At 32.7% G+C, this 144,179-nt stretch overlaps 11 protein-coding genes, 1 long non-coding RNA gene and 1 other non-coding gene across 17 annotated transcripts; 8 read left to right on the top strand and 5 right to left on the bottom strand.

Annotated features, from left to right (window-relative positions):
- The first annotated feature begins 3,976 nt into the window (after positions 1-3,976).
- On the top strand, positions 3,977-8,382 carry LOC130806163 (actin-depolymerizing factor 7). The gene is made up of 3 exons (XM_057671117.1): positions 3,977-4,125; positions 6,558-6,817; positions 7,986-8,382. Exons 1-3 carry the CDS (start codon positions 4,123-4,125, stop codon positions 8,134-8,136), a joined length of 414 nt encoding a protein of 137 aa, XP_057527100.1. The 5' UTR covers positions 3,977-4,122; the 3' UTR covers positions 8,137-8,382.
- Positions 8,383-36,040: 27,658 nt separating this feature from the next.
- On the top strand, positions 36,041-39,490 carry LOC130806319 (exocyst complex component EXO70A1). The gene has a single exon (XM_057671339.1). It carries the CDS (start codon positions 36,512-36,514, stop codon positions 38,573-38,575), a length of 2,064 nt encoding a protein of 687 aa, XP_057527322.1. The 5' UTR covers positions 36,041-36,511; the 3' UTR covers positions 38,576-39,490.
- A 1,904-nt stretch (positions 39,491-41,394) lies between these two features.
- LOC130806689 (cellulose synthase-like protein D1) lies at positions 41,395-46,778 on the top strand. The gene is made up of 3 exons (XM_057671870.1): positions 41,395-42,442; positions 43,291-44,889; positions 45,213-46,778. Exons 1-3 carry the CDS (start codon positions 41,967-41,969, stop codon positions 46,168-46,170), a joined length of 3,033 nt encoding a protein of 1,010 aa, XP_057527853.1. The 5' UTR covers positions 41,395-41,966; the 3' UTR covers positions 46,171-46,778.
- A 63-nt stretch (positions 46,779-46,841) lies between these two features.
- LOC130806690 (uncharacterized) lies at positions 46,842-47,856 on the bottom strand. The gene is made up of 2 exons (XR_009040341.1): positions 47,605-47,856; positions 46,842-47,378 (listed from the first exon to the last, which is right to left on the bottom strand). It is a non-coding gene; the product is annotated as an uncharacterized LOC130806690 (long non-coding RNA).
- Positions 47,857-48,576: 720 nt separating this feature from the next.
- LOC130806548 (uncharacterized) lies at positions 48,577-54,701 on the bottom strand. Its single transcript, XM_057671677.1, has 6 exons — positions 54,175-54,701; positions 50,953-51,515; positions 50,132-50,324; positions 49,981-50,045; positions 49,672-49,882; positions 48,577-49,242 (listed from the first exon to the last, which is right to left on the bottom strand). Exons 1-6 carry the CDS (start codon positions 54,343-54,345, stop codon positions 48,880-48,882), a joined length of 1,566 nt encoding a protein of 521 aa, XP_057527660.1. The 5' UTR covers positions 54,346-54,701; the 3' UTR covers positions 48,577-48,879.
- A 22,406-nt stretch (positions 54,702-77,107) lies between these two features.
- Positions 77,108-86,505, top strand: LOC130806314 (heavy metal-associated isoprenylated plant protein 31). Of its 2 annotated transcripts, none has more exons than XM_057671332.1 (3): positions 77,108-77,275; positions 78,165-78,243; positions 85,950-86,505. In XM_057671332.1, the coding sequence occupies exons 1-3, from the start codon at positions 77,270-77,272 to the stop codon at positions 86,273-86,275; spliced, it is 411 nt and encodes a 136-aa protein (XP_057527315.1). In that variant the 5' UTR covers positions 77,108-77,269; the 3' UTR covers positions 86,276-86,505. The 2 variants fall into 2 exon arrangements, with proteins under 2 accessions (XP_057527315.1, XP_057527316.1); XM_057671333.1 differs by having other exon boundaries at positions 77,114-77,271.
- An 8,304-nt stretch (positions 86,506-94,809) lies between these two features.
- On the top strand, positions 94,810-96,518 carry LOC130806720 (heavy metal-associated isoprenylated plant protein 39). Its single transcript, XM_057671914.1, has 3 exons — positions 94,810-95,023; positions 95,119-95,197; positions 96,037-96,518. Exons 1-3 carry the CDS (start codon positions 95,015-95,017, stop codon positions 96,276-96,278), a joined length of 330 nt encoding a protein of 109 aa, XP_057527897.1. The 5' UTR covers positions 94,810-95,014; the 3' UTR covers positions 96,279-96,518.
- A 3,606-nt stretch (positions 96,519-100,124) lies between these two features.
- LOC130806719 (low-temperature-induced 65 kDa protein) lies at positions 100,125-106,062 on the bottom strand. 3 transcript variants are annotated; one of them, XM_057671911.1, is made up of 6 exons: positions 105,950-106,062; positions 104,890-105,066; positions 103,238-103,654; positions 101,925-102,485; positions 100,489-101,613; positions 100,125-100,378 (listed from the first exon to the last, which is right to left on the bottom strand). In XM_057671911.1, the coding sequence occupies exons 1-6, from the start codon at positions 106,047-106,049 to the stop codon at positions 100,338-100,340; spliced, it is 2,421 nt and encodes an 806-aa protein (XP_057527894.1). In that variant the 5' UTR covers positions 106,050-106,062; the 3' UTR covers positions 100,125-100,337. The 3 variants fall into 3 exon arrangements, with proteins under 3 accessions (XP_057527894.1, XP_057527896.1, XP_057527895.1); XM_057671913.1 differs by having other exon boundaries at positions 100,125-100,375; XM_057671912.1 differs by having other exon boundaries at positions 103,238-103,651.
- Positions 102,994-103,065, top strand: TRNAE-UUC (transfer RNA glutamic acid (anticodon UUC)). The gene has a single exon. It is a non-coding gene; the product is annotated as a tRNA-Glu (tRNA).
- A 4,834-nt stretch (positions 106,063-110,896) lies between the features above and the next one.
- On the top strand, positions 110,897-113,054 carry LOC130805394 (PKS-NRPS hybrid synthetase cheA-like). Its single transcript, XM_057670166.1, has 5 exons — positions 110,897-111,173; positions 111,256-112,320; positions 112,398-112,541; positions 112,632-112,831; positions 112,965-113,054. Exons 1-5 carry the CDS (start codon positions 110,906-110,908, stop codon positions 113,052-113,054), a joined length of 1,767 nt encoding a protein of 588 aa, XP_057526149.1. The 5' UTR covers positions 110,897-110,905.
- A 115-nt stretch (positions 113,055-113,169) lies between these two features.
- Positions 113,170-114,220, bottom strand: LOC130805393 (uncharacterized). The gene is made up of 4 exons (XM_057670165.1): positions 114,166-114,220; positions 113,912-114,048; positions 113,405-113,824; positions 113,170-113,328 (listed from the first exon to the last, which is right to left on the bottom strand). The coding sequence occupies exons 1-4, from the start codon at positions 114,218-114,220 to the stop codon at positions 113,170-113,172; spliced, it is 771 nt and encodes a 256-aa protein (XP_057526148.1).
- A 161-nt stretch (positions 114,221-114,381) lies between these two features.
- On the top strand, positions 114,382-126,352 carry LOC130805391 (protein SHORTAGE IN CHIASMATA 1). The gene is made up of 12 exons (XM_057670164.1): positions 114,382-114,451; positions 114,605-114,624; positions 116,304-116,392; positions 116,808-117,168; positions 118,117-118,203; positions 118,299-118,373; positions 118,464-118,535; positions 119,675-121,665; positions 122,574-122,775; positions 123,595-124,053; positions 124,514-126,124; positions 126,202-126,352. Exons 1-12 carry the CDS (start codon positions 114,382-114,384, stop codon positions 126,295-126,297), a joined length of 5,133 nt encoding a protein of 1,710 aa, XP_057526147.1. The 3' UTR covers positions 126,298-126,352.
- Positions 126,353-126,921: 569 nt separating this feature from the next.
- LOC130805852 (uncharacterized) lies at positions 126,922-135,656 on the bottom strand. Of its 2 annotated transcripts, none has more exons than XM_057670652.1 (8): positions 134,933-135,656; positions 134,421-134,618; positions 134,208-134,330; positions 133,737-133,774; positions 133,529-133,652; positions 131,292-133,379; positions 127,625-127,761; positions 126,922-127,522 (listed from the first exon to the last, which is right to left on the bottom strand). In XM_057670652.1, the coding sequence occupies exons 1-8, from the start codon at positions 135,002-135,004 to the stop codon at positions 127,303-127,305; spliced, it is 3,000 nt and encodes a 999-aa protein (XP_057526635.1). In that variant the 5' UTR covers positions 135,005-135,656; the 3' UTR covers positions 126,922-127,302. The 2 variants fall into 2 exon arrangements, with proteins under 2 accessions (XP_057526635.1, XP_057526636.1); XM_057670653.1 differs by having other exon boundaries at positions 133,529-133,643.
- Between the last annotated feature and the right edge of the window lie 8,523 nt (positions 135,657-144,179).

The raw sequence follows: 144,179 nt of genomic DNA, 5'->3' as shown, positions 1-144,179 counted from the left end.
AATTTTCTATGCGCACTACTTGAACTTTTATTTGTGCTGTGTTCTAACCTCTTGTATTGGTCTCGTGAGCTCAACTATGTGGCCTATAGAATTCACCCTCTAAAAGTCTAATGACCCTAATTTGATTTCCACCATACCAAATATAGTTCCAAATGCATCTTCCAAACTGTAAATAACATCAAAAGTCAAAAATATACTTCCAAACTGTTAATGACCTCAAAATTACATATAGTAATCTAGGCTAAATCATACATTCATACTAACGCAGAACGATTCATAACTTGTGTCCTTTAACAATCGAATCAAAATCTTGGTTAATAGAAATCTAAAAGCCATTGTCATGGTCCATATTACCATAACTACTTTTTTATACTAATGGTTGTAAATTATCATTGCATAGTACGGATTGTATAATTAGTTATTGGTGACAACCTTACCGGTGTTTGTTTTTGATTGAAGGTTGTTTGAATTCGTTAGTTGCATTTTCATGTAATTAAGAAACGTGAATTATTTAGGATGTTTTATAGTTGTTGATTGATAGGTTGAGTTTCATGTAAATAAGAAGTGTAAATTATTAGGGATGTTTGTAGTTGCTTATTAGCAGGTTTAGTTAACCTGTTTGACTAATGATTGTGTAATTGAATATTTTTGTTAGCTATTAAGCTAATTGTATGAATTAAGTACAATTAATGAAGATGTTGAATGAAAATAAGTTGTCGGCCTTTAGCTAGTTATTTAAGAAAAAATGAGTTAAAAATCCAAAAGAAATTGAAGTGTATCAGTTTTTTTGATTTTGTTTAAATCTAAGTTTTTTAGTTGGAAAGTCATTTACCAAATGAGTGAATAGGCTTTTGACCAAAAGTAAAAGTCAAAAGTCAACCAACAAGTGTCAAATATGAAACGTGGTCAAAATTGAAAGAAGCCACATAAAATTGATATGGTCAACTAGGTAATCTAATTTGGACACTTGGGGGCGCGGGTTAACGTAACTATTGTCAAATAATTTTGAGTTGAATTTAATTGTAGTAAAAATTTACAAATTTAAGGAGATAATTGGTATGTTGGATAAATGAAATAAATATTTTAGTTATGTGAATGATGTTAAAAAAAAAGAGAGATATTCATACCATAAATTTACAAATGTAACTAAACTTAGTATTCATATTGTGTTACATTATAGGGTCGCATTAGTGTGGATCATGTGTAGTAAAGTGTCATGCCTTTAAATGGGCTAGAGAACTTCAATTTATTTAGGGATGCATGCCCTATGTTTTAGATCATTTCACCGTGGGCCATTTATAATGACAGGTCATAGAACCATATTCGTCTTGTCCATGTGCCGACCTAACCCTTGCCATGCTTAGTGCCCATGTTTAGTCCTAACGGAAACCTTTCCGTGGAAAAATGGGCCAGACACCTTGAATTTATTTTGGACCATGCGCTATGTTTTATGAAGTTCATTATCTTCCCATCCTTGTCTTGTTTTGCCTCTCTTAAGCTCTTAGCCCATCTAAGTAGACCATACCACCCCCAAATATATATACTCTTATTGGGTTTGGAAAATGGTACACTGAATGACCCAACTTGAGATGTCTTGGATCTTTACGGACATATTTTATACTACAAATTATTGTATAAGACAGTATTATTGTAAAAAGCACCCCATACAAGAGTTAAATAACCCAATTAATACCAATTATGAGTATATAAACTTTTTGTATTGAAAGCATCTTAATGAGAGATGATCTCTCATAAAAGTAATCGATTTTATATGATTACTTCCTCTCTCCCAAAATGTGCTTAAGGGCCGATCTTTATGGACATAATAAAATCAAACACAATTGAATTAATTATAAGGAAATAGTAGACATTAAAGTTAAAGTGATGTGATAAATTAAACCCTAATCTATGTCAGAATCAAAAACATCTTAATCAAATTCGAATTATTAAGTTTTATCTCAGTTGATGTATATATTGCTCTTTTTAAGTACGATCATGATTTCAATTCTTATTTTCTTTTCGAGCCCTTCCATTCTTTGTACTTAAAAATGTATAATTCAACTCGGAGGAACATGCCTAAACCCTTTAAAGCAATTAGGGTCGTATCAAGGTTCAAGGCCCGCTTTTTTCAAAGACAGTTAAGTTTGAAAAAGGCTACTCCAACCCCTAGTTTCAGCCCACTTACACTCTCATTGAGCTAAGTATTGCCCGAACAAAAGAAGTATTGTTAATTCCATTATAAGAGGTGATGATCACACTCTACTTCAAATAAATTTGCTCTACGAGAGTTATTTTATTCAGAGTTATTGAAATTAATCCGATTAACTAAAAAAGGAGTATAATTTGGTCGATCTTGAAATAATTTGCATATAAAAATCAAACTAAATTGTCAAAAAATCTAATTATCAACATATATATACAAGAATCGAAATTAACCAGATTCAAGATATTATTTTTGAAATTCGAACACATGTATATATGCCTATAAATTCCCATCCATCGTAATTGAAAGGGAAAGTTCAACCGACAAATTTCAAAGTGTTAGAAAACTATTTATGTTTTATATTTTTTTGAGCCTTACAAGATTTTTCAACTTTGATGTTTATTCATTAACTTATATTTTCTAATAAATTGTTCAAAAGTAAATGAAATATTTACTCTGATATGAAGAGTAAGACTACATGTGTGTTCGTTTTTCTAGTGTTCGGTTTTCCACTTTGGGTTTGAATCTAATAAGAACACGAGATGGCTGATAAGAGCAATTGACGGTGTTTGTCAAATAGTTGATAGTTTAGAACAACTAATTTGATTAGTTGATTTTATTAACTAATTGGACCAACTATTTTTAATAGTTGATTGTTAAAAAGTGTGTGGTAAAATATAACTGATCGTTAAAAGCTGATTAGTGTAAAAATATCGATAAGGACATAATAAATTTATTATAATATGTATACTTTTATTAACAAACTATTAGTGAACTATTAGTATTCAAATAAATGTATAAAAAATAATTTAAATGTTTAGGGATAGTTGCCATGGGTGTTGTAGTTGCCACGGGTGAAGTTGTGGTGGTATGATGTGCTTGTAAGGGCGTGGTAGAATTAACATGATAAGTAAGATTGGAGATATTAGAAATGGGGGTATTGTTGTCAAAAAGTATGGGAATTAATTGATTCAAGCTAAATACGCTGGGTTTTCCAACAAGTTGAAAATTAGCTTATTATTCTCAATAAGCTTTTTGAATAAGCTATTTTACCAAATACTATTTTAGTTTGTTTGTCTTCTCAACAAGCTAAATCACACGATCAACTGAAACTTGTCCAATTATCACTTTTACTAAACACCCCCAATATTTATAAAAAAGAAAAGAAATGGCTAGCTAGATGATAAGAAAATTATTATTACATTAGTGTATTATTTTTGTATCTTTTTCCATTTCAATTTGCATTACAATTTATTTTAGTCTGTCTTATTAATTTAATAATTTTGTATCTTTTTTTATTTATGATTTCATTCTCTTTCTTTTAATTTCATTTAAAAACTTATTATTATTTTTATCTTAACCACTCATTTATGTTATCTATTAATTTTTTTTCACATATAAAAATTTGGGGAATAAAGGGAGTATTTTTTGTAGAGACTATCATTAAAATCATCATTTATAAGTCAATTTTGCAAAATACCCAAAGGAAAAAAGTGCAAATAATTTTTTCACAGTCAAAAGGAAAAATATTAAAAAAATTTAATCAAGAGAAGGTGGTAGAACGTGCTTTGTTACCACAGACGTGTAAACAAGAACATTCGTCGTAGACATGATCAATCTTCTAATTATTTTTGCATACTCAAATATCTTCAATTTAATTCCATTTATTTAATTATTTATCATTTATCAAATTATTTATTTTCTTATTTTAAATAATATAAATATAATTTTGATTCTTGTCATTGTCCGCAACTTTCTGCTGTCTCTAAAAACTCACCCATTCATTGTTAGCCTTTATTCAAGGATCTCTTTCTCTATCTTCCTATCTCATTCTCTCTCTTTATTCTTCATCATTTCTCAAAACTAATCTTCTCCTCTTTCTATCAATTGTTTGGCAAACGCAACAAATTTGCTACAAAATGGTATGTTTTCTTATTTCTTATATTCATGCAAATAACCTTATGATCTTATAGTTTATATTTTAGTTGTTGCTTTGCTTGATCAATATATATGTTTATGAAAGAATATGTGAAATATATATTTTCTCTCATTTTTTAATATGTCATAAATGGTAATCAATAAAGCTATTATTGCATCCTTTTCATTATACTTGCTATATTTAACTTTTTATGCAACCTAATACAATATTTTGATTATTTATATATTGGATTATGCATATATATATAACAATAAATGATAAAAATTTAGTATTATGAAAATATGCGATTGGACAATTCGAACAAAATCCTACATACTTGATTATATTTTTTTCTTATGCATTAGTGTTCTTATATAAAATAAGCTTAAATGATGAATATTGTCAACAATCATGATATAGCAAATATATCAGAACCGAGGAGGTATAATTTATATTTGAAATTAGCATCAATATAAAAAAATAAACACGTTTGAAACTCAAAATTTTCAGAGATAATCTAGACTTAGATCTATTTAAGTCATGATTCAAGTTATTTAATTAAAAATCTATTATCATTCATATTGAATCATATAATGTGTATATAGCATTGAAACTTTAGGATGTGAATTTATGTCATACTTCTCACCTTCTAAAATAGCAAGTATAATCAAAGGAAATACGTATTATCGAAGAGTTGATCAAAAGTTGTATGCATACATGTTAACTTTTTAAGAAATCAACATTTATCAAACAATTTGATTAATTTATATAGTTTTTTTTGATTTTGTCTTTTAGCTCTTAGTTGTGACCATAATTTTAAAACATTAAATGCTATGAGAACCTTTCTTATGGTATTTGACCAAATCAATTATAAAAGGAAACTATTTCTAGTTCCATTCTAATATGTAAATTTAAAGAAGTAAATATTATTACTTTAAAAAAAATTTTGTTAAACGCTTTAAAGTATTTTATATACTCTAATGTGATTATGTCCTCTTCATGTATGTGCAAAATATTACACTTAAAATAATTAGGGTGGATGAGATTAAATTATGAATTCTTGTTATGTTGACCTCTCATACTGTGTCAAAGAATTAACTCAATTAAAATTTTAAGCTGATAATTAACACTTTATAATATGTTATATGTTATGTACTCTTAATCTCTAATATGTCATATGTATAAACAAAAATGATACACAATAGAAGCTAAATATACAATTAATATCAAGAAGAACAAGTTAGCGATCAATTTGAAAACTGTATTACTAAATAGAAAACAAATAGTTACGGAGTAGGAGTGTTTTTGTAAGAGCATCTATCAATTGTCATTTGTAAAAATGTAATTAAGCATTTTTAAGTTCAACCCAAGATAAATATTTAAGGGGATAAAAAAAATCAAATTAATGTAACAAATATAATTAGAGTTGCAAATATAATTAATTATTGAAATAATTGTGATAGAGGTAGATAGAGAGTGAATTAAAAAAGATGAATAGGATTTTCCTCATTTGTGGTAAAGAATTCCTCTACCCTCCCATAGGGTAAATTTATACCCCAAAGTAAGGGAACTAGTTGGTATTTTCTCCATTTTTCATTACCTTTTATTTAATTCTTTCACCTTTCTAACTACCAAATTCCTTTTATCATCTATCTAACTAACATTGTTTTCCTAATTTGACTTTTATTTAACCCCTTAAATATTTGCTCTCAATCCAAGCGATCCCTTAAAATGAAACTTTTCATATGCAATGTAATAAAGCATACTTATTAGACTTTTATACATAGTAGTTTTTTCCTTTCATTATACTTGTTATATTTGACATTTTACGTAATTTAATTTTTTATTTGATTATATATATTGTTTATACTAAAAATTCTAAAAAGTTAATTTTATAAAAGTATGCAATTAAACTCAAAAAAAATTTCATTTGACTATATGTTTTCTTACACATTTAGCCGCAATAAATAAAATAAGCTCGAATGATGAATAGTCTCAATAGTTGTAATGTAACAAGTATTTCATAACGAAAGAAGTAATACATTTTGTATAATGTCATTTAATCATATATATATAGTATATGTCACAGACCAACTCAACCAAAAGCTTAAATTGATGGTTGAGGTCCCAGGATATGCTATATACTCTAACACGCCTCTTCACACGAGAGCCCTTGGTCTAGAAGGGTGGATGCAACACAAGCATTTCTCAAACCTAACGTTAAATATTCCACATTAAATGAGTTAGGGGTAGTTGAGATTTGAATTCGTGACTTCTTATGACGTTGACTCTAATACCATGTAAAGAAACTTAATCAAAAGTTTAAGCTAATTATAGTTGAGGCTCGAAAATATATTATATATTCTAACCATATATAAACTTAGAATGCTAATTATATATGTTGTGTTACATATATGATAATAAAAAAAACAATAGGCGAACGCTGCGTCAGGAATGGCTGTGGATGATGAGTGTAAGCTAAAGTTTCAAGAGCTAAAAGCAAAAAGATCATACCGATTTATTACCTTTAAGATTGAAGGCCAACAAGTGGTGGTTGATAAGTTTGGGATGCCAGATGAGACCTACGATGATTTTACCAACTCTTTGCCTGCTGATGAATGTCGTTATGCCGTTTTCGACTTCGATTTCACCACCGATGAGAACTGCCAGAAGAGTAAGATCTTCTTCATTGCCTGGTACGTATCTTTTCACTGCTCGATTCATTCTCGCTCTTTTTAATTTTTATTTACGTACGTTGATTATAAATTTATGTATCTAATGCTCGGCATAGGCCTGCTTGACTGATTTGATTAAAAACACTATTTATATGAACACAGAGTAGATGTCGACTTTACCAACACCTATGTGGAGGGAAATGTTCGGTCCATACTATAGTATTAATTTCTTAAATACGTCCCCACTAGGGCTTCAAAAAGCAAAACACATGTATTGTTTTGATAAAGTATACACTCTATACATCACGCGGTTGAGACTTTAGGATATATTTGTTAAATAATGTAATCTAGAAAAATCTAGAGAGTAATGTATCAAGAAGTAAGTAAAAAAAATTCTATGATATCCTAGAACTATCTAGACTAACACCCTAAAGCTAATAGTCTAGAACTATTATTGTTTTGATAAAGTATACACTCTATACATCACGCGGTTGAGACTTTAGGATATATTATGTACGCTATCATATTACCATACCAACTACCAAGAGTGTTGCTTGAGATTGTTTCACTTCTTTGTCAAAATATTATCTCAACCAAAGTTCTTAAGATTGTAATTGAAGTCCGAAAATATGCTATGAGTTCAAATCTCTTTCAAAGTTCATGCTAATAAATTTACTTAAAAGGAAAAATAAATGAGACTTAAACTCATAACTTAAGTATCTAATATCATCTCAAAATTCCATTTTATCCTAAAAATTAATCTTATGGTAGGAGCCTTAATATATGCTATATAATCTATCAACTTGTTTCTATACAAAAATATTGTTTCTATTAGCTAGACCTCTTAAAATCCTGCCTAGGAAGATGTTAGAGTATATTATATATTTTGGAGTTACAACCATCAACTTAAATTTTAGGTTGAATTGATGTCTTGAAAGGTATTTGAAACCAACGTAATAAGATGTCTTAGTTTGCATCACACCCTTTCCTCATTAAAAGTGGATTATTTCTCGTCAGATTTGAGGAGAAACTATGTTAGAGTATATATACCATATTCTAGAGCCACAACCATTAGCTTCAGCTTCAGGCTGAGATGATTCCTTGACACATGAATTGTTTAATGACATTGTAATAATAAAATGTTATTGTTTATTTATTCAAAAATGAATAACATTTACATTAAAAATAGGTCTCCAGACACATCAAGGGTAAGAATGAAGATGGTGTATGCAAGCTCAAAGGATAGGTTCAAGAGAGAACTTGATGGGATTCAAGTTGAATTACAAGCAACAGATCCAAGTGAAATGAGCTTTGATATCATTAAATCGCGAGCATTATAATTAAGCAACGTCATTGAGCATAGTTGACAACTATTCTCACTTAATCATCGAGTTTAATTTGCTAATTCTATTTTGTTGCTCTTTATTTGTGACTTGATAAGCATTGTTGCTTAAAAAAAAAAAAGAAAAACTAATAGGGTTCAAAATGTTTTTTCATTATTGTTTTCAGAAACAAAATTTTAAAAATGCAAAGATGTAACATTATGTTATGCACTTTATTCATTTTATGTTATATCGATTGTGTATGTGTTATTTTGTGTTGCATGAAGATTGTTATTAATTAGTTTGATCGAATTGATCAAATGAAACTTTACATGCATGAATTTTTACAATATACTATCAGTTTAAACTTTTAATTTAGTTGGTTCCTTAATACTCACTCTCCATGTATATTTTGGTAGGATCACATTAAAAATCTGGTTATTTTTGTCGATTTTGATCACAAGTCGGGTAGCCAATCGCCTAGGGCCTTTAGATATAAGGGGCCTCAAATATTAAATGGTGTTATTCAGACCCAATTTCGAGCAACATTTTTTAAGTGATTTATTTATAAATGTTTTTATATTTGAAGTAATTTAGAATATAATGTTACAATACATTTTTTCTTGAATTATTTTTCTTGAAGTTAAAATTTTTTTATCTAAATAAAGGACCTCATTTTAAAGACATCACAAAAATAAAAATAAGGAATCTAAAATCTTTGATCCGGATAAACATGTCAAATTTTCAAGCAATTCTATGACCCAAAGATCATAAGCATAAAACACAAAATGAAAAGCTTTATTTAAAACCAGCTTGCATGTTTGCCCAATTCATGGAATTCTTGTATATTCACCGTCAATATATTTTTATTGGACTAGACACACAGTCTCAGGGGTGTTTACAATGAAGAATAAAAAGAAATTAAAAAGGGTTAAGTAAAAAAAATAGTATTAATAACTGTTAAATTTATTGATTATATGTCATTAATATGGTAAGGAAAATACCAATTAAGTGATTTTCCTTTTTCTTGTAACTCCTAATAAAAAATAAGAGGAAGCAAAACATGGTAATGATTAGCCCAAAGAAATGGAATGACTTAAAATTGTTTTATATCAAACAATAAGTAATGAGATGCATTAACTCATGTCATTACCGATTCTGAAAATATTTATACCAAACAGTTCAAAGGGTTAACTTATAATTTTAAAGTAATTAATTATAATGTTAAAGTGATCACTAACGGTGTAAATTAAAAATAATTACTTTTTATAATTTTAAAGTGATAACTTATATAGCCTTAATTAAGTGATTGATTACAATCATACACTTCAAGTAACTAATAATAGCATTAAAGTGATCACATACAAATTTAAACATATCACTTTTTATAGTTTTTAAATGATTATTTATAACATAAAGTGATTACTTACTATTCTAAAGTGATTACTTCTAAAAATTAAATTGATTGATTATATGAACCCGTCTCAAGATAAAACGATCTCATATAAAACTTGTTATCTTTATACATATGTCAAATTTTTTTCCAACAAATAAATTTTCAACCTTACAATTTACGTTAATTTCTGTTTAACACTATTAAATTCATTTGTTTATTTAATTCATTTATGTTTACGTACTTCTATTGTTAGTAATCTAGAAAACAGACCCTTCACATGGGGTCTTATGTCATGATCATGCCTATTTTTTAATTATACTAGGTATTTACCTATGCTATGCACGGCATTCAAAAAATTTTGTTATAACAGATTTATAAATTGTAATATATTTTTAACCAATCTTGCTAAATTATAAAAAAGGGGTTTAAGTTATGAACGGGTCGGAATCAAATAATAACGACACATGTATGTATATTACTATATAAGTAACAATACATATTTATATTTAAATTTAAGGAAAAATTACCTTGAATAATACAATCTTTTGTTAATTTTCCTACAATAATACCAACTATAGATTAACCATAAATAATACCAACTTAGGAAGGTTTTTTCCTAGAATAATATCAACTTTAGTTTATTAACTAATTTACCAATTTTTTTTGTCTTATAATCACCTATAGTTTGATTTATAACATGTTAGAGATTTTCTAGAAAAATACCCATTTAAGTTGGTATTATTCATGCTTCATCAATAGTTGGTATTATTATAGAAAAATTAACAAAATGTTATGTTTGGCCGTTTGAATATGAGTTCGACTTGTAAAAGTGGGAGAAATAATATCAAAAGGATCATAAATCATGTTGGCCCGCAATTGAAAATCCAAGAAGATGGGCTTTTTGTACAAAGGAGGCCTACATTTAAAGGAAAAATTGAAATCAATAAGATAAATTATCAAAAAAATGCACGAAATAAGATAAGTTTCAACTTATTTCCAAAAATAAGCGTGTAATTTTCAAACCTGTGGTTTGGGGCTGTTCGCAGTTAGTAACTGCGAACAGGTGAAAAAAGAAAAGGAGCTATTCGCAGTTAACTGTGAACAGGTGTTGACTTTTACTAACTGCGAACAGCTACTTTGACTTTTTGTGACCAGCTACTTTCCCTGATTATTGAATTGTTTTTATTTGATATATTTTGCAATAGAGACATCATCATAAGTTATTACAAGTCAATATATGTTTCAGGAGGGATGATTTATCGCCAAAAGTCCGAGCATTCGTAAGTCAAAGTTTGGAGATTATGATAAACTAAATAAACATATATATACAACTAAATATATACAAATGTTTCAAATATACAACTAAATAAACATATATATATATATATATATATATATATATATATATATATATATATATATATATATATATATATATATATATATATATATATATATATATATATATATATATATATATATATATATATATATATATATATATATATATATATATATATACATACATAGGCCATCCAAATACACAAAAACCTAACGCTAACGCTCATCACCCTCATCTACCCTATCCAACTGAGTTGGTCTCCTACACCTCCTATGGTAGTAAGAGGTGTTCGTGTGTCGCTCTGGTAGAGGAGGGGATTGGTACTGTGATGGCTGGGATGGCCCAGCCTGCGAGGTCCTCGCAACGCCAACGGGGTATGAAAGGTCAATCTCCTCCAAATGAAAGTCATAAGCAGGAGATGAGACGCGCGCATCGGCGGTAGCCGGTGATGACTCCGCAGCGACTTCTGGTATGAAGTGCTGAAACTGCGTGCCGACGAGCATGCCTTGCGCAATCTCCCTCACCAACTCCTCGTGGCTATACCGTCGTATCACGGCTGCCGCACCTTGTGTCTGCAATTAATATTTTGTTAATGTAATATTATATTATGTAATCAGCAACTTCATCATTTAAATGCAAATGAAGACTTATAAATTGGGTCATCGTAGGCGCAGTAGGAGCATAATGTAACGCTGCGATGATGCCACGTGGTGTCATCCATTGGCAAGGGATGGAGAGGAACCACGGCATCTAGTCAGGTGTAGTAGGTGCGCCAACAACATCGATCGGCGCACCTTGGGCTAGCAGCTTAAGTCTATGATCCCAACGAGCGATGTGGTGCCCGTTGATCTCCGTCCAGTTCGCCGTACCCTAATTCTTGCGCGAAATCAGGTGCAACTCGGGTTTAGTATCGCAAGGCGGTGGAATTATAATCTTTTTGATTATAATCTTTTTGGTCTATAAATTAATAAAGTCCATAATGTAACTAAGTTCATACATATATAATGCACATAAAATTCAACTAATAAATCAATTAATAACAACATCAAAATTTCTAATAATATATAATGTACATAAAATTCATATAATAAATCAATTAATAAGTTCATAAATGATATTTCTAATAACAACATCAAAATTTCTAATAATATAAGATGTACATCTAATAATATATAATTCAATATTCTCATCAACAACAATACTTCAAAAAACAATATAAAGCTATGAAAACAATTAAACATTACCTTGAACGGTTATGGATGATTAAGAAGAGTGTTAATTTTAGAACTAGTAACCTACATTTGAGAAAATAACCAAACTTCATCAAAACCCTAAAAAACGATATATATATATATATATATATATATATATATATATATATATATATATATATATATATATATTTATATATATATATATATATATATATATATATATATATATATATATATATATATATACTCAAAAAAATGCATAAAAGTTTACCTTTGTGCAAGCTAGAGTATTCCAGACTAAATTTGAAGTGCCAAATTGAAAGAGGAATGTAAGAATTGATGGATTGAAGCTACTCTAATAGTGGTTTTGTAAGGGGAATGTCGAGTTGTTTAAGCTAGGGTTTTGAAATTGGGGAAAATGGGAAAGAAGGGAGCTGCTGGCGTAATTATGGGCGATATTGTTCGCAATTAGTAACCACAAATTATTTTTTATTCATCTTTTTTAGGTTATTCTCAATTTACCTCTTTCACAATTATTTCAATTATTTCATTGTATTTCTAATTACCTTTGTTCCATCAGTTGAACTTTTTTACCCCTTAAATATTTATTTAGCCAACCCATTGATAGTGAGAATCAAACTCGTATAACATGGATTAAAACGAAAGTGTTTAACCACAAATTCAACCTATAATTCTCAGTAGTTTAATTTTTCTTTTTGTATTGCAGTTGATTAATGTTATTTTTCCCAACTACTAAACAATTTAGTTAATTTAGTTTATTTAATTTAATTTAGTCTTAGTCTAGTTTAATTTGATTCGATTTATTCACTTTAGCGTATCAATTTTTTTCACATTTCACTATTTCTAGTTTTTTTTTTCATTTATAGCTTAACTTAATTAAATAAAAGCTCAATTCACTTAAATATTACTTCGACCTACTATTTAATTTTATTTTTTTATATTTAACGAGATATTTTAATTTTTAATATCTTTAATTATATATAAATAATAAGAACTTATTAAAACTTGTTAACGATATAAGACACATCTTTTCCTCACATTTAACGTATGGAACATGGTAGGCAGGCTTACTTTTCTTCATGATCATCATTATACCAGCATTTGGTCATGGTCTTTAGAGCAATTAAGCATAAAACCGGTTTTACACCAACGTAAACTAAGTGCTCAATTAATTTGTAATTATTCAAAAAAAACATTTTTTTTTCTACGTATTCAACAATGTCATAAAGTAGCTAATAATACTCTATCTGTTTTTTATATGTTTTTCTCAAATAAAATTTACGAATTTTATTGTTAAATTTTGACGACGATTTCTCATTGATTTATAAAAAAAAATACATATTCATATGTAATCTTATTAGATTCGTCTTAATATATATTTTCTAAATATCAAATTTTTAGAATTTTTAAAAACTCACAATAAAAATTATTTGATTTTAAAGTTTGCATTAAGATCTGAAAAAAAGTAAATGAGAAGAACATTTGAAAAAAAAAGTGTTATTTTTCAACTAATTCGTGATTCAAAATTGATCCAATGTACTAATCAAAATATTATATATAGTATCCTAAACTCCCTACTAAATAAAATGTGTAGTTATTACCGGGAAAAGATGGTGCAACTTTGATAACTTGAGGGAGATCATAGTTAATTAATGTCTTTGATTGAAGAATACTTTTTGATAATCATAGAAGAGTAAGTCCAGTTGCTCCACCAACGTCTACAAGTGATGATATTCCTTCAAAGCCTTTATATTTTTCCAAAATAAATTTCTGGTTGATGGAAGAGTGATGCTCTTGTGCATCATGGAATACCTTCAATGATCTTGAATCTTTTTCTAAATACTCATATAACTCCATACCATGAGCCTTTTCAAATGCAATTCCACCGTTAATTAAGCACTCTATCTTTTGCATATTTCCTGCAATATTTTTTATTTATTATTGAACTGTATTAAAAATTTGAGAAAGAAAATAGAAAAATATAAATAATTTAGGGTTGTTTGACAAATAAATAATAGTTAATAATTAGTTTTGGAGTAATTAATTTGATTGGTTGATTCTATCAATTGATTAGACCAGTTGATTATAAATATGATGTAAGAGCAACTTATTTAAAAATAATTTATTCATAATAATGTATTGTTTAAATCAACTAGTTAATTTCGGCCTCTCTCCTGAGAGACCGTCTTTTCTAAAGACGGTTTTCAAAAGCCCAGCCCATTATGTTAATTTAAAAAAAAAACTGAATCGCGCGTGTAAGTGTAGTGTGAAAAGTCACATAATATATTTGAAGTTATAACAATATTTATTTGGGGTTATAACATAATATATTTGGTGTTATACTAGCACATATTTAAGGATTATAACATAATTTATTTGGGGTTATAACAATATATATATATATATATATATATATATATATATATATATATATATATATATATATATATATATATATATATATATATATATATATATATATATATATATATATATATATATATATATATATATATATATATATATATATATATATATATATATATATATTTGAGGTTATAACATATATTTGTAGTTATAACATTATATTTGGGGTTATAACATAATATATAGTTCGGTATATAATGGTCTGTGTTTGAGGGTATAATATTTTTATAACACCAAATATATTATGCTTTAACCCCAAATGTATGTTGTTATAACTCCGTATATATTATATTATTACTTCAAATATACATTGTTACAACTCTAAATATATTATGTTATAACTCCAAATATATTATGTTATAACCACAAATATATGTTGTTGTAACCCCATATATATTATGTTATAACCTCAAATATCATCATCATCATCATCCTACCCAGTGTCTTCCGCTCATAGAAAACTAAGGACAGGGTCTGGGAAGGGAAAAGACGGCCGGCAACTCATACCCATAAAGGAGAGCGCGGCTAAAGGAGTCCCCCGGCTCGAGGAAGATAAAGAGAATTAGATACACGTGGAAGATAACTAAAAGGCCTATAAAAATGAAGAAGAACCCACTACAAAAGAAAACAAAGAACTAAAAGAAAGGGAACGAGAAAAGCAAGAGGTTAAGGACACAGAAGGTACACTAAGAGGGCATCAGTAATCTAAGACGTAGATATGGCGTCTCCAACTACTCCTATCCCTAGTCAGGTCCGCAGAGAGGTTTAACTCCTGCAAGTCAACTCTTATTTGCTCATCCCAAGTTCTCCTAGGTCTTCCTTGACTCCTCTTACCCTCTACTATAATGCTTTCTACCCTCCTCATAGGGGCGTCGAAAGTCTTTCTCTGCACATGTCCAAACCACCTCAATCTATTTTCGCGCATTTTTTCAGATATAGGGGCTACCCCTAGTTTGTCTCTAAACTCTTGGTTCCTAATTCGATCCATCAAAGTGTTCCCACACATCCACCTTAGCATACGCATCTCTGTAACTTCTATCTTATGTTCGAAAATCTTCTTTACAAGCTAACATTCAGTCCCATAAAGCAGAGCGGGTCTGATTGCCGCCCGGTAGAATTTTCCTTTTAACTTGCTGGGATTTTCCTATCACATAGCACTGCGGTAGCTGCTCGGAACTTAAGCCAACCTGCCTGTATACGATGATTTACATCCCCGTCAATCTCCCCATCCCTTTGAATGATCGATCCCAAATATTTGTACTTGTTTGTACTTTTAACAATTGTTTCATGTATGGACACCTCTGGTTCACCTACCAGTGGTGACATGCTAAAGTCACAGCGCAAATATTCGATCTTCGTACGACTATGCGCAACCCTTTACCTTCTAGAGCTTCTCTCAACTCATCCAATTTATTGCTAACCTCCTCTTTAGTCTCTGCTACCAGCACTATGTCGTCAGCGAAAATCATGCACCACGGTACCATCTCCCAAATAGATTTAGAAATCTCTTCCATTATGACAGAAAAAATAAAAGGGTTTAGAGCCGATCCTTGATGCAGTCCCACTTTAACCGGAAAAGACTCCATTATCCCCACCGGTGTTTGAATGTTAGTCGAAACTCAGTCATACATATCCCGTATAGCCTCAATGTACATTGAGGAAATACCTCTAGCCTTGAGGCTATCCCAGATGACACGTCGTGGTATGCTATCATATACTTTCTCAAGTCAATGAACACCATATGCAGATAATTCTTTCGCTCCCTATATGTAACATCTCGGAATAACTCGGGTCGTACGAGAAGAGAAAATGATCTTTTAAAAACGGAACAAACTGTAATCCGAGTCAAACCGGGATGTTAGAAACAGTTTAAAACGGTTTTGAAGCTAAGGAAAAACGTGCGGATCGAGTTCTATTAGCGTTATTAAGAACTACTGGATGATAAGAAAAACTTAGCAGCGGATAAGAAACGAAAAGTTGAATCTACTTATTACAACTTGAGAGCGAGAGTCGCCTCACAAAACCAAATGCTTTTTAAACTAAATTTTGAAGTTCTTATTAAGACTTCTCTACCCTAATAATTTATTTCTTCAAGGGACAATCCTCACTCCCCAGACCTGCAACTTGACTTACTGCTAGTCATTGCCCAGACAGGACACAACATCATCGCAGGGTCGTTAAGACCAAAAGCACACGTCAGCGAACGTCGCATACCAATAAATAATAACATACGAGAAAGTTTAATCAATTAGTTAACAACTCACAGAACCGTACGCTTAATCATGCTTATTAAGAATATTTATTTTCTTGCAAAAGTTAGTCAGCCATACTGCTGTACTATCCGGCCGTACTGCCAGTACTATCCAGCCATACTGCCGGTACTATCCAGCCATACTGCCGGTACACTCCAAACTCCATAAGTGAGACAATACATTAGGGGGAGCTAACCCCTAAGCAAGCCTCTACCATAGACACTCGCCTTACTTCGGTGTCTATAGTTAAGTATGCATACCCCCGCGGTGGCCCATAAAGCCCTCATATGCCGCGAGTAATTCTCTTCCACCAATTGACGACATACTACGTCCACTTTTAAGTTAGTGAGGTCATACTACCTCTACTTATCAAAACAATATATAAAGATTGACGTCATACTACGTCCACTTTTAAGTTAGTGAGGACATACTACCTCTACTTATCATATAAATGAATAAAATTATTGATTCGAACGATAACATTATTCGTTATGTATACCCATGCCTTACTTTTGGGTATCATTAATACATAATACATCGGACTAATGCGAACCACGCTGCGTGCACATACCTTAAGCAAGATAACCAACTCGCAAGCGTCTTAATCAATTCCCGGTCACGAATCGACTTCCTACAAGGTTCAATCGTATTCGGGAAATAAGCACACATACACATTTTCCTCAAATCATCCATAACACACATATACAATCACATCCATACCTAGAATACTACACACAACATGAACATCCATCACATACTATAACATGGTATAAACATAAAACTGGACAGCCTATACAATCTGTCCAGAAACTCATCTTAAGACTGTCAAACTGAAAATCCGACTTCACCGATGCGTCCGGAAGGCGTCAAAACCCCCGGTTACCAATTTTCATAATTTATAACATAGTATAAATATTTTTAACTTAATTTCAAAGCCAAAAATGCTCCAAAAACACAATTTTTCCACTATTTTCAAAACCTACGGGATTTCATTTTTTTTTTTTATCACAAAAATATAAATTTCAATGCTTTATTCCCTAATAAATCTAAACAATAAAATTTACATAATTTCCATGATTACATCCAAAAATAAATTTTAATTAATTATTTATATTTTTCTCAAAAATAAAATTCTTTTTACACCAATTTACACACACAAACACACCACACATATACATGTATATTTCTCTACCAACATTATAAATCTCCACTATTTATCAATAAAAAATAAAAATAAATTTCCATCACCACATATATTTTTTTTTATATGAGCAACCATTTTTTTTTTTTATGTATATACATATATATATATATATATATTTTTTTTTCAATCATTCATCAAACAATTCTTCTTACACATGTAATCATATCTAAAACCCTAAACCCATACATTAAATTTAGATAGAAAAACATCATACTTCCACACATGAAATTTTAAATCATGAACAACTCACAAACTATAAAAATAACACACATAAACATCATGGAAATTTAAATTAAAACTTAAAAATAAAACTAGGTTAAGAATTACTTACAATTGCTCAAGAACAACACCAAAATTTTAAGAACCAAATTGATGAATCAAGAAGGCTTAGGCATGAGAATAAGAGGGATTTTGAGAGTATTTTTCTTTACTTGCAAATGAATTTGAAAATGAAAAGGAGTAAGGAAAAGGAATAAGGAAAAAGAATAAAGAAAGAATAAATTAAGGAATTTATGAGATTTTATTGATGATTATTGCCATAATCATTCATTAACCCAAAAATGGAAGTTACAATCTTCCAAAATACTTCCCATGGCCGGCCACCATTCATATTCCCTTATTTTTATATATTTTTTTTTTTTTTTTTTTTGAAATCAAAGATAGATTAGGAAAAGATTTGGACTTAAAATGATTTTAATTGCCTTAAAAGTTGAAGTCTCATGATTTAACCTACTAACAAAATAAATAATAAAAAGAAATATATTTTTTTCTAAAAAGAATAATAATAATAAAAATAATAATATTACTAGCAAATCATTTAATATATCGGGAAAATATCGGGGTGTTACAGACTACCCCCCTTAAAAAGGTTTTGACCCCAAAACCTCAACGTACAAACACAAAACACGCACCCATCAAACACAAAACACACACAATCACACAAAAAAAAAACCCGATAAAACAAGCACACAACAAAAGAAATAGATCAAAGTAACTCAAAGCGCGCAAAATCCTACCGCTTCCTACCCCCTTAAAAAGTTACGTCCCCGTAACTTACTAACCTGAGGAAAAAGATGCGGATACCTCTCTCGCATTGACGCTTCTGTTTCCCAAGTTGCCTCTTGTGACCGATGATTGGACCATAAAACCTTAACCATTGCAACATCCTTTCGCCGAGTACTGCGAACCTTTCTATCTAAAATCTGAACAGGTTGCTCTTCATAGGTGAGGCTTTCATCAAGTTCTAACGGTTCTGGGTCTAAGACATGCGAAGAAGCCGCAACATAACGTTTTAACTGGGAGATATGAAAAACGTCATGAACCTTACCCAACGCATTAGGTAACGCCAACCGGTAAGCTAACTTCCCAATCCGTTCCACAATATCATAGGGGCCAATGAAACGCGGGCTCAACTTCCCACGAGCACCAAAACGAACCACACCTCTCATCGGAGACACACGGAGTAAAACTTTGTCGCCCACTTCGTACTCATCAGGCCGACGTCGGAGATCGGCGTACGATTTTTGTCTATCCTGGGCTGCCTTCATTTTATCGCGAATCAACTTTACTTTCTCTGTCATTTGCACAAGCATATCAGGTCCTAAGGTGACGGATTCAGTAAAATCATCCCAACATACAGGACTACGGCACTTACGACCATACAGTGCTTCAAACGGAGCCATTTGAATCGTTGCCTGATAACTGTTATTATAAGAGAATTCCACTAAATCCAAATGTTCATCCCATGAACCTTGCCATTCCATGGCTATTGCTCTCAACATGTCTTCTAATATCTGATTGACACGTTCAGTCTGACCATCCGTCATAGGGTGAAAAGACGTGCTATGAAGAAGAGTGGTTCCCAAAGCCTGCTGTAATGATTTCCAAAAATGTGACAAGTATCGAGTATCACGATCAGAGATAATAGTACGAGGTATTCCGTGATATCGAACAACGTATCGAATATAGGCACGAGCAAGTTGTTCCATATCCCACTTACAGTTCATCGGAATAAACCTTGCAGACTTAGTAAGCCTATCCACGATAACCCAAAGAGTATCATTACCAGTCTTAGTTCGTGGCAACCCTAACACGAAATCCATAGATATGTCATCCCACTTCCAGACCGGGACTTCTAGAGGTTGCAGTAACCCAGCTGGTCTTCGATGTTCACTCTTAACCTTTTGACACGTTAAACACTTGGAAACAAATTCAGCAATATTCTTTTTCATACCAGACCACCAAAACATGCATTTTAAATCCTGATACATCTTATCTCCACCAGGATGAACCGAGTATCTAGAATAATGAGCTTCGTTCAACAATTTTTCCTTCAACGAGTCACACCCATCCGGCACACACCATCGTCCCTTAAAACGAAGACTACCGTCCTCATGAATTGTAAAACCTTCAGCTTTCCCTTCACTGATCTGCTCCCGAAGTTTTATAAACTTTGGGTCTTCCAGTTGCTTAGCCATAATCTCTTCGAAAAAGGTAGGTTGAATAGACAAGGCACTCAACCTGGCTTCCAATTCCCCTTCTTGGATTATCTCCAAGTTCATTCTCCCAAACTCCTTACACAACTCCTCAGAGGTTATTAACGCTGAGACGGAATGCCTCGATTTCCTACTCAAAGCATCAGCGACTACATTCGCACGGCCTTCGTGATATGAAATCTCTAAATCATAATCACTGATAAGTTCTAACCAACGTCGTTGGCGCAAATTCAACTCGGATTGAGTGAACAAAAATTGCAAACTTTTATGATCCGTAAAGACCTTACATTTGACACCATAAAGGTAATGTCGCCAGATTTTCAATGCGAAAACCACAGCAGCTAACTCCAAGTCATGTGTTGGATAATTCACCTCATGAGTCCTTAATTGACGTGAAGCATACGCCACCACCCTTCTATCTTGCATTAAAACACAACCTAATCCATGTTTGGAAGCGTCACTATAGACAGAGTATTCCAAGGATGGATCAGGTAAGGTCAACAAAGGGGCTGTAGTTAACTTCTCCTTCAACAACTGAAATGCCTTCTCACACTCCTCAGTCCATTCGAACTTCTTTTCTTTCTTCATCAAGGCTGTTAATGGACGAGCGATGCGAGAAAAGTCCTTCACAAAACGACGATAGTATCCTGTTAATCCCAAGAAACTCCGGATATCTGTAACATTCCGAGGTGTAGACCAATCCCGAACAGCTGCTACTTTTGCTGGATCAACAGAAATTCCTTCCTTAGAAACAATGTGACCCAGAAAAGCCACTTGCTCTAACCAAAATTCACACTTCGAAAACTTAGCATACAACTGATTCTCTCGCAGAATCTGCAAGACCATCCTTAAATGTTCTTGATGTTCTTCTTGGCTCTTGGAATATACCAAAATATCATCAATGAACACCACCACACACTTATCGAGGTACGCGTTAAAAACCCGATTCATCAACCCCATAAATGCTGCGGGTGCATTGGTCAACCCAAAAGGCATCACTGTAAATTCAAAGTGTCCGTATCTGGTTCTAAAAGCTGATTTGCTAATATCCTCCTCCTTGATGCGTAACTGATGATACCCGGACCGCAGATCAATCTTGGAAAAGACTCCTGCCCCTTGCAACTGATCAAAAAGATCATCGATCCGTGGTAATGGATACTTATTCTTTACAGTGACCTTATTAAGTTCCCTGTAATCAATACAGAGACGCATCGTTCCGTCCTTTTTCCTTACAAACAACACCGGGGCTCCCCAAGGCGACACACTGGGTCTTATATAACCCTTCTCTAACAACTCCTCCAACTGGATTTTCAATTCTTCCATCTCCCTTGGGGCCATTTGGTAAGGAGCTTTTGAAATTGGTCCTGTCCCAGGGATTAAATCAATCGAGAAATCCACGTCCCTTCTTGGCGGCATACCAGGGAGTTCTTCGGGGAAAACATCTCTAAAATCACAGACCACTGGAATGTTCTCAAGCTGCAATTCCCGCTCCCCTACTTTACTTATACTACATAGAAACCACGGTTGCCCTTGCTTGATTAACTTCTTGACTTTTAATGATGATACGATTTTTATCTTCGGTCCCTTAGGAAGACTCCTATATTTAACCTTCTCCCCCCTAGGTCCACTTAAGGTCACTGACTGTTCTTCACAATCTATTATCGCTTTATATCTACTTAGCCAATCCATTCCAAGTATTACATTTAAGTCATCCATTTCTAGAGAAAATAAATTACTTGGAAATTTTACTTTCCCTATCTTAACCGGCACTTCACGGAACAACGTATTACAATGAAATATCTCCCCGGAAGGAGTAGAGACTGAAAAAGATGTTTCCTCGGGGTTTTCCAATTCTAAGTCCTTAACTCTAGACTTTGAAACAAACGAGCATGATGCACCAGAATCAAACAGTACTCTAACGGATTTTTCATTAATACAGAACGTACCTATGACCACATCCGACGCCTGCGCTGCCTCCCTCGAGTTAACTGCTGAAAGCCTGCCGTCGTTCTGGGTAGAAGTAGTAGCACCTCCTTGATTCCCACGTTGGCTTGAAAAGAAATTCTCGTTTCTAGCATTTCCCGGTCGTTGCTGAAAACCGGAGTTATTCCCCGAAAACCTTGGGTTTGGGGCACCTCCCAAGTTTCGGCCAAAACTTCCACCATTGTGATATCCCTTACTAGCATCATTACTACTCCGTCCGTTAGTGATTCTTTGTTGTTGGAAACCTCTAGGATTTCTCCCTTGCAACTCTTGTTGCCCTATGCGAGTATAACACTCGTATAATCTATGGCCCGGCTTACCACAGTAAGAACAGTCCACTAACGCACCCCGGCAGTCCCTTCCTGGGTGGTTCTTTTGGCATCTCCTACAGTTGAAGATTCTCTCTTTCCCATTACGATCATACAAAGGCTTCTGCATTCTAGCCTCTAGTCTCGAACTTCCCCCATTCTTGATGTTTTGACCAGAATGGAAACCTTTCTCCTGAAAGCCCCCATACGGTTTGTGCTTCTTAAATTGATTTTGGACCTGATTACTCGCATTCGTATCATTATAAAACACGGGTTCTTTTCTCTTTTCTCCGCTATGGCCCAACTTCTCTTTTTCCTTCCTGATAACATTCCCAATCTGCGCAGCTCTTTTATATGGCTGGTCTAACGTATCATATCTATCAGTCTCAATGTGTTTTTGGATCTCATACGATAGACCTAACTCAAAACGCTGTATTTTCTTTCCCTCAGTTGGGACATCGTCAGGGCAAAACTTCAAGTATTCCATAAATTTCTGATAATATTCATCTACCGTTAGGTTTCCCATTTCGAACCTAGCAAACTCATTTGATTTGTCCTTCCTAACATGAGGCGGATAAAATTGGTCCCTTAACGCCCCCTTAAATCCTTCCCAGCTTAAGTCACCGTCGTTTTCTGACATCAACCTTATCTTACTATGTGTCCACCAATAGTCAGCGTCTTCCACTAGGAAAAACGCGGCTTGGTCAACCATGAGCTCAGCAGGACATCTCACCACACTAAAAAGCTTGTCAAATTCTCTCAGCCAGTTTTCCAACATAGAAGGTTCACCTTTTCCACTATAAGTCGAGGGTTTACTCTGGGCTATTCTCTTACTAATTGACGAAGCCTTTTCCTCCAAGGATTTCGGTCTCGGATTCCTTGCACCAGCTAGGGCCTTGACTAGGTTTCGAAGCACGCGATCAGAGTTTCCTCTTGGCACGGACCTTTTCAAAAAGGGTGGCATGATGGCAGGTATACTGCATCAGGTTCAAACAAGGTGTGTAATTACATTTCTATAGCGTTTGAGGTTTAAGGAAAAACTCATTCTGTTATTACTCTAAAATATACAAGGTAGTAGCCCTAAAGGTAAAAAGGTTGAACAATAAGTCTATAATCGGATTTATTCTTTATTTTATTATTATTTTTTTTTTATTTATTTATTTTTTTTTTTTTTCATAAACACCACACTGAATCGATTCTACTTTCAAATGTTTATCTTATAAAATCTCGGAATAAAACAGGATTCAAATTCAAAACAAATAAACCATATACTTCCAATCTAGAAAGAATACTTGGGTATAAATTCCCACATAGTCATTGTTCAAAGCTACAAAAGTTCGTGATAAACAACCAAATCATCCAATCAACAAAATTGTTCGCAATTTATTCTACTAATGAACTAGACATACGAACTCAATCACATGCATCATCAAAATAAAGTAAAAACAATCAGGCACATAAAGGTGACGCATCCATGCGGTCCCGATCCTCCATGTATTGATCAGGGTCAAAATCAGCATCATCAGAGTCATCGCTAGACGCGCTATCGGAATCAGAAGGGGTTCCCACAGATAAGGAATCACTCATAGAAAGTCGCTCTTCAGAATCAGAAAGCTCTACTATTATTGGTTCGGGTGGTTCCTCTTCCCACATCATGATTTCACTCTCCTCCTCGCTCATAAGATCCTCTCGCCTCACCGGCCAACCCCCTAAAATAATATGCTCACTATCATCATCACTCATCATTCCATCTCTATAAGCTAATTCCCCCTCATCAGGATCTTCTACCACTCCTAAAGGATCTTCCTCCATAAATTCTTCCTGCTCCGCATCAAAATTTCCTTCGAAATCCTCCTCAAATTCCTCTTCTGGGTCCTCATCGGGGTCCTCCTCCTCCGGGTCCTCTTCTGGATCCTCTTCTGGATCCTCCTCTGGATCCCTCTCAAAATCCAACCCCTCGAAGATTATAAACGGCATTGAGTCTGGGTCTACTATGTGAACATCCTCCTCATTATTATCTCTCCTTGCCCCACTAGACTCTGGAACGTCAACTCCGTCCCGACCCTCAGTTTGCACTGCTCTTACCCTCCTGTCAAGCTCTAGGTGAAACTCGTCTATCATCCCCATCAATGTATTCGTTTCCTTTTCCATTATTCTTTCATACACCTGTTTGGACTTTTTGTAGATCATTTCCATTCGTCGGGTGTAATCCAAATCACTTTCTCCCTCTTTTCTATCCCAAATTCCCTGAACCTCTATTTCTGCCCAAGCTGGGGCATTATCTAAAACTCTCCAGGGTTCCTCTCGGGTATTAATTCCTTCATCGGCCGGTCTTTTTCCTTTATCCATGAGAGAAAAAAATAATAATCGAACTTCCTGACTCACAAGGAAAGAAAACAAGGCAATCAATTTCTAAGATCAGACAAAGATAGATAATTCAAAACATCAGAGATATAGACACAGAAATGCTATCATACACACATCAAAACAATATATAAAGATTGACGTCATACTACGTCCACTTTTAAGTTAGTGAGGACATACTACCTCTACTTATCATATAAATGAATAAAATTATTGATTCGAACGATAACATTATTCGTTATGTATACCCATGCCTTACTTTTGGGTATCATTAATACATAATACATCGGACTAATGCGAACCACGCTGCGTGCACATACCTTAAGCAAGATAACCAACTCGCAAGCGTCTTAATCAATTCCCGGTCACGAATCGACTTCCTACAAGGTTCAATCGTATTCGGGAAATAAGCACACATACACATTTTCCTCAAATCATCCATAACACACATATACAATCACATCCATACCTAGAATACTACACACAACATGAACATCCATCACATACTATAACATGGTATAAACATAAAACTGGACAGCCTATACAATCTGTCCAGAAACTCATCTTAAGACTGTCAAACTGAAAATCCGACTTCACCGATGCGTCCGGAAGGCGTCAAAACCCCCGGTTACCAATTTTCATAATTTATAACATAGTATAAATATTTTTAACTTAATTTCAAAGCCAAAAATGCTCCAAAAACACAATTTTTCCACTATTTTCAAAACCTACGGGATTTCATTTTTTTTTTTTATCACAAAAATATAAATTTCAATGCTTTATTCCCTAATAAATCTAAACAATAAAATTTACATAATTTCCATGATTACATCCAAAAATAAATTTTAATTAATTATTTATATTTTTCTCAAAAATAAAATTCTTTTTACACCAATTTACACACACAAACACACCACACATATACATGTATATTTCTCTACCAACATTATAAATCTCCACTATTTATCAATAAAAAATAAAAATAAATTTCCATCACCACATATATTTTTTTTTATATGAGCAACCATTTTTTTTTTTTATGTATATACATATATATATATATATATTTTTTTTTTTTCAATCATTCATCAAACAATTCTTCTTACACATGTAATCATATCTAAAACCCTAAACCCATACATTAAATTTAGATAGAAAAACATCATACTTCCACACATGAAATTTTAAATCATGAACAACTCACAAACTATAAAAATAACACACATAAACATCATGGAAATTTAAATTAAAACTTAAAAATAAAACTAGGTTAAGAATTACTTACAATTGCTCAAGAACAACACCAAAATTTTAAGAACCAAATTGATGAATCAAGAAGGCTTAGGCATGAGAATAAGAGGGATTTTGAGAGTATTTTTCTTTACTTGCAAATGAATTTGAAAATGAAAAGGAGTAAGGAAAAGGAATAAGGAAAAAGAATAAAGAAAGAATAAATTAAGGAATTTATGAGATTTTATTGATGATTATTGCCATAATCATTCATTAACCCAAAAATGGAAGTTACAATCTTCCAAAATACTTCCCATGGCCGGCCACCATTCATATTCCCTTATTTTTATATATTTTTTTTTTTTTTTTTTTTTTTGAAATCAAAGATAGATTAGGAAAAGATTTGGACTTAAAATGATTTTAATTGCCTTAAAAGTTGAAGTCTCATGATTTAACCTACTAACAAAATAAATAATAAAAAGAAATATATTTTTTTCTAAAAAGAATAATAATAATAAAAATAATAATATTACTAGCAAATCATTTAATATATCGGGAAAATATCGGGGTGTTACACTATATTTCTCCATCAGTCTCCTCAAAACATGAATTACCTCCATGGTTGCCTTCCTGGCATAAAACCGAATTGGTTCTCTCTAATCACCGTTTCCTGTCTAATTCTCCCCTCTATCACTCTTTCCCACAATTTCATTGTGTGACTTAGGAGTTTGATACCTCTATAGTTGTCGAGTACTTGCATCGCCTTTATTCTTAAACAAATGTACTAGTGTGCTATTCCTCCATTCTTCTGAAATCTTATGTGTCCTCAAAATAATTTTAAAGAGATTAGTCAGCCAACGAATGCCCTCTTCTCCTAAACCCCTCCGCACCTCAGTCGGGATGTTATCTGGCCTAACTGCCTTTGTTCTTCCCATCTTTTTGAGAGCTTCTCCTACTTCTCCTGTGGTATTATCACTCATTGACCCATATTCTAGTGTTCTTTGCGCGTCACAAATTTGATTATCTGCCTCCTTTGGCCTCCTAGACTCTTTGAGTAGCTGTGAGAAATACTGGGACGATCTGGTTTTGATCTCCTCTTGTCTTAGGAGAACTCACCCCCCCATCCTTGATGTATTTCACTGCCTCTAAGTCTTGCCGTTGTTTGGCCCTAGTCCTCGCCAACTTAAAAATCTGCTTCTCCCCCTCTTTGGTATCAAGCTTCCGATACAAGTCCTCATAACCACGATTTTTTTGCCTCCGTTACCGCTTTCTTTGCCGCCCGCTTTGCTTCTTTATAGTTCACTCTCTTTTCAATCCTATCCACCTCTTCCGTGTATGCCATAAGTTCCTTAAATCTCTTATTTTTATCTTTTATCTTCTTTTCCACATCATCGTTCCACCACCATAACTCTTTGAACACTTTTGGTTTACCCGATGACACCCCCAAGGTCTCTTTTGTCACTTTTCTAATGGTTTTTGCCATGTTCACCCATATTTCATTTGCATCCTCTGACTGACTAGGGAAGCCCACTAAACTTATCTTATTTGACAGGTTTGTGGCCATATCCCCTTTGAGTCTCCCCCACATGATCTTTCCCTTGGACTTGACCTTCTTTTCTGCGATATTCTTCCTCATCCTGAAACCAGTACTAAAAGTCTGTGTTGGGTGGGCATTTTTGTACCCAATACCACCTTACAATTCAAGCATGAGGCCCGATTTCCCTTGCGCACTAAGAAATAGTCAACTTGCGTTGCATGCCCGCCGCTCTTATAAGTGGTCAAATGCTCGTCTTTCTTTCTAAAGATCGAGTTTGCTATGGTCAAATGCATTGCATAACCTTAAATATATATATTGTTATAACTTCAAATATATTATGTTATAATCCAAAATAAATTGTGTTATAAACTTAAATATATGCTGGTATAACATCAAATATATTATGTTATAACCCCAAATAAATGTTGTTATAACCTCAAATATATTATGTGACTTTTCACATTACAATTACACGCGCGCGCCAGTTTTTTTTTCAAATTAACATAATGGGTTGAGCTTTTAAGAACTGTCTTTAGAAAAGACGGTCTCAAGTAAGAATTGTTGAGTTAATTAATGGTGGAGCGACAAAGTAATGGATCATTATACTTTAGTCTTTAACTATAAGACTTATATGGGCCATATATGGGCTCTTCATATTAATATTTTTACTTTGATAATATTTTAGATATGTCTTCTTAAATCTCATTTATGAAGTATCATTTCAAGAATAAAATTGTTTTAGATTTTTTTTTTATTATATTTATTATTTAGTTGAAAATTTTTTATTCCATATTCTTTCTTTCAATATACATTACTAATGTTTTAAGAAAAAAGTTTTGAAATATAAATGCAATTATTTAAGGCATGTTTAATAATTGATATTAATGGTAAAAATAGGAATGAAAAGTTAGTGTAATTTTGGTAGGAATATGTCTTGACAAGTTTAATGCTCATGTCTATTCTCCTTCAACAATCTTATTTCTTCACAAAATTCCTTTCATTGCATTACCATTTGAAAATATGATATTAGGTTGTAATGGAACATTGTAAACAAAACTTTTTTTTATGATAAAACTTTCATTATCATGGAAATGACATAATATATATTATGAAAATTTTCAATCTAAATCATTTTTATAACCAGATGGACAGTTGAATTTAGTTGTATCCCACTTTTCATTCTAGTTCCGTCCTTTCATGCAAATATAAAAAGACCGAAAAAATTTAAAGTTTGCTTAATTATCAGCTCTTGATTATAGGTTACAGTTCGTCCTGTATGAGACCGTCTTACCGTGAGACAAGTCCATACAAACGACTTATTAGTAAAAACAATATTAAAAACAAATGAAAACTAAACTCCCGAGTACAAGGTGTTTATTTTAAAAAGAAAAAAGCAAATAAATGTAACTGCACATTTTGTTAAAATATTTTGGGCTGATCCAATTGAAGTTGTTTCACGGTGAGACGACCTTAATAGAGAATTTTTGATTAGATTAATTAAATTAAATAGTGCCATCTCAAATGCACTCGCCACATGTCCATGAAAGTGAAAATTTGAAATGGATAAGCCAAATTATTAAAAAAAATCATAGAATAAGATCAAAATCAACTTATTTCCAAATGTAAGCGCCTCTAGCCCCAGATCTCAAGTTCGGTGCTGTTTGCAGTTACTAATTGCGAACAGAGGCAAACTGGTCAAAAAAATCAACCAAGTTGTTCGCAGTTAGTAACTGCGAACAGCTAATTTGGTCAAAAAAAGTCAACGGCTTTGTTCGCAGTTAATAAGTGCGAACAGCTCCTTTGGCTTTTTTTTGAATCAAACCCTTTATTCGCAGCTAGTAAGTGTGAGCAGACCCATACCTCAAGTTTGGAAATTAGACGCTTACTTTTGAAAATAAGTTAATTTTAATCTTATTCTATGATTTTTTTTAATAATTTGACTTATCTATTTCAAATTTTCTATGAAAGTTTGATCATGGATAAGATTGGCATAAGCAGTATAAGGAACCAACTTGTGATATTCACTACTCTTAGTGAAAAACTGACAAACGGGGCCAAGCCCATACAACCTCAAGGGCTGTCCATCGGGCCCAACTTTCTGAGTGCAAGTGAGGATAGTAGAACTAGCCAATAGTGCTACGATCGAAGTCAAAAGTAGCGTTCGGGGTTAGTGGTGGGTTAATTTAAATGTCATTACTTTAAATTTCTCATGATATATAATGGATTTAGTGACATTTTTTAGACTCTTTAGAGCATAATAAAAAATCATACTAAAGCTTTTCGCGACATAGGATCAAGCGATTTTCTCATAAATTTCACTATAGGCTATAATAATAATTACATATGTCACTATATGCCAAATAAAGTGTTACTAAATCACTTTATTGTGGAACTTAAAATAAAAACCTAAAATTATTACACTAAAAATATAAATCAGTGGTATTTTTTAATGCAACTAAATGCTATATCTGCGATAAATTAATTTTATTATAGTGTGTGTTTTCCACTAACTCATGTTTAGCTTTATTTTAGGACTTGTTTTGTCATGTAAGCCTATTATAAAAGGCTTTTGTTTGTTTTTATTTTGATGGATGAATGCAACATAATTACTTTTATTTTCTATACTTTGTTGTATTGTTTGCATAAATCCCAGCACAGAGGCATCAAGAGCCAGGTTCCTTGTAAACCTATGTCCTTTTACAATTTTTTTTTCTTCTTGGCATCCAACCATTTTTCAATCTCTATTCCTGAATTTAATGGAAAAAATTATCAGTCTTGGACTATTAAGATGAAAGCATACTTAAGATCCATGAGTTTATAGGATATTATTTAAAAAGATGAAAATCCAACCCTTCCACATAATCCAACTATTGCCCAAATAAAAAATATGATGAACAAATGACAAAAAGGCCTAGAGCACTTACATGTTTACATTTAAGTGTATTGGGAGAAGTTTTTACTACTATTATGGATTGCGAGTCTCCAAAAGAGGCATGTAAAAAACTCAAAGAGGAGTTTGAGGGGATTGCTCAAACTAAATTGACTCAAATTTCAAATCCTAAAAGAGAGAATGAAAAAATAGGAATGAAAAGCAGTAAAGGAGACAAAGAGTACGAAAGTCGATTGATATCCATTGTCAATCAAATCAAACTACTTGGTGTAGACTTCACAAGCCAAAGAGTGGTCGACAAGCTTTGAGTTGCACTTTCGAAAAGATATGAATCAAAATTTTCCTCACTTGAAGATACTAACGACCTATCAAAGTTGACATGATGTGAAATTTTATTTAATCGCAAGTGCACGGTGTACGTGTAGATGCGGGTCGAACACGAGGCAGCTAGGACAAAGAAGTTGCTAATTTCTACTAATTATATTGCTAAAAGGGAAAATTAAATAATTGATTGGTTGTTGTCTAACAAACTAAGAATACAATGAAAGTTAGTTTAAAACTATATGATTAAAAGATCTAGGATGTTGGGAATCCCTTAAATTCTTGTATGATCAAACTTCTATAAGAGTCTATAAAATGTCGGATTAATTATGTGATTAAATAAGATCTCGTTAATCTCAAACTCTCGCTTTGTTGATTAATTATTAGATTTAAACACTCTTAATTCAATTCTCGCACGTTAGTTTTATTGAATGAATTATTAATAATTTAACCAAAACTTACCCTAAAGCAAAGTTAATCCTAATCTCACACGCTAGTTCTATTGATTAGTCTAACAAAGCATGTTTAATTTAGGATTATTAGCACTATTTAATTACTTTAATCCTAACTTTGTAGACACTTTCAATGATCAGATTATACTTGAATTATAGATTTAAACCCTAACCCTAAAAAAAGGATCTACTCACTTTTCATGGTGGAAACAATAATAAAAAACCTAGAATGATACTAATTAAGCATGATAAAGGATGATATTAATGAAACTTGCAAGGAAAAACAATAATTAAAATATGAGAAACACAAATAATGAGCCAAAAGACAAATTGTGAAGAACAAACCTACTTTTATTAAATGATGATTACTAAGAGAACAATTAAAATTTTGCAAAGAAAGATTAAACTAATACAAATTTGATAAAGAAAGATTAAACTAATAATGAGAACGTAAATCTAAGACAAGAAATTAAAACCTTACAAGATTTCAAATGGTGTAAATGGAGAGGAAGATGATGGAGGAAGGAGGAAGAAGTAGAGGTTTTTAATCTCTCCCCTTATGCTCCCTCAAAGGAGGCTTAATCTAATTCCCCTTCTTAATCTCTAGATTAACCTAAGAAGTTAATTAATATAAAGATAAACTAAAATAATACAAAATTATAGTAATTGGAAAATGTTCCCATAGAAATTCCAGAAGCAAAAGCCTACTCAGCGTCCACTTCCACGAACATGAAGCCGAGTCAGCTCTTTTGGCCGACAATCACAACAAACTTCGAAAGATTGGCATTTCTTACTTGATTGTCAGAATGGGGCATATAACATATCGTAGAAAAACTCTTAAAGTCTAGTTTCCATTGCCGCAAACCTTGCATTAATATGATCTTCCTATCAAAAGTTATGATCAAAAAAATGAACATATATCAAATTTTATCTCAAAACTTTATTGCATTATAAACATTTTTCTACTCTTTTTGCTTATCTTCTTTATAAAACATCTTATACGGAGCTAAAATCTTCTTAGTAAACTCCATCATCATTAAAATCATAGGAATTAGACTTAAAACAGTCAAAACCACTTAAAATCAACATGAATAACCAAAATGGACAAAGTAGCATAAATCCTCAAAATAAGCACGAAATTACTAACAATGAACATCATTAAGGAGTATAAAATGATATAAATAAGTGCAAATAATTGCACTCATCATGACATTTGCAAAATTGATCAACTCACTTCATGCCGCAGATCAAAGAAGAAGCATGAGAGATGGAGGTGACCAAAAATTTGAAAATGCACTAGTTATCAAGTCTTCATATCAAAAAGGAAAAGAAAAGCTTGTAAAATGCAATCACTGTCACAAAAATGGTCATGAGAAAATGATTGTTGGCATAAAGGAAAGGCACAATGCTAAAATTGTAAAAGATTTGGGCACATGGTTAGAAATTGCAGGTTCAAAAATGATGAGAAAGAAACAATGACACAAGTGGTCATGAAAAAAAAATTTAGTTATAGAAATTTGGGTGATAATGTGCACTATAGAGAAAAGTGCTCTAAAAAATCTATAGTTAGTGATAATATGCGTCAACATAATTCTAAGGATAATGAGATGTACATTAATGAAGATTGGAGAGAACTGTTTCATAATCAATGAATTTTGAAGCAAGGGAGTGTGTTGAACTATATGCTTCAAAATGTAACTCTAAGTTTTGATATTCAGTTGCTATAATCTAGTTTTACAAAGTGTTAGTAGTGGAACCATGTGTGTTTGCCACTAACCCATGTTTAGCTTTATTTTAGGAGAAGTTTTGTCATGTAAGCCTATTATAAAAGGCTTTTGTTTGTTTTTATTTCGATGGATAAATGTAACATAATTACTTTCATTTTTTATACTTTGTTGTGTTATTGCATAAATCCCAACAACTACTCCACCTAGTTTAGAAGAAAATTTTTCTATTTTGACTTTTAATTGTTCCTTACCTTTTATTCGTTTTATCTTATTATATTTTCATCACAAAAAAATCTCATAAGGGTAAATATTATTTACTTAAATTAGCCAAGGCAGTCCACAAACCATTTTATGCTAGCTTATTCTAAAGGATTGCCAACATATTTATGTAACACAAATCAAGAATATGAAACCAAGGATCAAAGTAAGACAATATATCATGCTAAACATAACAAAAGAATTAAGGCTACAACTTATTTTTTTGGATTAAGCAAAACTTGTTTAAATATTGACTTGGCCTTATCTACAATACCACACTAAAATATACAATTTTCTTTTCTTACATTTAAGAGGTATAATTATTTAGTGTCACCTAATCCACCATGTTCTTTTTTATTTTTGTGTCATCCCATCATTATCTCGAAGGAGATTCAAGAATATACTCATGACTCTCCATTTTCTTAAAAATAAAGAGTTTATTATCTAATTTGTTACTCTGTTATTTTGAATTACCACCTTAAAATTTTAAAATTTTTTACATATTTAGATATTCACTAATTCTTAAATAAGACGGTCTTACGGTGAGACCATCTCTATTGAACTGCTCCAATACACACATTTTATCTTAAAGTGATCACTTATAACGTTAAAGTGATTACTTATAATTTTAAAATAATCATTTTTTATAGTTTAGAGTAGAGGTGTTCATGGGCGGGTTTGGGTGGGTAGCGGACCGGGTAGGGTCTAAAAAATTTTACTCGCGGACTCAAATATTCAAAAACCCGCCCGCATTTGTGGGCATATTTTTTTGTCGCTACCCTCGCATTTTTAAAGCGGATAGGACCCGTGGGTAGGCGGGTATTTATTATACAAAAATTTTAAAAATAATACAAATTGTAAAGTTAAGTTTTAGTAACAATTAAAATACAATACATTGTCCAAAAATACTCCAAATACATCAAAAGTCTCAAAATACTCAAATTACATGAATATAAACATTATGTTGGGTATGAAGTTCAAACATATATCTCTCCAACTATAATAAATTTAAAAAATTATTAAAGTGGTTATGAACTAAGTTGCACTAAAACGGACACGGACACGACACGGGTATGGAAAAACGCCAACTTAAAAATGGCGGACACGGGGACACGAAAATGGTAATATAATAAATATATCAAATTAAAGATAATTTTACAATCTTTCATTTGATATATGTAAATAAACACTTTAAAAACATAAAACTCACATAAAATGCAAATAAGTACCAAATAAACAACATGAATATTTAAAAATAGTCATACAAACTAAATCAAAGAAAACCAAATAAATAGGTAAATTTAAATTTGATCATCACACATCATCTATATGACGTCCATCATCATCCTCCGCTACAAAGGTAATTTCATCCACAAAAGTTGTGAGCCTTGTGACTAACTAAAATTCACTTGGCTCGTATTTGATCAATATCAATAAATAAATACGATTTTGCATTTGTCTGTAATATTCAACTTCGTGAAATATGTAATACAATTAACTTATATTCAGTGATCAACTGATCATTCAACTTCAAAGTGATGAGTCCCCATCCCAATCCCAATCCCCATCCCCAACCAATACATACCAAATCCAAAAATAGACATCTTGATTCCCAATCTCATTCTCTTTCAATCACCATTTATGTCTTCTCCCTTTAAATTAAATTTCCTCATCTCCCTAAACGAAAGAAATGGAACACAGATTTTTTAACCAAAAAAGAAGTACCTTCATCAAGGCTTCACTTTCTCGTAAAACAGAATGTAAGCTTCACACTAAGATTAATAATTTAAGATTAACACTAAGATTAAAGATTAGAACAAGATTGAGAGGGAATTCGAGTGTTCTCATGTTCTGTACTCTGTTTTTAATTTTTTTAATTTTTTAATTTTTTATTTTTAAAAAAACATGTCCTTGCCGTGTCCCTTCGGTGTCCTTGCCATGTCCGCGTGTCCGGAAAAATATTAAAATGTTGGACACTTCATTTGGCATGTCGGACACGGATTTTCGTGTGTCCGTCGCGTGTCCGACACGCGACACGTGTGTCAAGTGGCGTGTCCGTGCTTTACTGGTTATGAACACTAATTACTAAAGTTGAGTATGTAGTAGACTAATAGTACTAGAGAGTAGACTACTAGTTTCATAATCAATACAATAAATTATTTAATGATCAATATATTAAATTTAGCGGGCGGGTGGGTGCACCCACAGGTATTTTTTTAGTGTCGCTATTCGCCCAAATTTAATTTTATTTTTTGAAAAACGTTGTTCAAATCTGCCCGTTTTTTGAGTCTGGCGGGTAGCCCGCCTATGAATAACTCTAATTTAGAGTGATTACTTATAACCTTAAAACAATCAATTACAATCTTAATATAATCAATAAAAAAACAAACTAATATATAAAACCGTCTCATACAAAACGAATTGTTAGATATTACAATGCAAACTCAAAATATTTGTATAGATTAGAGACTAAATAAACCAACGGTAAGTGCGGCTAGGCTTTCTCGTACCTAAATGCAATTTTCTCTTTCTCTACCGTCAACATAAACAACCCATCAAAAAATAGCACAACTTTAAAACCTACCTTCACACTCTCACCACTTTCAAAGAGAAAACTCGGAAAAAAGGAGTGAATTCCTAAAATAATTTCAGCGTTTTTCCATTTGTTTTCAAGGGTTTTTTTTTTTTTTTCTCTCTTCATCACCGCCTCTATTGCAGCTGATTTGGTATAATTTCTCCTCCTTTTCTATTACTAGATTCATTTATTTCGATATAAACAATATAGTTATTGTACTTTTTTCCTTAATCTTTCAAAGTTGTTCATTTTATAAAGGGTGCTTATAATTTGAGTTAAATCTTAGTACTTTAGCTTGGATTTGCACTTTTTGTTGTAAATTAGTGAAAATAATAGAACCCATTTTGATTTTATAGTTTCTGATGCAAGAAGATTGTTCAATTGTGAATATTAATCTATGGGTAGTAATAACATTGAGAGATTGTTGTTAGCTAGGAAATCATTGAACTTTAGCTTAGAAAAGGTGAAATCTTTAGGGTTAGCTCTAGATAAAGCTGGGCCTAGATTGGATGAAATTCACCAAAGGTTGCCTTTACTTGAGGCTGCTGTTAGACCCATTAGGGCTAATGAGGATGCTCTTGTAGCTGTTGTGGGCCACATTGACCGGGCTGTGGGCCCTGCCGCGGCAGTTTTAAAGGTGTTTGATGCCGTCCATGGGTTAGAGAAGTCTTTGTTGTCCGACCCCAGGAATGAGCTTCCTGGGTATCTGGCAGTGCTTAAGAGGCTTGAGGAGGCATTACTTTTTTTAGGAAATAATTGTGGGTTGGCTATCCAGTGGTTGGAGGATATAGTGGAGTATTTGGAGGATAATGTGCTTGCTGATGAGAGGTACCTTTCGGATTTGAAGAAATCCTTAAAGGGTCTTAGAGAATTTCAGAATGATGGTGGGAAGGCTTGTCTTGATGGCGGGTTACTAGACGCGGCCTTAGATAAGTTAGAGAACGAATTTCGTAGTTTATTGATGGAAAATAGTGTCCCTCTTCCTATGGCTTCTGGTGATGACCAAGCTTGTATTGCCCCGTCTCCTCTTCCTGTAGCCGTGATTCAGAAGCTTCAAGCTATTCTCGGAAGGTTGATTGCTAATAATAGGCTTGATAAATGCATATCAATCTATGTTGAGGTCAGAAGTTCGAATGTGCGGGCAAGTTTGCAGGCTCTTAATTTGGATTATCTTGAGATCTCGATATCTGAATTCAACGATGTGCAGAGCATAGAGGGGTATATAGCTCAATGGGGAAAGCATTTGGAGTTTGCTGTGAAGCATTTATTTGAGGCCGAGTACAAGCTTTGTATTGACGTATTTGAGAGAATCGGTTTGGATGTGTGGATGGGTTGCTTCGCCAAAATTGCAGCGCAGGCTGGAATTCTTGCGTTTCTTCAGTTTGGGAAGACCGTGACTGAGAGCAAGAAAGATCCCATTAAACTTTTGAAGCTGTTGGACATTTTTTCATCTTTGAATAAACTTAGGTTGGATTTCAATCGGCTTTTTGGTGGAGCCGCTTGTGCTGAAATCCAGAATTTGACCCGAGATCTTATTAAGAGAGTCATTGAAGGTGCATGTGAGATATTTTGGGAACTTTTAGTTCAAGTTGAATTGCAGAGACAAACACCACCCCCTATTGATGGAAGTGTTCCTAGGCTCGTAAGTTTTGTTACCGAATACTGTAATAGACTACTTGGGGATGATTATAAGCCACTTTTGACTCAGGTTCTAGTTATTCAAAGAAGTTGGAAAAACGAAAAATTTCAAGAAAGGCTCCTTATTAATGCCATTCGAGATATACTCAAAGCTATTGAGGTGAACTTAGAGGCATGGTCTAAGATGTATGAAGATCCCATCCTTTCATATGTTTTCTTAATGAACAACCATTGGCATTTGTACAAGCATTTAAGGGGAACAAAGCTCGGTAATTTGTTGGGAGATTCCTGGTTAAAAGAACATGAACAATCCAAAGAATACTATGCTGCCTTTTATTTGAGAGAAACTTGGGCAAAGCTTCCGGCTTTATTAAGCCGGGAAGGTCTGATCCTCTTCTCTGGTGGTCGTGCTACTGCCCGAGACCTTGTCAAACGTCGCCTAAAGAAATTCAACGAGAGTTTTGATGAGATGTATAAGAAGCAGTCCAGTTGGGTTGTTTCAGACAAGGAGTTAAGAGAGAAAACTTGGCAGCTTATCGTACAAACAATTGTGCCTGTATACCGAAGCTACATGCAGAACTACGGGCCACTCGTGGAACAAGATCCCAGTTCAAGTAAGTATGCAAAGTATACAGCACAATCTTTGGAGAAAATGATAATGTCCTTATTTCTTCCTAAATCCGGAAGATATGGAAGCTTTAAAGGTCGGCAGTATAGTGGAAAATTCAATGTCCCAGCAGATCAACTTCGGCAGTATAGTGGAAAACTTAACAACGTCCCTGCAGATCAACCTCAACGATCTCCTACCGCTACTAGTTCATAGTCACTTGCGTGTTTTATATTCGTGTCGGCATAACAGCCATTCCGCAAGTGCTTAATCAAGTATGCAAAGGCTGATCTTTGTATATAATTCGTATCCTCGAAGGTCTTAGCCCTGCACTCTCAAATGGCGTCCGATCACTACTAGCCTTTATGGGTTACACGGAGGAGATTATCGCATAGCTAAGGCAAGTAATTCTATCTTCACTTCTTCATTAGCAGTAGTAGTAGTAGCAGCATATGTATAATTTTTGTCTAGCGACGCGTACCTATGATTCCGATATCGATAGTAGCTAAATTATCCTCAAGAGGAAGTGTCATTGTCAAGACAATGTAGATCCCTTCCTCTACATATAATCACCAAGTGTATTAGTCAAATGCATTGATAGAAAGCTAATAATAGAACATTCATTATGTGATTTGTTTTTAGATGTCTTTGATTTTTGATGGCTTTGTTTGCATGCTCTTGTGGAAATGTAGAGTACTTGTCAGTCTATAAGTTTTGCTCATATCAACAAAGCACTTGCCTTTAGTATCTCTACGTAAGTTGTGAACTATCTTATTTGCCCTTGGTCTTCTTTCTCTAAAGGTACAATAGATTTTATAGTTGAGATTTGCTACCTGTACTAGCGTTTTATAAAAGTATGTTGCTACCATATAGAATATTCCTAAGATATTTCACAACTTAATGGGCAATTAAACGAATTTAATCCATTAATGTTACTGTAGCTTTGAGTACAACAATGCTATTCGGTGGAATTTTTTTTAAAATTTGCTACCACTGACGTTTCATAAAAGTATGTTACCATATAGAATATCCCATTAAAAAATTAGTGATCTTTCCAAGACATGCCATAACTAAAGCTTCTTTTTTAAGTGTCAAACCATCTATACCTATTTCCAGGAATCACCATACATTAACAGGAAAAAGAGGGGGGGTGGTGGGTGGGGGAGGGCAGAAAAAGATGGAAGAAAAAGGCAAAGATGTGAAAAAGAAGCTCCTTTTAAGTGCAGGAAGAGAATGAAGAATCTTGGACATCATCCTTGGTGAATTTATTGATAATAAAACCGTACTCCAGCTGTTGAGCATCTAATACAGTAAAGTAGTGGAAAGTGTCAAATCATGTTGTCTCTGTCCCTCTATGAGATTCTCCGGCATCTTTCTCATTCAAAATTGTGGGTCATCATTTCTGCATCATCCAAAAATGATGGTTTTGTATCTTTGAGCAGTTTTTGGTTGAAGGCTTTTGAGGGTTTTTGCTTATGAACTCCCTACATTCATCCGACTGCAATTGAATTGAAATGGGTTTGTGCTGAATCTTGGACTCAAAATGGAGTTGGTTCATTTACTTACCTTATATTGTGAGTGGTCAGTCTTGGGGAATCTAGGCACGGGTCCGCATAGTTAATGGTCTGGATCATTTGACGAAAACTTCTATTAATATTGAATTGTGTAACATATAATACAGAAGAAAAATCGTCGAGTCTGTTCAGCACACGTGCTGAGGTGAATTTTCGATTCACCTTATACTAGTATTTTGGATTTGCACATTACATATAGAATAAATGGAAGGAATAACCTAACTGATTTGGAGTTTAACCTAACTGATTTGTAGTTGCTTCATCCTCTATTTCTTAGTGTAGATCCATTGGACTAGCACGTTATATATACTCTTAATTTGTATTAGTTGGCTATTTAACCAATGTATGAGGTGCTTCTTACAATAAGACTGTCTCATACAACAATTTTTGCGTTATAAATTATTATCAATTGTATCCGTAGATATGGATACGGTCGAACCAAAAAGCGTGGGGCACAGGGGCGAACCACTCAGAACCTAGTTCGACACGACTCCAAGCCACAGCTATGCACAACACAACACCAATAGTCGTAGTGGGCTACAAGCGTGCCACAGTCACCATTTTGTGAAACTAACAAAACACAAGACGTCATCCAGAAATTAAAAAATAGAAGTTTGTGTAATAGCCTTCGAAACCCACAAAGCCTTCATGCTTGTGTTATGTCAATAATACAATACTATTTTGAAGGCTGCTGGACTTAACAAAGCAAAATTGAGATCTTATTACTTACATATGTTACGAGAATCCTTTGACCTAGCAAACCAACTCATATATGAAGCTAAATATGTTCAAACCTTAGCAACAGTGGTTTCTAATTTTCTATACAAGTAATTGTATCGTTTTTAATTAGGGAAGGTCAAAGATGAATTGTTGAGGGAATGAATTGTTGAGGGAAAGCTCCAAGGGGGTAATTCTTAAAATTGAAGAAAAAGAAGGTGAATAATCCTTTTGTCTCACCTAATTTGTCTCATATTTACTTTTGATCATAACTATACTCGTTCTTTAATTTTCATTTATATGGTCAATTTACCTTTTTATCTTATAATACATTTCTCACTTTCTCAAAAAATACAACTTTACTCATTTTTCTTAATTTTTTCACAAATTACCATTGGAGCAAAATCGGTGGGACAGGAGTAATATATAATATACACAATTTTAGTTTAATTACTTATTTTTAGAAAAAAATTTTAAAAATAAAATTAAAAAGGAATTCTAATCTTTTATTGATTTTACTATAATAATCCTAACTCTTGATTAGCCATGAATAATCTAGATTTTAAGGTCAATTACCCAAGAACATTATTGTCCAAATGGTGACCAATTTTTGCGGAATAATTTCCACAAAAGGAAAAATTAAATCAAAAATCAAAAATATTAAAAATTAAAAGTTAAAATCAAAAAATAAACTTACTTGATTTCTATTTTTAAATTTTAAAAGTTTCTAATTTTTTATAATTTAACTTTTCACTTACTTTTTTTATTTTTTTTATGCAAAATGACTTGTTGTGAAGGTAATAGGTTGTTACCTTAGTGCATTCTTAGCAAACACTCTTTATAGTTGAAATTGTTTATGTTTGATCAAAAGTTAAGATTAGTGTAGGAAAATAAGTAAAATATTAAATTATTCTGGATATTTTTCCAACAAACAAATATCATGTATTTTTACCCTCGAGCTACCTAGCTAATTAAAAAATGGAGGCGATTTTTAGAATCATAATGAGATACATGTAGAGAAATTTTAGTCTAAAGAAAAAGGGGAGACATTCCTCAAATTATGGAAGTAATTTACCATTATAAGCATGAGAAAAACAAGGACAATCTATAAACCATAAATTCTTGGAACTAAATTTGTGCATTATCTAATTGAACCAAAGAATGTAAGCAATGTAAATTACACAAAAAATATTTCCTTAAATTGTTCATTTATTTTTTCAATCACATTCTAATGTAACTTACCAAATTCCTTAAAATCTTATATTAAATCATAAAAAATTCAAATCAATTTATATAATTAGCATGAACGTTATACTATGTCATCAAAAAAATCATCATCTTTGTCTTCACTCAATAACAATAACAATAACAATACGAGACCACCACAATCAGTACGATTTGGTGAGTCGATGAATTATACAGTTATGATGCCCCCAACACCCGATAATCAACCGGGTGTTGGGGCATCATCTTCATCTCGATACGGAGATATTGATCAAGATGTTAATAATGGGCCCACAGGAGGATTAGCAGGAAGGTTAGATAGAAGAGTTTCTGTATTGAAATCTAATAATAAGTCTATGTTAATGAGAAGCCAAACAGCAGATTTTGATCATAATAGATGGTTATTTGAAACTAAAGGTAATTATGGTATTGGGACTGCTTGGGCTGAGAAAGATAATGATTATGATGCTACTACTGCTGGTATGACTATGGAGGCTTTTACTGATAAGCCATGGAAGCCCCTTACTCGAAAAATCAATGTTCCGCCTGCCATTATTAGCCCTTACAGGTACCTTATGCACGGAGTTTTACTCTGTTTTCGAGTCATTACTCCCTCGTTTCTTTATGTTTGTTCAACCTAACGTAAATTGAGCAAAAATTTGGCATATCCGAAATATGTCTTTGAAACGTATTAAGAATACGTTGTTGGAACGGAAACTATAATACATGAATCAAAGCTCGGGACTACTTAGGCCATTGTTCGAGTCATTTCATTAAAAATTTTATTAAAACTTAATTGTGTGACATGAGTTGATTTTGTATGTATATAGTAATGAGTATGACCCACCCTATACTATTAATTTGGATTTAAAAAAACTTAATTGTGTGATATATCAGTTGGTTCTGTATATATATATAGATGAGTGTTTGACTCAATCTATATTATTAATTTGAATTTAAAACTCTTTAAAAAACTTAATTATGTGATGTATGAGTTGGTTTTGTACACATACTATGATGAGTGTTCAACTCACCCTATACTATTAATCTGGATTCGGCCTTGACGGCACATACATTTACTTTTTTTTTTATAAGAGTAACATGTAGCACTTGCATTATACTTGGCATTTGTACTTACAAACATAGTGCAAAAAATAAGGCTACTTGTAAAGCTTTTTGAATTTATCGCGATTGAAATATAGGCTAATTAGACAGTGAAATCATCTTTATGACCGTGAAATCCATTTCGCGACCATTACCTCGACTGTGACCGAAAAAGCAGTTAAAATTTGTACAAAGTGAATTTTCTTTCCTAAATAAAACAAATGAAAAAGATTATTTGTAAATATGTTGTTTATGATTGTATATATATATTTGCCATCAAGTTGAAATAAGCATTTTATTAGTTGAGTGTAGGTTACTAGTGGTGATCCGTTTGGTAGCGCTAGTCTTATTTCTTGGCTGGCGAGTAACCAACCCAAATGAAGATGCACTATGGTTATGGGGATTATCTATTGTTTGTGAAATTTGGTTTGCATTTTCTTGGTTACTGGATCAATTACCAAAGCTTAACCCAATTGATAGAGCAGTAGATCTTGCAGCATTACATGAAAAATTTGAACAGCCTTCACCCATGAACCCACATGGTCGCTCGGATCTTCCGGGTATGGATATATTCGTATCCACAGCCGACCCGGATAAAGAACCTCCACTTGTTACTGCAAATACCATATTATCTATACTTGCTGTTGAATACCCTGTTGAGAAAGTTTCTTGCTATATATCTGATGATGGAGCAGCCATGTTGACTTTTGAGGCTATGGCTGAAGCTATAAACTTTGCTGAACTTTGGGTACCCTTTTGTAGAAAGCACAAGATTGAGCCTAGGAACCCGGATACTTATTTTAATCTTAAGATCGATCCGACAAAGGATAAGAAAAAACCCGACTTTGTTAAGGATCGTAGGTGGATCAAGAGGGAGTATGATGAGTTTAAAGTTCGTATTAATGGTTTACCTGATGTGATTCAAAAACGATGTAAGATGTATAATTCGAAAGAATCGCAAAGAAATGCGAATAAATCGATTGATGGGAAGGATCAGAATGATGGAGATGAACAAGTAGAGGTGGAAAACGCTACATGGATGGCCGATGGAACACATTGGCCGGGGACTTGGTACCAAAAGGCTCCGGATCATGCTAAAGGAGATCATGCCGGGATTTTGCAGATAATGAGTAAAGTGCCTGAAACAGATCCAGTTATGGGTCATCATGATGAGAAAAAGCTCGATTTTACTGGTGTAGATATTCGCATACCTATGTTCGTATACGTGTCTAGGGAGAAACGGCCAGGTTATGACCATAACAAGAAGGCGGGTGCTATGAACGCATTAGTGAGAGCTTCGGCTGTGCTTTCGAATGGACCTTTTATCCTTAATCTAGATTGTGACCATTATTTTTATAATTCAATGGCCATTAAAGAAGGAATGTGTTATATGATGGATCGCGGTGGGGATAGGATTTGTTACGTACAATTCCCTCAAAGATTTGAAGGAATCGATCCTTCTGATCGATATGCTAACCATAATACTGTTTTCTTTGATGGGAATATGCGCGCCTTAGATGGTCTTCAAGGTCCGGTTTATGTAGGAACTGGATGTATGTTTCGAAGATATGCACTATACGGCTTTGATCCTCCTAGGGTGAACGAGTACACAGGGATATTTGGACAGTATAAGAAATCAACACCCAGTGTTAGTAGACAAAGTTCTGAGCGGGAAGAAGAAACTGATACCGAGACACAGCATTTGGCTCCACATCCTGATTTAGTGCTTCCTAAAAAGTTCGGGAATTCGAGTATTTTCACTGATTCTATATCTGTTGCTGAGTTCCAAGGACGGCCTTTGGCTGACCATGTTTCGGTGGCAAATGGTCGCCCTCCGGGTGCTTTAATCCATCCTCGTCCTCCTCTTGATGCACAGACTGTTGCAGAGGCTGTTGCTGTTATCTCTTGCTGGTAAACTTACTGCACAAACTATCAATTTTTTATCCGACTTGAAAAAGACCCAAAAAGACCCAAAATAATATTTAGTCGGTAGAAATCAAGTGACATTATAATATTACTGTTGGAAATACTTCACATGTGAAGAAGATCCCACATAATTAAAATAATGGGCTGTGGACTTGCATATCCGCGGGTTTGTGGGCTCGAGCCCACTGGTGCCCCATATGTTTGTCCACATGAGTAAGCCCACGGGGTGATCATGTGTCGAATTGTCACGACATAATAGTTACTAATTTGGCTGGCTGATTTTGTCATGATACTGATATTTTTTGTAGGTATGAAGATAATACAGAATGGGGAACAAGAATAGGCTGGATCTATGGATCAGTGACCGAAGATGTTGTGACAGGGTACAGAATGCATAATAGAGGATGGCGATCCATTTATTGCATAACAAAACGAGATGCATTCCGAGGAACTGCACCAATCAACCTCACAGATCGGTTACACCAAGTCCTTCGTTGGGCCACCGGATCAGTCGAAATTTTCTTTTCAAAAAACAATCCTATGGTCGCAACAAGGCGACTTAAGTTCCTACAACGTGTAGCATATCTAAACGTAGGCATTTACCCGTTCACTTCAATATTCCTAGTTGTGTACTGCTTTCTACCCGCTCTGTCCCTTTTCTCAGGCCAATTTATAGTACAAGGGTTAAGTATTCCTTTCCTTAGTTACCTCCTTACTATAACCATCACTCTTATGCTCCTTTCACTTCTCGAGGTTAAATGGTCAGGAATCGGCCTAGAAGAGTGGTGGCGGAATGAACAATTTTGGGTCATCGGAGGCACGAGTGCACACTTTGCTGCAGTCTTACAAGGCCTACTCAAAGTCATTGCCGGGGTTGAGATTTCGTTCACTTTAACTTCAAAATCCGCTGCAGAAGACGAGGATGATGTGTTTGCCGATCTTTATGTAGTGAAATGGACAAGTCTATTTTGTATGCCTCTTACTATTATTGTCATCAATATGGTTGCTCTTGTTATCGGGTTTTCGAGAACAATTTATAGTGTCATCCCAGAATGGAATAAACTGTTGGGTGGCTGTTTTTTTAGCTTATGGGTGTTGGCTCATATGTACCCATTTGCAAAGGGACTCATGGGAAGGAGAGGAAGGGTGCCTACTATAGTTTGGGTTTGGTCTATATTACTTTCTACTACTGTGTCTTTGCTTTGGATTACTATTAGTCCTCCACAAGGTAATGTAAGTCTTTCGGGTGGTGGTGTTCAAGTCTAGAGAGTTACTAGTTACTACACCGTTCCATTGAATTCGCTAAGTCTGTTGTAAAAGGTTCTCACATTGAAGATGTAAATGTAGCAGATTCAATGCTGTGGAGGAGCACATATGTATGTTTGTAGTGTATAGCACATTTTTTGTCATAAGAGCTACTTTTTGGCTACTTGCAATGGACTATTCAAGCTATTAGTCATTTTTACATGTAATGAATGATAGACTAAAGCTTAATTGAAATTCTCGAACTCTTTACAAACTTGCTCTAGAAAAGTGAGTTTAGAAGTTTTATGAAATGTTAATTTTATCTTATTGTAATTTCTAATCTTTGATTGCAATTTCCAACTATCTGAGCAGAACGATTACAAGTGTCTCATTTTCATTTAGTATTTATATCTTAATATGTAATTTTTCACATTATGTGTTATCTTTTTACAACTCCGTCCATTACATATGATTGTAATTTGCAAGTATCTCTTTTCATTTTGAGTTTTTTTTTAAATGTGTCTCATTTTCTTGTTCAAAATGTTATTTAGTTGTTTATATTCCACATTATCCATCAATTTTAATTTTCATCCACCAACACATTTTCTTGAAAACAGTTGTAGGGGCATAATCACTAGAGTATGCGTTTCAATTTCCATTGATAAGCCAACAAGAAATGTAGGTAATGGTAATTGATGGTGTTACACCTTCTAATTTCTAAACCAATTCCAATACATTCCATAACCATAACCACTCATCAAACCATTCCAAACACCCCTAAGACTATATGTTACTATCTATTAAGCAATGTAGCATAATTCACTATCTGATTTGCTTTTTGAATTCGTGATTCGGTCAAAATAACACAACCATGACTTTGACAAAAAAATCAAATAAATTTCCAATAAAATAGCTTCAAGCATTTGTTCCATTGTTCAAAGTTCAGAGTTCATTCAACCAATTATGTCCCTCCAAAAACTCCAAGAAAACAATCAAAGTGCAAATATAATACCATCTTTCTGCCGATTGCTTCTTCATCATAGTAAGCATCAAATTAAATAATTATTCATATGCATAAAGTACATATCTGATCAAATATAGAAGTATTAAACCAAATTTGAGATGAGAGTCGATATTATCTCAGCTAGAGCATGTACCACTTATCCGAGTAAAGTTTTGGTTTGATTCTAGCTGCCCCTCATCTTTCCTCAAACTCCCGTTTAACTAACCTGTGTTTAGCAGAAGTGAAAATAAATTAAAATTACCGAAATTGTAACACTTCTAACGTGATGCGGAGCATAAACTCATAAAGATTGAATCTTTAATTGGAAATTAAGAATAGCAGGCAACTAAGGTTCTATTATTATAATTAGGGTTAATAGAAATAAATTTTGCTGTATTAGTACATGTAAATCAGAAAAATTATGACTTTAATCACCCAAAACTATAAATTACCGTAATAATCTTCAAAGTTGCAAGGATTAAAAGATATTGACTTAAAATTTTGAGATTGAAAATCCGTATGCAATCAAGTTCAACAGCCCAAATAACATCGTAAAGGAGAAGGATCTGATAGGCAAGAAAAATTAATTTCAAAAGAGGCGAAAATAAGAGCTTCCAATTTGCAAAGGGAGAGGGAGAGGGAGAGGCTAAGGATAGCCAAGTAGGTAGTGGTGAACTGGTGGTACGTTGGAGTATACATATCAAACTGTTTAGGTTAAGGATTTTTTCAAATTTTGGCTATTTTTTTATTAGTTTAAATCAACAATAATATCCAAATTTAGGAAAATTTCATATGATAACTTTGCTGTTTTGGGTTTTCAAGTGGTAACCAAAACTTTTAAAAAATCTACTCGATAACTTTAAGGTTTACCAAATTGTTCAACCGTGACATTTTTGCATATTAAACGTTAGCAAACGTTAATTTCAAAGCTTAAAGACTGTTGCATGCTTTTTTATATGACTCACCATTTCAAATGTCATCGGTTTCAATCTTTTCCCCCAAAACATACATTCTAACTCTATCATCATTCATCCAAATTATATTTTTTCCCTTAAATCCAAAGATGGTAGAGTTAAGGTTTATGTTTTAGGGAAAAGATTAAAACTGATGGCATTTGAAATGGTAAGTCGCATAAATAGGCGTACATCAGCCTTAAAGCATTGAATTAACATTCGCTAAAATTTTATGGGCAAAACAGTCATGATGGAACAATTTGGTAAACCTCAGGGTTACCGCGTGGAATTTTTTAAAGTTTTGATTACCACGTGGAAAACCCAAAACCTCAAACTTATCATGTGAAATTTCCGATAAATTTATGATCCACTCAATCAAACCCTGTTGAGTTAATCGACCTGGCCGAAAAATCTAAAAGGCAAAGAATTGGACTCATCTAAATTCACTTGAGCAAAAAAAATTATAAATACTTTGCATTCATTACTTTATTTATAATCTGATTTATCATTTTTTGATCCCAATAAATACAAATCAATAAATAGTGTTTTTGCATCCCTTATCAGTATCATACATCTATTCTAGTGCCATGTAAATAAACAACTCAAAAGTAACACCTCTTGTTCCCACATTTTTTTTCTATCCTTTCATCAAAATTTCACAAAAATTGAACATCATAACATTTGGTCTACCAAGAAACACAATTTTTATATCCTATTTACTACTATATTTCTATATATTCTACCTATTTAAAGCATTATCTAAAGAACACCTATCTATTGCTGCTTAGTTTGATTAAGCCAATAATCTCTTTCCCATTTCTCCACTTGTTTTACTGCACTGGTTTTCCTTTTCAACAAGGCTTGAAGTGTAGCCTGATCATAAGGCGGCGGCATGGTGCAAGGAGCTGTGTTTGAAGGACCCTTCACCAAAGAATCCATCATAAACTTCTTCTCTAAACCCAGTGCGGGGCACGCCATAGTCTCCGAACAAAGCTCAATGGCATCTTTGGGTATCGTAGGCTTGTACTTCAAGAGCTTGGCGTATTCTGTTAGCAGATGTAACATGTAATCATATACATAGTCCATCTTCACATCTTCTAGGATAAAATTACTCGCAGCTTTTGCCATTTCCTGAGCCTGATAAGTTCATGATTTTTCAATTATTCACAACTTTCAAGGTTAAGTGATGCAATTTTGTGATATGGAATTTATGCAGTGTACAAGAATTGATATATTAGTTCATGTAGTCGCTCTCAATCTTTTGGGATTAAGGCTCTGGCATTGTTAATGTTGTTTCCATTTCCCCAAACGCCATAAATGGCTCCCACATACATGAGGTTTCGGGAAGTCAGATGTACGCAACCTCCCGACAAAATATTAGTTTGTATGAACACATGACTTGATAGTACACGTTATTGATCCGCCTTAGGAAGGAAAATAAGGGAGCATTAACTAGATTAAGCTAACAGATTTATTCTCGATTATAGTTGAATAACAGTTATTCAAAAGCCTATAACAAATAATCAGATTCCAGAATGAAAAATGACTAGCTGTAGAACAGTTAACCTTTTGTGCGTGACTATCTCCCCATTCAACAGCAAACTTGATAGACCTACACTTATCATTCGCCTTGATGGGCCAATAGTGTTCTGTAGGCATCAAACTTCTTGAAAAGAAGTCATAATACAGCGGCTGTACTATCAACGCAACAGAATCACAAGCAAGGATGTACTTCTCGCTGACTGACCATGCTGATCCTTCTATGTAGATCTTATATCTAGTCAAAATCACAAGACAAAAAATCGACAAAAAATTAAGGAAAGTTCGTAATGAAGAAACTAGGAAGCTACTCATGAACATATGCATGTCGCGTACTTGTGTATGCATTGGCTCGCTAAGTCTGACTGCTTAAATCCTTGTTTTGATTCCTTAGCCCAATCCTACAATATTTTGTGCAATTTCTTAGTGTAATAATCATAATTAACTAATTAACAAATCAAAGAAATAGAAATGTAAATTGTTTTACCTGTATATAGACTCGAGCATGCCAGTCTTCCTTATCGGAGACATTACATTTGATAAGATCCATCCTGTGCGATGCAACAAAAGGATTTCCTTTCCAGTAAGCATAAGGCTCTCTATCCGCAAATTTCAGCCTCTGGTTTCCTTCTTTAAGTTTCTTGGACAGAAACTCCCATGGTTTGATATTGATTTCAGACCTGTGCACAAATACTCCAATAGTCAGGTATTATATATGAAGAAAATACAAAAGAAATAGCAGATATAGCTTCATAGAGATAATAACAAATAAATCGATCAGCAAACAAATGAGTGCAACACATCCGTGAAGAAGTCTGTAATTATCTTTAAGGTCATCAATTTCCTCTAGCATAAGCAGAAAACTACACAGGTAAACAAAAATATTTTCTTGTATTTAGCAGCTTTACATTATTATGTCAATGGGGACACAGATTTATAGTTCTTTACTTTCACATTATAAAGGACTACATTAATACGACTCATAAAATTATGTGCACTTCTTATGTGAATTTGTAGATTATTTTTGCTATAAAAGGTCAATCGAAAAACTCTTTATCACTAACAAATATAATTTTGCGTTCATCAACCCTCTTTAATTCCGTCTAGATGGGAGCCACTTAATGACATTGGAGTAATAGAGCGTTATTTAGCATCTCGATATACATGTCAGAAGAGACCAATTACTATAGAGATTAACAAAATATGTATCATGTTAAAAAATGAACAATGAAAATTGCTCCCTGTTCAGACAAAGATAAATCCACTTCAACAAAATTTGGAAACAAGCAAGTTTTAAATAAACCTTACCATCCCCAAAACGACCAGTCAGGGAATACAATATCCAATGTTTTATCATCTCCACAATAACGAAATAGAGGAGGAGCTGTATTATTGGGCCAAGAAAATCGCTTAGATATTACCGGCCAGTCAACACAGTCAAACATGAGCTCTAAATCAGGCACTCGGCCAGGGTACTTCCTTAGCAACTGTAAAAATCCCCAGAGGGTGAAAACATCTCTGGTTTGCCATGACTTTTTGTATCTCTCCACATAAGCTTTTCCATTAGATATCACCAATCTGAAATTGGCTGTTCTTTTAGCTGACTCAACCATCTCTCTTGTGATACCGGTCTGCTTCCAAGGCTGTAAATCTTCGTATATCCAGCGAAAGTATTCAGGGCACGTGGAAGGAGGCGAAACATCAGGATCTAGTTCTACTTTCTGAGGATAATCTACTGGGCAGGTTTGTGTGACATTAATATCAGAACAAATGAGTGGGATTTCAATTTTTTTGTGAGCCTTTGTGGGAGTGTCTGTGATCGGACTACTAGCAGCGACAGCTGCAATCTTTTGTTGCGTGGAAAAAATAGGCTGCAAGCAAATGCAGAGAGAACAAATTAACAATAGTACTATTAGACTGAAAATATGGGTAAAGCATTGTTCTTTAGCTCCACTTTTCAAGCTCCCAACAAGGATAAAGCATAACACAAATAAGGGAACAAGGTTGATAGAGTTATTGAATGCAACAAGGAGGAGAAATGAATTAAATAGGGAAATGTCCAGGGAAATTTGGTTGGATTGGTAAAAGTAGCAAGTGCATAACACATTAACAAAGTTCATGACAGTCTAGTGCTACTATCTACACATTTGACAAGAGTTTGACGGTAACTAAAGACAGAAAATCTTTTGAAAATGTCTAAATCTTTCACTAATCTGCTATGAATAATCTCACATATTTGTTATTTTCTAACAATCTCATCTTTAACATGTACTTCCTCCTAGGATACCCGGTGTGGGAGAGAAGGGTGGGGTTGTGGTGGTTCTAATCACCGGGTATGTTTGGAGCAAATGCACAGCAAATGTTGGATTATCAGATAGTAACCCAAAGGTGGGAATAAACGGAGCGAATGAGTGTAAGGTCGGATCATTTTCAATAATATTTCCTTTAAAATAATAGTAGAAAAGATACATATATCTACGAAGCCAAATATAAAAGTCGATTAATTATATCATTAAAATCCTATATTCTTTTTTTCCTATAAAATCCTATATTCTGTGCTTTTTGTTATTCTCATCTCCTTAGGGGAGGGTCCAGAAGAAAACAATGATAGTCAACAATTTAAATTTAAAAAATGAACAACTTTCATATGAGACGATCTCACGGTGAGACATGTCAAAGCGACTCTTGTAAGCAACTAAGAGGGTGTTTTAACATACAAAGTATCAATTTATCATCCAAAAACACATGCTAAACATTAAACAACTAAAAGTTAGTACTTATTTAAAAGTAAATATTTTAATTAATTTAAGTCAGGATATAAAGCCCAATTTAAGATTGTCAATGGCTGTTGTGAGATTGTCTTAAATGAAAATTTTTGTAAAAAAGTTACATTCAACAACAATTAAAATGTAAAATTAGTTTGTAGCAAATAAAAAAAGATTGGTAAGAATATGTGGAGTAATTCTTATCCAAGTGACTTCAAAATAAAATTCACAAATTCTTTCTTCAGAAGATGCTTATGCTTGCTCCACAGTAATTGATAATTCGGATGTTGATGAAGAACAACAAATAGATACGATTCAACTAGTACGCTTTAACTTTAATGATTTTATTTTGATTTACTTTTTCTTTATTGGAAAACTAACTTATAATTGTTTGATATTTCTTTGAGGATCTTGATGAAGTTGAAGAAGATTGATCAAAATTAATTGTAATGTTATGGAAAATAAACTATGTATCTCTTTTAGTCTTTTATATTTGATTTTTAATTATGGATTTAGATTGTTTTGTTTTGGTCAATACTTGAGGACAAGTTGTCTATTCGCTTTCCACAGTTTCACTCTTGGAGCGGGCTTCCTAGATTGTTTTGTTTCACCTTACATACCAGTTTAATACTTATTTCTTTTCATAATACTTGATGCACCTTTTCTTTTTCATTCATTTCAAAATACATACTACATTACTATATACTCCCTCCAATTCAGCACTAACGTTTTATTTGCTTTTTGAGCACTATATATCTCTTACTCTTAATTTGTATTTTATTAATAATCTATAAGTTAAAATATAGTCATATGAAATCTTGTTTGATTCGTCTGGATTATTCATATCAACTTTCCATAATTTTTAATAATGCACAATTAGAGATATTAAAGATTGAATATGTGTATTGGATAGAGTGTATAAAGTAGATGAGACATTAGTGGCGACTTGGAGGAAGTATTCATTAAGTAACTTATACTCTGTACCACTTAATTTGCATCATTACTATTTGATCCGTTCTACTTAATTTGCATTTTATTTTGAACAATGGCTTACAATTTCATCTATACATTTTAACTTTTTTTAATTTCATCTATATAATTCATTCTCTTTCTTTATTTATTAGTATTATCTCCTACTTTTCTAAATAACTCTCACATTCTCACTGATTCATTTTTAACGAGATAGAGAGAGTAAATTGTATGTAACCGAGGTAGTAATTGTCTTCCTCTTCCACGTGGTATGTTATCAAGAGGTAAATTCAAATAAACCTCACTAGGTATTCAAATATTCACATGTGACATGTCCACGTGTCTCAAAAGCCTCTTCTTAATCTTTACTGATTTACTCCTATGTTCTTCCGGTGGATCCCACACTCCACGGTCCTCACAACTCCCCCCGGCAGGCGGCCCCAGATCTCGCATACTATCCGGCAAAATTTTCTTTTCTAATACTATTATTAACATACATGGATTATGAAATATGAGTTGCCAATTTATTGTTACAATATTGATTCTTTTTCACGTGTCAAGCACTCAAGCAAGCAAATGAGTTTCCAACTTGGAAATAGAAGTATTTAATACATTAAAAAACACATTGGTAATAAAACTAATTCAATCAATATTCCATTACATAAATTATAATAACATTAATTATGATTATCAATTATGATGCCGCTTTAATAATTATTAATATATTTAATTAACGGTTATTGCGTGCATTTGCAGAAAAAAACAAAGAAAAAGAATTAAGAAAACAGAGACTTACAGAGTAATCAAGAAAGCGAGAAGAAAGAACGACACCAAGAATAAGAGATAGAAAAAAGAAGACAAAAATGGAAGATCTAGCTGGAGAATGCATCAATGGCCGCCAAATCATATCGATTAATTGACGAAAATGTCCCGATCCATTCGGTTTTTTCACTAAATTACCGTTCATGATTTCTCTCTATTTCTTCCTCTGTTTTCTAAAATCGAGCAGTTAGGCTCAAATTCATCTTCGCATGCAACAATCAATCATAATATGAAAATAATTAATTAATTTTTGAAGAATAAATGATCATGAAGGTGAATAATTAGAGCTGAATTAGAGAGAATAAAGAAATTAGTGTTGAAAATGAATGATAATTAGTGAGAGAATTTGAGTAGTGAAGAGAGAGAAAGATGAAGAATAAAAGAATGGAGTGAAGAGAAAAGGAGTAGAGTAGAGTATGGTGATTGGTGGCGATCGACTGGCGTGGTAATATTGACGAGCTAGCAAATGGAAGGAAAGAAAGATGGGTTTGAGGGAAAATTAATTAATTAATCCAATACTGGAAAGATAATTTAGACAAGGAAAAGGAAAGGAAGTACTATCAAGGAAGAAGACAAATGGCACAAGAAATAAGTGGGGTCCATTCTTTTTACGATTAGCAGCCTTGTACTACTTCACTTAAAAGTTAAAATTAATGGAGTTATTATTTGATTTGTTTTGATGTAAAATTAAAATATATTTTTTTTAATTCTTTTTATTTGTCGTATTTTTTATGGGGTAAATTCATCTTATTTGTCTTATTTTAATTTTATGACCTATATATTTATAGGTGATCTGTTTAATTTTTTAATATTAAAAATACCTAATATTGCACATGGGTTTACTATTATAGGTGCTCCCCTCTAATTCTTAATATTAAAAACACTCAATATTGCACACGAGTACTATTTTAAGTAGTTTCCTCATTTTCTTAATATTTGTGCCCAAACCAAATGGGACAACTAAATTGAATTGGAGGAAGTATTAATTTTTATAATCTTTAATTATACAAAATTAGTATTAAGGGCTAATAAGTGAATTAGATATAATGCATAAAGTAAATGAGACATTTAGGGTGTGTTTAGATAGAAGAAATGGAGGGAAAGGAAAGGGAGGGATTTGAAGGGATGGAGAATCTCTTGTTTAGATAATAAAATGAGAAGGAAGAGATTTGAAGGGGAAGAATTTGGAGAGATTGAATAGACGATTTTTGTTAAGGTATCAATCTTTTCAAAGTTAAAAAGATTTGAAGGAAAAACTCTATCTCCCTTCCTTTCCCTTTCCTTCCTTCCTAAACAGACAAGTGTTTCTTTACTTCCATTTCTCATTCCTTCCTTTCTCTTTCCTCCCTTCCCTTCATTTCCTTTCTTTTCTCTTTAAATTTATTATCCAAATATGGTGCTAAGATGAATAAAAGGGAGTATTATAGTACTTTGTATTTGTTGTTATAACTTCGTTCTACTTAATAATTTATTACACACACGGTCTATTTGCATTATTGGATAGTTTGACCAATTGAAATTTGAAAATATTAAATACTTCTTCCGCTCTAAAATATGTGCATTATTAGGATTTTTACATCTAATTTATTTCATTAATTTGTATTTGGTTTTTAACTTATAAGTTAAAATAAAAGTTAAGTTAGATCTTGTTAGATTTGTCTCAATGCATATATTATAAATATTTACTTTTATTTTTTAATTATACATAATTAAAGGTACTAAGAGTTGAATTAATGCATTGGAGTACGTAAAAAATTAAACATTGCAAGTAATTTAGAACGGAGGAAGTAATAAACTAGTTGTTTGAAACAATTACAAAAATGTTTGATATAAATTATTTGTTAGCTATCAGTTGTTTATTAAAAAATGTGAGTAAAAAGTCTAAAGTCAATAGGAAGCTACTCCCAGTCAAATCATTTTTGCAGTCTATTCTTGCAACTTATTCTTTTATTGGCCACTACCGATTTTTCAATTATATATTGCTAGTGTTGCTTCATATTTTTTCCAGTTCCCTTTGTTTTTTTTTCATGCTACATTCCCGCTCTTCGTAGCTTTTTGGCTTTAAATTTAAAGTCATTTATCAAATACTATTTTGACATTTTAACCAAATATAAAATAAAAGTTTAAAGTTAATAAAAACAACTATGAGTACAAAAGAAAATTTTTGAGAATACGTTTGTTTATTTTCAAGCTAAAAGTAAATGAGTTATTATAACAATAATAGTAGCTAGCTATAGCGTTTAACAATCTCAAGTATATAGATGAAGTATTCCTTAATTATTGGATCGGAATATTAATTATCTTACAATTCAAAATTATTATTGGTTTAATCTATTAAGTACGATGAAAGTTGATATGAAGTCAAAATATTTCTAATCATATGTATGATTGTGTTAAATACTATCTTAGTACTATATTTTAAACACTAGGTACGTAATAAAGACTTCTAAAATGTTAGAAATATTGAAATACACGCGGAATTTGTAGTTGGATTCAAATAAATATTAAATTATATTTATTGAATACAAATATTTAATTATATTATAAATTGTACAAGAATATTTTTAGTGGGACACTTGTTCCACACCTATACACTCTTCACTGATATTTTTATGTGAGCTTATGTCTCACCAATCTCTCATATTTTGGTGTACACTCACATCCTCACTTTTTGTGAGCATACTCTTACTTTTTTGTTGTGTGAAATAAGCCTAAATGATTTTGGCTTTTTCTCAACACCCCTTCTCTTTAATTGGCTATCTATTTATAGCCTTAGGTAACTTGAGTGACTACTAATCTTAAATTTTCTACATAATCTAAATGTTTCTACACTTTTCATCTATATCTCTAGAATTTTCTTTCTTTTACTAGATTTTTTTGATTAAATCTTTAACATAAAGGCATAAAACTTGACTAAGTTGTTATCCTATAATTAAGGGTAACTTATTCATTATATAAATAGCTAAATTGATTAATTAACAAATAAATTATGAATGTGATTAAGTTGTTCCAAAAGCCTAAAAATTAGAAGAATCATTCTTAGTTTGAAATTTGAATTTGAAGCTTCAAAAGATATTTCAAGAAGCTATCCAAAATTTAAATTTTAAAATGTTGAAGTTTAAAACATCTAAAGGTATTCATTCGGGTCATTGGATAAAGTGCGGTTTAGGTGTTTAGGGTCGATTTGAAATCGGATTTTATGTCTATAATGATTTTACATAATTGTAAATCGTTTTTGAATTCGGTTCAAATCGGATTCAATCACAAGGTCGGATAAGATTCAAATATCGGATCTGTTTTAAATAGTCTAAAAATGTCGTTTGTTGACTGAAAATTAAAAAATGTTCTACCAACTTCGAAAAGTGTTTTTAGATTGCGGTAGCAAGGGCTACTAAGAGGGAGCAGATAGTCACACTTGCCAAAAAATGTTGCTCCGCCTGTTTCGAGTTGATTCAATTGTGTAGTAGCTATCGAACAATGCCAAAATTGCCCATTGGTAACGTTTGGTCAAGTTTATTTGGGTTTGACTATAAATTCATAATGTCGGTTATCCAGATGTTTCATATTTAAATATTTATAAAAAAAATATAAAGAATAATTCACCGTAGATTGCTCACAAATATTCAAAAAATATGCAAGTATTCATATTGTTTGGGGTAAATTACTTTATACGTGTAACATTACTATTAAATATTGATAATACTTTATATTTATTATTAAAATATATACAACTCGTCTTATATAGAACAGTCTTATCATAAGACGAACTCATATATATAATTAATTATTTCATTTCTTTACTCGATCACTTTGAATTATAAGTAATTATTTTAATAGACTAAATATACATGAATAAACATATTAGATGCGATTTCATCATGAGACCGTCTCATTTAAGAAATTGTGAAATATATTATCGTCAATAAGAAAATTTAAAAAATAAAAGTAAAAACATATTTTTTGAGTTTTTGTGTTGCTTTATTTTCATTTAAATATGGTTATGACTTATCATTTGACACTAACGGATCCAAACTTGATATCAAGTGAATTCAAAATGTCAAAGTTAAAGTCAATAACAAAACCAATATTGTATAACTAAAACTTAACAACTACACCATTTTATTTGTCATTTTATGTTCAAAAATGTTAAATAGTTATTACTCTACTAAAAAATTTACATTTGGACCAACAAATTAATTAATTTTATGTAGTAGTAATTTATAATTGCCACAAACAATGAGCTACTCACTAAATCAAAGCCAAAAAAGTCATAGTCTAGTACACATTTATACTCATTGAAATTGAATAATAAATGTCACCATAAAAATATAATATTAATTTTAAATACTTTATTTAATCTAGATATCTAAATAAATGTCAAGTGGGACTAATGCAAAAGCGTCATTCTATTTTTTACTATATTATGCATGGTAAATAGAATATATAACTAAATTTCTAAGACTCAAAAGAGTCAAGTTGGATCAACTTTACCTACGGTTAGATATGGTGCACATTGTCTTTAAGATGGACTTTCTGGCTAATATTATACATCAAGTGTTAGATAGGTCTAATAACCTAAAGCTCATCTCATACAAAGAAAGAAAAAAAAAATATAATCTACATAATTTATAACCAGAGTCATTTAATTAATAATTTATTAATATTAAATTGTAAATAAAACACTGAATAATAATAATCAAGTTGATTCAACATAAATATGTGAATTGTGAGTATTCGTTCTACTTTATTCTAGTATTTTGAGTTCGTCTCTAACATACAAAATAAGTCGAAAATTTTTTAAATCAAAAATATGGTTAACTAGGATTTATATAGCTTTACTCGATCCGTTTTACTGAAAGGTTGAAATAAATATTCATTTCATGTCACATAAATGAGTAGAAATCTAAAGCTGTGTGGTATAATTGTATTGATTGTATCACATAATAAGATACTAAGATGATTACTTGAGTAAACTTGAAATTTTCCTTGGCTTCAATAATATAGCAGCATTGAACGGGGTGTTCATTTGTATTATCGGGTCAATTTTAAATCATATGTTTCGGCTCGGTTTAAAATTATTTTTTATCCACATTAATTTTTACATAATTTTAAATTAATTTTAAAGTTGAATCAATTGGATTCAGTTACAAGATCGTGTAAATATCGAATCGTCTGATCTGTTTTAAATACATCTTGCATCAAAGTATAATCACAAAACAAAATCAAATCAATAATAAATGTGAATATATTTGAGGATTTACATTTATATTATATCACATATATTTACATGTCTGAAATATAGATGACCTGAAAGAGACTGAAAAGTTGTTAGTATAATGGACTGGTGTCTATAAACTGTAATTGATAAAGTAAATAACTTATCTAGGGAACAATCTCAATCAAAATTTTAAATTGTTGTTTGATACTTTACGGTTTTAAAATAAATTATATACTCTATTATATTTTCTAGTAAAAGAATTTTTTAATTCAACTTAAATTGAAAAATAAATAAGATTCATTTCCGTTATATTGGCTTTAATACGATGTTAAACAACCAAGTGTATATGGTTTTCCATGTACATGGGTTTAGGTTATACACATGTGGGAGTCGAGAAACATTCAGGAGAACTTGGGATGAGCAAATAAAAGTTGACTTGCATGAATTAAACCTCTCTGAGGACCTGACCAGGAATAGAGGTAAGTGGAGGCGCCTTATCCATGTTTTAGACTACTGATTCTCCCTTCGCTTACTTGTCGGTGTTCTTGTTCTCTGGCTTTTATTCGTTGCTATTACTATTATTATTATTGTTTTCTTTTTCACTTTTAATTGTTTTTTTACTTTATTTTATTATATCCATATGCATTGTATTTATATTATCTTATGTCTAAAGGTCACGCTTGTGTGTGATAAGATGCAGACTTGCGGAGTTCGCTTTAGCCGCACTCGGTCCCATCAGTTGCAGAATCTTATCTTATTCTTTCTCGAGTCGGGGGACTCTTTGGCCGCGTTCTCCTTAATGGGTATAAGTTGCCACTGTCCTTCCCTCCTCGGACCCTGTCCATAGTTTTCTATGGGCGGGATACACTGGATATGATGATGATGATGGCGACATGTGGGCTTGATTAACCCAACACAAGATAAGAAAATTTGAAATAGATAAGATTATTTATCAAAAATAAACACATAAAAAGACACGAGTGAACTTATTTCCATTTATAAGCGCCTCCACCCGCAGTGCTCAGGTTCGGTTCAGTTCGCAGTTAGTAACTGTGAATAAAGAGAGACTGGTCAAAAAACGTCAAAAGCTTTGTTCCCGGCTAGTAAGTGGAAACAAGGCTTTTGGTCAAAAAAGTCAACAATCTGTTCGTACTTACTAACTGCGAACAACCCCTTTGGTTTTTTTTTATCACAACACTTGTTCGTAGTTAATAAGTGCAAACAACCCCTTACTCTCAGGTTTGGGAATTAGGCGCTTATAAATGAAAATAAGTTCATATGTATCTTATTGTGTGCTTTTTTTAAATAAATAATCTTATCTATTTCAAATTTTCCACAAGATTACAAATACATATGGGCCTTAACGGTAACAAAAAGCTGGTCAGCTGCACACTTTTATCGTACTACCAAAAACTTAGCCAGCTAATCTTAGACGAGACGGTCTCATAATGAGACCGTTAATTTAAGCCGGCCAAATTCGCGCGTGTAACAACCTTGGCAGTTTTTTCATTTTCTGGGCATTTTTCAATTTTGATCTTAAAGATATTAATTTTGATCTTAAATGTATCAATTTTTCAAAAATGATACCTTTAAGGTCGATGATAAATGCCTAGAAAATTGAAATATTGTTACACGCGCGAATTGGGCCGGCCCAAGTTAACTGTCGCATAATGAGACCATCTCGTACAAGTTTTTGTGAAAACTTTCATATTTGATCATACAAACGGGAAACAAAAAGCATATTTTATACAACCTCTATTCTTTAAATTTTGCACTAATTGACTTTTCTCTTCCCTCAATGCACAACTTTATTCATTTTCAATTGTCAATATCTCTATTTATATTTATCAAAAAATTATGAAAACTACAATTTAATATATTTTAGATCGAGACGATTCAAACAAGATCTCATATAACTATGTTTTAATTTATCAATTAACAACAATAGAAAAGTCAAATTTTGTTGATGAATAGTACTCAGTGATCAAATGGAGCAAGCTTTTAAAACGGAGGAAGTGTAGTGTATGAATAAGTTGAGTTGTGGAAAGCTTCAGTAGAAAAGACAATTTTGTTCGTATAAGCTGAGCTTTTATTAAAGGAATATTGGTATCCAATTCTTAAACATCGTCATTCTTTTTATTTTATCGCTACCTTTATTTTAATGAACTGACAATATTGCCTCTGAACTATAATATAATAATAATAATAATAATAATAATAATAATAAAAATAATAATAATGATAATAAAAATAAAAATAATATTTTAAAAGTAATAATAATAATAATAATAATAATAATAATAATAATAATAACAATAACAATAATATTTCAACAAAAATTTTAAAAAAAGTTTAAAGGCGTGAGTCGCACAAAACCCGCGACTTGGCCACGGCTCAGTCGCACGTTTTGTGCGACTCACCCCTTAAATTTTTTTTTCTTAAAATTTTTTTTAAAATATTATTTCTATTATAATAATAATAATAATAATAATAATAATAATAATAATAATAATTATTATTATTATTATTATTATTATTATTATTATTATTATTATTATTAATAATAATAATATTATTATTATTATTATTAATATTATTATTATTGTTATTATTATTATTATTATTATTATTATTATTATTATTATTATTATTGTTATTACCTTTTTTAAATATTATTTTTATTTTTATTATAATAATAATAATAATAATAATAATAATAATAATAATAATAATAATAATAATAATAATAATAATTATTATTATTATTATTATTATTATTATTTTAATTTTTTTAAAATATTATTTTTATTATAATAATAATAATAATAATAATAATAATAATAATAATATTTTAAAAAAAATTTAAAAAAAATTAAAGGGGTGAGCCGCCGTCGAGTCGTGGGTTTTGTGCGATTGAGCCGCGGTAGAGTCGCGGGTTTTGTGCGACTGAGTTGCGGCTGAGTCTTAATTTTTTTATTTTTTATTTATTTAAAAATTTTTTAAAATTTTTTTAAAATATTTTATTATTATTATTATTGTTATTATTATTTTTTAAAAATATTATTTTTATTTTTATTATCATTATTACTATTATTATTATTATGATTATTGTTATTTTAAGTCCAGGGATATTTTTGTCATTTTATTATTATAGGGGTGGCGATGTTTAGCAATAACCATATTGGTAAAAACATCAAACATTTACAACATTTTATTACTTTTCTATATATGAATGCAATGACCGTCTTAAAATTGAATAGAGGAAGTAATGACTTCTTGAATATAGAAATATAAATAAATATTTTAGTCAAATTTTTTATAAATAAAATTTAGTCTAGAGAGATCAATATTATGAAACTATTTATTTTAATGGTATGAACAATGAAAAATATGAACCATATTTCCTTTATTCAAATACTTTAATTAATACGAATCTCATTGTTGATAACTCTTTACTTTCTCCGTCCTAATAAATTTTTATTGATAATTATATTTCTCTTTGCAACATTCATTGTATTTTGATATTTCCTTTGTTCAAATATTATGTTCTAGTTTTATTTTACTTGCATGATATTTTATGCATGCAAGCGACTATATAAAATAGTGAAAAAAATAAAAAAAAACAAAAAAAAATAAAATAAATAAATTAATGTCCATTTTAGATTATTTGTTTTCCTTCTCTAATCTTTTCAGTTTGTATTTTGTTTTCTTTAATCCAATATTTGGGCTTCGGATTTGGATCCATGTCCATATTAGATGTTTCGATTCCCTGTGAATTTAGCTTGATTTGTGTGAATGTTTTATACTAACCCATTTCACTATACTTGTTATATTAGACTTTTTATGCAATTTAATGTATTATTTTGATCATTTATATATTAAACTATATATATATTTAAAAATTATAAAAACTTTATAGTATTAAAATATGTGATTAGACAATTCAAAAAAAATCCCACTTACCTATATTTTTTCCTAACACATTAACCGCAATATATAAAATAAATTTTGAACGATTCATCATCATCATCAACATCATCCTACCCAGTGTATCCCGCTCATAGAAAAACTATAAAAGATTAACAGTGTCAAAAAATACTTCCTCTTTTCCTATATAGTCGCAACATTGGAAAAACAAACACTATTCACTTATCTTCCTTGATTTGTGATTAATTCGTAATCTATAAGTTAAAATATAGTCAAGTGGGACCTTGTTAAATTCGCCTCGATATTGCAAATATTGTACATAATTATAGATATTAAGGATTGAATTAGTGCATTGAACTGCATAAAAAAGCAAATATTGCAAATATTTTGAAATGGAGTAAGTATACTATGTAGCAAGAATTTCAAAATGGAAAAAGTATTTATTTTCTTGTCTCGGTAATAAAATAAGATTTTTGCTTTGCAATTATGGGCATTATTATATATCGTCATCCTTTTCATTTTATCGTCATCCCCTTAATGAAATTACGAATTTGCCCCTGGACTTAAAACTTGTTTAACAAATGTAAATTGCACTTAATAACACTATTATCGCGACTCTATATATATTGAATTTTCAGAGGCGTCCTTGTAGGATATATGAATTCAAACACGGTACTATCTCTCTAAAAATTCTCTAAAAACGTACTTCGATTTTAAACAAGCTGTTAGTTGGAATCGATTAACTATGGCTAACGAAAGCGACTATGATTCGGATCCGGTACGTACTTTAATCGATTTGAATCGGTGTATTTTTTTTTAAAAAAAAAAGAAAGTCGCAAAAACTGGGCGAGTAGACCACGGTTCATTCCCACAAAACGTGCGAGTGAACCACGGTCCAGTCGCACGTTTTGTGCGATTGGTTTATTTTTTATTTTATTTTTTTATTTTATTTTTTTTAATTTACATTATTATTTAAATTATTATTATTAATATTATTATTATATTGTTATTATTAATATTATTAATATTTTTTAATTATTTTTATTATTATTATTATTATTATTATTATTATTATTATTTTTATTATTATTATTATTATTATTATTATTATTATTATTATTATTATTATTATTATTATTATTATTATTATTATTATTATTAATTTTTGTTATTATTATTAATGTAAGTAATTTATATTATTAACATTACTATTATTTTGTTATTATTTATTTAAATAATTTATAATTATATGTTATTATTATTTTTTTTATTTTTTAATATTAATTTGTTTTATTATTATTACAATTATTTTATTATATTTTTTGTATAGTTATTATTTTAATATTAATTATTTAAGTAAATTATAATTTTTAATTAATATTAAGTATTACTAATACTTTAATATTAATTATTAAAGTAATTTATAATTTTTATTTATTATTGAATGTTTTATTATTAACGTTTGTATGTATAATTTTTTAATGACCTAATATATGGTTTGTTTCATATTTCAAATTTGCAGGACTTTGAAAACTTAGGAGACAAAGTAGATTACTCCGGTAGATTTGTTACGGATAAGGAATTTGTTTCCTTAGATGAATTACATATTTGGGCCGATGCGATAGCAATAACAATTGGTTTTCAATTTACACATGCTTCTTATAAACAAAAAGAAGGACGTTCCAGAGTTAGTGTGTATTTAAGATGTCACCGCTATGGTAATATTAGGGGTGATTTACATAATCTACATAATGCTGCCCGACCTAGTTTTAAAAGTAGAAGTTGTGGGTGTAAATTTTTGATTGTAGCAAGTAGTCGTAAACCAGGAGAAAGACCTTGGACGACAAGGGTGTGTCCTGGTGAAAAAGGAAGACATAACCACCCGTTGTTAGTGTACATAGATGGTTATGTAAGGGCAAATAGGATCAATGTAGATATTCGGGAGCATATACGACAGCTTAGTGCAACCGGCATGCAACCGGCCTTTATCATGACTTCTATTAGATAAAAATTTCCTGGTTTTTTTACTAGTATGAATCTGATTTATAATGCTAGGCAATCAATAAGGAAGGAAGAGATGGAGGGTAGGACTCCCCTTCAACACTGTCTTTATATGGCCACAGAACTTAATTACGTGGTCTGGACAGACTTGGATAATGAAGGGGGATTGAGCAGATTATTAGTTGCAAATCCTACCTCTATCCAAATGATACGTACGTGGCCGTATGTTGTGTTGATAGATACAACGTACAAAACAAACAAACAAAAAGTGGCCACTATGTGAAGTGATCGGAATGACGACAACCAGTCACAACTTCTTGGTTGCGTTCTGTTTGATGCGAGATGTGGCGGCTGTGTCATATTCGTGGGTGTTGCAGGGATTGAGAGATATTTTTGGCACAGCTCAGACTCCTAGCGTCATTGTAACCGATCGAGACGAAGGCTTATCTGCAGCTATACGTGACGTCTTCTCAGGTAAAAAGGTTTTGTTAATTAATTGTTGTTGTTCTATCTATTGAACATGTCATAATTACGTTCACTGTAGTGTTTAATGTAGATTTGCGGCATTTGTTATGCATTTGGCATATTGCAAACGATGTTGAGAACATGGTGGACAAGTTGTGTGGCGGAAAAAGAAATCAACAAGGGCAGGTATTCAGGAAAAGTAGATAGAAACCCTTGGTTGAAAGTTCTACAATTGACGAATTTGAATAGAGATGGCAATCGATCATGACTACCTGGTCGGTTAGGAACAAAAAAGTCGTTCGGTATTTGGCTGGAACATGGATTCCACTTAAAGAGAAATTTGTGCGTGCGTGGACGAATGAATGTTTGCACATGGGTAACCAGACTACCAACAGAGTTGAAAGCCAACACTCGTCTTTCAAGTATTATCTTGGTAGCGGTAATAGCTCATTTGATACCCTGTTCAAAAGGGCACACGCACAGATTACAAACCAGCAAGCTAGGATCCGACAAGCGCTACAGGAATCCATGAATTCTGTAGCAAGGTCGTTGTGACAACATTTCTTTAGACCTTTATATCGCCACGTATCTATCTATGCCTTGGAACAGCTGTGGCTTGAGCATAACCGTATGTTAGATTTGGGTGATTATGTACTTAACAAATGCGGTTGTGTACTTCAACGCACCCATGGATTGTCGTGTGCTTGTTATTTATATATGTCCATCGTTTCACAAGGTGCTTTGTATTTGGATGACATTCGTCCATTTTGGAGTACTTTGACGTACACAGAGGTAGGAGAAGACACCAACGAAGGAGTACGATACGCGAACGCCGATGACAAAGAGTACTTTCAATCTTTGGTCGATGAAGTCCTAAAATCTGATCCTGCAGTTGTACGACGCTTGTCTCAGGTACTTGAGTATGAACTACACCCTGATGGAGCCGATATACCTGAGCCTTACGCAAGTCCACCTAGAAAGGGAAGACCAACCACAAGCAAAACCCTCAGAAGAAATAAAAGCGCATTTGAATATAGCAGATCCTCTTCTCGTGGTTGAGGGTCTAGATCTTCATCCCGCGGGAGATCTGGTCGAGAAACGCAATCCCCAGTTGGAATTAAGTTTAGTTTCAACTTATCCGGTACATGACTTTCCTTTCCGTTATTTAAATTAGTTTGTTACAACTTAATCTTACTAACCTTATTTTCAATAATTGCAGATGATCCAAGAGGTCTTGACTTTTCACTGTTTTCATGGCTTAATCACATCCCGTACATTCTTCCTCCTTACTTGTTTGATTGGATTGATGTCTTAGGTGATGGTAACTGTGGATTTAGAGTTATTGCCGCCACAGAGTTGGAAGGTGAGGAGGCATGGCCTCTTTTAAGACGTGCTATATGTATGGAAATGCAAATGAATAGAGACCAATACCTAAGTTTGTTCAACTATTAATAAACGACGATTCATCTCCACTGCCGCCAGTCATCAACGTTGGAGAGGAGTAGTTGACAATTGTTCCAGACATATAGAAACACATTTTACTAGTACGATTATGCTTTGGAATAAACTATGCGGGCCACGACCACCACAACGTAATAACACTGCTGAAGATGTTGTAAATTTAGATGGTCCATAGTGTAATGTGATGTGTAAATCATTATTCAGTTTTAGTATAGAAATTGTAGATGGGATTCAATTTGTAGATAGTCCATAGTTATACTATTGTGTACGTCATTACTATAGAAATTGTAGATGAAATTCATTGTGTATAGTAATGTTGTAAATTAATAAAAGCATTGATGTAAACATGAATTAAATTTAATGTAAAAAGCTTTGATGTAAATAAATAAACGTATTAATGTAAATTGGTTTAAATACAGACTATGAAGGGCCATGCCCCATAAAAGCTTGCCATTCGGCAAATAAATCTTTAACATCGTTAAGGTATACATCTAAAGCATGTCTTTACCGGGGATTCATTTCCGCAACAGGAGGCAGTCTCGCCAATGGAGCGACTCGACTCGACCATTCATTCAAAAACTGAAAAGAAAAAAAGGAGATAACGTATGGGTGGGAGCACACTCTGAACCAGCCAACGTAACTAGGATCAACTTCTGATGGAACAGATGCCCGACGAAGTGCCTAATCACCAAGGCGGGCACTATAAGGGAACCTACTCCATGCCTCCAAGTACACAGGCGGAGAAGCAAAGGTCACGGAGTAGGTACTGTGTGCCGGTCGTACAGCCTGGGCTGGTCACAAAGGAGATAGGGGAATAGCCTGCACAAAGCCGACCTGTCGCACTGTCCTCTCCGGCAAATACAGCTCGACGATATCAATGCAAGTGATACCCCCGATGAAGATGGTGCGTAGGTGCTCATTCAGCAATGCCCTTGGAGAAGTCATGTACCGAGTCCATTCCACCTGCATACAAGCCAAGTTAACATATAAAAACAATCTAAAATTAAAATAACATGCATAAGAAAGTGTGATGTGATGTACAATACCTGAGTTTCTGTCATGGAGTCCAGTAAACTCCTGCAGTCCCTCAGCTTGTTGATCTCACGACCTGGCTTGGGCGTGGACCACATCTCCGCCCTAGCCTTATTAGGCACATCTGCTCGGCAAGGATGAAGGCGGAAGACGGGAAATTACTCGTAGACCCATGACTGGAGCAATGTCAGGCAACCCGCAATGGTCTTGCAACCAGCCTTAGATGCCATTCCCAGTTGGCGATACATGTAGGCCAGCGTCACCGCACCCCAGGCGATCTCATCCTGATCGATGTTAACGGCAAGTATCGAGTGAGGTCGCATGCCGGTTCTAGTCTTATCTGCCAGCAGGGTAGAGCCGACAATAGCCATGTAGTAGGCTGTCGACTGGGTATCCATAGCCTGGGACCGATGACACAACTGCATCACTTCAGCAACGTTGACGCAACCACTGGTGAATATCTCTTTTTGCCGTAGCTCGGACATGGGCTCCCCAAACAGATTGGTAATACCGACCTGCCACTCCCCCTCAGAAGGCTCAGCTGGTAGAGAACTTTCAATACCTATGCCCAGTATGCATTGCACGTCGTGCAACATAATCGTCATCTCCCCCCATGGCATGTGAAAGATGTTCGTATTCTGCTGCCACCTCTCCACGAAGGCCGATATCAAAGCACAGTCGATGTGCTGGTGCATAATGTATGGTAGACGGCCGAGGGGAGTAGCAGGTAGAACATCGTACAGCGCATCGGTCATATCTCGTAGTCCGATGATCGCCTCCAACGACTTCTTCCTACTACGACATTCCAGAACCGGAGGCGTACGCTCAGAGCCGTCAAAAATAAGTTTAGCTATGTGCCTGCCATAGCTGGGTATTAGGCGCGTATCTTTAGGCCCCCCGGGCTGGGGCGATGTGACTAACCAGTCCGTTCCAGCGGACTTTGAGCGCCTGCTCCTCGTGGCAGCTCATTATCAACGAGACTATGTCCGACACGCTCAGATGCGCCTGAAGAACTAGGGCCGGCACGTGCGAATCTTTTGTCGGGCCCCATACAATAGTCCAGTCCGCTGGGCGAACAACAGCGCCTTGGTACTCAACATCATCAGCATCATCATCATCACTAGAAACCGCCCAACTACTTTGGAGGCTGCTAGCCTGGTCATCAAAACAAGTACGCATTTGGTACAGCGTACTCGACCGTTGGGCCTCATTGTGTCTGGCAGCCTCTTCCTGCCTAGCCCTCCTAGTAGAACCCCTCACCCCCTCTCATGAGGGTCCCCTCTGAGTAGGGTAGGCTAGAACTATTACCGCTCAACAAGTGTCTAAAAAAATCATTTTCTTTTCCTTGATTACCAGTCATTTACTACAATTTTTGATAATTTAATTAACTATTATTAATAAATAAACATAATCAAACGTTACGTTAAATTAACCACATGAACAAAAGACAATAATTAATTAGCAACAACAATATTTAACTAATCATTATCAATAAATATAATGTAAGAACATATTTATTATTATTATTATTATTAATATTATTGTAATTAATTTTCTAAATTGACAATAATCATAATAATAATAATAATATTAACAAAAATAATAACATTAATAATAATCATAACAATAATAACACAAACAATAATAATAATCATAACACTAATAACAAAAACAATATTTAAAAATAAAATTAAAGAAAAATTTACTAACAATAACATTAACAACAAAAACAACAACAACATCACCAACAAAAATAATAAAATTAATATTTAAAAGAATATAAAAAAGTTAATAATAATAATAATAATAATAATAATAATAATAATATAATAATAATAATAATAATAATAATAATAATAATAATAATAATAATAATAATATTTAAAAAAATAAATTAAATATAATAATTAAAACAAAAATAAAAATTTAATAATAATAATAATAATAATAATAACAATCACAATAATAGTAATAATAATAATAATAATAATAATAATAATAATAATAATAATAATAAGAACAATAATAATAATAATAACAATAATAATAATAATAATAATAATAATAATAATAATAATAATAATAATAATAATAATAATAATAATAATAACAATACTAATATAAATAAAATTAATAATAATTATTCATAAAAAAACGAAAAAAAAGAAGTTAGGGTATGCGAGTAAACCGCGGTTGGCTTGCGGTTTTCCTGCGACTGTCTATTTTTTTTTTAATTTAAAATAATACGATTCGAAAAAAAATTACCTCGTTTAATTTTTTGCGGATTGAATTTCTTAGTTTTTGCTCCAAAAATTTTATGTTGTAATTTTGTTTTTTGAGTGTGATAAATGAGTTATTTAATGTGATTAGAGTATATATAAGAAATTTAGGTCTAGGGTAAATTCGTAATTATCAGAAGGGTGACAATAAAATAAAAAGAATGACAATATTTAAAGATTTGGGTGCAATTATTTGCTTTGCATCCACTTTTTCTGACAATTTCACAATCTTTTTGCAAAAGAGTACTTTGTTTCAGCTCATCAGCTTAAGAGTCAACATAAGCATTCATTTTGTAGGATCAATCCCATCAACATTAAGCGTGGATTTCATCTCATGATTTCTTCTCATGCTTTCAGTTTTTAGTTAGAAGATCTCCTTTTACTTTCTCTCTTCTTTTCACTTGCACCAAACATTTTTGTATGCAATTCAATTTAATTGTCGAATTGTTGTCCAATTATTTATATATAGAATTATATATAGTTAATAAAAACTTTCTCTTATTCTACATATTAATTTACCTTTTGATCATTATTCTCTATAAGACTCTTAATTTGTATTTTATGCATAATTAGATAGATTAAAGATTAAAATATTATCTCAGCAAGATTTAAAAAAGCAAATGAGACTCGTACCCTAAATAGGAAAGAATATAAAATTATGATATTACGATAATATATAAATTATCATCGAATGATAAAATAATGTAAAAATTAGTTTAGATACCAGTAAAAATAGAACATAGGAAATATTTACTATTATTACCTCATTTGGTTTTGCGTTGTATATTTGTCAATACACATCTTTCATCTTAAATGTTTTTGATGTTCATAATCAAAAATTAAAAAATTTATAATAAAATACATTGAGATGAATTATACAAAATATAATTTGACTATGTTCTAATTTATAGATTTAAAATAAAACACGAATTGAGAGTCATCGATAAATATTACTCTATAAAAAATCAAATCATCATACTTAAGAATAAAAATGTTAGAAAAATGACGAGTGTCATCTCTTAAGAGCCTTGACAAATGATTTATTTTAGTGGATAATAGTTTATTACATGACAAATTTTATCTAACTTAGAACCTTATATTTTTTTTGTTTAAAATTAAAGGTACATTAGGTAAAGTATTTGTATGATTTATTAGAGTAATTATCTTTAATAGTAAACTGAGAATTTAATATGTTCAATTAAATGAAAAAAATTCTATATTCGATAAATAATTCTAAAAAAAATTAGTAATTATATTTTCACTTAAATAATTCATGAATTTAGTAAATTTAATAATGATATTGTATATACTTACATTATTATCTAAAATTATTTTTAATATATATTCCGTACAGCCAATATGTTCATTGCATAAATCTTTATATTATTATGATAACAATAGTGAATATGAGGAATCGGAGGGAGTGTATTTTTGGAATCACAAGTTGTCTTGCCATAGAGCAAGTTGTTTTTCCAATAAGAAAATAAGCCATATATAATTTATCCTAAAATTATTCTTATTTATGTCTTTGCATTGTACTAATTAATCTAAAATATTTTTCTCAACTATTTAATTAATAAACAATAATTTACTAAAATTATTATTAATGTAACAATAGTTATACTAATTCTTGTAAAAAAATATCAATAAAATAATAACTTTATTAAATATTTGTTTAATAAACAATGACACCCTCCTATTTTTTACTACGTTCTAAACAAAACAAGCATTAAGGAAACAGAGAAGCCAAAAACTTAACATCTCAAAATTTTCACTGTTTTTAGATTAGTAACTTCCTTTCAATTAACTTTTAACGTGAAAGGTGAGGTTATATATTATTGAGGCTCAAAATCTTCAGTAAAAACATTGGTAATTCAAATAGAACCCTTTTCATCCCACACCTTGTACAAATTTTAAAAGAGGTCAATTTAACTAATCTATTGGCAACCTCGTCACATTCATAAAAATAACACGTAAAGGAAACATAAACAGTGTTTGACAAATAACTGATAGTTGATAGATATCTAGTTGATAGCTTATTAATGTAACTAATACCAGTTGTATTTGAATACGCTGCTAGAAAGATTTTTTTTAAAAGTAATTCATTTATAACAATAAGTTGTATCTATTAAGTAAATATATTATTCTTATATTTACTTCAATTATTTCGAAATTATGTAAATAAGTTACCTTTAGTTTAGCATTGTATTTAGGTCTCCTTTTTATTGTGTAATTCATTTAACTTCTATTTTTGTATAGTATAGTAATTAGCTTACTTCTAGGAGTAAATTAAAAAGTCTAGGCCATAGTAATATATATTTGTTTGAAATCAATGAAAATTATCAATTCTCTTTTTTATATTCTTTATAGTTTATAGCTATTACCAACTAGCTAATTTATTAAACATTAAATTCAAATAATTTTACTGCCTAAATATCTATTAATAAATATCAAAATAAACAAAAATTGTTCGATTAGCTATTCCACCAAACATGAGCCTAAGTCAACATATTTCATTAACTAAAAAATCTTGGTCAACAAGTAAGCGAGGGATGAGCAAAAATTTTAAGCATCCAGATTTCAGCAGATATAAGACTTGAATCCAGGTTGTCTGTGTATCCTTGAAAGAAGATTGATTAATGAAGAAGACAACCAGCTATATTTTTGCTGTTTTGAGAAACGCGCCAGGAGCTATCTTGTTTCAATACATCGACGCAACCCATCATCAATTTGCATCACACAAGTAATACAAATACGACGAAATTTATCAATTTTTTTAATTAGACCAACTAAATTTGAGTTGTAATGATAGTTTGTCTCATATCGATAAATAAAAAATAGGGTATAATTTATAAATCATTAGAGTCGTTCCTTTAATGGCTATATGATTTTGTAACTCGTGTTTTTTGTATTATATAATGACAATCACGATAAATCTAGTCCACTTTAATATGGTATTAGAGCCGAAGGTTCAATTAAAAACTGAAGGATAGGTCCAAAAAGAATTGCACCCTAATTGATTATTCTCACATGCAAACTTGACAGGGATTCACATGTGACGGGAGAGTTGGAATAGTTTGTCTCACATCGATAAATTTAAGATGGCGTGTTGATGTGAATGGGCTATGGCAATGGTGAAGAAACAATAACAAAAACAAGAGCAAATAAAACAACTAAAATAGAGCACAATAATGGAAGAAGCAAACACAAGAATTATGAGGTATCTATGGATACCTCCCCCTCAAAGCAAGTATCTTATCATTAACATACTCAACAATACATTAATGACTCACCTTACAAGCTTCAAGAACAATCTCTCAAAGCAAAGACCTCACCTTTAATGGTGGTCTCTCACAAAATCACTAATACAATGAAGAACTCTCTTGGATAAACCCTAGTTGCTTCTAGTGTATTAGCTTCACTTACAAAACCCTAATGATGCTCTGAGACTCCTTATATATTCATAAAACATATTAGACAAACCTAGAACAAAAGGTTTAAAAGCACACAAAATCCCGCACATAAAGCATAAGCCTTCTGTTTTAGTGACTTGTACCACGCTCGGGCGAGCAGACCTAGCTCGACTGGTCGAGCGTACACCCAACAGCTATTGGATTGCAGCTTCGTCTGGGCTCGACCGAGCCATGTTTGCTCGACCACTCGAACACCCTTCCAGACCAGCTTCTACCCGCTTCACACCTACTACCTTGGACGAGCCCATCTCCCTTTGATGCTTGCCTCGTCCAAGGCACATCCAAACCACTCTTTGAATCCTCTCTTGCTTTGATCATTCCACTCCAAATCATCATCCTTGAGTACTTGATCAATCGATCCAAATCTTAGCACCTCATTTCCCATGCCTCATCCCACACCACTCTCAAGTGTGCAAGACATAGAGCAAGTAACGAGATGGTCGAATTCACCTCCATCATTGAGAGATTTGGTGCTTGGCACAACACGTGTAAAGTTTATAAGCCATTGAAACCTTTCCTCTCATTGCTATATGATTGTGGAATAATATCTTATTGGCTTATAGAGTGTATGCACCTTAGGTTTTCTCGATTTTTGTTAACATTCACATTAAGTCTAACCCAATTTAACATTCGTCGTTTAAATTTTTGGTCAGACCCACAATACATTTTACCACATTCCTTGGTTTGCTAATCAAACGTTTGGAGTAAACTTGGTGGGACAAGTTGGAATACTATTTGTGTCACTATTTGCCAGATACTCCTATTATACTTCCTTCGTTCTGAAATACTCGCAACATAATATTTTTAGCACTATTTATTGTTTGAGCTTATATTTTATAATTTTTAAATGTGTATTTTTAATATATAATTGATCAAAATAATACATTGAATTGCGTAAAAAGTAAATATAGCAAGTATATTGAACGGAGGAAGTGTATTATACTTCTACTAACTTTTTTTAAATTTTTTTAATAATTGTGGTTCTCATATTTTTCCATTAACTTTATTTTAATATATTTTAATGCATATAGTCTCAATTTTCTTCATTAATTAATTTTATCATTCAATAAATTAATATACTCATCATCTGAAATATTCAATTTTTTTTAATTCTCGTAAGCATTCCAAATAAGAACATCAATAGGAAACAAAATGAGTAGTTTCTTTTAAGCTTCTTTTCCTCTTAATTTATCTAACTACATAATTGTTGATTTTTACCTATAAATGACATTTGTAGTTTATCAATCACTATAAACAAGCGAGTTTCACTAGAAAAAAGAATTACTATTATTATGAGAGACCGTCTTATAAAAGAAAATTTAAAAATAAAAATTTTAAATTCTCATAATAGTACTTACTTCTATTAATTTGACTATTAAAATCATATATAAATCACATCTCACCACGACAATTTATGTATGAAAATGTTTTTAAAATAAATTAAAAAACTCTTCTGTCAACCCGATTAGCTTTTTATTTTAGATTAAAAAGACAAACAGATTTATGAAAAGGCTTTACACTTTAGAGTCCTCATTTTTCAACTTTTATTATGCTAAAAAAATAATAATATATCCTAGAATTCTTGAACACAAATTAAAATTAAAATCATATATAAATCACATCTCACCGCGTGCCTTTGGAATGTTTGATGCTGTATATTCCTGTGTCCAAATTTCAAAAACCAATGTCATTTTCCATCGTACTACTATCATTAAAAGAAATACAAGAACTTCCTAATTTACATTAAATATTTTATTTGTTATTATTATATTTTATTTTTATACTATAAATAAAAATATAGTCTAATAGTATCTATTTAATTAGCCATAGTATAAATTTTATTAATATCAACTTTTTATAATTATCATCATACATAATTAAAAATAATTGAAGATTTTACTATGAATGCACAAGAGTAATTGTAATAATTTTTCAACTATATATATTTTATTATAAATTTATATTAAAATAAATTTAACAAGATCACATATATGTATTTTTTAATATATATTTTATAATTTATTTAAATTTCCTCTTTTAAAATAAAATTTTCTAAATTTGACGAATAAAAAAGAATGACGACAAAAGAAATTATAATAAATTCTTAGAAAAGTATCGTGTCGGAGGTTTGAGAAAAAGTCCTTTGTGGAACAACGTAAATTTAGCTAGTATTTTTCTGTAATAATACTTGATGGTACTTATCAAATGAAAATACTTACTATTTTTAAGTGTATAAAGGTTAATCCATACCAAATCAACTATATTCATAAATACCAAACCAATTTTTGTTAGAATTATTTTTTTAAAAAAATGGGTCAAACTTTGAGGAACGTATTTTCTTTGTTTCATTATACTTATTAAATTTGATTTTTTATGTTATTTAATTTATTATTTTGATTATTTATATATTAAAATATACAGATCTAAAGTTTATAAAAAGATAATATTCTTTTAATAAGACGATTCAAATAAAATTCCACTCAACTATATTTTTTTACTCATTAATCATAATATATATGTAGGGACAAAATATGGTGAAAACCATTACTGACAAACAGGATCGATTATGTTGAATTAGAAGAACAAAATAAAAGGACAAAATTGAAGAATACCTGATTCCATGGCCCAAGAGATAATCTTGGAAACAGAAGCAATTAGATCTTCTAGATTAACACGTATTCCCTAAAGTGACGACCTTTAATATTATCACTCTTAATTCTCTCTGATAATAGGATGACAGGAGAAAAGGAAATATGTCTAACCTAGGGACCATAACTGCTTTATATATATAATAACTTGTGACTAGTATTTGGCCCATCATAGAACTCAGTCATAAAACGAATCTCTATACATTTAAGGTACACAACCTATTAATACATTTAAGCTCAAATCCTTTAACTTTAGGGCATAAAGATAATTTCAATTAATTATAATAACATATAAATATTTACATATAAGCCAAATATTGAACTTTGGTTCAACAATATAAAATAAGCTTGAAATAAATAAAGGAAATATCACCTTATTTCTTTGCCTATAAACAAGCTTTCTTTTTGCCCTGTTCTTTCATTCTCAAACTCTCTCAGAAAGACAGAAATACTCTGACATTTAAACCTTTCTAAAGCAATAAGCCAATAAAACCTTATTTAAAACTTTGGTGCTTTTTCTGTTTTTCTTCCTCGACAATTAAAGCAAGCTTGGAAACCTTTAACGATGTCCGTAAGTCTTCCATTTTCGTCTCTTTATTTTCTTTTACATGCATTTTCTTAGGTTTTTTTATTTTTTTTATTTGGTTGTTAATATTACATAGTAGTAATGATAATGAAAAATTGCGAAGTTTTGAAGGAAAATATCTTTACAATTTTCATTATATTTTTTCTAATTATCATTTTATGTTTTTCGCAAAATTCATTTTAATGCATAATCTTTGAAATGATGGTAATGAAAAATAACGAATAAATAAAATCTTTTTATAATTAAAATTTCATTATCATATGAAAAATTTTATGATAATTTAGAAGACTTGTAATGTGTGTCTCTTAACATTATTGTCACTTAATTTAGAGGAAAAAGAGTTGTAATTTTTCATATATACTATTCCTTGACACTACATTAAAATGTATTTTTTTTTTGAAAACAGTTCTACTTATAATTTAATATCAAAATTAATGAAATTATTATACTCCTAGTAATTCGAAAATCTCTCCAAGTTTATATTTATTTATTAATCTATCTATGAAAAAATTGAGAATTTCTTCATACTTCTATGTGTTATTTATCATATTTTGAAATAAGGGAATGCAATGTATAATAATACTACGTACGTAATATAGTTTCATTTGTTTGCTAATAAAAAATAATTTGACATTTTCTTATTTTAGATTATAAGATTTATAACCTACATTGTTTGTCCCTTAAATAACAACATCAAAATTTTAATTTAGATGATAAGTATGACACGATGGTCTAAATAAACTAAACAATGTGTAATTAAATTTTATTTAACAAAAATGCTAATTGTTTCACAACTATATATCTAACTCTTACAACTTTATTTTATTTATATTTAAATTCTAATTTTTTTTTGTCATATTTGATGTTAATTTAGATGGTGGAAATTTTAGTACCCAATCTTGATTGTGAAGGTTGTGCATCCAAGTTGAAGAAGGCTCTCAACAAGCTTAAAGGTATAATATAAATTTAATTTCAATTTTTTATACACTTTCATTCTACTTTTTTTTATTAATTCAAATTCTTATTTCCTAATAATTGATAATGTGAACATAAAAATATAAAAATAAAACTATAAAAATAGTATTTGATATAATGTAAAAATAAAACATCCGGCCTCCTGAGAGACTGTTTCTCAGAGAGACGTCCTTCAACTCCAATCTGTTGATTTTAGTAGTCCAATTCATATGTGAAGAAAAGAATAAAAATAGTGAATGAAAAAGAGATCAAAATTATTATTGATAATATGATTCATCAATTACAAAAATATACAAAGTAGAAGAAAATGTCCTCTCATATATATTTTGAGAAGATAAAAACTAAATGAAATTGAAAATAAAAAACAATGTTAAGAGGAAGTATTTATAGTGTGAGGAAGGGTAGAGTCGGTATATGCAATATTGTTAACACCCCCCCTCAAACTAGGGATGGTTGTCATGCCGAGTTTGCTTATTAAGTGCTGATGTTGATTGGAAGGCAAGATTTTAGTTAGAACGTCAGCTAACTGGTTCTGAGTAGGGAGATAAGTGAGCTGAAGAAGTCCTTCCAATACTTTGTCCCTTGTGAAGTGGCAGTCGATATCGATGTGTTTTGTTCTTTCATGGAAGACTGGATTCTTAGCAATGTGGATGGCACTTATGTTGTCACAATGAAGAAGGACAGGCTTTAGAGATGGCACTTGAAGTTCTTCCAGTAGCCTGACTAACCATGTGACTTCACTTGCTGCAGATGCCATGGCTCTGTATTCAGCCTCACTTGATGATCTTGAGACTGTGCTTTGTTTCTTAGATTTCCAGCTGATGGGAGATGAGCCCAATAACAATATATATCCAGTAATGGACCTTCTGGTATTGGGACAAGATGCCCAATCAGAATCAGAATATGCTTGAAGTTGTAATTGAGTGGATCCTTTGATATTGATGCCTTGATTTGCTGTGGAGTGAACATAATTCAGGGTGTGGTGTAGGGCAGCAACATGAGGAGTACGAGGATTTTGCATAAATTGGCTGAGGTATTGGACAGTGAAGGCTAAATCAGGTCTTGTGTTTGTAAGAAAGTTTAATTTGCCAACCATGGTCCTGTAGTAACTTGGATCATCATAAGGTATGCCCTGATCATTTGTTAGGTGAAGGTTGTGTGGCAGGGGAGTAACAACATGTTTGAATGTGGTTAGTTTGGATTCTTTAAGGAGATCTTGAGTGAATTTGGTTTGAGAAAGGATTATTCCTGCATCAAAATAAACAACTTCCAAGCCCAAAAAATAATGCAAAATTCCTAAATCCTTAATACTGAAGGTATCATGAAGATAATTCTTTATTTGAGAAATACTTTTAGCATCATTACCAGTAACAATGATATCATCTACATAAACAGCAAGAATAGTAATATGATGGCCATCCTTCTTTATGAAGAGGCTGTAGTCATTCTTTGATTGAATGAAGTTTTGAGTTGTTAAAGAAACTTGTAATTTTTGAAACCATTGTCTGGATGCTTGTTTCAGACCATATATGGATTTTTTGAGTAAACATACCTGATTGTTTGGATTTGGAAACCCATCTGGAACTTTCATGTAAATTTCTTCATGTAAGTCACCATGAAGAAAAGCATTGTTCACATCAAGTTGGAAGATTTTCCATTTATGGTGAGTAGCAATGGTGAGTATACTTCTGATGGTAGCCATTTTAATTACAGGAGAGAACGTTTCAGCATAATCAATTCCATATTTTTGATTGTATCCTTTAGCAACTAACCTGGCTTTGTGCCTTTCAATTGTACCATCAGCATGAAACTTGGTCTTGTATACCCATTTATTCCCAATTGGTTTCTTATGAGCAGGGAGGTCAACCAGTACCCAAGTGTTGTTAGCAATTAGAGCTTGTAGTTCTTGTTGCATAGCATGAACCCATTTGGGATCTTGAGAAGCAATTTTGTATGTAGGTGGCTCATTATCATAAGAAATGTGAGCCATAAGGCTCTGTTTAGGATTGATGAAAGCAGTACAAGACATGTTGGTACACCAATGGTTAGCTATACATGAAGCATTATTACAAATATAATCTGAAAGATATTGTGGGACTTTGGTATGTCTATTGGATTGTCTGATGGGAGCAGGAGATGTGTTGATACTGTGAGATAAATCAATAATGTTGGGAGTAGGAATATCAGAGTTTACCTGCTTGAGATTGGTTGTACTTGAAAGCTTGTGATCAGAAAAAATAGGAGTATCAAAAATATCAGTTACAGGAAAGTCATTATTGGTAGATATAGGTAAAAAGAATGGGTAATGTGGTTGAGTGTTAGTTGTATCTGAATTTATATGATAGGGATAGTGTTTTTCATAGAAATATACATCTCTTGAAATGATGATTTTGTGTGTATTAAGATCATAAAGTTTGTAGGCTTTTTGGTTAGTAGGATAGCCAATGAATATACAGGGAGTGGCTCTTGTATCAAACTTTGCTCTGTGTGGTGAGATATTAGAAGCATAACACAAACAACCAAAACATTTCAAGTGTTCTAAATTAGGTTTAATGCCAAATAATTTTTGATATGGAGATATATTGTTCAAACTTTGAAGAGGTAACCTGTTAATGATGTGTGCAGCAGTTAAAACACATTCTCCCCAAAACTTAATAGGGAGTTTGGATTGGAAATATAGAGCCCTAGCAGTCTCTAGGAGGTGTTTGTGTTTTCTTTCCACAACACCATTTTGCTGAGGAGTGTAAGTGCAAGATTTGTAGTTATTGATTCCTTTATCATGATAAAATTGTTTGATTTTACCTTCAGAGAGTTCAGGAGCATTATCAGTCCTGACTCCTTGGATGTGTGTGTGGAATTGTGTTGCAACATAAGAATAAAAGTGCTCAAATAAAATAGGAACCTGAGATCTGGTTTTTAACAAAAAAATCCATGTGATCCTGGTGAAATCATCAACAATTGTTAGAAAAGAATTGCAGTTGTTATATGTGGGATGCTTATAAGGTCCCCAAACATCCATGTGAAGCAAATGAAAAGCATGAGTAGTTTTAATAGTACTATGAGGGAAGGGGGATCTATTTTGTCTTGCAGAAGGACAAATGTTACAGAGACAAGTACGTATGCAAGTAGAGACATTCAAAGAAGGAAAAAGGTGCTTGATGACAGGAAATGGAGCATGACCAAGCCTGAGATGCCAAAGCTTTGTGTGTTCAATTTCTGAAGCCATACAACATATGGAATTAGAAGGTACTCTAAAATGTTGTTGATTGGATTTGTGAGGTTGGTCAACAAGATGATAGAGGCCTTGAACAAGTTTACCAAGCAAAATTGGCTTGCTCAGAGAAGGGCCCTGAACAGAACAATGAGAATTGGAAAAAATAAGGGAACAATTCATATCTTGACATAATTTGGTTACAGAAATCAAATTAAAGTGAAATGTAGGAACATGAAGAACATTGTGAAGAGTAAGATGTTGTCCTAAAACAATTGTGCCTTTGTGTGCGATTTTAACAGTAGTGCCATTTGGAATGGTGATAATATTATTAGTGTTAGAGGGGATAGAAATGTAAGAAGAAAACAAAGATAGGTCACAACACATGTGATTGGTAGCCCCACTATCAATAATCCAAGAACACTTAGTTATAGCAAGAAAACATGAATTACCTGCTAGGAGACAATTGTTGTCTTCATTGTTATCATCAGTTGAAACGGGTGGAGGATTATTTGGATTAAGAAGGGAAAGAAGTTTATTGTATTGATCAACAGTAAGGTTGGTAGAACTTTCGTGTTGAGTCGTTGCAGCAATCTTTCTTTTGTTCCAATTATCCTTTGTAGAAGCATTAGGAAAGCCATGTAATTTGTAACAAGACTCTTTGGTATGACCTTGTTTCTTACAGTAATTGCAGAAGGGAGTAGTTTTTCTTGGGTTGTTGTTATAATTGCCTAAAAAATTAGGTTTGGAAGGAACTTTATTGGGATGATTGTAAAACTTTTGTTTATGGACAGCAGAAAGTCCAATTTCTTCTGTAATGGTTGGATTAGTATGGGAGATTAAATCGGAATGGTTTTCTTCTTGCATGATAAGACGATAAGCATGGGAAATACTGGGAAGAGGTTGTTGCATAAGAATGTTTCCTCTGATGGTTTTATAGGTAGGGTTAAGTTTCATGAGGAAAAGAATTAAGCGCTGTTCTTCTCTCATTTGAAGAAGTTTGGTGTTGATTCCACAATTGCAATTGTTGCAAGAACAAGTGGGTATGGGATATGAAGCGTCGAATTCGTCCCACAACATTTTGATTTTGGTAAAATACGCTGAAAGACAATCGGAGCCTTGATCAATGGCAAAGATTTGTTGGGTGAGGGAGTAGATCTGAGTTCCGGAAGTTACCCCAAATCTTTCTTCAAGATTTTGCCAGATGGCTTGCGCAGTAGGAAAATACAAAACACTTCGTGCAATCTGAGGATCAAGAACTTTCATGAACCATGAGATGATTGTACTGTTGATCCTTTCCCAGGATTTGAAGGTAGGATCGGAAGGAAGAGGTTGTGGAATCTGACCATTGATGAAAGCTAGTTTATTTTTGGAAGAAAGAGTGATGGTGACGGATCGTTTCCAATCGTTAAAGCCGGTGCCGTTGAACGGAATAGGGACCAACAAAAGCTGAGAGTCGCTTGGGTGAAGGTAATATGGTGAAACCGGATCTTGAATAGAATCAAGAACGTTGCTGGTGGGATTATTAGTAGTAACAGACATGATGAAGGAAGGGAAAGAACGAAGAAAGCAAGAAGAAGGAAGATGAACAGAGAAATCAGAAAAAAAAAAAAAAAGATAGGGAAAGAGAAAACGGAAAACCAAACAAAAAAAAAAACGACAAAACAACAAAATAGTAAAAAAAAAATGTAAAGAATATAAAAAAAAAATCAGTAAAAGAAAATGTGTACCAACGAGACGTAATGTATGGTCGAGGCGTCTGATACCATGTTGATTTTAGTAGTCCAATTCATATGTGAAGAAAAGAATAAAAATAGTGAATGAAAAAGAGATCAAAATTATTATTGATAATATGATTCATCAATTACAAAAATATACAAAGTAGAAGAAAATGTCCTCTCATATATATTTTGAGAAGATAAAAACTAAATGAAATTGAAAATAAAAAACAATGTTAAGAGGAAGTATTTATAGTGTGAGGAAGGGTAGAGTCGGTATATGCAATATTGTTAACACAATCCATTAAAATTTAATTTTTACTTGAACTCTACTTTTTTTTTATGGACCGACCTAATTAGAGACCGTTCTCTCACAATACTTTTGTGAAAATAAAAATATAAAACAGAAAATATAATGATTTGAGCACAAATTAAAATTGAACGTTAAAGGTACCGCCCATTATAGTAGGGGCCAGTTGCATTTCTCATCCTGACTACAAGCTGGCTGGTTGGCTAGCTATACAACATTCTTTTTGTTTGCCACCCCTTAATTTGTGGGTCATAAATTGATTGATTAACGTAATCTTTTTTGTTAATTGAGGATGAAGTTATTTCTAAGTTTTCTTCAAATATGAAGTATTTTGTGTGTAATTAACCATAAAACGTTATGCCATATCGGTGATAATATATAAGACATTGATAAACATATAAATTTTGTGGGTTATTCATTCTCCTCCTGAGTACAGGTGGCTTTGGGAAGAAACAATAATCATTAGGTTGTGCATGTCATTATAATATAATTTGCTTTTAATGTGATATATTTAGCGACATTTAATTTAAATGTCATTATTTTAAATTTTTAATGTATATATTGTGAATTTAATGACATATATTCGACCTTTTAGCAACATAATAAAAATCATATTAAAACTTTTCGCAACATAGAATCTAGTGACATTTTTCATAAATATCACTATAGATTATGGTAACAATCACATATGCCACTAAAGGCCAAATAAAGTGTCATTAAATAACTTTATATTATAACTTAAAATAAAAACCAACAATTATTACACTAAAAATATAAAGTAATAGCATTTTCTTAAGGCCACTAAATCCAATGTCATGAAAAGTTAAATTTTTATGTGGGTCCAAAACTAAATACTAAGACAAAACCTTTTCTTCATAAATCCTATTTTTAAATAAATATATAAATCCCTCGGCCTATTCGTCAATTTCATTTAAAATAACAAATGTTATGCATATAAAATTTGTTAAAGCTATTTTTTTCAAGGCAAAAAACTGTTAAATCATATTATTCAAATTTAAAAAATATATCAATTTAATAAATTAAAAGATTAAAGCTGTCATTATAGTTAGGTGACTGACCCTCTTATGCGCTGTTATGTAGATGTCCCCTCTGATTTCAAATTTTTATACTGTTCCTTCCTTCTCATAGTTTTTCATTAGCCACTTTTATTCATTTTTCCTTGCAAATATTTATTTAGAATTAATAAAAAGTGTCAACATAATTACTTTCCATTATCAATTGCAAAATAATAATAATTTGATTTGATAAATAGTCAATTTTAAATAATTGAGCATGCAATTGCTAGTTTAGGAGCATTCATTGACACTAGGTCCAACTCTTTTGAATTCTTTCAAAAAGGAAAAGTTATTTATCTTTTAGATATAAAAAGATTTTTTAAGTAGAAAAATGGTAAACATCAAACTAATATTAGTTCGATCAGTAAAAAACTAAATTTACCTATTGGTTATTTTTAATAATTGGCTGGCTTATAAAGAAAGATTGAAGAAGGTTATAAATAACACGTGAGTTTGTTATAATAAGTGAGTTTAATCTCTAGATTGAACAAAGATGATTTATTTTATTGACAATTTCTCTTTTTTATATTGATATGTATGCTAATAAGTTTTTGTAAATATAGAATTGATTTATGTTATTATAATAAAAATTTGCTATTTTCCGCAAATTAAACTCATATCTTTAACAAATTTTTAGGAAAGATCGTCTCTCTTTAACATTACTTCTCAAAACAAAAAAATTAGTTAAATTCATATATAAAACACGCTTCACAGTGGGTTACTATATTTTTGATCTCCTTTTCCTATATTATAGTGTTTGCTTGGATTTTGGGCCTTTTTAAAAACTGGGTCCACAAGCTTCAAAAACTAGATCATGTGGGCTTTACTAAGTAACGATCTACTATTAGATGGGTTTTTAGTAGGGTAAAAGTGTAACATGAGTTGCATGACGAAACCTTTTCACATGCACCACATGATGTTTTTACTATATTCAATTCTCAACTTTAAAACACAAATCTATTATCCATAATTGTTTCTAGAGGCTATGTCATGTATGAAACAAATGATGAGTGTAAAAATAATCACCATACATGTAGAAAATGCAAAATAAATCAAAATGATCTAACTTTATAAATAAACTTAATATTAATATTTGCATAAATATATAATTTAATTTTTGATTTCCTTTGAATTTTGACTTACTATGTAAAAAAATGGAGCTACTCTGCTTGTTAGAGATCGTCATTCGATGACACAATATTAAATAAAGAGCTTGTAATGCATATCTATTAATATGTATGAAATAAGCTATTTAACTCCTGAATAATGTATATCTCTCGATAAGATCGTTTCATACAATAATTTGTGGAAACTTGCTTAAATAAATTAAGAATTTCCTTCTAACTAGGAAAAAATTGTAATGTTACAGGAGTTGAGGACGTAGAAATAGACATGGACACACAAAAGGTGACAGTAAAAGGGTACAGATTAGAAGAGAAGAAAATAATCAAAGCAATAAAAAGAGCAGGAAAAGCAGCAGAACCATGGCCATTTCCTTCACATTCTCATTATACTTCATTTTATAAGTATCCTTCCTACATTACCAACCATTATTATGACACTTCAAACGGCGCCGCCCCGAGCGTCCACGCCTTCTTCCATACGCCGGCGGTTTACTCGGTGGCTGTTGCGTCGGACGAGACTGTAGCTTCCATGTTTAGTGATGATAATCCTCATGCTTGCAGCATAATGTGATCAGAGCCGGAGTATTGTTGAAAATGCTCAAATTTGCCCGGAATGTGATCATAGTTAGCTTTATTTATAGCATGGATTATTGTTAGTCTCATTTAAAATACTAGAATAGATTGTGTTATTCTTGTAATATGATTGTTGTATGCTTTGTTTGATTATTTTATGATCATCATTTTATGCTTGTATTCTTGTATCAATTCAATTGTTTGTTATATTCTTTTAACCACAACTTAATGCCATCTCCCTTCATTTTGATCAATTCACTTTTAACTTTTTGCGCAGTTTTTAAAGTATGGTATTTTGAGCTTAAATATAATATTATTTTTAAATAAGTATCACATAAAATTATCAAAGTATATAATAATCAAAAAAAACTAAATAATTAATTAAGATGAATCTAATAAAATTACATAGATTTTTTTGTCCATATTAACTTTAGGTTAGGTTATATGGGATTTGCTCTAAATTAGAGCTAAATAATTAATGTTGGCGTAAAGTCGGAACAAAAATTAACAAATTTTTCAAACTTTCTGTGCAATTTTTAAAATTATGATATGATATTTATCTAACAACTTTATATCATTAAACAATTAACATATACTACTACTATGTGATTTAATATTAAGACCCTAAATTTTTTGGGACCATGTGCGATTAAATATGTTGAATATAGTCTGAATTTTTTTTAAGTGTGAATTAAATTTATATCAAATTGTTTGGTGTTAATTGCTTGTATATATGGTATAGATATTTTGTCACTTCAAGTAGAATTTTGCTAAACATTTATCAGGTTAGGTCGAGTTAACAAAATGTTAATTTGTTCAATTAGCCTATTTTGGACCAATATCAAGTAGGGTATAAATCGAATCTAACCTAATAATAGTTGTTGGATCATTAGTATATCTGATTGAGCTTGGATTGAACATTAGGTAGTGTGCAAATCGAATTCTTAATATGGTTGTAAACTCAAATGGAGTTGGATCATAAATAAGATTGGACCCACAAAGTAGTAAAGAGGACACCATATTCAAAATTTGAAATCATTAAGCGAAAAATTAAAAAAAAATAAACCAAATAATCTAAGTTTTAAAAATATTCTAAAAATAAGCGTGAAAAAGTAACTGCAAACAGCTACTTTGTCCTGTTTGGCTGTTCGCAGTTAGTAACATCGAACAACTATTTAATTTTATTTCCTTAATTTTGGAGTTGTTATTTATTGTATTTGCATTAGAAACATTAGAATAAGTAATTACAAGTCAATTTATGTTTCAGGCAGCATGATTCATTGCCAAAACTCCGATCATTCGTAAGTGAAAGCTTAGAGGCTACGATAAAGTAATTAAACATATATACACAACAAAATATATACAAACGTTTGAAATATACAAATCAATATATATATATATATATATATATATATATATATATATATATATATATATATATATATATATATATATATATATATATATATATATATATGTATATATATATATATGTATGTATATATATATATATGTATATATATATATATGTATATATATATATATGTATATATATATATATATATATATATATATATATATATATATATATATATATATATATATATATATATATATATATATGTATATATATATATATATATGTATATATATATATATATATATGTATATATATATATATATATATATATATATATATATATATATATATATATATATATATATATATATGTATATATATATATATATATATATATATATATATATATATATATATATATATATGTATATATATATATATATATATGTATGTATATATATATATATATATATATATATATATATATATATATATATATATATATATATATGTATATATATATATGTATATATATATATATATATATATATATATATATATATATATATATATATATATATATATATATATATATATATATATATATATATATATATATATATATATATATATATATATATATATATATATAGTCGATCCAAGTACAAAAAAGTTAAACGTTAACGCTCACAACCCTCATCTACCCTATCCAACTGAGTTGGTCTCCTACGCCTCCTACTATAGTAAGAGGCGTTCGGGTGTCGCTCTGGCAGTGGAGGGGACTGGTACTGTGATGGCCCAGCCTGCGAGGTCCCTGCAACGTCAACGGGGTATGAATGGTCCATCTCCTCCAAATTCCATCTAAAGTTCTAGGAATTCGTTGATAGTTAGAATAGATTCATAGACCAGGTCGACTGATCCTTTTTAAATAGAAAGTATTTCTATATAGTCATAAGCAGGAGATGAGACGTGCGTATGGGCGGTAGTCGGTGAGGACTCTGCAGCGACTTTCGGTATGAAGTGCTGGAACTGCGAGCCGACGAGCATGCCATGCGCAATCTCCCTCACCGGCTCCTCGTGGCTGTACCGCATCACTGTTGCCGCACCTTGTGCCTGCAATTAATATTTAGTTAATATAACATTTTATTATTTAATCGACAACTTAATCATATAAATGTAAATAAAGACTTACAAATTGGGTCATCGTAGGCGCAGCAGGTGCGTAATGTGCTGCTGCGAAGATGGCACGTGGTGTCATCCATCGGCGCGTGATGGAGAGGAACCACGACATGTAGTTTGGTATAGTAGGTGCGCCATGAACATCGATCAGCGCACCTTGCGCCAGCAGCTCCGATTTACCATCCCAACGAGCGATGTGACGCCAGTTGATGTCCATCTAGTTTGCCGCACCCTGATTTTAGTGCAAAATCTGGTGTAGCTGGGGTTCAGTGTCTTAAGGCGGTGAAATGCCCTGTTCTAACCCATATTAGCGCGGTACGCGCTCTGTTAGATGTACTTCAACAATGTCGAAGCATATGAGTGGCACAGAAGCTCTCCACGCACCTGAATGAATCCTCGAGTGTTCGGGTACAGCTGCGTAGCCTTCCGCAGGGTATGGGTCCCACAAAAACTAAAATACATGTTATGAAAAAGTAAGTGATATGTTAATTAAATTGTACTAATGTTAATGTAATTAGTATGTAATTCAACTACGCCGGATTAGAGTTAAATGTTAATTTTATTACCTGTAATATGACTATTGGCCCCGCAATCTCCTTGACGTTCTTTTGGGCAGCACCACATAGCCTCCTATACAGGTATCCAAGGGCTGCGGAGCCCCACCTATACTCGGCGATGCGCTCCCACGGGTCGTCAAGTAAATTTAAGTAAAGGAGATGTATTTTGTTGTTTGTTTTATCGACAAACAACATAGCTCCTATCAAGTATAAGAGGTACGTCTTGGCGTACCTCGAAATGGTGCCTTCATCAGCATCTTCGAGGAGATGCGAGAAGGTCTGAACTAACCACGTGCAGCGCAAACCGCTCCCCCTGATCACTTCCGGTGGAGGGCGCTCTCCCAATATGCGATGCACCATGTCACGCCAGCCTGATAGCTGGCGTCCGACTGTACACACGGCACGTCCCTCGATGGGAAGCCGCGTTAGTAAGGCTACATCAAGCAATGTGATGGTAGCCTCACCTAGAGGTAAATGAAATGTATGCGTCTCCTGACGCCATTTCTCGACCAGTGTTGTGATAATGGCATGGTCAAATCTGTCGTATGCAACGAGGTGAAAGTCGTATATCCTCGCTAGCTCTAAGTATGGGAAGATCCTATCATCGATCACCCATGGAACGGAATCATGATGCCTGGTGCCTAGCGTTTCTGCATCGGTCACCTATGAATATTGACATATAAATAAGTTACTTGTATGTTAGCATTAGTAAAATGCAAATCACAAGTATCGTACACCTAACCTGGGCATCCCAAAGAGAAGTACTTCTGTGCTCATGCTGCATAGTCAAGACACTAGGATCTAGGGGTCCTAGAGCTGCTGGATCCATCTCCTCTGCTGCTTTGTTCGCAGTAGCTTTAGTTAATATTACAATTATGTAATTATGTATAATGTATATAACATATTACCTTGAGTTACAGATTATCATGCTAGTATAATATATATAACATATTATCTTGAGTTACAGGTTCTAGTGTTGTTACCTTCACTCCCACAACGACGACAATTAGATCGTTTCTTTCTACCCTCATCCATTTCGTTGGCAATTCTCCTAGACTTAGGCCTCCCTTTACCCTAAATTTGATCGGGATCATGTCTAAGTTCAAAGCCCGTGTATTGCGGCCATGACCTCTTATCGATCACTGGCATAAAGTAATGTTCATATGTACTTGCATAACTTTGAGATGTATAGCACGGATCCACGAACCTCTCATATGAAAGGTGTCGTTTGATGCAAACAGCAAGTATATGTGAACAAGGAAGGTGGTATATCTCAAGTTTGTTACATGTGCACTTCATTTGATTCAAGTCTACATGTTGAATCTTACCCCCCTTGGACGATCCTCTAGTCCCTCCCAGTCTTAACTTCGAGTACACCACTTCTATGATCAAATGCGATTATGTTATGGAAATTTGCCTTCTCAGTATTTCTATTGATAATCCTAGTGGCATGCGCTGTGTACATGTGTCCTCCAAGTAACCATGCGCTAGCACGTTCACGTCTTTGAACAAAGTAGTCGTTTACCCGATAGAAGGTGAATTCAACAAGTGTTGTCAAAGGTAAGAAACGTACACCCTTCATCACATAGTTGAATACTTCAGCTAAGTTCGTGTTAGTAACGTCATACCTATGACCTCCATCATGACATAATGACCACTTAGACATATCACTCACATCATCAATCCAGAAAATTGCCTCTCGTTTTGCAATCGCAATTGCCATTAAACCATTCATTACCTTAACTTGTTGTTTTTGCTCAGCTGTTTTACCAAACAACTTCTTCAACTGAACATTACCTATAGCACGATTGAAGTTTCTAAGCAAATGACGTAAGCTAAACCTATGATAAGCATTAGGTGGTTGCCGCTCCGGCTCTTCCATGGTTGCTAGAATACCAGCGTGTCTATTAGAAATAACGCATAAACCCATCCTCTGTGTGACATGCTTACGAATACAAGCCATAGACCACGACCATGCACCTATATACTCCTTCTCTACCAAGGCAAAGACCAATGGAAAGATTCCCTTATCACCATCTTGGGCAATGGCAGTCAATAAGGTATGATGATATTTACCATACAAGTGTGTGCCGTCAATGGCGATAAGAGGTTTACAATAATTGAAGCCCTCAATGCAAGGTTTAAAGGCCCAAAAAACACGTTGGAAGGTCCTAATATTAGGTCTCACATATACACCCGTGTCATTGTCCTCCTTAAAATACCACTCAAGTACTAACCCCGGGTTGGAATGTTGCAAAGCTTCTAAAAAGCATGGAAGGACTGAGTAAGAACCTTCCCAGGTCCCGTAAATGGACAACAAGGCTTGTTGCTTTGCACAACCACGCTCGCTTATAATTCACATCCACACCAAAACGATCTTTAACCATCTGCCATACGACAGATACCTTAAGGGATGGGTCTTTAGCAACACAATTTCTAATGAAATTGTTAATGAAAGAAGATGTCAGGTGAATGTGTCCAGCCGAAACAGTGTCACTACCCAATACACAAGAATCATGCTTACCCTTATAGGTAACAATACGCCATAAAGATAAATAAGAATCAAACGTAGCCCTAAGTCTCCACGAACAACCTCGCTTGCACTTTAAGGTAAGGACAGTTTGGTTCGAGGTCTCCATTCTATACTCCACATTTCTGCGAATATGATACACTCTGATAACTTCCAACAACGATTCCTTGCTATCAAATATCATACCCTTCTCAAACTCTCCGTCTTCGGTGTATATGGTATCACAAGCCCAAGTCCTCCATGAGTTGTCCTCCTCATATTCGTCTAAAAGTGGACAGAGGGCATAAGGTGTAGGAGGAATGATTAAAGGAATGTTGCCTAAGGTCATGTCATTTGCTAGCGCATCCTCATCGACATCCACATCGTTCTCAGAAAGATCATGAATGAGCTCATTACTCTCATTTCCATCATCCCAAGGTCCCATCTCACCAGTTTCTCCTAAGTTAACCATTGAATTAATTGGAATTTGATTCGTAGAGGGTTGAAAAAAAGTACAAGATGCGAAAGAAACGACGAGATTTACAGTTTCCTGAGTTAATACAGGCATAGGGGTAGGAGTACGATTAGAAGCAACTACATTCCCTAATGGTACTTCTTCTACGTATAACTCCAAAGAGGGAATTTGGGTGGACTTTGAATGCTCCCATATAGCATCTATAGCCTCATCATCCTCAACAGGAAAGGCAAGCAATTCTCCACTCATGTCATATTTAAAGCTTATATTTACGGTACTTCTAGTAGGGTCTAATCCAATCTTAGAACATATAAAACGTTTAAAGTGGTTCAAATCCATGTTCGAATTGCAAGCAAACAACTTATGTCTTCCCCCAACATAATGAACTTTGCCACTACTTTCTCGAATACAACCATTCCAAAAACATACTATAGTCACGCGAAATGATGCCATTTTCTACATTAATACAAAGAAAATCAACATCATCATCAACTTCATGCCCATACAAGTACATTATATTCATTTGATTATAATCTTTTTTGGTCTAAAAATTATTACAAATAATATTACTTCATTTCTAATAATATTATCAACATTGAATTCAACTAATTCAACAACATTACTTCAAAAAACAACATAAAGCTATAAAAACAATTAAAAATTACCTTCAATACTTATGGATGATTAAGAATAGTCTTGATTTAACAACTAGTAACCCACATTTGAAAAAATAAGCAAATTTGATTATAACCCTAAAAAACTACATATACACCAAAAAACACAAACAAGTTTACCTTTGAGCAAGCTAGAGTATCCCATACTAATTTTGAAGTGGCAAATTGAAAGAGGAATGCAAGAATTGATGGATTGAATCAATGGTTTTAGAGGGAGAATGTCGAGTGTGAAGGTAGGGTTTTGAGAAATGGGGAATAATGGGAAAAAAAGAAACTCATGCGTGTTTTTGTGCAGCAGGTCTGTTCGCAGTTACTTACTGTGAACAGCCAAATAGGACAAAGTAGCTGTTCGCAGTTAGTAACTGCAAACAACTATTTTGTCCTATTTGGCTGTTCGCAGTTAGTAACTGCGAACAGCTCCAAACCACAGGTTTGAGATTTTCACGCTTACTTTTGGAATATTTTAAAACTTAGATTATTTTGTTCATTTTTTTTTATTTTTCCACTTATTGATTTCAAATTTTCACACCTTATTTATGATTTCCTAATTATATATTTCAACTTTATACAATATCAAATTTACCCATCTTAAACTTATGTCATTTTTCCTTCTAAAATTAAATTGTAAATTAAATATTGTCTCAATTAAAATAAGTATCACTTTCTTTAAATTAGGTTATTGTCTTATTAATTTGATTTGACTTATCACTATTTTTTCCTCAACCTATCATATAATAGAAATAAAAAATCAAGTTGTATACTCTTTGTAACAAACTTTTTTGTAAATTCTAATTCAAGTATATGTTATCATCTAAATGATTATATGAATCGTGTTACAATCTCCACATTCACTAATAAGACTATGGAGTGTTTAGAAAAATAACTAATTGGGCAATTTTAACTTTTTCATATAAATAGAAGGTTGGGTGGTCAAACCAATCAATGCTAACGTTTGGTAAACTAGCTGGTTGAAATAGTTTATTGTTATGAATAAGCTATTTTTGAACAAGTTGCTTATAGCAGCGGGTTCAAATCGGTTGATCAAACTAATTGATAAAATCAGTTGGTCAAATCAGCCACTGTATTTAGCTATTAGCTATTAGCTACTAGTTATCAGCCGTTTACCAAAACAACTTTTATATTTGAATAGGAGACATAAAAGAAAAAAAGGAAAGAAAAGGGAAATAAAATGAATCGAAATAAAAAACTCTTTTTCAATTTTATCAAAACAAATTCTTTCAACATTGAACATATGAAAAGAAAACACATTGATCTTTTACATTTTTCATTTTTTTCATAGTTTTATCAAAGCACTATTTTTTTCCTAAAAATTACAAAAACAATTGAATTGAGCATCAAATTCAAATCTAAATCCTATTGTAAAAAGGAATAATTCAATTCAAGAGACGAAATGTTCCATTCATACTATCAGTATGAAGTAGATGATTGCCATTCGTCCACATTCAAAATTTCAAAGCACACAAACAAACTAAATTAAATGTTAATTATCCTACTAAACTCTTCCTAACCCTCCAACCAAATGTGACAAAGTGGAACATACCCACAGGCCACAGCAGCAACATGTAAACATCATATATAAAGTAAGTCGTCTTGTATGAGATCGTCTCACTATGAGACGACCTTATATAATTAGTCTATTTTTATAATTAATCTCTTTAAAATTATAAATAATTATTCTAAGTTTATAAGTGATTACTTAAAGACATTATATATATATATTAGGTCAATATAGTAGAGATGATCTTATCATCAGACTTTCTTGTCCCAAAATGTGAGCAGATAAAAAGGGCTCCACTTCCACGCCAACCTCACAATTCCCCACTCTTTTTTCTTTTTCAACTTAAATGCTGTACACTTCAAATTCAACTCTGCCTTTTCCATTTCCATTTCCATTTCCTCTCTTTGTTTGTGTCAATATTACAAGTTTCTCAAACCCTTTTCCAACTTCTCTTAATAATTATAATGGCACAGGTAAAATCTCTTTAAATCTTATGAAAATTTATATTTCCTTAAATTAATTAATTTAATTTGTGGTTTTAATTCTGATAATTCATGATCATGTGCAGAAAGTAGTATTGAAGGTGCTGACTATGACTGATGAGAAAACAAAGCAGAAAGCTATAGAAGCTGCAGCCGATATATTTGGTAACAATTTACTTTAATCATCATTCTATATTTCATTAATTTCTATCCTAATTCATACTTACTATGTTATATAAGCACTTTGCATAAAAATTAAAAAATAAAGTTTTTTTTATAAAAAAAATCATTATAACTCTTAAAAAGATACACGTAAAAGTTAATAAAATATAAAAAAAATGCAAAATAAACATTTATATAAGAAAGTAGCGAGTATAATAAAACAAATAAAGTATCTATATATTCTTTCACAAGTACTTCCTCTATCCCGATAAAGTTGGTGCAATTTCATTTTTAATCCGTCCTTTAATTTGCTATATAATTTTCTTTTAGGAACATGTTACCACCACTTTTTTTATTATACATATATTTAACACTTTTTAATTTAATATTATCTGCATAATTTAAATAGTCTAACCAATATTTCAAAATGAAAATAAATCCCCAAAATTCACCTATCTCCATCAAGCAAATGTAACTATTAAATTAGATTAAGAAATGAATTCTCTATTTTTTATTAAGTAATGGAGATAATCTTAATTCGAATTAGCGATTTTTGTTATGTATAGGAATTTATTTAAATGATTTAGATTATGACCTTAGACCTTAGCAAGAGATAAAGGTCGGTATAAATTTAATATTATTAATTTTTATATTTAAGGGAAGGGAAGAGTTAGAGAAGACAAAGTGAAAATTAAATCTATATTTTTCTAGAGACCAAAATTAGTGTATGTTCTAAATTGAAATAATAGTCGATTGTTATTAATTTTAGCTAGTGAAATTTTATTATGAATTAAATAATTAAGGAGAAATGTATGTCATTAAATGAATGAATACTTGTATAGGGGTGGATTCAATAGCAGCAGATCTAAAAGAACAGAAATTGACAGTAATTGGACAGATGGATGCAGTAGCAATTGTGAAGAAGTTGAAAAAAGTGGGGAAAGTTGATATAGTCTCTGTTGGTCCAGCCAAAGAAGAGAAGAAAGAAGAAAAGAAAGAAGAAAAGAAAGAGGAGAAGAAAGAGGAGAAGAAGGAAGAGAAGAAAGAGGAGAAAAAGGAAGAAAAAAAGGATGAGAAGAAATAAACTTTACTTTTTTTTTTTCCAATTATACATAAATAAATAAATATAATCTATGAATCAACTTCATATCATATCCATATTCAAAATCAGAAAAAAAAAAAAAAAAAAAAAAACTTCATAACCATATAGAAGTATAATCTAATTTTTGCATTATATGGCATTTTATTTTTCACATTTTTGAGGTTGTGGTGAATTAATTTAGTGAAATGTTTAATAATTATGTTTTTCTTTTTCGTGTGAAAATTTATTTAGTGAAATGTTTAATACTTCATCATAAAATTAAAAAATACTTTTGTTTTTAACTTTTGGTACGCATCTTTAATGCTTTACAAATAATTAAGAAATACTTCTTTGTTTTTACATGCATCCAAATATACTTAAAGCACTATTTATCAATGTTGTTTAATTTTAATATTACTGTTAATTGATAAATAAAAACATAATCATATGAGATCTTATTTGAACTGTTTCAATGTGATTTAATTGATTTTTAGTTTTTATGATTTTTTTGCTGTATATAATTAGAGATATTGATAATTAAATTAGTTTATTAATAAGCGTAAAAGTATACTTGAGTGCAAGTAAAAAATCAGTTTAATTTCAAAAAAAGGAGTATGTTGTGTTTTTTTTTATATGTTTTTATTATAGGGTAAAGGGAAATGGGTGGGCCAGCTGATAATGGAACTCTTAAGACTTTTTCTATAAAATGGTATTTACTCTTTGATACTATGAGAAACAGAGGGAAAAAAGAGAGTAGTTTGGAAAGACGAGAAATTCTTTATTTAGATAATAAAAATCAAAGAAAGGAATTTGGAGGGGAAAGATTTGAAGGAAAAACATTAATATATTTTGTTAAGAATACAAACTCTCTTAAAGTTAAAGATTTGAAGGAAAAACACTCATTTTCCTTCTTTTTTCCTCTTTTTCTAAATAAAAAAGTTAAACTCACCCTCCTTACCCCTTTCTTTCCTTTCCCTTCACTTTCTTTTGTCTCACAGTTTGCTATTAAAACATAGTGTAAATAAAATAAAAAAATAAATTAATATTATAATTTTGTTCCAAAGTCCAGCTTTTAAAAAATATTTCCTTTACTCCGTTAAATTTGTGCAATATAACTTAAAAAGTGTTCACACATTTTATTTATTATTTTGCCAACTAGAAAAGACACATAAAGCATCCTCACAAAATTGTAGATAGAACAAACCACAAACTCTTAGTGGGACCCACTAGTGACGAGTATATTTGGAAAATTCTAAATACATGATAAAACAAATACATAAACAAAAATTAAAATGGCATGAAAATGATGTAACTTCAAAATGGGAAGTATATGAGAATCATCATGTGTTGATGTGTATCAATTCTCAACGAGATTGGGCGAAAATGACTCAAACCTTAATCACATATTCACATTATTATACTTATATGTATATTTTATGATTATATAATGAGAATAACATTGCCATATTCATGCGTCCCAACTGTCTCACTACTCACTAGCATTATAATTGGTAGGAAAATTACTTGGTGGTTTTAAGGTCTTCAGTTTAGATTACAATAATATGAATGATTTTAGAGTTGCTTTGCTTCACATTGGACATGCTAAACGTAACAGTTTAAATATTTGTCAGTATTTAGTAATTTATCGTGGATAAAATATTAATATAAATATGTAATATGCATGTATTAGGGTTTTATATTAATATAAAATACTACTTTACAAAAAATACATTACAACTTGTATAGTAATTTAAAAATCAAAATTAATAATTTAAGATATCATCAACATTTTTCTTAAGTAATTAATTCTATTCTAATAATTATCATAATCGCTATTTGTTTCGATAAAGATTAATTTACAGAGTGAATATTTGTTAGCTATAATTATATTTGCAATTATTCCTTTGTTTCTTTAAGATTGTAGCAATGAGAAATAGAAAAGTGAATATTAAGTAATAATTGAAATAATAAATAAATTGTGTGGATAAATTAAATATACTTAAAGTGTACGGATGACATTAAATTAAAATTGGTAAATCATAATCTAAATAGAAATAATGCAAAATGGGATAAAAAAAAAACCTAATGAACTACCCACAACCATTTGTAGAGCTACTTCATTCCAAACATACTCAATATAATAATAATAATAATAATAATAATAATAATAATAATAATAATAATAATAATATATAATATATATAATATGTATAAGTTTATGTAAATGTAATTGTTTACCATAATAGCAAAAAAAAAAATAAAATAGTTAACGTACGTTATAAGAAAATAATTACTGAAATACCACAAATAATGCGTTCGATTATTGCACAAATACGAATAAATCGTTTGTCACTATTCACGTCATTTAGAAGTGTTTGGACAATCCAGATACTCCCCATAATTTCTTTTTTATTAGGTTTAGAAATAAAACAAAAAAAAAATTATCTCAAAAAACATCAAAAAACGTAGCAAAATTGACTTTTTTTTTCTTGTATAGGAGCAATATTTTAGGTGACATAATGTCTCATAATGTGTTCAATGTTCATATTGCAACTGTTAAAGCTTAACTACATCTATTCATCAAATATATTTGTGTCAGGTGATAATCAATGATCAGTTGATAAATAATATAATTAAATATATTTTTTATAAATAATTGATAATTAATAAATGCATAATCTTTATAATTTCAATATTACCGTCACTAATTTACTCATGTGTGAACAAAGTTTTTCAACCAGTACACATAAATACAAATCCCAATATTATATTAGGCTAGCATAAAGGATACTTATTTAAATTTAATAAAATCGGTTATTGTACTATATTTAGATATATATTAATTTAGAGTTTTTGATTAAAAATAAATTTAAAGCTTAAGTCATTGATTTAAGTTAGTATTGGTACAAATTAAACAAAATACTAGCTAATTTGCTATATTAACTGTATAAATTAGAAATAAAAATAAAATGAAAGTAATAACAACAATGACAATAATAATAATAATAGTAATAATAATAATAATAATAATAATAATAATAATTATTATTATTATTATTATTATTATTATTATTATTATATAGTACTATACTCCCTCCATTTTTTATTTGTCCACTTTACCTTTTGCACGCATTTTTTAGCAAATATTAAACCTTATTTATCTCTAAATATGCATCATAAAAAATTATAAAAATCATATATTAATTAACTTTACATCAAGACAAATCTAACAAGATCTCACATGAATATATTTTATCTTCAATATATACTTCAAAAATCTAATTTAAATTTCTATCTCTTAAAGTGGACAAACAAAAAGAAATCGTAGAAATATCGTTCTCCAAATAAGGTTTCGGTTCAATTATAACTTAGACCATTCTTTTTCTCGACCTACTCAATATATAATCTAGTGTATAAAATTAATCACAAATCTCTATAATACTTGCGGTGATAGAACTACAAAAGTTATAAACCTCAGTTTCATGAGTACCCTTTTTCAGCCCAAAAGGGCTGCACCAAATGTGTTTTCATGCAAACTATTGAGAAATCTTAAAAATATGGACATGGCTAGGCGTCACAATAGCTAAAATATGAAATCTGAATGCAATTTATGCAACTCATTTTTTACCCGAGTTATGTTACTTGTCATTAATTTTTTTCATTTAATTAAACAACTCATAAATTCAAAATTTAAAACTAATTTATAACCGAGGCCCAAGACCAATTTATGCTCCAAAAAATGCATATAAAGGCTAAAGCCCATTGTTCATTTCAGCACATTATGAAGAAGGATATGTTAAGCAGCAAAAGATAAACAACTAATGGTAAAACTTAAGAGCATATAAAGTACCAGTGATAACTGATAACTGATAAACATCAACTCTTAAAAACGTCAACAACTCATTGTGTTTTTAAAGTATTAAGTACATTGTATGTCATCCAACAGTCACAAAAGTTTAAACTACTAAATTTGTAACAGCATATCCTGACCATCATAAATAACACCAGAATCAAGAGTCGAGAATCTTCGAATCTGAGATCTTCACTTTACTGATCTTCACTTTACTTATCACGCTCTGTGCCGAGAGAGGCTTCATTTCCTGCTGAAGCAAAAAACATGAAATGATCAAACACATATCTTACAGTGATTATCGACTGCGTTGTAAAGGGGTCATTATCGCATTTTTTTGCTATAATAACTTCATATTCTTACCTTTTGCAGCATCATTTTCTGACTGATCGCCGCTTTTCTGGAACCACGAACTGGTAGCTTCATATATTCTGTCCATTACACCCTTTCCGGGACTAGCTAACCCTGGACCAGCATTATCGTAACTCGTTTCCTCACTCCTTCCGAACTGTCTTGCTACCTCATCCGACTCCGTCACTCGTCCTTTTATCACCACTACTCTTCTCCCTTCTCTTTCCTCGTATCCTTTGCCTACATCCTCCTTGCGCTTGTGTAAGGGCAAAGCTTCAGTAATAACTTCCGACAATAGCCTATCTTCTTCCCCCGGCTTCAGTTTCTCTACCAAATACTCCTTCACCGATACCCCCTTGTCAGCCCCGGTACTACCTGTTTCATGCCCCACCCCAGAACCTTGCTCCACGGAACCGTGCACTTTCGAAGCCATCGTGAACCCTGCATCCGCCACTTTACCACAACCTACGACTATATTGTCTTTCACGGTTCCAGCCACTAACCCGCCCTTGGATATTCCTTCTTGTACGAGTTGCCCCACTTGTGTCCCTCCATAGGCTAATGCATCCTTTGCTTGTACAGCCTTATCAGAGACAAGGGCATTGACATTCGACATCCCGTCACCATAACTACCCTCAGTCGACTGATGCCCCTTGTGGGACCTGTCATAGCCTAGCTTTGAAGCTACAACATCCTTGGCTTGCATTGCTTTCTCGGCTATAGTTGCTGAAACACTCCCATAGCCTCCTGGCTCAGTCTCAGTACCACCATAGCCTAGCTTGGACGTAGCAGAGCTTGTGGCTTCCTTTGCTTTCTTAGCCATCATTGTAGCTGCAGACGATATCTTATCGGTGTAGCTTCCTTGCTTTTGTCCCGATTCATCGTGCAATCTCTCGGTGCCTGGGCTTCTGGAACCTAACTGGAATCCAAATCCCGGGGTGTCTACAAATGTGTTCGTCTTAGATGTGACTGGCTCAGGAGAAAACTGATCATGGCTTCCAGTCGATATGCACGCACTATGATGCGGCTTGAATATGATCTCATCTTGGCCGATTCTTGCATTTTGCTGCGATCCATCGTCGATATTCATCCTGTCAAACTGATGCAAGATTGCACTGTCCCGTATTTCCTCACCACCTGAAACGTAAACAACACAGTTACATCTCATAGTAGTTCATTTCCTGGTAAAATTCTTACAATGTAACAAATGCAGATAAGGCTTACAACAGAGTCAATCAGAAACAACCCCTTTGTTATCAATAGTAAGGTTGCATACAACCAGCCTTGAAATCCCACCTAGGTGGGAAACAACCCCTTTGTTATCAAAAGTAAGGTTGCATACAACCAGCCTTGAAATCCCACCTAGGTGGGAGCCACTTAATGACATCAGGTTATAAAATGTGTATAGAGCAGCAAATGGATAAAAGATTTGGAGTTAACGAGTTTACCCTTGCCGGTTGGGTCGGTAACTTTGGACTCGTAATTTCCAGGGTGAATTTTATCCCCTGCACCTCTTGGACCATTAGGGTCCTTCTCCAAGAATCCTGGATTCCCAAGGAAACCTTCAAGCTTCCTCGCGTCTCTCTCTGCTTTTACTCCAGCACTATGAACTCCACCTGAATCTGAATACTGCACAGTAGGTGCGTTCCTCGCTGCATTGAAATTTTCCTCCGACCTGTTAAGATTGCGCATTCCAGTACTCCTCGGGTCCCTCTCTGCTTCAAATCCAGAACTAAGTCCCGCTGAATAACCTGAAGTTGGTGCATTCTTTGACCCATCAAACTGTTCATCCGCCTTGTTAAGGTTCTGCCTTCCAGGATCAGTCCTAGACCACCCTAAAGTCTCTTCTTGACCAGGAACATATTTTGCAGTACTTGGATCAAAGGTCTGATAATCTCCTTGCGGCTTGCAAACTGAAACATGAGTCGGGCCTTCCGTTGCAGTCCTTTCACCCATTTTACTTCTATGTAGCTCAGGCATCAAGCTTTCGGCAGCAGTAGAACCAAATCCTATTGTAGTAGCAAGAAAATGGTAACATAATAATTACATCTCGACTTACGAAGTACCGTACCACAGTTTTGTTTTGAAAGTAAATCACTTTCGAGAAAATTTTCCAATCACTATTATCAGCATCATCATAAACAATATATTTTAGTCATAGAACCTACAAACGGGTGTGAGGGTCAAAAGAAGACAAACCATACCCTTATAAAAGAAAAGGAGGTCGCAAGCCAGCCAGTGAAACTAGAAAATTTTCAAATGTTTAAACAAAATCCCATTTTCACATTACAATGCAGCTGTGCAAGCTGATCAGCGAATAGATTCGGATAGAGACAAAACCGAGTTTAATTTCCCATATTAATAGTGGTGTAACATTAATGATTTAGAGTGCTTTTAGTTGTACATACTCAAAGAAATAAATGTAACAAACACATTACATCATCATCCTCTGGTCCTCCACTTTGATGTAGGAGATTTTTATCGTATAAAGCATTTCAATCTTGTAATGATAGTAAATCCGTTGTCGTCCAGCGGTTAGGATATCTGGCTTTCACCCAGGAGACCCGGGTTTGATTCCCGGCAATGAAAATTTATTTCGCGAGAGACGAGACTTTTTGACCACACTCTCCTTTTAATAATAGTTTTTCTATAGGCGGAATAGAATAGACTGGGGCATGGTAACGATGAAAGCTAGTGTCGTTGTACAATAGTATAGCAAGCAGAACAATACAAAGAAACAGTTTAAGACACTATATCTTACCAGCAGCGGCTGTGGGATTTGCAACTTTTGCCTGATAGTTATCGGGATGACGCTCTTCCTCTACAACACGAGGATCTATCTCGACACCTGTTGGTTTTTCGATCACGGCTCCAAATTTTGCAGGAGGTCCTTTCTTCCCCACCTCCAAAGCTCCAGTACTATGACCTCCACCTAATAACATGTTAGTAACAATAGGAGTATTCATCGGTGCAAAAGGTTGCTCCTCGGACCCTTTCGGTCTTAAAGCATCAATCCTCAACCTATCCATAGTTGCAACCTGTTCGGGCGTATTGGCAGTGGCAGTGGTAGGATTGAATGTATGGTAACTACCTGGCTTGCCGACCACTGTGGCGCGTTCACCTGTAGTTCTATCTCCCATTCTTAGTTCATGGTGCTTTGCAATTCCCTCTTGTCCTGCTAAGACCATTTATAATTTGCTATATTAAAAATCTCAGTATTTACTTTATATATATATATATATATATATATATATATATATATATATATATATATATATATATATATATTTATTCATCTAACCTATATAATTAATCTATTATTCTAATTAATCACTTTAAACTTATAAGTAAATCACTTTGACACACTAAATCCTAGATGGTTAAAATCTCATTTGACTAACTAATGTGACAAGTCTTTAATTCATAAGATCAAAGGTTCTAAGCATGTGCAATGACCTTCAAAAATAATACATTTTAAAAATTAAATGACATAATATGTCGAGTATACTAAGATGAGCACATGTGATCAAAAGTTTATATAATATAGTAGGGAATATGGGCTATGAGGCTTATTAGACTACATATACCTAAAACGAAAATTTGAAAACATCAAAGACAAAAAATTAAAAAAAAACAAAATAATTCAACTCTCAACTTATTTTATTTTCTAAATTAAGCGTGTAATTTTTCAACACGTGATTTGGGGCTGCGAACAGATCCAAACCACATGTTTGAGATTTTCATGATTAGTTTTGAAAATAAGTTCAAAGTTATATTATTATTTTATTCCATTTTCTGATTTTTTATCTTATTGTTTTCAAATTTTCTACCTAATACCATGTCATGGGCTTGGGCTTCAAAATGACATGATAAAGCGAAAATTTGAAAAACATATGTGAAAAAATAAAAAAAATTAACAAAATAAATTAAGAATCAAACTTATTCCAAAAATAAGTGTGAAATTCTCAAATCTGAGGTTTGGAGCTGTTCGCAGTTAGTAACAGTGAACAGGTCAAAACAAACAAAATAGCTGTTCGCACTGGCCAACTGCGAACAGCAAAAAAAAAATTTTTTTTTAAGGTCAAATAGCTGTCTGCAGTTAATAAGTGCGAACAACTATTTTAATTTTTTATTTTTTTAGGTCAAATAGCTGTTCGCAGTTAGTAAGGGCGAACAGCCCCAGACCTCATATTTGGGAATTTCACGCTTACTTTTAAAAATAAGTTTGATTCTTAATTTATTTTATTAATTTTTTTTTATTTTTTCACTTATGTTTTTCAAATTTTCTGATAAAGCTTAGATAAGGGAGCGTGTTAAGAGTATATAACAAAGCCTTAACCATCAGCTTAACTTTTGGTTGAGTTGGTTCCTTAAACACTAATATATTCTTAGAATGAAAATGAGTTAGTATACCATGTATTTCAGGGTCCGTATCCATTTCATCATCTTCGTCATCTTCATTTACTTCATGTCCATGTCCAACATGCTCTTTAATGGACTCCTTAATTTTCTTGGCCTTAGCCTTAACTTTCTTCAGCACAGACTTCTTTTCACCGTGATGTTCATCATGATGACCTTCGCCATGCATATCTTATAAAATCACACCAAAAAACACTTGAGGATTACAAAGGTGGATAAAAAATACAGAGGAATTAAAAATACACAACAATTTTTTAAACCCTATTTATTATATATATATGTTAAACCTAAATTTAAAATTAAACTAAAGCAAAATAAACATAAATTTAAGCTAAATGTCTAAGATCCTTATTTAAAATTAGACATTATTATTTACAGATGCTTCTATTATTAGGAGGGTGATAAACTGATAAACTGAAAATCACCAATTTAAATAAAGAACATAACATTCTACAACAATTTAAATTTAAAAAACCAAGATTCAGTAACAATTTAAACAAATTAAGATCTCCCAAGTTTGAAGTTGATCAAAATAATACAAATACAAATACCAACATACATTCAATAACAATTTAAACTTAGCCAATTTCCTTTCCTCCCTCAATTTATCATTGTAAATCGTCACAAACTTTCGAAATTTGCTCAAAATCATGTTTTATTTTTCCACTTCTAATTTTCAATAATTCCTAATTAACCGTAACCGTAATTTGTAAAACAAAATGAATAATAATAAAATAAAGAAAATCAAAAATTAAATTAAAATCACAATAGAAATCCTACCGTGTTACTAAAATCTCCTCTCTTTTTAATTTAAATGCAAAATACTTCCTCCAATTTCTACACTTATTTGTTTTCATTCACACTAATCAATGTAACAAAAATTAATATATTATAAAATATGCTGATATCCATCTAGACCAACCAAACAAAACTTTATGTGACTGAAATTTTTAATAAATATTCATATATAAAATAAAATAATATATTAATTAATTAATTAATTATAAATGAAGTAAAAATCAAAAATAACACATGTTAAAAGAGTAATACTTACCATGTCGTAATCCAACATCATGATCATGCAGATGACTATGATGCTCATCTCCGTAGGCAATATGACTATGATCCTTAGGACGTTCCATTTGATTATTCATTTTTATAATCACGTACCTTCCCTTAATCAAAAGATAATTACTTTACGTTTTCCGCTTATTATTATTATTATTATTATTATTATTATTATTAATTAATTAATTAATTAATTAACTCTCTAATTGACAATTTTTGATTGTATAAATATGTAAAGAAACAACAGATGATTTTAAAAGAGATGAATAAGTTTGTGTCCGTTACCAAAATGGTTATGCAAGAGTGAATAAATACAATACTACTAACTACTTTAGTTTGTGTGGGGGTTTTAAAGTTGTTTTATTTTTAATTGTGAAGAGAGTACCAATTTGACACATTGCACTGCATTGCTTGGTGCTGGCGATGTAGTATAGGAACACGTAATTGAAGACCATACACGTCTCTGCATCGGTACGGTGCTTCTCGACTCACTAAGGAATAAGGATTTTCACCTATCTATATTTTATCTTTCTAAACAAATAACCAAATTTTTGTTGATATCCAAATTCTTCTTTCTAATCGAGTCATCTCAATGGAAAATGTATAGCAAGTTATTCTGTGGACATTAAGAATATTATAGGTATGCGTTTAAAATATTATAAGTAGACATTTAAAGATAATACAAATAGGCATTAAGAATATTTTAAGTAGGTATAAATAATGATTTAAGTAGGCATTAAACATCATATAAGTAGGTATTAAGAATACTATAAATAGACATTAAGTAAAACAGTTATTTATATAATTAGTCATTTTAATTGATTATTTTAAAGTTATAAATAATCAGTTTAAATTTGGTGGGGATTTGTTAAAAGAATAAGTGCATTGCTCAAAAGTCTTTTTTATGGAGAACTTCAAAGGAAATTGTATCACTGTTATGAATACCGTTAGTAACGATTTGAAAATCAGAATCTTGTTCTTCAAGGGTGCGATGAACAAGATCATTGTTTGAGACAGGTTGGCCAATTAGGAGAGTTAAGTTCATCGGAAATTCTTTTGGACAATAATTCTTTAAATTGATTAGAAGGTAAAATTTTAGTTAAAATATGAGCAAGTTGATGCAAGATAAGACAACTATATTATACCTTCTAAAACCTTATCCCTTCTAAAATGACAATTTACTTTAATATAATTCTATCATAATAAATTGGATTCTTTACAATATTAATTATTGATGGATTATTATCATAATGTAAAGTTACTAGTCGTAGATTATTAATGTGTAGTTCTTGCAATAATATTAGTACCCATGTAGCCTCGGAGGTTGCATTAGACATTGCCTTGTACGCAGCCTCCGAGCTAGATTTAGAACACTATATTGTTTCTTAGATTTTCAACAAATTGGAGTTTTTTATTAAGTAACAAAAATATAACCTGTTATAGATCTTCTTGAATCAACATACAATGCTCAATCAGAATCTGAAAAAGCTTGTAACATAAGCTTAGATTCTCCTTTTAATATAAAGCCTTGTCCAGAAGTTGCATAAACATAGTTTAAAGTATGTATCAAAACTGTCCGATAGGAAGATCTTGAAAATAGCATAAATTGACTGATTGTATAAGCTAAGTCCGATCTTGTGTTAGTTTAAAAATTAAGCTTTTCATAAGATATCTATACCTTTTTTTTATTATACCCTTTGATGAGCCATTTGACCTTAATTTTATTTTATATACCCTCTTACTTACTATTACCCTTTTTGGCTTTAGGTAGTGAAACTACCTTCCAAGTGTTATTATTGGATAAAGCTTATAACTCTTTTTTCATAGCATCAATCCATAAAGAATCCTTACTTGCTTCACAATAAAATGTTAGATTCTATAAACCGTGAGTGTTTAATAGAAATACTTTGATACTTACTAGTTAAGAGTTTTATATTTCATTAATTTGCACTAGTGATAGGTCAAAAATGAGTTATATTTATAATCTCTTAGATACTATGATAGAATGTCTAATTATATATTGCGCAATTTAATGTAAGCTTTTATTAGTTGTGTAAGAATGAAATAATATATTGCTATTTGTAATAGACTAAAACATATTACAATAAATATTATCAACCTCTTGAAAAATATCAAACTGATTTTTTGGTATTTGCAAATATGCAACATACTTGCAAGTATGTTGCATATTTGCTAGGCTATCAAAAGATAATAAATATGGTCTAATATTAGCATTTTCTTTGGAATAATAGGTGTTTCTCCCGAAACCACACATCTCTAGAGACAAACTGTATTTCAGTGTACAAATTATACAATTTGTAGCCTTTTTGGCTTGGATGATAATCAATGAATATACATGGTGAAGCTCTTAGAGAAAATTTGTGCCTATCTCTTATAAGAGTTGAGGCATACATAAACAAACAAATACCTATTGACATATCATAAATATTTTTTTTTTCTAAACAACTTTTATAGGCAATGAAGCGTAGTTAAAAGCATTTTGTTAATTAAGTGCAAAACACATTGCAAGCAATCTCTCCAAAAGGCATGGAACTTTAGACTGTAAATTAAGAGATCTAGCTAGGAGGTGATCATTATGCTTTCTTTCTACCACTTCATTTTGTTTAGGAGTATCTATTGGATAAATGGTCATTTAAAGCTTTCTCCAACAACTACATTTTCATTCATTAGTTAAACTCTTAACCAACGACTTTGTCCTATAACTCTACATTTCAAGAGCAACCTTTAATATTTGAGGCACCTTTGTTTTGAAAGTCCATTGTAATCGAACATTTCAAATCTACCTAGAACCACTTTGACGAATTAAAACCGCTTACTTTCCTTCAAGTTATGGAGAAGTAGAAGATTAAATATGAAAATTAGAGAAGAGAAAAGAGACATTGGGGGTGGTTTAACTTGAGTTAAAGGGAGGATACCAATTAATTATGTTAGGTTAAAGTTGAAAGTTAATAAGCTCAGTTAAAGATTAGTAAGACCAGTCAAAATTTATTTTCAACATGTCTTCCTCTTTCAAAAACATCGAAATCCAACAACTTGACAACAATATTTACGCATTTTACTTTTTAATTTGATAACGGGTCTTCCTCTATCAAAGACAAAGTACTTAAAAGACAACTTTTCAAATGACTTGTAATCCTTTTTGTCAAATATTTTTTTTTACCAATTGACTATCCAAAATCAAAAAACACAAAAAAAAAAAAAAATTCCAATTAAAAAACTATTTACTCAACACACGCTGTATTTTTGAAAAGCAGGGATGCTAGATGTAGGGTTGAACAGAGTTTGGTCTAAACCATAAACCAAACCGTAATTTAAGTATTTGGTTTGGTCTAAGGTCTAAATGGTCTGATCCGGTTTTTTTCTTAACGAAATTACGGTTTCCGGCCTGATATAGGTTTTAAAATTTTCAGACCAGACCGGACTGGAAAACCGTAATAAATTCCGGTCTGGTAAAAACCGTAAACCGTAGACTAGAACTCGCATTAATATATGAGAAGGCCGAATTTATAATTCTTTCTGGCGGCCCAATTCCCAAAGGGAATTATTATTTGTCGCCACCTTTTTCATTTTATCGCCACCCCCTTCTAACAAAATTACCATATTACCCCTAGATTAAAAAAAATTACAAAAATGCCACTTAAGTTAAAAAATGTTTAAGAAATGTAAATGGCACTTAATAACATTGTTATCGCTTAATGACATTATTATCGGAATTATATATATATTGAATTTTCAGAGGCTTTATGGTAGTATATTCGAATTCAAACACGATACCTTCTCTCTAAAAACTCTCTAAAAACAATACGTAAAGTTAAACAAGCTAGAACTCTAGATCGAACATCAATGGCATACCAAGACGTGCATGATAACGATCCGGTAAGTAATTAATCGGTTCGATTTTTGCAAAAAAAAAAAAAAAAAAATAGGAACGTAGTCGCACAAACCAGTCGCACGTTTTGTGCGACTGCTTCATAATTTTTTTTTTTTTTTTTTTGTATTTGAATAAAAAAAAAAATTAAATAGAAGTCGCACAAAACGTTTTGTGCGACTTCTATTTATTTTTTTTTTTAACTTCGAATTATAAAATTTATTTTGTTTAATTAAATTATTTTATTTTAATCTATTGTTGTGCTATAATAATGGTATTTTATTATAATTATTTTGTAGAAATAATTATTTTTTAAGTTATTATTATTTTGATATATTATGATAATGTTATTATAATTATTATTTGCAGGACTTTGAAAATTTAGGAGATAATATAGATTGTTCTGATAGATTTGTTACCGATAGAGAATTTGATTCTGTAGATGATTTACATACTTGGGCTAATGAGATAGCACTAACAATTGGATTTCAATTTACACGTGCTTCATATAAAAAAAAAGAAGGGCGTTCTAGAGTGAGTCTGTACTTAAGATGTCACCGTTACGATAAAAGAAGTGTTGATTTGCATAACTTAGACAATGCTCCCCGACCAGGTTCCAAAAGTAGGGGTTGTGGGTGTAAATTTATGATTTTAGGAACTAGTCGTAACCCAAAGGAAAGACCTTGGACGGTTAGAGTGTTTCCTGGTGAAAAAGGAATACATAACCATCCGTTCTTCATGTACATAGATGGTCAAATAAGAGTAAATAGGATGACTGTGGATATCAGGCAGCACATACGAGATCTAAGTGCAACTGGCATGCAACCAACATTTATAATGTCTTCAATTAGAAGAAATTTTCCTCGTTTTTATGCTAGTATGAATCAAATTTACAATGAGAGACAGTCAATGAGGAGAGAAGAGATGGATGGTAGGACTCCTCTTCAACACTGTCTGTATATGGCCACGGAGCATAATTATGTAGTTTGGAGGGACTTGGATAGTGAGGATCAGTTGACTAGATTATTGATTGCGAATCCAACTTCTATCCAAATGCTACGTTCGTGGCCCCATGTTGTGTTGATAGACACAACGTACAAAACGAATAAGCAAAAGTGGCCCCTTTGCGAAATCATTGGAATGACGCCAACGAATCATAATTTCTTGGTTGCATTATGTTTGATGCGAGATGAGGCGGCTGTGTCTTATTCTTGGGTGTTGGAGAGGTTGAGGGATATTTACGGGACAGTGCAGACGCCGGATGTAATCGTAACGGATCGGGATGAGGGTTTGTCTGCAGCTATTCATGCTGTCTTTCCAGGTAAACATGTTTTAATTATTAATTATCGTCGATCTATGTATTATATATTTCTGAATTAATTTTAAATTTATGTTTAATGCAGATGTACGACATCTATTATGCGTATGGCATATTGGCAATGACGTGGAGAACATGGTCGATAAATTGTGTGGCGGCAAGAAAAATCAACAGGGCCAGTTATTCAGGCAAACAAAATGGAACCCCTTGGTTAACAGTATGACGATCGCCGATTTTGAAAACAGATGGGAAGGGATTGTGTCCACTTGGTCGACTAGGAACCGGAGAGTCGTGCAATATTTGGCAGGAACATGGATTCCTCACAAAGAGAAATTTGTGCGTGCGTGGACGAATGATTGTTTGCACTTGGGTAACCAGACTACCAGTCGAGTTGAAAGTCAACACTCTTCCTTCAAGTACTACTTGGGTAGCGGTAATAGCTCATTCGATACGCTGTTTAAAAGGGCGCACGCACAAATTACGAATCAACAATCAAAAATAAGACAAGCTCTTGAGGAATCTAAGAATTCCATTTCAAGAACGTCGCGACTAAATTTTCTACGACCGTTGTATCGTCATGTTTCTATATTTGCCTTGGAACTATTGATGATGGAGCACAACCGGATGCTAACCCTGGGCAGTTGTCTTTTAGAAAAATGCGGTTGTGTCATTCAAAAAACCCACGGATTACCATGCGCGTGTTACTATTACTTGTCTATCAGGTGTAATGGTGCTTTGTACTTGGACGATATACATCCGTTTTGGAAAACGTTAAAGTATTTAGATGCAGAAGAAGACGCGAACGAAGAAGTACGGCACGCAAACGCCGATGATAAAGAGTACTTTCAATCGTTGGTGGATGAAGTTTTAAAATCCGACCCCTCAGTACTACGACGCGTCTCTCAGGTAATTGAACATGAGCTGCACCCCGATGGTGACGACATACCTGAGCCCGAAGCAAGTCCACCGAGGAAAGGAAGACCAATGACAAGCAGAACCTTGAGGAGAAACAAAAGTGCGTTTGAGTACAGTAGATCGTCCTCAAGGGGTCGCGGATCAAGATCATCATCACGCGGGAGATCCAGTGGTAGATCAAGCAGCCGGTCGCATCAATCGTCAGTTGGAATTAACTTCAGTTTCAACTTATCAGGTACTCTTATTTCTTTTCATTTAATCTTATATGTTTTATATCAATATTGGCGTAATGATATATTGTTATTTATTCAGATGGTGCAGCAGGTCGTGATTTTTCACTTTTTCCGTGGCCAGATCACATTCCATTTATTCTTCCGCCATATCTGTTTGATTGGATTGATGTTATAGGTGACGGTAATTGTGGATTTAGAGCTATTGCCGCTACAGAGTTAGGGGGTGAGGAAGCATGGCCTCTGTTACGACGTGCAATGAGTTTGGAAATGGAAACGCATAGAGAACAATATGCACGCTTATATTTATCAGCAGATTCGGTGGAGGAAGCTATATTCAGAGTTGGTGCCCACAATAAAGGACCTGCTCCGTACGATCACTGGTTGGAAGCGACAACACTGTATTCTGCAGCAACATTTTTAAACATAGCAATTGCGTATTATGGCTCTGCGGATGGTCATCCAATGTACAATTGTTTAGTGCTTCCTTTAAGAAGAACAGGGGGAATGCATGGCGTAAATAAACTTATACATATTCTTTGGGTAAACGGGAATCATTATGTTCAGCTTTTAATGAACGATGATTCATCTCCACTGCCGCCAGTCCAACAAAATTGGAGAGCAGCTAACAATTCATGTGCAGATTTAGAAAGACAATATCGTAATAGGATATCACTTTGGAGTAGAATGTGCAACATACAACGACAACAGCATAATAACACCGCCGGAGACGCGGTGAATTTAGATTCTCCATAGTGTTTATATATAATTCAATTGTTCAAACGATTAAAAAGTTGTTCATACATAAAGATTAAATACAACAATTGTTCATGCATTACAAAACAGGTAAATGTCTATAAGGGGCTGCGCCCTCTACACTCTTGCCATTCGGAAAACAACTCTCTAAGATCCTCTAAATACATATCAGCAGCATCTCTTTCCCGAGGCGTCATTTGAGCAATAGCTGGCATCCTGAGCAATGGTGCAAGTCGAGTTGGAAATTCAGCAGCAAACTGTAAAACCAGACAATTGCAAAGTCAATACATGTTATGAAACATAAAAATAAAATATATAATTAGGAATACTAACATATTCGACTCTGTTATCAGCAGCACCAAACGCAGCAGCAGGTCCTTCACCTGGGATGAGAAAACAGTGGGAAGACACTCTAAACCAGTCCACGTAATCCGGGGCAGCCTCTGATGGAACCGATGCGCGACGCTGTGCCTGCTCCACTACGCGGGCACAGTAAGGGAACCTACTCCACATCTCCGTAAACATACAGGAAGAAGCGAATGTAACTGAGTAGGAGCCCTGTGCTGGTCGCAGAGCTTGGGTAGGTCTCAGCGGAGCCGGGGGAATCTCCTGTGCAAAATCGAGCTGCCTCACTGTCCTCTCAAGCAAATAGACCTCCACGATATCGAAACAGGTGATACCACCGATATACGAGGTACGTGGGTGCTCGTTCAATAAAGACCTATCATAAGTCAAGTACGGAGTCCACTCCACCTGCTCACAATGAATATAATACATAATCAACATAACATCTCTGCCCTTGACAAGTTAAACAATTAAGTTTGAAGTCATGTACAAAACCTGTGCCTCTGTCATGGCATCCAGTATTCTCCTACAGTCTATCAGTCTGCTCAGCTCGCGGATTGGCTTCGGCGGGGACCACATCTCTGCCCTTGTCTTGTTCGGCATGTCAGCTTGACGCGGATGGGGGCGGAAGGCTGGGAAGTACTCGTAAATCCATGTCTGCAACAGTGTCAGGCAACCAGCAATAGTCTTGCACCCAGTCTTTGTCGCCATACCCAGTTGGCGATACATGTGAGCAAGCGTCACTGCACCCCAAGCAATATCAGCCTCATCAGCGGTAACAGTAACAACAGGGTGAGGACGCATCCCGACTCTAGTCTTATCCACGAGCAACGTGGAACCTACTATAGCCATGTAGTAGGCGGTACGTTGAGTATCCATAGACTGAGAACGGTGGCATAGCTGCAACAGTGCACCAACATTAATGCTGCCGCTTGTGAAGTGCCCCTTCGCACGCAGCTCCGACAATGGCATACCAAAAAGGCCGGCCAGGCCAAGCTGCCATTCATTATCAGACGGTTGCACGGGAAGTGAACCGTCAATGCCAATTCCCAAGATGCGTTGCACGTCGTGCAACATTATGGTCATCTCCCCCCACGGCATGTGGAAGGTGTTGGTGTCAGGCTGCCACCTTTCCACAAATGCCGTAATGAGAGCACTGTCGATGTGCTGGTGCATTATATACGGCAGCCGACCAAGGGGAGTACCAGGTAACACTCTGTACAATTCATCAGACATGTCCTGAAGTCTAATGATTGAATCCAACGTTTTCTTCCGAGCACGACATTCCAAAATCGGAGGGGTGCGCTCCGATCCCTCAAATATAGCCTTTGCTACGTGCCCACCGTAGCTGGGTATTAAAGTAGTATCAACAGGGCCCCCGGGCTGGGCTGATGTGATTAACCAGTCCGTGTCCGCGGACTGCGATCGCCTCCTCCCCCGTGGAGCCGCATCCTCAGCCTGGCTTACTCCTGCCTGATCAGAAGTGCCACTCGAGCCCTGCCCTCTACTCTTGAACTTAACAGCATGGCCTCTTACGATCGTCCAATCAACAGGATGACATGCAGACTCATCCTGACCAAGAGACTCTTCCCGACTAAGAGACTCGTCGTAATCAGTATCATCGTCACCTGAGCCGACCGTATGACTATGTAGGCTACTTTGGCGCTCAAAGCGACTACGCACTTGCTCTAGGGTACTTGAACGTTGGGCCTGACTATGTATGGCCGCTTGTTCTTGCCTTGCTCGCCTTGCAGATCCCGTAACCCCCCTCTCATGGGGATCACCTCTCAGTAAAGTAGGCCTAGATCTATTGCCGCTTAATAAACCTCTAAAAAACCCTTTTCCTTTACCTTGATTTCCAGCCATTTACTAGAATTTTCATAATTTAAATTAAGATAACATTTTAAATTACTTAAAATCAAATAAATTAAAAACAAGCAACACGTAAAATATTTCACATTTACAAATAATTAAACAATTATTATATTCATAAATATTTAAACAACTCAAATTTAATAAATTAATTACACTAAACAAATTCATTACAATAAAAAAAAAAAAAAAATTAAAACCGGTCGCACGAACCGTTCGCACAAAATGTGCGACCAGTTCGTGCGACCGGTTGTAATTTTTTTTTTTTTTCTTTTTCGAATACGTAAATCAATAACTACTTCTTACAAAAACATTATCATAATACATATTATTACAACATTTACTAAATAACATTAACTAACAACGAACTCTTTCAAAAATTTAAAAAAAAAAAAAAAAAAAAAAAATTTGGTTTTGGCCCAGTCGCACAAAACGTGCGACTGTACAGTCGCACGTTTTGTGCGACTGGGCCGAATCCAAAATTTTTTTTTTTTTTTTTTTGCTTCGATTGATTTAAAAAAAACTTACCTCGAATTTTTGTTGACGATTTCGATTCCAAAGTTTTAGCTCCGCTTAATTTTATGTGAAGAATTTGATTTTATGGAAGTGATGAAAGTGTTATTGAGTGGATTTGAAGTGTTTTTATATAAGTTATAAGCTTAGTGGCATTTTCGTAATTTTTTAAATTTCAGGGGTAAAGTCGTAATTTCATTCAAGGGGGGGTGGCGATAAAATGAAATTGGTGGCGACAAATAAGAAATGGGTTCCCAAATACCAATTTATATATATAGCACAACTAGAGGTCGAGTTCTTGATTTATTTCAAAGTTCATTAAGTCCAAAGATGGCGGAAGCTCTTATTTCTTGTCAAGATTGGCTTCGTGCTTCTTCTCCATAAGTTGAGGAGTGCTTGGAGGATATAGCACAACTAGAGAACGATATGTGATCTTTCATATCATGATTAGTATTATGTTTATTTTATAATTTTATATTTTTTGATTTTTTTTATTGTATAGAGTTATCGAAGATCAGTTTGGCTCCTTCAGTTATCGATGTTCCTTAATGCAAGCTGTTTATTCATGGATGAAGTTGGTATTGCTGACCAGTGACTACTATGAATTTACTTTATGTTGTATATTATAAAATTGGTGATGTACTTAATCATTGTAATATTTCGGAATATATATTAATATTTATGTAAGTATAGATAAATACATTATCTTAGATTCTCAATTAAAAAAATACATAACAAAAGAAAAAATCGTAGACCAGACAAGACCAGACCGTTCTAAAACTATCTAATCTGGTATAGTCTGAAGTCTTGACTGATCTAATCTGGTTTGAAAAAATTTTTAGTCTAAAAATTGGTCTGATTTTTTTGTCAAATTAGACCAGACTTGACTAGTTATATGTTGTTTTTGACAAAAGATATTAAAAGAAACCATAAGAATAAGGCGCGCAACCGGTCGAAAAAACTATCCTCATTTTTAAACCCTGAAAATCAATTCAAAATCCTCTAGCAATGATCACTTCCATTCCACTCTCTTCTCCATTTCTCTTTTCGCTCATCAATCATCAGAAATGCGAACCAAGTTTCTCACTCCGAACTACTTCGCCATTAATAAAACCTTAGATTTTCTTCGTCTTCCTCTCCCTCCTCTTCCTTCTCCTTCTAAACCTCTCGCATCTTCTGATGAAGTTCTTCGCTGTTGCAACGATTCGTCCTCCATTTCAGTCTCACTCGAGCTGGAAAGTTTTCCGATTGATGATGCACTTGAAAAATTTTACTCTGATGTTCTTCCTCATAGTATTGATGCTTGTTATGATGATAATAATTGGTATACTTCTCAGCCTAGCTATGGTGGTGTTCAAATTCCGGAGGTGAATTTCATGTGTTACACATTTTGAACTTTTTTGCGTAAATATAATGTTTCCGTATTTTTTTTAGGTTTCATTGATTTTTAAAGTTTTTCCTGAAATCGAACTGTTTTTGGACATGCAAATGGCTGACGTTTATGAGGATCGTACTTATGGTTTGATTTTGGTTGTTGTTTTGAATTTCTCGAAGTTCTGAGCTCTATTTCGTTATAGTTAGGGTTTCAAAGCAGATTTTAGTGATTTGAAATTTTCATGGAGTTAAAAGTCGATTATATCATTATCCGTGATGAGTTTGTGCCACGATTACATTTAATATATGAATAAACCCAATATTTCTTTGTTCAATGTCGAATTGTTTGGTTCCAAATAATAAGATATGAGCATAACTTAGCATTTAATGTTCAGAAAAGATAGTCAGAAACTCAGAATTCGTGAAGATTTTTGTGCTTTGATGGTGAAATTCAGAATTTATGAGGTGTATCTGCCTTTGTTTTAGCTTTGTGGAAAGTATGACGAATAGTTTGTTACCAATGCGTATTTTTGCATCTGGAAATTAAAGTTAACTTAGTAATATTCTATCACCAATATAGGCACCAATAGATTTTTTAACTTGCCTGCATGCTTCTTCGAAATTTCTGCCAATGAATTTGATCGATTTTCAAATATCTAACAAAATGCTAGTCTGTGATATTTTCTAAATGTCACTCATCTTCGTAATAGCAGGAGTTTTCATGTTACTGAAGTACAATTCTGATTTCTTGCTTGATATTAATTTTTTTTTTTATCCTAGTAATGATCATGTCTGGAATCCAGCTTAGCTAAGTAGGTTTGTTTGATGAGTGATAGTTGTATTGACACTAGTAACAAATTTTTGAATGCAACTGTTATACATTGTTGTCTGGTGTACTTGTAATGCCTCTTGAATCTTTTACGTTGTATCTTGCTTTGCAGAAAGAAGCTAACTTATTTAATGAGGAAAATGCAACTGTGAATTGTTTAGCTTCTGATTCTGTATCATTAGATAGTGAATTTACCGAGGTATAGTGAAGGTATGCAGATTTGTTTCAGCCTCAATAGCTGTTTAGTTCCAAATGTCACATTAGTTGGCTACTTTATGTCAGGTGAGATGTAAGGATGGGATTGGTGATAAGAATCTCAATAAGGCTGCAATCATCCAGTTTGAAGCACCAGAAATGACTCAATATCTGGTAAAATATATGACTGGTCTTTTTCATATGACACAGGACCAAATATATTTACAAGCTATCTGATCCTGTTTAATGTATTGCCTTTTACAGGAAAGCGTTTGCATATTTGAGAAAGAAGAGGAGCAGTTACTATCTGAAGTGCTTAATTGTGATGATGATTTGGTTAGAAAATCTGTCTTAGCTTATTGATTGATGCATACACTTGCTCTGCATAGATGTAGTTCATGCAGATTGATGAGAACGCATTCATAGTGAATAATTTTCCCATATAGTTCATAGTAAAGCAATATGTTGTGGATAAATTTTCTAAAAGAAATTTATGTTGAGGTGTGGAATTATATAACATTGCTTAAAAATTTACCACATTGCTGAACAAATTCCTTCAGAATTATATAACATTTTTTTCAATTAAGTTTCCTGAAGACATCTGATAACAGTTTCTGAGTCTTTCAATGATCAACAAGTAACATAAGGCTTCTGGAAATGTTTTGAGGTGTGGAATCAGGTGATATAGAATATTGATTTATTCTTTTTCATATTACACAAGAAAATATACCGATCAGCTAGTGGGTCCTAAGCTTAAATTCAAATTTTTTCCATTGAGAAGTGAGTTGTTTGTACCAATATTACCTGAAACGGAATTCGATCCAATACGAGAAACCAAACCGGAAAGAAAGCGAATAACGTTAGTTTTAGAGTTTTGAAAACTAGGAAGCATAGGTACAATTTTATTTTACAACAAATATAAAATGAATAAAAAAAGGTAAGAGAAGAAAATGGCTAAAAAAAAAGAAAAAAAAAAAGAAATGAAAAGAAGGCCTCTGGTATTAGTGGTTTTGGGCTTGAAAAAAACATTTGTGGAATGTAGTTTTGAAAATGTTAATCTAGAGTTTCGAAAACAAAGTTTCCGAAATGGGATTCGATGGGAAGTTTTTGGTTTCTGGTTACTATGGTTTGTACAATTTGCAACTGTGACGTGCTGTCAAGCTATGCATGGGGGTATGTCTCTCTTGCTCAACCTAGTAAACATGTTTGCAGTCAGCACTTGATAAGCAGGTCATGTTTACCCAAAATTTTGCAGTTGAGCTGCGTATCAGTTGATGCAAAATTGAAGACATTCTAGATTTTTGATGTATTGTTCCATCTATATCTGCTTTAAAAATTATTGTCCTTTTCCCAAAAAGTGCACAAATATTTCTGGTTATAGAAGTAGGTCTTTTTGATTGAGTATTTTATTAATTACAAAGAAAATTAGGTTTGGATATGTCCATGAATATATGTTTTAACCTTTAATTATGCAGGAAATACTCAATTATGTGCCTGCAAATCCATCTTGTTTTGATATTAGAGATCAAGTGAACTCGGTGGAGGCTATTTGTATTGAATATGACATGACACCGAAGCTTCAGATACCAGTTGAAGTTGATACCTTGCTAAACAATATCCATCTCATTGGCACCTCGTTTCCTCTGCTTGAAGTTGACGAAATTGGACAAGAAGATTCCACATGCCTTCATTTGGAAGATGAATATGATTTTGTTTTCAAGACCGTTGAAGAACTTTCTGCTCATAATGTTGATCTTGAGCTTTGTTGTAAAGATCTACTTGTCTCTGAGGAAATCAACCTTTTGGAGCATATTTTTGATAGTCACTCATCAAAGCTGCTCCTCGACTTTGAGTTTACAAGCTTGATTGTGGCTCATGATTTTGATCTCCTACAAGTTATAGAAGCTCCATGTATAGAGAAAAGCACTGGGTTGGTAAATACCTGCCTTATCCCCTTTGTCCAGACATTGTTATTTGAGGAATTCAATATTCTAGATTCAGACTCCTTTGACATATTTGAAGCTCTTGACACTTCTCAAATATATGAAGATAGTGAATTGTGCAATATGTTCCATGGAGATATGCTTCTACGAAATTTTGATGAATTGATTGTCAGTAGTGAACTAGCAATTATTGATGGCACTTTCACATCACTGTCTGTCCCTGATCTATCTAATTATGAGAGGATCTGGTCATTACATGTTCTTGCTGATAAAATATTCACAGAATTGGAACCAGTTTCCCTCTCCACTTCTGATGAAATTTATTTGGATTGGCACCTACTTGGAAGGGATGAATACAAGGACAATGTAAATGCTGCCATTGAGAAGGTGTTTGATGACATTGAAGATTATACAATGTGTTTTAACTTAGAGTCTGATGATGAAAGCATGTTAGTTCTTGACTTTCTTTTATCAAATGGAACTTCGGATAGACTGGATACAAGTGAGAAGAAGCTAACCATTCCATGTGGAGTGAGCTTCACAGCAAAACGCCAGAATGACGAAGTTGCATCAGTTAAGTTACAAGATGAGGATTGCCAAATCATAGAGAATACGGGGAATATTACCGATGCTGGTTTTGATAGGTCTGCATTTGGAAATTTGTCTGATTTGCATAAGCCTGATTCATCATTTCAGTCAATGTGCCAGGTTAATGAACTGGATTTTTTCTTGAATCCCAAAAAGGCTTCTGGAGATATGAGAACGGGTCACAAATTCAAGCCACTAGATGCCAAATCTATGTTTCCCAGCGTTCCTCATATGCAAGCAACAGTTCCTTCAAGCAGCAGTCAGATAGAGGAGATTGATGTCCAGATGCATAGAGTCATATTGCCTGCCAATATGAATATCCTTGTTGATAAGCTCCGCAGAAATTATATGGAAATACTTAGGGAGGCTGTACAACTGAGCAACACAGAATTATCCACAAGTTTCAATGAGATGAACTTGCTCGAACTTTCAGAAGAGAAGATACTGGATCTCATGCACAGAACCTCAGAACGGAAATCTTTAAGTGGTCATGTGGTTGGCAATGTTCTGGATTTTGTCGCATTGTGTGCTATCAAACGAATAACCTGGTGCCTATGTTTCTGCGGTATCCACTGCCTACATCTCTTTCTTTGCAAATTGTTACAAAGTCTGGATTCTCTAAAACCACGATTAAGCTTTCTTTACTCATTGATTGATGATGCTTATCGAGTTGTAGAAAAAGAAGTGATTAAGTCACATCCATCACTAGCCACTCTCAAAACAATTTTGCTAAAGAATGATAACAGACAAGGCAGAGTCTTGATTGTAGCTCAACAAGTTTTATCCGAATCATTGAAGAGGCTTTTGAATTCCATGAACTTATCATTTGCTGAAGTAGATCTCTCCACACCTGATGTTCAGCCAGATTTAGAATATGATTTTATTGTTGCAAGCACAAGGGACCAGATACAGACATGTTTATTGGTGCCTCATGAGTAAGTCTGGGTTTGGATTACTTTGTTTATACTACTATGTCTGTTTAGCACAGAGGTAAATTTCTGGAAATTATGGTCGGAAACTAGAGAGAATTGAATACTGAATGCTCCAAGTGGTGAAACTGTAAACATCACAAGGTTCTTATAATGTTGAGAGGTTTTTCACGGGAGGAGCTTTTTTGTCGATGTAGCAAATTGTCAACAGACTTGCATATATATATATATATATATATATATATATATATATATATAGAGGAAGAAGTTCCAGTGAGAACCATCCTTATATGAGAACCGTGAGAACCAATCTGCCTTACAAAATAGTGTTACTTTTTACTAAAAAGGTGTTACGTTTAGGCAAAAAGGTGTTACTGTTTTTTATGATACTATTAGGCAAAAATGTGTTACTTTAAGAAAAATATTCTAGAAAAAACTCATAAAAAGATGTTACTTTTTACATAAAAAGGTGTTATTTTTCGGAAAAAACGTGTTACTTTGTAATGTTTGTTTTTTTGAAAAAAATATTTTTTTCCTGAAACTAACACTTTTTTTGCTAAAAAGTAACATTTTTTTGTCCAAAAGTAACACATAATCTGTAAAAAACTAACACATTTTTATCAGGGAGATTGGTTTTCACGTTTCTCATATAAACTTAGTTCTCACTGAAACTTGACTATATATATATATATATATATATGTATATCACATATACATATAGATATGTGTGTGTGTGCGCGTGTGTCTCTGTGTGTGTGCACGCGTGTGTGTGCTGTTATTTTCCTAGTATTGCACTTGTTTCTTCTCACCTCGTTGTTGAGTCTATGCATCACATTTAAAGTATCATTGTATTTGTGGTTATTTTGGTCGGTTTTTATAAAAGTGTAATGTATTATGTTTTCTTCAATGTATAGGAATATATCTCCATCGATCTTGGTGCAGAAATTCAACATTATTGTGGAGTTTGAAAGCGGTGATGGCGTATCCAAAGTGTCAACCCTTTACCATGAGTACATTGGCTCTCGAACTCTACACTTCTTGAAGATTGAGCTGGATGATATTGCTAAAGCACTGTGTGAAGGTGTCAAATCACCTTCAACTTATGGAGATATGATTGTAAGTCTGACTAATGATGATAGTTAATGATCTTGTTTTGTTTGGTGAATATCCATTACAGTTTGTTGTTTTATTATTAGCTTTTTTCCAGGAAATTAATTATTTGTAATCAATTTTTAGAATATTCTACTTGATGCACAGTGCAAAAATGTTTAACGGTTACAGTTGTAGTAATGGACATGGTAATACAGTGATGTGGATGATGCGGTTGCTGTACCGCCAAAGATCGGCCTAAACCATGAAATATCGTTGGAATGGCCTTAAATGTTTTTTTCCTTAAACAAGATGAAGCATCGTTTTTTCCTTCTTTTGCTTTCCTTCTTATTGGTTCATTTATTGCTTTTTTCCCTTTTAATTATTTTTTTCTTTCTTATTGTTTCGGAAAAGAGAAAAGTTGTTCTGGGGTGAATCCTAATTTTCCTGTAGTTCACCCAGATTGGATTGAGGCTAAGGTTTCAAAACCCAAGCCGACATAAAGAAATTATAGTGGGACATAATTACAACATATCTATATTGATTCAAGTCCAATCAGGCTGCTAGATTCGTGATAACGTGACTCCTCAACTCATGTGCTTTCTTTGGGAAGGAAATCTTAGCCATTTGAACGCTTAGATCTCAATGCTGTTAATATTGACTCTCAGGGTGGTAATTTAGTGCACATATCCAGTCATTGTTATATAATCAAATCAATTCTTTAAGCATGTGTTTGATTCAGAAATGTCTTTTATCTCTTCTGTAGAAATGTAACTGTAAACCATAAAATTTTGAATTCTTGATCTCTATTCAGCTAACAAATTGTTATTATTCTTACACCATCAGAAGCTGGAAAAGCTTATTGATTTTGGGACTATTATGGAGGAATGCAAGAAATCTTCGAAAGCTTCAGGTGGTGCCAGTTCATGCAGTATTCCGACACCTGTTGGTCCAATTGCTCAAGAATCTAAATCTGTTCAGCCCTGTGATTCTTCATTCTCAAATATGGTTATCATTGTTAATACTCAAAATTATGAGAAAGAGATGATAATATCCCGGAGAAGCACATATCAGAAAATCTTGACTTTGGAGAATAGAGGATTCCAAGTTGTAGAGAGGGATCTAATTTTGCCTGTTGATATGATACTTGATACTACTATGTGCATAGTGTGGTATGACTCTGATAATATTGGAAACAAAGCCACTTCTGAAGATGGGAGTACTGCAAGCATACCCCTCTGCATTGAAAATATAGCAGCAAATGTTCTGACATCACTGAGTTTTGCATTTACTACCTGCATTCTGGTAACTTCTGGATACTTTGTTTTTCCATTAAAAAGTACGATTATCATTGTAAGAGAAAAGAGGATGCCATAGTTAGCATTGTGCAGAGTCAAATTTATGTGAAATCTATCCCTCTTGTGTTGTCGATGTTGTTTCTCCTTTGAGCTTACTCCGGCAAATGCAGATGATTCATTTTATATTATATTGATTTATCTACTTATTCATACAAATAAAAGACGTTTTGGGTAACCTTATTCCTGAACCTTTGTAGCTACCCAAACTTTTGATACAAAAATCTTCTGTGTATGATGGTATATGTTATTTATACTGATGGACTTTTCTTTGTAAACTACGAGTAAATTATTGCTCTCCCTCCCATGTTTACCCAGTTAGTTTCCTGCATTCTGTCTATGTTTGCTCCTTTAAGTTTGGTGTTGCTAAATGTTGCATTTATCCTTTTCTTTTGTGCTTTTCTTTAAAGATTTTTGAGGGAGAAAGCAACTTCCTTGGTCTTGTGATGGAGTCAGCAGATGAACTATATGCAGCGGCAGCTAGTCTTGGCATTTATTTGCAGATTTTCTGTTCTTATTCACTTGAGCTGACAGATGAAATTATATTGAATTACATTGGACGTTCCAAGAATAATTATAGACGACTACTTCCTGGGCTTCCTGAATCAGAAACACTTGCAGAATCATTCCTTACCAAATTCTCTTCTATCAATCCACTATCTGCACATGCAATTATATCTAGCGGCTGCATGCTCATGGAGTTTCTGGAGTTGACAGCTGAAAGCAGGGTCCAAGTACTCAGAAAATACTATGTACCGGATGAAAGTGTAAATCTTTTTAGTTCCTTGTGCAAATATGGAGAGCGGGAGGAAACCAAGTCTGGAGTGACTGACTGTTCTTCTTCAGAATCTTCTCCTCCTGATTCAGGGAGTTTGGTTCACAAAATTAGCTCAGAAGATAGAAAAAGGAAATTTGCTCTAAGTTCCTCTGATGCAATATATGACTTTAGATCTTCTATACCATTGAATAACTATGTTGATGATGGGTTGGATTCTCAGGGCTTGTTGAGGTCATCTGATTCTAAAATGGAACAAAGTCCGAGGAACTGTCGACAAAAGTTACAACCTGTCTTCAAACTAGATGATGATTTGTTTCCTGAAGGAAATGCAAGATATACTGTCAATACGACGGATTTTTCTAAAGCTTGGTGTGATATAGATGTCTCTGGAAAGTCAAATGTTTCCCAAACGGAGGATGATTTCACTCGATCCGCTTTACCTATAAATGATGGCTTTTTTAGCCTACAGGAAAATGGTAGGAAAGTTAAAAACAAATCAGATGACAGTGTAATGGATATACTTCAGGATTTGAATGAAGATTTTGTTGGTGAAGTTGTTGATTTTCATAACAAATCTTTATTTGATGGTGACTTTCTGATAGATAAAAAAAGGGTAAAGTCTGCCCCAGTGGTCTTTGAAACTGTAAAAGATCATGCTCCCAGATTTGATAGGATTGCTAAACGGTTATCTTTCGATAGCAACTCTGATCTGAGCATTGCGATGCCTGATGCAATGGCTAATGGACATTTTAGGACAGATAGCAATCATAATGATATAGATTATGACTGGAAAAACATCACTTTTAAAGGCCAAGAGGGACAGGAGCAAACAAATAGAAGTATACTAGAAAATTCTAAGCAAAGCTTCAGTGGCCAGTTATCAAAAGGAATTAATATGCCTCTCTATGGTGAAACACCTTTCTCAAAGGCTGTTCATTCAAAGCAACTGCAACAAGGGTCACCTTGGACAATAGAATTTCTCAACCGAATTAAGGAGAAGAGAAGGTTACGTCAACAGTGTCCACCATATGCTTCAGTTCCACGCACTGGTTATCAAGGGAACACCACAAAAGCCACAAAGAGAAGAAACCCATCTATTCTTGAATATTTCAAATACCAGAGTGGAAGCACACCCAGAAAAGTGGCGGACCAGAAACTGCAAAAGCAACATGCTCAACTGCGCAATGAAAGCCCTCAAGGATACAACTCAACTTGGACTCCTAATGACAAAAGAGCTAGAAGGGTATGTTTCTCATACTAAATGCTTCATTTTACTTGGATTTCAGTTTCTTTAACCAAATCTTTTTTCACCTACTTTAGAGGCTTTCCTTTGCGACCACTGGAACTGGGAGCCAAACGAAGCTTGTTTGGAGTGACGACATCTCTTTCAATCAGCGCAACAGGTTATCAAGTTGATTATGAGATAGCAGATAGAGTTTCTTATTATGGCAATGCGTTTAAGCGAGAAATTACAGGTTTGTCTTGAACTCTTTAGATGGAAGTTACTGAAATTACCTATTAATAAGCTAAGTTAGTTTGTAGATTGGAAAATCTTGAACTTACGCAACCAGCATTGTTAGCAAGAGTTTTACACGATAGATAAAAGTTATACTTTGGTTTTCACCTTGTAACTTGTTAACTCCTGTGTTACCTGGATGCAATGGTTCAGGTTTTTGGCATTTCAGTTAGATGCTTGATGGAATGAGTAAGAGCTTAACTCCTGTCGGTTGTTTAAATTCCTGTTTTCATGACATGATAGATTGGAATAGTGTTATAGAAAACTATAGGGGGAATATAATCATAATTACTCTTCACTTTTTGTACATGATTATAGTTTCCCTCTTTTAGAGGAGCATATGCACGTGTACATGTGATTTATGCTTGTGGATAGAAACATTCATGTAATGTAAATTCATTTCATGCTTGTTAGTGGTTTTCTACAATTTACTTGTTGAAGTTCTATTGTCATGCTCAACAAGTGGAAATAGAGATTCAGCTAGGCTTTCATGATGACAAGTTTTGGAAAATCACTTCTTTCCATCACACAAAACGATGCTTTCTATATTCTATATAAATAAAATTGTATTTTTAATCGGCTTATCAAATATACTTTCTGAGGCTATGATGATCTTTTCAATACCATATATATACTTAACTATCTAATGTCACTACCTGCAATCCAACAGAATGGGGAAGGATATGGTACAAATCAGGAGTTTAGCAGTCATTAGAGCCTAATTACAATTGATTCAAGAGGCATATATGAAACATTAAATTTGTCTCAAAGAATTTTACTGATCAATGTGCTATGATCTATCTCTTAATGTACCACGTGAAATGTGCTTTCCGTCAGTTGGTATCGTCACCTGAAGATGGGTGTTTCCTCTCTATAATCTACTCTGAAATTCAAGAATAAACAACTTATTTCTTCTGACTATTCCTCAAATTGCGTATGGTCATTACAAGTTGTTGCCTTTCTCCTTCAACTTCTGCAAACTTCAAGCTTACATCTGAATACTTCTCTTGCATTTCGTTGAGCTCATCTTCCATTGTTTTGTTCTTCTCCTTTAGTAAAGCCACTTCTGTCAGTAAAACACTGGTTTGCGAATCAGTGACCTTCTCTGCGCATGTTTCTCTTTTACTGTGGTACATAAATTTCATCAAACAAGCAAAACTTTTAAGTCAGTAAAAATACAGGAATAACATAGGGAATATGTTTATTAGAAGAGACTCTGAAGTGTACCTTTCTCCTGATGTTCTGTTGGCCCCATTTTGTGATGACCTTCCTGAATTTGCCGACAGCTGTGATTTCTTCCCCATAGATTTTCTTTCTTCCACTTTGCTACCATTTTCAGTGGATATTCCAGAGGGTCTGATTGCCTGTGGATTGACAACATGCTTTTTTAGCTTTACTTCAAACATTATCGTTTGAAATAATCTCAAAAATGTAACTAGATAAATCTCTCTGGAAAAGTCTAAGTTTGATAAAGTATAGATAAATCTGGGAAAAATATGCAAAGTAAGAAAGATGAATCTTGTAGAATACTCTAGATGTGTATGTTAAGCTTGTCAAAAGTAACAGACACAAGTTAGCTATAAATATAACTCCTATTTGCTCTTGGTCATGATGTTGTAGTGGCAAACAATACAATACTCGAAAACCATCACACACATCTATCCTATCTGTTGGGAGTGGCCCAAATTTTTGACTACTAAATAAATACTCATACAAAATTTTTGAAATTTCTAGATAGTTTCTAAGAATGATCTAAACAAGATCATTATCAATTTTGCTAAAAAAAATCTGGGATGGACAATTTCAGCAAAGAAAAGTCAGAAAAGATCACACTCTGCCATTGAGCTTGCCTATAAGTAGGTAATTAGTGTTGCTATTTAGTAATCCAAATAAAGAGAAGCCACAAAAAAGCCTTCTTACATTTCTATATCCTCCAAATACCCTATCTTTGCCATTATAATTTAGACACATTTTAACTTGTGTTCTCATCCACTATTTTGTATTCCTCTTTGTTAATCTAACATAGTGAGAATTTTTTATTCTCATTAGTCATTATTACCCTAATACTTGGGCTACTTTTAAGTTGTAATTCCCTTATAATTTAATATATAGTGGATTTATACATTGTGTTTGTGTTCCTTCTAGTACTTATTTCGCATATACCCTTTTATAACTTTTCAACTCTCCTACGCTTCCACATAAGCGCATTCAGACCTAACACTATCCTATCTCATTACTACTTTAGCTAAAGAATGATAACTCACCACATTTCTCTTCATTCTTACAAGTATTTAGTGATGTTCTTTGTCTTACTCTAAGAAGTCCCAAATGCAAACATATCAAGGCAAAGACACAAAAGTGTACTAGTTAAATGACCGTCTTGTGTGAGGTTGACTTCTAATTTGGCTTAAAAGAGAAATTCATTTGATACTCTTTGCATGGGATAGAGAGGGTATTGGCCATTCTGTGTAGAAAGTATTTGGAATACTCTATTTCTATGAAAATATTTACTCACGTGTTTGAATAAATAATAAGAGGGAAGAGAACTACAAGTATCATCTGTGTAAAATGTGGTTCACAAGGGTTACTTGGTGCTTCTAATAAATTTGACTACTTGATCCGGTTTTTCCTGGTAAATATCATTTAGCTGTAAATTCAACTTCTCAATAATAATCTAGCAGATTTTTTAATAATAGAGCCAGCTCCAAAGATTTGTTGGACATCATCAAAACTTAACTCCAATATGAACTTTTGAAACAAAAGTTTCTAAAAGTGTATGTCAAAAGAACAAAAGGTAAACGCTAGGATTATTCGTGGCTTGGTTCACCAAGTAATTAGGACAAGATTAAGAGTCTTAATCTTATGTGTTACTGTACGTAAGAAGAGTGCATAGTCCCCCTTTGGGATTGGATGATTGGGAATCAAGCAAGTACCATCAGTACAATGTACAATGTGAGTGGAGGCTTGGTTGATGCAAACCTTGGGCACCAAGGCAAGCATTCAGAGAAAGGACAAGTGCAAAGAGTGTGAGGAGGCCAAAGGGGGACCATGGGATACATTGCATACAACATGAAGAAGCCAGGATCGTTTTGACCCCCTGTGCTCGAATGAGCGGTATAGTGCTCGAACGAGCACAAGCTCCAGGCAACTTTCTGCTTCGTTTTTGAGTTGTACTGTTGGCTTACCCCCTTGGCACTTCTATACCCTATTTTTCCCTATATATACCTTATTCCTAGGTCTTTCTTTAGTGTGCCAAAAGTCTCATTGTATAGAGCTTTAAAATGCTAAGTATTCTCCCTAATTAGCTCCTTTCTTCCCTACACATTTCCTCCATTTGTAATTCCTTCAAGTTTCTATTTCTCCTTTAAACACATTAATATTATCCTAGGCTAGAATGGTGGATGTAGCCCTAGATTGGTGAACCGCTTTTAATGCTTGTTTTCTTTATTTATTTGTCATTGTTATTCATCATTAACTTCCACACTTAGTTCTTACAACTAAGACACATTATAAACACTAATTTAAACTCTAAGTTTTTGATCTTTGGCGAGTGAGAGTGACTCTCATTTAAGTAAAAGGTAAGTTTCTACTTTTGAGTAATGATGATCCCGTGGGGCCAAGTGGGTGGAAGACTAAAAAATTTTGAAATCACTTCTTATCTTGGTGCATGTTCTATATATTTATAGGGGCTTTCAAGGGCTAAAGTAATTTGTACAATGTGAACTTTTGTGCATTATGACATTATCTTTTAATCTGGTTGATTTCAATGGGATTGAACCAAGGAAACAATTTGTAGCTTTTCTTCTTGCTTATTAATGGAGGTGAAAGTTGAAACAATGCAACAGATATTCTATTTTTTACTATCCTTATTTCTTTGAACATACATTTTGCGATGGACGGCATGGACCGTCATGCAATAGTTAGAACCTCAAATAGCTGCAAGTAATGCATTTCCAGTTTAAGGGTCTTTTGGAAACTTGTTAGCTGTTGGAATATTGACTAATATGCTAGCTGCTAAGCCAAGTGTTTAAGTTAGTCGTTGGGGAGATGTTTGGTAAAATTTAAATGTTGCTTGTTCGCTTTTTATTAAAGAAAAATTGGGTCGAAAGACAAAAGCCAATGAAAAAGCTTCTCACACTAACCTTTTGATTTTCTCTTAAAAAATCATTTACCAAACATGTTTTTGGTTGTTTGACTACCAAAAAGTTTAAAGCCAACCAGAAAGCTATTTGCCAAATACGCTCTAAAATTTGTTGTTTAGCATAGCTTCTTCTAAGGATTTTTTTTTTTGGCCTAAAATGACACATGATACTTAAGGAAAAATATGAAGTTGAATCCTCCAACACGATAGTAAAATCTTGTTGAAAATAAAGTACCGTGAATCTGCTACCACTATTCTATACTATCCCATTTCCTATAGGATACCGTTGTTGGCTAGGGAAGAGACACAGAAGGGGGTGGGTGGAGGGGAGCTAAATGTACCCACATGAAGTTTTTCGTAAGACCCTTAATCAGACAGGAATTTGGTTGATGTTCTCTTCACAATAAGGCTGGAGGACTGGAAGGGAGGACAGCATGATGGACTCTTGAATCAACTGATATATTTTATAACAACATTCTATTACCCCAATGTCATTAAGTGGCTCCCACCTAGGTGGAATTGGAGGGTCGGATGTACACAATTTTATCCTTGTAATAACAAAGATTGTTTTCAATTAATTCTTAATTCCAATATAATCTGCAGCTTTACATAAACGAATCTTAGTAAATGTCACATGTATGATGTGAAATGTGATAATGCTGCGTTGAACAGATATTTGGTTATGATGCCCTTGCCTATGTTTAATTTTGGCCTATAAGTAGTTGATATAAAATCAGGAAATAGAATTATTACCTTTAGCTGCTTTACTTTCTCCTTAAGAGCAGAGACCTCCTTAGAGCTGCTATCCTTGAACTTCTCGAGATTGGATATTTCATGATCCTTCTTTTGTAGATTTTCTTTCTGTCTAGCGAGTTGCTTTCTGAGATTCTCATTCTCCAACTTCATTTCAGACCATCTGTTTTTTAAATCATTATGCTGAACTTGGAGTGATTCCAACATTAATTGCATTCCAGACATAGCATCTGCCTTTTCTTTTAAAGGTCTTAGAATTGCCAGCTCCTCTTGTGCTTGTTTGATTTCTATCTTTCCCGATGTATATTTTGTTTCTGATTCTTCCATGTCTCTCTTGGTTTCTTCAAGATTCTTTTTCAATTTGTCAACTAGTGTCTTCATTTCTTCTAGCTCCTTTATGAAATGATAATTTTCTTCTGTAAGCCTTTCTACTTCCATTCTGAGGGCTTGATTCTCATTTGACAAAGCTTCACTTTTGTCTTCTACTTTCCTATTGAGGTTTTTAAGCTCTGCGTTCTCATTTTTTACTGCAAGTAATAGTTGGTCAAGCCCATTCTCTTTCTCTTTTGACTGGCTGGAAAGTTTTTTCACTTCAACTTTAAATTGATCTTGGACTAATTCGAGTTCTTTGGTAGTTTTCTCTAGATTTTCTTCTAGAATCCTTACCTGAAGGCGCAGTTCCCTAGCCTCTGCTTTTGCATTCTCCGTCTGTTCTTCATTTTCCTTGAACTTTGCTTCTAACTCTTCAGAAAGTTCTCTAAATTCCTCTTGTAGCCTATGGGCTGCAGAAGCATTATCTAATTTTGTTCTTCTCAAGTTCTCCTCTGCTTGGAGGGCTCTTTGCTCAAGATTATCTTTAGCAGTGGACACTGCTCTGAGCTCATCTTCGAATTCTGCATCTTGTTTTTCCAGTTCATACTTCAAACAGTTTACCTGGACTTCAAGATCATGAATTGTATCTGAAGATTCACAGAATTCTTCTGCTTGCTTCTGAATCACTTTCTCTAACCTTGCTATCTGAGACTCAAGTTCTTCCACTTTATGCATATTATGCGTGCATTCTCTTTCTTTCTTTATTAATTCTAGCTGCTTCTGATTAAACCTTGAAGAGAGGTCACTATTTTCTTTCTTTGCACTCTCACAATCTTGAGAAAACTGATTAATCCGTTCCTGAAGCTTTCTGTTTTCTTTCAAATGGTCCTGCAATTCACCTTGCATGATTTTGATCTTTTGTTGCAACAAACTTACTTCTTTCGAATCTTGATTTGGACTTGCTGTTTCTTCTACTTCTTGGTCGCCTAACATTTCAAATTCAGAATCTTTTTCTTGATATTCTTCTGATTTCCTGTCACTTCTTATTTTTCTTAAAAGATTTTCTAGTTCTTTTTCTTTTTTACGTAGCTTCTCTTCAAGGTCCCTCACCACAAGAATTAATTCTGAATTTGAATCTTGTGTCTTTCTCAGTTGTGAACGAAGGGTTCTATTCAGCCCCTTAGAATGAACTAGGTCTTCTACAACTTCATTCTGGCGATGCCTTGATTTCTTTTGCTCAGCTCCCATTTCCTTTAGACATTCAATGCCATTTTCTCCATTGTGCTCTGACCTGTTATTTTCAGATTCTCTTTTAAATGCGTTTCTTTCCTCTTTCAGTCTAACTACTTGCCCTGATAATTCCTGTGCCCTTTTGGTTTCTTTCACTACTTGCCTTCTAAGTGACAGTAGCTCTATGTCAGTTACTTCTGCCTGTCTCTTCAAAGAAAAGATCTCACTTTTGAGCTGTTCAACAAGACTCTTGGGAGGTTCTTGCTCTTTTTCTTTTGGTAGACTTTCAATACTATTCTCCACATAGTCCATTATATCATCATCAGAACTCCAGTCCAACGTTATCGGCTTTCTTGTTTTATGTTCTTTTTCTGCAGGACTAGGAGCTTTTGATACATGATTCTTATAGTAGGAAGATTCATCATGGTTAGTCTCTTGGGAGATTGAACTTTTCTTTTGCTCAAATAAAGAATTCAAGGTATTTGCGTTTCTTGAATTATTCCATCCATCATTGTCTAAAGAAGCCGTTGTACTGTAGTGTTCATCCTGTCAAGAAAGATGAGTGGGTGAAAAAATCAACCAGTGAACTTGTAGTTTTGATGTAAAATATTCTATCATGAATTATATATGAAAATGGATGTTTAGACATCTTGTTACAAATACATTGAAGTTAATTAGAGGAAATGGGGCTTTACTTCATGGTTGTTGCAAATTATGTCTCCCATCAACTGAGAGCTGCTGTCCAGACTTTGCAAGCTGCTTTCATGGGTTATTGTGGCTTCATTTTCTTCAATATCCATCTGAAGCTCCCTGTAAAAACTTTAACGTACATCATCGTTTTTATCAAATTACTAAAGTGCTGGAGAGATAAGAGCTAGACAATAATTATGCGTACGACGTTACCTCTGATCATCAGCTCCTTGCATATTCTGAATTGTGACCTGTATTAGAATAATAGTCAATCAGAGAAATAATTTTCCTTTAGGTTAATTACTGATCAAGAAAATATCTGATGTAATGGTATATAATTATCATATTGTTCTTTGCAAAGTGGAAAATTTGACCTTCTTGTTAAAACTCTAAAACTATATTACATGGTCTCTCTTTTAGGTAGGGAATGAAACACGGGATTGAAACACTGTAATTGCGCAGCACAGTAAAATTGAATTTAAAGTAGCCAATCTTTTGATCCATGTTGATACTTGTTATGCAGAGAAAAAAAAATACTTTTATTAAGTGAAAGAGAGTTATCCTTTTCTTATCATCTTTTATGTAAATTTTTTTTTTCATGTCTTGTCTTATTGGGATTGGAAAGGGTGGGACAATTGACAGTTCCTAGTAAGCAGATGAGCCAAAGAAATGTAGAAAACTCACATGCAAAATTGCTCCAGCATTTGAGGACTTGATTGGCAGTGAGATTGTGAATGGAGTTGTAGCCTCGACATAGTCTGCAAGGTTAACTAGTATTTCTCCTAAAAAACCAGATTTTGATGATCCCTGGTAGGGTGCACCACAAGAAACAATGAGTTCAGATTGCAGAAGAAGCCACTGATTTTCAGAATGTGGAATGTTTGTCTGTTTTCTTACCGTCGAAATTATAAATTGGTAAAACTTGTCTTGTATCTTTCCTGTCTTTATCTCCCTAGTAAATTTTACAGTTTCATACACTGGATTTTCCCATGTACAGATCCCATCTTGAACTGCAGCTTTTCCCAATCGAACAGTTGGTTGGCCCACATCCACTGGAATTACGGATATCATGAGCTTGGATTTGGAGCATGGCACCTGAAAATGCAGGAGTATACCAATCAATAAACCAAGGCTTTAATTTTCCTTTATTTCATGATTACATCATAAATGTTTCCTTCCTAATTGTTATTTGCAATTTTGCACTTGAATTGAATGACAAGCATTCCTCTACAATTCACATAATGCAATGGGAGTAAATCCCACGATTCAGACTCGAATAACCTCAATAGTAGAACATATATCTGATATTGGAATGCAATAATTATGGTAGGCTAGAAGCATTTTCACAAATTGGACTTCTCTTTCTAATTTCTATACATGATTTCGCTGTATCAAGATTAGATATGTACCTGAGTTGCTTGGAACTGTAACTTGAATACAACTTTGATCTTTTCATGCCTCCATCTCCCCACCTTGAACATCTTTCTCTTTGGGTAGTTAAGTCGGAACTCAGTCCAGTATTGAAGATCTAGCAATATTATGCTTGTAGTTGGTCTTTGCTATTCTATTTACTATTCTGGCACATTGGAGATAAAGCTATGGTTTGCAGAGATGTAAAGGGAGACAGAAAACATATGGTACAAAGGAAAGAATGAAGAAGCCTTTCTGAACTTCCTCCTTAAGCTTCAGTTGGAAATTAATTATACTTTACTAAACTGCATCTAGTATAACTCAAAGAGTAGAAATGGGTAAGGACTTGGGAGTTGAATTTCTTCCTATCTAAGCGTTTTTTCTTTTATTTTTTTTCGATCTAACCCTCCAACTTTTGATTTTTACATGTTCACACTTTTAATACATTGCCTGTTGAAAACTTGCAATGTGGTCCCTACCCAATTCAAGATTTAGACGTTTAACTTTCTTGAAGTGGTGTCCTTGAGGTAAAGCATCCAAGACATGAGGTAAAGCCGAAGGAAACTAATTACCATCGGACAAGGAAGAATAGCCAAGGAAAGAAGCTTCTCTATCATTCTCTGATAAAAGTTTTATGTTGGCTGTGAGAGTAGTAGCTGGAAATCACGTGAGTTCTGATGTTTCTTTAAGGTGGGCACGTGCTAAGGAACCTTATAAGTTAATAGATTGATTAAAAAATAGAAGCCTAATCTTAACAAATCCTTAGATAGAAAATTGCAATCATATATGAATTAATAAATATAATGGCACATATGCAGATGGTCTGTATAGTCAATGTCCACTCTTGCCTGTGGTTAGCATTTAATTATCACAAAGCTGCTTTACTGTTTTTAGAGTATATTAAAAGATCATTCTGATGTATCAATCAAATACCTGTATAAGGACTTTTAAGATTTTATCCCTCTATTCTTTGAGGTTTTGGGGTTCTTTGGTGACAGAAAGGTATGTATTGAGGCTTTAATGGCTGGTTTTTATTGGCACTTAGGGGAAATAAATAACAAGATAGTAATAAATAGTGTAAATGGTAATTGATTTATGCTAACGGGCCATAGAGACTAGTGAGTTTGACAAATGTTGGCTGACTGAGTCACCTGACTTGTTTAACTAGTTGAATGAGTTAACTTTTTTGCTGACTTTGTTTTTTGTTACTTTTAAGCTAGTTGACAATTTTATACAAAAATTTATTATAAAATTAGATATTGATTGTTTATTAGGATCAAAAATTGGTCAACATGCTAAAAACAAATAAAAAAAGTTGTCTAGAGCAATTATTTTGTTTTGTGTTAAAAGTCAATTTCAGCGAACTTAAAAGTAGCTTATCAAATAATTTTTTCTTATATTCAACTAATAAGTTAAAAATTAGTCAAAAAGTCATTAAGTCATTTATTGAAAGAGTTTTATGTGACGATAATATCGTGCCATATTTGCTGCACTATGTGCAAGTATAAGATCTCAATTCGTAGACGGAACGGAACGTTGATGCTAGATAAAGGGTACTAATATCCCAATCCTTCCAATGGTTTTAATACTTACCAATAGGAGTACTCATTAACTTTATACTTTGTAGGCTGGTAGCACATGGTTACATGTTTGTCACACACTAATGCCAGATCACTCGTCACTTTTCAATTCCTATTTCCTTTTCCAAATAATGGGCCACTGGGGCCAAATTTAAAAATCAAAGGCTGGAAGACATTTAATTGCGTGCGAAATTTGTTTTTTGAGTAGCATTTTATTTTATTTTTCGCATGTCCATTTCAATATCTACATTCCACCATGCCAAATTTAAGTTTCAAGATATTGATGTCCCAAAACAGAAACCAAAATGAAGATATCTCAAAATCATTTACTTGACAATCGGATTTTGTCTTGGTTAGCAAGTATTACTTTCTTAGATAAGATCTTGATTTCGATTCTCACTTAGTCTTTTTTGTTTTTAGTCAACTATGTAATAAAAAAATCAAATACCTGCTACTAGGTCTTCCAAACAAGGAGTAACCCACTTATAAGTCTAAAAGAGATTCACTGTTAAAATTAATAGGTAACAGTAGTTTTTCAAGTTTATAAAGTGGTGTTACTTTTTTTTTTGTTCTCTGATATGAGATAACTCACATGTGAACAATAATGTACACTTTAACACTTTTCCCTCACATGTAAATAAATACAAACCTATTGAAAATGTGCATCTAATTAAAGGTCTCTTAATCCACAAAAAACTAGAGTTTAATGCCACGTTAAAATTCAAGAAATGAGTTTGGGCAATCTAAATAAAGAGTAGTAGTGATGACCAATTTACAAATACAAAGAAGATTCATTTATTAATCAATTGATAGTAATAAAAGTTGTTTTACAAGTTGAAAAAGTGATGATAGTTTCTTGTCTTTCTCCTACATTAGATATTTCATAAAATTTAATTGCTCAAGGAGTGTTTTATGAGTTTGAACTTGGTTTTAGTGATCTCAATTCTCAAACCAAGTCATATTAGCTCAAACAAATGATATTTAATTCTTGAACCATTAACTTTTTAATGTTTTAGGCACAAGTTAATAATTTCTCAAAAATTATTAACCATTTCAAATAGTATGATACACTAAGTTAAAAAAAAAAAGTCAAACAATTTTACACGTACTTATAGGAAAGTAGCCAATTTATCTTTTGACATTGGCAGAGTATGAAGTGTTTTTCCTGCTCAAATTAGGTAAGCATTGGAATATACACTATTGAGTTAGAGACGTAGGGCTTGTTCTCTTTGTCTAATCTGATTGAATCTAATTTAAATTTACTAAAGTCTGATCTGATCTGGTCTTATTCAGTCTGATCTGAACTGATTTGTCTCATTTGTATTAATTATATTGTATTATTATTATTATTATTATTATTATTATTATTACTATTATTATTAGAATTAAAATTTATTTGTTCATTTTTAATTATTATTTAATTAATTAAGTTATTAATTAATTAATATTAATATTATTTAATTAATATTATAATTATTATTAGAATTATTATTTATTTAAATATTACTATTTTATTACTTAAGTAATTGAGTAATTTATTAATATAAATATTAGTTGATTAATTAATTAAATTAATTAATTAACATTACTGTTATTAATATTATTATTATTTAATTAATTAATTACTTAAATAATTTTTTATTAATTAATTATTATAATAATAATAATAATAATTATTATTATTATTATTATTATAATACCTACAATAATAATAATAATAATAATAATAATAATAATAAGTAATAATGATTTAATCTGATCTGAAACTTTCTTATCTGGTCTGATCTGATTTGATTTCAATAAGGATAAGTAATAAGTTGAAGAGAATAGGTTCTTAGAGCATTTAATTTTGTCCGTTAGTGAAGTGATAGATTGATTTGTTGGGTAGACTATTAACTTATATAATATTAAAAATTTAACATAATCATTAGTTTAATAAGAGTAGAATGCTAAAGCATGAATTAAGTAAAAAGTTATGTTATCACCATAAAGCAAGTTTCATTGATTGTGTAGTTGCAAATAGTAATGTCCTTTAAAATGTGAAGCTACTAATAGTGTGATAATGTCCTATTAAGGTGGTTGTAATTATTGTTGTCTTTTTGGCTTTGGAAATCGAGGATTAAAACTTTTATGCCATTATCTGTTCCTAATATTAAATGTAATCATATGATTTAGCATTCATAATCTCCTTGTTTAATTAAACCATGATTGGAATTGTTTACTACTCCTACTTGACAATATATCTGTCACTGGGGTGTGGGGAGGGGATTCAAAGTGTGCTTTTTGAGCACTCATTCAGCTTTCACTGGTATTGCGACACATAAACATATCTTTGTCCACTGTTGCTTCAACTATTGAGCCTTGATTTGCATTGATGCCTCGTTTAAATAAACAAGTATATTTTTATTAGTTTTTTTATGGGTCTTCAGTAATCTTGAGTGACAGGCGTTTAAAATAAGATCCGATAAGTTCATATTTACTTGATTTTGCAAACAAACACGACTTTTATTCGACTTCAAGATGGATTTAAAATTATGTTAAAATTAATGTGAACGCAAGATTTGATATTAAATCGACCCGAAAAATCTAATTCAAAATAAACCCGAGGACTGCTTTAAACCTGATAGTTTCCTAATGTTTAGTGCTGAATTTTAGTAGTAGGATCTGACACCGTGCTGGGGACGCACGTATTATCTAAATATCCTCTGCATTATCTACTCTTATTAGGCAAGTTAGGACTTAGGACAGTCTTGATACATGTTCACGTCCTTCTAGGGGGAAGCATTTACTCTTATGTTGAAGGCGTAGTGGATAAGGGAAGTAGGGACAATCTCCTAGAATTAAATGCCAAGAAAATAGTTGAGTTTTGGCACTCAAGTGGTGCATAATAGGACTCCCTCTTGTTCTTTGACAAGAGCTGACTGGGGTATTATCAATAGTGATTATAATAATAATTACTTTGATGTAGTAATAGAGTGATGCAGTTCTTATACTGTCTAGTATCGATCGATAGTATTATATATTGTTTAATTCACGGGCCATTTACATCTTTATGATGCATATTGATTTGATAAATTATAAAATCTTTACAACTCGTTATTATGATACGTGGCCTTGCTTTTGGACCGTGAGTGAGTGACGAAATAAGTTCTTGGAACCTCTAATCATCACTATACATAATTTGGCATCAAGTAGTTGTACATTATTATATTAGAACTACTCTTTTAAGAGATTGTCTTTCCGTAAAACGATCTTAAAATGAGGATTACATGTGCTAAATATTTGTATTAGTTAGACTATTCAAAACATTTACGAAGTGCGACTCTCTGTGAGACCGTCTCATACAAAAATTTATAATTATATTATATGAGAAGAAATGGGCTCATAGAGTTGGGCCTTATCCACATCCGCTCTAAATCGCTAATGCTACAGGTCACACATGATATGATGACATCAAAGAGGATTGAAGCCATTGTAAAAAACTAATAATTTGTTGGTTTGCATAATTAATATTCTGATAAAGTCTATTTAATTGAATGGGCCTTGGATAAGTCCAGTTCGGTTGATAGGTTGAGTTAAATCTTGTGTCTGTCCATTGGTCCGTACCAATATACTCCAGTAGCCATATGCAAGTGCAAAGCCTGTAAACCATGACCTCACTTCACTTCATCAAATTATTTCAAACCTTTGACACCTGATAGACACTTGGACACTTGATATTTTTTTTTTCAAGATATTGAGATTTTTTTTTGTAAAATAGATAGTTGGACTCCTGGACATGTTCCCATGTGGGTATATTAGTCCAAGTAATACATGCTAATCTTTTTATACATTACATTACATTGCCCAATTCCGTAGTTGCTTCCACCTAGGCAAGTTAAACGCTTATTGATAGGCATAGCAATAATGGATGTTGTTATGTCTAGCTGGCTCATGAGCTACAATGGGTAGATATTATAGTGTTTTGGTGTGCCTTTAGCTTCCAAATTGAAGGGTAGGGCTCTCAATAGGCAAAGAATAGTTAGTCAATGTACTAATAGTATCATAACATGTGAAATAGAGAGATTAGTGAGGCCATTTGGCAATATGATGAAGATAGTTTACATTTGGCCTTCAAGGTCGGTCAAATCCTTTTCTTTTAGCGTATAGTGAAGCCGCTCCCTATGTATCCCTTGAATTCACCTCAATCCAATGTTGGCCTTAGCTCTTAGGAGGCTCGAGATAGTGAGGACATTACATGAATCTAGTCTAGTATAGCGTGATACCATAGGCCAGTAGGCTCTCTTCACATTATAATTTTTGTGCCAGGTACGTTCATCAAACTATGCAGCGACTAACTATATCTAGGGAAGATATAACAGCTTCTAATACCTGATTTCTCTTCTTGTCTTTGTTATCTTGCCAAGCTATGCACCAAGATTGTTTGAGAAAATGGTTGTTCCTATAAAATGCAACAAGGGGTTAGCAGGGCCCGAAATTTTTTCGGGGGAGCCACTTCGACGCCCAAGTCAGTAACAGTCTGAGACATATTGCCTAATAGGTCTTTCCAGGAGCATTGCGGCTACAAGGTGGATTACTACTTAGGACTTATTTTGACGTGAGGTCTTTTATGATTAATATCTGGCAAATATACTTTTGTGGATTATTAATGTCAATAGTAATTACCCTCTTAGATTTATGATTGTGCAATTATAAAGCTCTTCTAAAAATCAATTTGGGTCCTTGATAATCAGATGTAATAACTCTTTCGCAATAAATTACTTAGATTTCTTAGTTTCTCTCTTAATAGTAGCTGTTAGTTCAAAATTAATTACCTTATTTATGAGCTCCTTGATGTGTATTTATAGTATATATCCGTGCATGTAGAATATTCCTCTGTTATTTCAACAATTTCCAAAATTCCCTTGCATGCAACTGTAGTTGTCTTGGACGTGTCAAGTTTCTCTTTACTTTGGTGATTTCCCTTTATTTTCCATGGCGCTTTTTGCTTCTCCTATTAACACATGTTCCACTAGCTTATAATGATCTTCTATAATTGACAAGTGTCTTCCAACCACACGTGATCTTCTCATGCACTAATATTACTGATATACGTTCAATGCTCCTTCAATTTTCCCAGATAAATATTGTCAGATTACCTTCTAAACTTACTAATTCCTCCCAGATTAGTGTTAAATTAATCCTCTAGATATTTTTCTGTCATAATTGCCTATGACTAATATTTTGCATATACACAACTCCAGTGACTTATGTGGCACACGTGCTAGCTGTGATACGTGCAATGATAGTTTTGGTTTGGTGCAGTAGATTCAGAGGTGGATTGGCCTAAGAAACTCCCAATATAAGCCTCAACTTCAATGTAAGTTCTAAGATACCTTCAAGTTAAGTCATCCTCCCAACTATGTTTCCTTGGATCACATATCATTTGGGCTTATTTGCCATCTGGTTAACTATTAAATTTAAGTGGACTTGATATTGACTTCGTATTTGTTGGTTTATACATTAGGAGGTTCAGAGTGCGTAGATTCTCTGTTTATTTGATATTAGACGTTTACCTTAAAAGGTAATTATAACATTAAGGAAAATACAATTGGTATATTATACGGGATTCATTTGAACGTCTATAGGAAATCCTTGGCGTGATGTTGCTCTAATGTAGCTAAGCCATTTTTTTTTTTTTTTTTTCAAGTTTATTGTTTCATGGAGGTGAGAAGTAAGCAGATAGTCATATATCATATATGCATGAATTCTAATAAATATTTTCTTACATTTAATCCAAGATTGCATGCATATCATATTACATATTATAAATATCAAAAAATATCAAAACTTTTGATGTGTTAATTTCACATTGTATAATTAAGTATTTATTTCACCGACCGAGGATAAAAGAACGTCAATTGATGTTCCTCTATTATTGCTCCACAAGCAACAACCGGATCACTATGTAACTAGTACGAAATAAGAAACTACTTTCTTACTACTTTTAGGGTGTAATATGGTGTTTGTATGGAAAAAGGCAAAATGTCATGGAAATTTGTACAATACATATAACATCATATGATTATATGAGCAAATGCAACTTATATACATAAGTTCATGTCAGTTCATTTGTGTTTTTTAAGTAAATAACACGATGAAGATATGTGAAATGAAAGCTCTTACGGCTTCACACAAGTGAGAAAAAAGATAGAAAACACAGCAAAAACAATAAAAGGAAGAACACACAATGTAATGAGGTATCTTGAATACCTCTTCCTCAACAAATGTTTATTTTATTATGATTTAACAATATAATAATATAATAACCCTTACTCTTGAGAACAAACTCTCAAACAATGGAGATCACCCTCAATACTAATACAGAAGAAAAAAAGCTCTCTAGATATTCACCCTAACGCCTCTCTATATATTAGCCTTGCTCTTTATTGTGTGTTGTTTTTGATCATGAAGTTATAAGCCCTTTATGTAGAAGGCATATAACATTCTAAAACCATACTTAAGTCAGCTATAATCCCACAATGACGTGTAGATTAAATGCCCTTCATTAAAGCCATCAAGAGAAATGAAACTGAAAAATGACCATTGAGCTATTGACTAGCTGCTTGAAAGAGCAACCCCACTGCTCGAACAAGCAGCAGACTTCTCAACTCACTGCCTGCTGACTCTCATGTTTGAACGAGCACAGTGCTTATGGCACTGTCTGACTGCTAATTTTTGTTGCCTTGTTCGAGCAACCTTTCCCCCATGGCTTGGCTCGTTTAAGGCATGGTCCAATACCTCCGTGGAACCTCATCATGCCTTGATCAAAGCCTCCCTTACTTTGTCCGATGCATCTTATTTGCTCCACATCGATCACCTTATATAGTGATCCAAACCACAAATTATCACAACTTAACACATCCACATCCTCCTCCAAAGTACAAGACATGGCATGTTCAACTTTGTGATCAAAATCATCTCCATGACTAGGATATTTGGTACTTGCTTCAACAATATATATACCTTCATATGCATTACATAAGTTCAAGTAATATAATAAAGATGAATCTCTATGTCTTTCTTTGCAGTATATAACCACCATAATATCTATAAACATTTATGTTATTTTGTTCAATTTCATCAAATCAATATTTATATGTGCGACCTTACTAGAACCAATTATAATTTATAGTAAACTAATCTAATTAGTATACATATATTTACGTTAGTTTTTAGTAAACCACTATGATCACGTAAAATAATCAAATATATCTTTTCTCCATAATTTGTCTATTTATATTTAACATTCATTTGTACTTTGTGTCTCGTCCCTGATTGTTGATTCACCTAGGGCATGTCATTGAGTCATTTATTTACAATAGTCCAAATAAGGGTTGAACTGAGAAGTTAGTGTCTTCCCCGGACTTGGTAGGAGCGTGATTATATTATTTGCGCAGATGTCTTTTCATCAAACTATTTCCTATGTCCCTCTAAATTTGTATCATTTTTCATATTAATTTTGTCTTACTCATTTTTCCCCTTTTCTTTTTTTTTGGTTATGGTTCAACTTTTTTTCTTTTAATCTCATTTACAAATTTATTATCTCTCCATCTTAATGACTCATTTCTATTATTTACTTGTTCCTCTTTCTACTAAATTTCACCCAAAAAATATTAGGTGCATT

The sequence above is a fragment of the Amaranthus tricolor genome, chromosome 2 (genome assembly GCF_026212465.1).
Source record: "Amaranthus tricolor cultivar Red isolate AtriRed21 chromosome 2, ASM2621246v1, whole genome shotgun sequence".
NCBI lineage: Eukaryota > Viridiplantae > Streptophyta > Magnoliopsida > Caryophyllales > Amaranthaceae > Amaranthus > Amaranthus tricolor.
The sequence above is the reverse complement of the archived record's forward strand: the minus strand, read 5'-3'. Positions and strand labels throughout refer to the sequence as shown.

Bases quoted from the DNA above. Each gene is read 5' to 3' on its own strand.
- LOC130806314 (XM_057671332.1), top strand. The intron at 78,244-85,949 runs GTATAATATAAA...GTAATGTTACAG, and splicing joins GGCTCTCAACAAGCTTAAAG to GAGTTGAGGACGTAGAAATA.
- LOC130806689 (XM_057671870.1), top strand. From the start codon at position 41,967: ATGTCATCAAAAAAATCATCATCTTTGTCTTCACTCAATAACAATAAC. The intron at 42,443-43,290 runs GTACCTTATGCA...AGTTGAGTGTAG, and splicing joins GCCATTATTAGCCCTTACAG to GTTACTAGTGGTGATCCGTT. The intron at 44,890-45,212 runs GTAAACTTACTG...TATTTTTTGTAG, and splicing joins GTTGCTGTTATCTCTTGCTG to GTATGAAGATAATACAGAAT.
- LOC130805393 (XM_057670165.1), bottom strand. From the start codon at position 114,220: ATGCGTCCTCACCCTGTTGTTACTGTTACCGCTGATGAGGCTGATATT. The intron at 114,049-114,165 runs GTGCAGTGACGC...AGTACTTCCCAG, and splicing joins TGAGGCTGATATTGCTTGGG to CCTTCCGCCCCCATCCGCGT. The intron at 113,825-113,911 runs GTTTTGTACATG...CATTGTGAGCAG, and splicing joins ATGCCATGACAGAGGCACAG to GTGGAGTGGACTCCGTACTT.
- LOC130805391 (XM_057670164.1), top strand. From the start codon at position 114,382: ATGGCATACCAAAAAGGCCGGCCAGGCCAAGCTGCCATTCATTATCAG. The intron at 116,393-116,807 runs GTGACTACTATG...AAAATCCTCTAG, and splicing joins GAAGTTGGTATTGCTGACCA to CAATGATCACTTCCATTCCA. The intron at 118,374-118,463 runs GTAAAATATATG...TGCCTTTTACAG, and splicing joins CAGAAATGACTCAATATCTG to GAAAGCGTTTGCATATTTGA.
- LOC130805394 (XM_057670166.1), top strand. From the start codon at position 110,906: ATGCTACGTTCGTGGCCCCATGTTGTGTTGATAGACACAACGTACAAA. The intron at 111,174-111,255 runs GTAAACATGTTT...TGTTTAATGCAG, and splicing joins TATTCATGCTGTCTTTCCAG to ATGTACGACATCTATTATGC. The intron at 112,832-112,964 runs GTAAATAAACTT...GTGCAGATTTAG, and splicing joins GAACAGGGGGAATGCATGGC to AAAGACAATATCGTAATAGG.
- LOC130805852 (XM_057670652.1), bottom strand. From the start codon at position 135,004: ATGTTCAAGGTGGGGAGATGGAGGCATGAAAAGATCAAAGTTGTATTC. The intron at 133,775-134,207 runs GTGAGTTTTCTA...ATTCTAATACAG, and splicing joins ATGCTGGAGCAATTTTGCAT to GTCACAATTCAGAATATGCA. The intron at 127,762-131,291 runs GTAATAATTCTA...GTCAATCCACAG, and splicing joins AGAAAGTAAAGCAGCTAAAG to GCAATCAGACCCTCTGGAAT.
- LOC130806319 (XM_057671339.1), top strand. From the start codon at position 36,512: ATGGGTAGTAATAACATTGAGAGATTGTTGTTAGCTAGGAAATCATTG.
- LOC130806720 (XM_057671914.1), top strand. The intron at 95,198-96,036 runs GTAACAATTTAC...ATACTTGTATAG, and splicing joins AGCTGCAGCCGATATATTTG to GGGTGGATTCAATAGCAGCA.
- LOC130806548 (XM_057671677.1), bottom strand. From the start codon at position 54,345: ATGAACGGTAATTTAGTGAAAAAACCGAATGGATCGGGACATTTTCGT. The intron at 49,883-49,980 runs GTACGCGACATG...GATTTTGACTAG, and splicing joins GCGAGCCAATGCATACACAA to ATATAAGATCTACATAGAAG. The intron at 49,243-49,671 runs GTTAACTGTTCT...TGAACTTATCAG, and splicing joins GAGATAGTCACGCACAAAAG to GCTCAGGAAATGGCAAAAGC.
- LOC130806163 (XM_057671117.1), top strand. The intron at 6,818-7,985 runs GTACGTATCTTT...CATTAAAAATAG, and splicing joins AAGATCTTCTTCATTGCCTG to GTCTCCAGACACATCAAGGG.
- LOC130806719 (XM_057671911.1), bottom strand. From the start codon at position 106,049: ATGAATAATCAAATGGAACGTCCTAAGGATCATAGTCATATTGCCTAC. The intron at 101,614-101,924 runs GTAAACTCGTTA...TTTACGTTTCAG, and splicing joins TACCGACCCAACCGGCAAGG to GTGGTGAGGAAATACGGGAC. The intron at 100,379-100,488 runs GTAAGAATATGA...TTTTTGCTTCAG, and splicing joins AGAAAATGATGCTGCAAAAG to CAGGAAATGAAGCCTCTCTC.